We start from the raw sequence: 130,707 nt of genomic DNA, 5'->3' as shown, positions 1-130,707 counted from the left end.
CCCTGCCTCATTGTGTGTAAAACACCTAAAGCATCGACATGAAAGGAGAACAGTCTAACCATTTCACACATTTTGGCGATGGAATAAACCTTCTAATCATCTGGCACGTCATGTTATCGCCACATTAGAACCGTTTCACACTTGATACGCTCGCTGAAATAAAAGTGACAAAATCGCCGCCGGGAAACAATAGGTCTTCAGCCACATTTAAAGAGAATCAGCGGACATGAAACAGGATCGGCATGAAAAATAAAGGATCGGGCGAAAAAATAAAGGATCGGGCGAAAAAAATAAAGGATCGGGGCCGATCCTGTTAAACGGCCTGGGGAGAACACTGTATGTATCTCAAGAAGCACATCATAATTAGATAAGGGGGTGGGGGATAGTGTGGAGAGAGTGAGAGACATTGTTATGTTTAAAAGTAGGCATTTTACGTTTACCTTAATATAAATTGACAGCATTAAAAATGAGTTTGGCATGCAATATTCCCATATTTTCTGATTGAGTGCTTCTAAAGATACAAAATATATCGCTCAAGAAGCATGTCATAGAGGGAGGGGAGAGATGTTCTTATGTAGAAAATGTAGGCATTCTACGTTTACTTAATAGAAACTGACAGCATTAAAAATGAGTTTAACATGCAATTTTCCTATATTTACTGATATTTACTGATTGTGCTTCTAAAGGTACAAAACAAGTATCTCAAGAAGCACGTTCATCTTTGAAATGACATCCGCGTACGAGGATGCCCTTACACGCATGCGCACACTTAAGCTTTCCCCCTGCTTCTAATCGTGCTTTTTGTACTTTTTTTGTAAACTTCCATTCCTGGTACTTGACAGATCGTCTTCTGTACGCTGAAGTTCCTTCACCTGTCCCTGCAAGATTGTTTTCCTTGACTCGTACTCAGATTTCATCTTCTCTGAGAATTGTGTGCCTATATCTCGAACTTGCTGAATAATTCCTTCGATGTGGACGTTTAACTTTCCTCTCTCTTCGTTGTATCTTTTCTCAAGAGATGTTATTGTCCTTTCTATGTTCTGTTTGCTCGTATGAACCTCTCGGTCTTTTCCTGCCAAATTCGCACGCAGTTGTTTTAACTCGTTGACGTAGATTTTAGCAGAATCTTTAAGGTATTGGTGTTTATGTTCTGGTGCTTTGTGATCGATAACTGTACACTCCAAACATATCACCTCATCACACGTCACACAGAAATACGCCAATGGGTGACTAGAATGCTTCTTACAATACATGGGTGCAATCACCGAAGTGGGGTCGGTGGACTTTGCCTCTTTGTACTCGTTGAGTGGCATCAGTCGATGTGACCGGGTTGCTGGTACTCGCCTGTGCGGACGAGCACAAGTTGAACACAAATTCATATCACACTCAATGCATCTCGCCTCGTCACCTTCATTTTCCTCGCAGCCGCCACACTTTGTTGATTCCTCGTTCTTACCGTGGTCTCGCAATCTGAACTGTTCAACCAAATCATTGATGAAGAAATTATTCTGCAGCGCGGCAACACCACCATTGGAACAGGGCACGTTCGTCGACATATCGGGCAATACAGCTTTCCAGCTTTCTTCAGCAGTTGACTCAGACATGGCTCACAGAATGTATGCAGACAAGGAAGGCATTTCGCGCTCCTGTACCTGTCCGAGCAGATGCCACATATGAGGAAATTTTCGTCGATTTTCGCCAGAAACGATCTCTCGTCGTTTCCTTCCGCCATTTTTTGTGTCTGTATGCATGGGGTATCTGAACACTCACGTGATACGTAAGCTTTTATTTTGCATGCAATTCATTCACAGTGTATGAACTTTTAATCTGTTCAGAGACATCATTGTTAAAATACAGACTCGCTGCTTCTGCTGTGGAGAGTAAATTCAAACAGAGAAAGGCTGGTTTAATGATGTTCCTGGGACACATATTGGACTCTTCGAAACAATGAATTCGCAAACAATTTTGCTTGTAACCCCTTCAAGGTATATATATTATGAAGGGATAGATATCCGCTAGACTTGCCTCAAGTCTGCAGTTATGTGAAGTTCAAAACACAATAAATTCAATAGAAAGAATATACTTCAGTAGGCTATCGCGTGACGGAGAGGTTACCGCACTTGCCATGTAAGTGACTGCAAGGCTCGCCCGTGGAAGAGCTAAGCAATCAGTAATGGGTCAGTCTAAACAGTGCAAATGCTTTGATTGTATTTTGTTATCACTGCTGTTGACATACGTTTCATGTGACAGTAAATTTTACTAATCTCTAAAATATATCTGTAATTAATACCATAGGAACTAATTTAGGATTATTGGCTCTTCATATTTCTTAAATTTCTCAAAAGTGTTAGTGGCCCTATAGTCGAATTTTACTAATCTCTAAAAATATCTCTGTAATTAACACCATAGGAACTAATTTAGGATTATTGGCTCTTCATATTTTTTAAATTTCTCAAAAGTGTTAGGTGCTCTATAGTCGAATGTTGAAATATTACAGAATTATTATAAAACAAGTTTACAGCTTGAAAGAAAAGCAGATAAACTTACATTGCACATAAACCGACGTTACTTCACCGTCCAATTATCCCAAATTAGTTCCAATCGGTTTTTTATACTCCTGGTCGATACGTGCATAATTTCTTGCCTACAATTTATGTTAGAGGTTCTAGATATTATTACATATGTACCACAGATTACCAATTTGTGTTGGAAGCGAAATAAAGTTGGTATTTTCACAGACAGAGATAATATAGTCCCTTTATATTTTTTACATTTTCTAAAAAACTGTGACACTTTTCTAAGTATTTAGCTTTTGATTGAGCTTATTATCGCTGCTTTTAAATTTTTACTAATTGCTTACTTTCAGCAAAGTATTTCACGTGTTTTATCAACTTCAATGCATTTCAGAACAGGTCACGTGCCATTAAATAATGTTTACATAGAAAACCATGGTTAAGAAATTATTTCACGCTAAATTATGCAAATTAGTTATTATCCCGGGCCGTACTACTTTCTATTGGTAAATATTGTTGCCGGCTCCTGAACAACAATAAATACTGAAGGGGGTTGTATATCTGTGAAAGAAAATAATTATTACGATTGGCAGAACTGTATTTATTTCGATAATTTGGAATCAGAATTTTATTATCGAAGTGAAACTAATATCTCGGCACGGATGTAGCAAAATACTGTGACTACGATGGAAGTGGTGTACCGGCGAAGCCGTTGACATCTTCAAGATTTGCTGCGGTCTCGACCGAAAACGTCAAAGCTCTAGCTCTCGTCAGGTTGCACAAAATAAACGGAAACACCGTTATGAAAACGCGTCAAGAAGTTGCTGTTTTCAACCACTGTCTTTGGACAATAACAGCGCAAACTTGTAGACTTGAGAGTTTCCAAACCAGTCGAGCTTGGCCCACGACCGTGACGTAAAGCTTGCCAGTTTACGTCAGCGTACACCCACCGTACAGAAACAACGACGAAGAATATGATCTACATTCGCGAACGGTATCCAGTTAGGGACTGGACATAAATTACAGGGGGGTGGGCCGGTGTTTTTCGAAACACCGCTGCGTCAAAAATAATGACCCTTCAAAAGTTCATGCACAAAAATTAGTGACCCTCCCCCTTATCCGTACATGAAAATAAGTGACCCTCCCCTGTTACTCAATACCCCCCAAACAAACCCGCAATGCGTTCAAGACCTCCTTCTGACTTGCTATACCTTTGAAGTCCCCTCCCAAAAGGAAGGCAAAATGCGGCCGATATAACGCTTTGTCCAAAAAATATCAAATCATATGTGTGTGATAATTCATGTAAATGTACTTTGCTTGAAGTGGCAGATAAAAAGTCCATGCATTTACAAAAAATGTAATTTTTAGATTTCATAGATAATATCGATTCACTATGCATGGCAGCCTATGATGAAACTATGAATATTTTTTTCCCAATACAAAACTAGGTAAATCTGTGCATTTATGTACACCTAATTATTAGTATTAATGTTCATGACTAGACTACAGTGGTTTCAAGTCTATGGTTGTGCAAGAAATTTGTTTTGGAATTTCCCTGAAATGTCCATTTACTATGCATGGCAGGCCTATGATGAAACTATGAATATTTTTTTAAATACAAAACTAAGTAAATCTGTGCACTTATGTACACCTAATTATTAGTATTAATGTTCATGACTAGACTACAGTGGGTTCAAGTCTATGGTTGTGCAAGAAATTGTTTTTGGAATTTCACTGAAATGTCCATTCACTATGCAAATTGCAGCCTATGATGAAACTATGAATATTTTTTTTTAAATACAAAACTAGATAAATCAGTGCATTTATGTACACCTAATTATTAGTATAATGTTCATGACTAGACTACAGTGGTTTCAAGTCTATGGTTGTGCAAGAAATTTGATTTTGGAATTTCACTGAAATGTCCATTCATTACGCATGGCAGCCTATGATGAAACTATGAATATTTTTTTCCAATACAAAACTAGTAAATCTGTGCATTTATGTACACCTAATTATTAGTATTAATGTTCATGATTAGACTAGAGTGGTTTCAAGTCCATGGTTGTGCAAGAAATTTGATTTTGGAATTTCACCGAAATGTTGATTCACTATACATTGTAGGCCATGAGGAAACTACAAATAACTCATAGGTTATCTGATCCTAAATTGTTATTTAAAAGTTGTTCGACCTGAAGCTTCCAGTTGTTATTGATGACATTTTGCACTATTCTGAATAGTTTGTATTCTGTCAATGTCCTCAAAAATGAAAAATGTACATACAGCTTCATGAACATTTGACACCGACCTATACCCAATGTATTGTCAATCGGAGAATGATATCAAATAAGTGATCTCCCAAATTGTTATTTAAGCGTCATTATAGGGGACAGGTTATATGTACAATAGAGGAGTTGGATAAAGTAGAAATCATGACAACTGAAATCAATGTGGCTGCTTGGATCAATACATTACTTATTATACCCTTAAACTTGCGCCCAAAGGGCGCGCCGAAAATGGAAATGACAGAAAATGAAAGTGCCAGGAGCTATGTTTTCTTTTTTCAGTATTCCATATTCTTTAATACGTGCACATGCAATTTCAGCTTTGATGCATAAAAAAAGGTGACCCTCCCCCATAGGCTTGCACAAAATTTTATGACCCTTCAAAAATGCTTGCGCGAAAAATGGCGACCCACCCCCCCCCCCTGTAATTTATGTCCAGTCCCTTACAATAAATCACTCCCATACGAAGATCAACAACGGCAAATGAGTAATATTGAGTGGGGTTGATGACAAATTCAACCCGTGACCTCGGTCCGTGAGAGAGGGACCGTGATAGAGCACGGTGGACCGTGTTTGACCGTTTTGTGGAGGGACCGTGGATAGAGGGACCGTGAGGTGCCGTGACCGAGCACATCGACAAGCGATAGTGCAATACCCATGTCGGCCATGGCAAAGACAAATGTGATAGATCGGCTCCTGCGACAACGCGGCGATCAGTACTTCGCAATCCTTGCAATGGTGTAGCCAGCAAGTTCAAAACCAGTTACCCGTGCTATTATCAAATCACCGGAGGAGTCTCCAACTTCACATTCAACATCGCGGCCTCAGAAAACTACTCTTAACAGCGTCTTTCTTCGCCAGATGTCCGTGCACCACCGTGTTTCATTCACCGTAGATCTGACAGCCGTACTCGGACTCTGATTAGTCTAATTTTGCATAAATTTTGAAGTTTCAGGCATTCGAGTTATTATTACAATTGATCTTGTTACTCTAAATACCAATTTTGTTCACATGTATTTAAAATATTTAAGACTTCTGCCCGAAAACATATTTGTTATTCGTATGTTTTTGTTGTCTTAGTCGATATGGAAATACAATGATATAGTGAACTCGGTACGCTGCATCGAATATTTGCATATGAAGGGTAGAAAGTTTCCCTTAGCCAATCAATGAGCTCACAGCTGATGAAAAGTTCAATGACAGCATATCAATGCGCACTATAATCTATATGCAAACAGGCCGTGTCGTGATTACCTGTTTTTTTCGACGGCGATCGACAAAATTGGGGAACATATGTAATAATAACAGAACCCCATGGCCTTGGAGGGCACTCTGTGGAGTTCTGAAGGTATTTCCCGAGGGATACGGTGTATTCTGCCGCCAGTACTTTACCTCGCTTCGCTCGGAAAAGTACTGGCGGCAGAATACACCGTATCCCTCGGGAAATACCTTCAGAACTTCACAGAGTGCCCTCCAAGGCCATGGGGTTCTGTCATAATCTTTAATAACGCGATAATTTTCGACCTGATATTATTGATCCTGTTCCAAATATTTAAGTTCTGCAACCTAAACAAAAAACTTGGACAGAGAAAAGAAATCCCAGGCACTTCGATTCGTGTTGTCTATTGTAAGTGTCAATTGATCGGAAATACTGCTGCGTTTGTAAATAGAAAGTTAGAGGTCAGTCAAATAGAAGGTTATATGATTTATGCAAAACGATTACAAAACCAAATAAAAATATTCACAAAGATCAAAGCTTTCCGAAATTATATTCTTTACTTTGGTTACGATTACATCCTCAGTTCTTTGTAGAGAATTCGTTGTTTGAAAGGGTCCAATACTTGTCCTAGCATCTTCAGACGGGGAACATCACAAATGCTGCCATGATACACTTTACTTTTCGTGACGTCGTCCTTCAATCGTCTAGAAACGTGGAATGGTTTCTGTCTGACATTTACAGTTTATTTCCTTACGCCTTGTTTCTAAAATGATTTCGAGCATACTTTTGTTCACTGCTATAATATGTTATGTTGATCATTCCAAAACAAAAGGCGACAAGTCACAAAAAACATTTTATTGTGCTTACGAAATTCAAAGATCTAAACATCGGAAGGAATGCAAAATCGTTCATTTTACTTTTATTTTGTTTTATTTGATACATACATCAACGGGCAAACCCACTAACAGATCTGCGAAACAAAAACGTCACAGCATCATGAGGCAAATGTTCAAGACAACCATAAAAAGTAACACCTTACATTATTAAAATTTGGGAAAAAAACACACAAATCAAAACACAGTACTATTAAAATGACTTCATAAAATAGTTTAAAACTACACAGCGTAGAAACTTTGAAAGATATATCGTTAAAAACAGACGTGCATCTTGGCACCGTTGAGAATTTCTACCGTTAATAGAACACAAGTCTGGTTTAAAAGGCGTTTCTTGCGTAAATTGCTACTGAGGCATAAAAACAGATTAGATTTAAAATATTGGGAGAATCATAATGGGAGTGGATTATTTGTATAAAGATAAAAAATAAATATTTGTAAGGAAGGTATGTCATTCAAATGGTCATGTGACACTGGTACACCAGTCAAATGTCGTAGAATAACTTGTTTGTACCTCTGATATAAATATGGCGCCTGATCGTACATATAAAAGTCATCAAATACGCATGGACGTATTTCAAGGAATAATTCAACTGTTGGTATGTCGTGAATCGTGACAAGTAAACTAAGGAATAGACTTTTGGTTTAATAATAATAATAATATTTAATTCTTAAAAAATGCACTCCACAAACGTCTCAGTGCGCTGTACAAAACTGTTTAAAAAGATACTAAAAGACAGGTAAAAACCCACTAACAGATATTCAAAACAAAATCAAAAAAATGATACTATTAAAATGAGTGCATAAAATAGTTTAAAGCTACACAGCGTAGAAAAATATCGTATCTATGTTACATTTTGAAAGAGATATCGTTAAAAAGAGACATGCGTCTTGGCATTGGAAGGAATGCGCAATCGTTCATTTTACTTTTATTTAACTTTTTTATTTAATTTGATACACAGATCCATCTACAGGAGTTTTTGTATCGCCGAAAAGTGAAACCAAGACACTGATTTCCTTGTTCCCAAATTCGCTGACCTGATCGGCAGAGGGAAAGACATGGGTCGCATAGCCAGGACAGCAAAGGTATTAATCAAGTCAGTAGTGTCCTGGGGAAACCTCTCATTCAGGTTTTGCAGAATGAATGTTCTCTATAAATCCACTTCGGATATTCCTGAAATGTGCAATGCCATTAGGCGTTGCGCTGATAGCATAGCCACAGACCGAAAACTTTCCTCCGGACGTCTGCATTCCTTCGAAATCTGAAAGAAATTTGCCATCTTGTGTAGCCAAGTCTCGAACTTGACTAACGGTTGTTTTGTACAAAAGCTTGTACAATCGCGATATCGATATCAGCGCACTGAAATACCATACTCAGGAGTGTTAGAATCGGGATAACGTCCATGAGTAGGTGTGTCGTAGCAACAGATTTGAACTGTGTCATCGTTTTCACCAGACCCTTTGCGACGGGCGTTTTCTCAGCGACTGAGTGAAAATATGTGACCAGCGAACCGTACGTTCTACAGATGGTCTCAAGCGCGGCGTAAAAAGAAAACCAGCGTAGGTCGTATACTTCCTTGTATTTGTGACTTGGTCATCAAGAATTGCTTGGATTTCCTTCACCGCCTATGTGCGAACTGCTGATCATTTAAAGTAGTAGTAAATATCCGTTCAAGTTTGTCGGTATTTTTTGAGATACGGGATGCCGTCCGCCGCCTGACTGGTACACAACGCCAAGCGATGTGCCATGCAGTGAATACTAATGAGGTATGGGTTCACTTCACGCTGGATACGACTGATACACCATTCTTACGTCCTCTCATGACGCTCTCACATGATCACTACCGAAATCAATCAGCTGACTAGGTTTGACGCGGTGTTTCTCGAGTTTATTTAATTTTAACTTGGTAGCTATGGTCTCTGCTGTGCCATCGTTTACTTTCACGTTTCCTATGTACCGCGTTTTCGGCGTTACCGCGTTTACACGGGCGTATATGACAACTTTTTTGGATACGGAAATGTCCGTGCTGTCATCGGATAGCACACTAACAAATTCACTTTCTTATAGTTGCTTTTGTATATCATTAGCAATCACTTGTCCCATGGCATCCTGCATATCTTCGTCAGTTTGTCGGGAGGTGTAACTTGCATTCTGTCCGATCCCAAACTTATCCCCTGTTTGAACGCCTTGCAATTTCAGGAATTTCATATATTTTCGTGTGGCAATGTCCTCCTTTGCCAACCAATAAACCGACTGCATTGCCGATATAATACCTTGATCATTTTCTGACAGAGCTAGATTGACGGCGGTGTCGAAACTTCTACGCAAGGCGACTTCTTCAATTGCTTGCAAGTTCAATACCGTGCATATGGCGGTCTACTGTTGATGTACGGAAATTTTCACACCCATACTGTTCAGTAAACGTATTTTGCTTGCCAGTTTCACGACAAATCTTGCAATAACTCGATTGGACCTAATATTTGGGATAATTGGATGGCGAAGTAAGGTCGCTTTAACCTGCAATTAAAAACTATCTACTGTTGATTGACCAATCAGAGTGCTCAATTCAGGGTGTTTTATTTACTCGTAAAGCCTTGGTCACCAAATTCCAGAAACGAATGACAGCGCCGTAGTAAAGTACTGTCCAATCAAAAGTGAACATGTCATATTCTGTAGACATCTGGTAAGCTTAAGTTTTAATATTCAAATTTGGTAGCACAGCGGAAACCAGCTGCAACACAAAATCTGTTGTAACACACCTCATCCGCAGTCTGTGTTCTAATTCGCAATTGACAGTCACGTGGGATGCGTTCTTTTTGTGCTGGTTGCCTGCCAGGCATCAGTTCCGAAAATGATGCTCGCTGACGTCAAAAAAACATTGGAGCATGCGCGAACTGGAATGTAAACAAAGATGCCGTCTGCGGACGAGCGAAACGATAGTCGAGAAATTTCTCGATTTATCCTACTTTCTGAAGAAGAACTGAATGCTCTGGTTTCAAACAAGGACTCGAAACGAACGAAGACGATAATCAAAGGTGCATTGAACGTTTTGCAGAAGTATTGCGACCCTGTCGGCAAAAACTTTTTCTTGCTGAACCACTCCAACATATTACATCATATAGCTTACATGCGACAACTTTTGTGTATGGTACGTTCTTATGTATGACTACGGATGAGGTGTGTTACAAAACACATATTGACTGGCCATGAGGGCAACAGCATACGTCTGTGAGTCACCCCCAAAAACAGACTGTTTCCCTCGGCCTACGGCCTCGGGAAACAGTCTGTCTTTGGGGGTGACTCACAGGCCCGAGGTGCCCTAGGGCATTTATATAATGTGCCCTAGGGCATTTATAGGATGTTCCATTACTTGGAAGGCTATTTCACAAATAAAAGTTTTAATTCATATCCTAAACATGTTACGTTGACAAAGGGGACGGTTGACGTAAACACATTGAAAACGAAAATATATCAGTTAGGGGCGATTGTTTTTAAGTCGGAAAAACCCTCGTACTCGGGCTTTAACCTGCAAATGTAAGCTCATCTGCTTTTCTTTTTAAGTTACACACTTTTTTTACGAGTAATTTGTGATATAGCAACATTCAGCTATATAGCACCAAACACTTTTGAGAAATTTGAAAAATATGAAGATCTAATTATCCCAATTTGTTCCAATCGTGTTCAATGCATAAGCTTATGTTTCTTTTATACTGTCGTATTGCAACCAGTTAGAATACTTTTCATTTTTCCTCCAACTCTCTTGAAACTTTCTTTCCGTGGTTTTCTGTTTCTTCGACTCTGGTGGATGGCACTGTGTGTCACAATCAGATCGCATCGACTGCGAGTCGTCACTCTGGGCAACAGACGGTGTTTGATCGGCATTGCGATCGCGATCGGTTGACAAACTCCGAGTTGGATTCGTGAAAATGATGTAATTCGCTTTTGACGTCCTGCCATATTGAACTTGCCAGCCGAAATGCCGTTCAACTTTCGATGCATGGCAATAGAATGGAATTTTCCGCTAACGAACAAAATAATGCATCAGTCGTCAATCAAATTTGTATCATTTTGTAACTTATTTGTTTCACAAAACAAGCGTCAAGCGGCCGGACTGCGATTGAATTTTGCGCAAGTAATTGTAGCAGTATGACGTATCTGCCGCCACTCAGAGCTCTGTCGGACTACAAATCAAAGCAAATTGTAATATTAAGTGTATCGTTAATTAGCTCCGAAAGTACGTAAATAAAAGCCCCAAAAGAAACATGCAAAGCAAAGGTCGCCGTCAGTATATCTATTACTTGCAGACGACACCTAACACAGTGGTTCGGCAGGCTGAGTGCGCCCGAGGTGACCCGCAGGACGCGAGAATGCGGGACAACGGGTTCCGTTTGGGGACATTGTCGCAAGGGCGCGTCCTGGCGGCAACACAAATCATTGTCTCCATCAGCAGGATATCTTAAAAAGTAAAAACAACAGCCCTTTAATCACTTCTCACTTTACAGTTATTATAAAATGAATAAAGTACAAACCACATATATATAGTCCTCACTGCTATTAATGTGCAACGCAGAACACATGCTTTCATTTGAACGATGAAAAATTAAAATGATGATTGGCACTAAATACGCCGCTTATAATTAAAACTCATTTTATCATGGAGTATGACCGTACGTTTGCGAATATTTTAAATGTTTGCAATGTGTCACATTTGTCATGACAGAAAAAAATTGGAAATAGAAGAGAGTCAAATCATTCATCTTTATGGAACTCACTAATAGAAAACAAACATTATCAGATCTTAATGAATTACAGGTTTTATCAATGAGGTGCCCGACACTATTGTCGGATGTTCTGATATTTCTCATATGCATGTTAAAATCATATCTCAAATGAAAAGCACATACATGTAGTAAGGAACAGAATGCCAAAGTTTTATTTAGTCCCCTATTTCTAAAATAAAAAATCAAACCGCGCAATTTCATAAAGACTAGTGGTTAAACTTCTTCCCAGTCAAGAACAAGCAAACCACTACAGAAACAGAACATTTCCTAGACATATATTGAGTTAAAATACTTTTTTGTTCATTTAAAATTAATTTCAAGAACAACATTTCTTGTTGAATGTCGTGAACGACATTTACGCTTAAAATAACTGTAACATGTGAGTAAACGAAGGCTTTGATGGCTGTGCTAACAATTACATTAAATCAATTTGCTGTGTATAGGAAGCGCTCGAAATCACAAACCATAGTGGTTTACTGGTATCGACGCCTTTACTGTGAACAGTTGTCTCGCCATCATCTATAGAATATAACACTCGCCCATCTTCGGTCACCCAGCATCGAAAAGTACAGTTATCCCTCTTTAATGATATTAGCCCATGATTACTATAAGACAACAGGAAGAACTTAAATTCCTTAGATATGATGGAAACTCGGATTTGTCTGGACTTTCTAAAGTAAATCCAAAATAAAACTGATCAAATTGGGTAAAAAAGTCATTTTGTGATCGTCGTACCCGTCGTGACTTTACTTTCACTGATATTTTCTCATTGCACTTCACTGTTCTGTGACTTAAAATAATAGCTCTATCGGAAGAAATAAAAGCAAACTTATTTTCATTATCAAACGACACTGACCCTTCGCAACGATGATGAAATCGAAGGGGTTCCAGAGACATATGCTTCAGGTTTCTTGCTGATCTCATTTGAGTACCGCACAACAAAAGAGATAATTTACAATCCTTTTCAAGTTGCAAGTTTCCAGAGTGGAGAAGTAAAGCGCCCTCCTCCCCTGACTTCACTTGCATTTGTACTTCACTGTCACCGCATCCGGTAATAGTACATCTAACTTCGTCCGTGGAAGTGAACAGTGGCGTCTGATCACAGGCTTTCAGTACAATTGCCAAATCGAGTGTACTTCCCATTGATTTTGAGACTTTTTTCACATCCATATACATTTCCTTAAAAAGAACATCTCCAACTACAGCAGCTTCAATCTTAACAAGTTCATCGGCCTTACTAAATTCCATGTAGTCACTCTCCTTTGGTTTCACTTTCGTTTCTGTCTTCATAAGTTGCTGTGCCTGGGACGTTATTCCCTTCTTTGCGATCATTAACTGTGCAGCGCCACCAAAGTCTGAGATGTTCTTGATGTATTCACATGTACTTGACAGATCGTCTTCGGTACGCTGAAGTTCCTTCACCTGTCCCTGCAATATTGTCTTTCTTGACTCGTACTTAGATCTTAACTTCCCTGCGAATTGTGTCCCTATATCTCGAACTTGCTGAATAATTCCTTCGATGTGAAAATTTAACTTTCTTGTTTCTTGATTGTATCTTTCCTCAAGTGATGCTCTTGTCCTTTCTATTTTCTCCTTACTCTCATTCAACTCTCGTTCTTTCCCTTCCAAATTCGCGCGCATTTGTTCTAACTCCTTGACGTAGATTTTTGCCGACTCTTTTAGGTATTGGTGTTTGTGTTCTGGTGCTCTGTGATCGATAACTGTACACTCCAGACATATCACCTCGTCACACGTCACACAGAAGTACGCCAAAGGGTGGTTTGAATGCTTGCTACATTGCATAGGTGCAATCACTGAAGCGGGGTCAGCGACCTTTGCCTCTTTGTACTCTTTGAGTGGCATGAGTTGATGTTTCCGGGTTGCTGGTACTCGTCTATGGGGACGTGCACAAGTTGAACACAAATTCATATCACAATCAATGCATCTCACCTCGTCACCTTCATTTTCTTCACACCATCCACACTTTGTCGACTCTCCATTTTCACTGTCTTCTCGCAATCTGAACTGCTCGACCAGATCATTGATAAAGAAATTGTTTTGTAGCATGCCAACACCACCAGATGGAACAGCGCATGTACGTCGACATATTGGGCAGTCCAACTTTCCAGTTTTCTTCAACAGTTGACTCAGACATTGCTCACAGAAGGTGTGTAGACAAGGAAGACATTTAGCTTTGTTATACCTCTCCGAACAGATGCTGCATATGAGAAAATTCTCATCGATTTTCTCGAGAAATGATCTCTCGTCCTTTCCTTCCGCCATTTTGGTTTCTGTGTGTTGTGGTTAGCCAAACACGTGATTCATATTCAATGGTTCAAAGTTCATGTCAGTGTACACTGCATGAAATTTGAACCATTTTATAAGGGCCGTGGATAACGCGTACAGTAAACGGAATTCTGTGTTTAGGGCCAGGGCCCGGGCCAGGGGAGGGGGCTTAGCTGATTTCGATTACCGGGCGCAAAAGTCTCACTACATGTGACATTCGACAAAAGGGTGGAAACGCGAAAGGGGCGTGAGGAGGCTGCGAAATCCTCGACCTGTGCAGAATCCTGAGAATCTAGATACCGATGTAATTTCAAGATACCAGATAGCCGCAAGTGTGATTTTACGGCGAATACAAAATAGTATGTACGAAAGCAACAAAGACAAAGAAGGCCAATTTTGTTGGCCTACAATACCAGATATTTTTGTTGACAAGTAAATTCAATCAATAACAGAATTCATTTGTCAAATTATACAATTGCATAACGGCGCATGTTTGTACGGACAATGTGTTTGCGTACTCCTGAGCGAGCTGAAGAAGAAAATACTTGCTCATTATGAAAAAGATAATGAAAATGATTAAATTTGTAGTCGCAGTCATTCTGAAAAGATTAATTTTTGCAAAATGATAAAAAAATTGCGCAATAAATGACAATTGAGATTGATAGCCTATTCTTTATCATCCTTTGATTAAAAATTGCCTCGACTTTCATTTTCTGAATGCAAATTGTTGGTAAGTGGGCTTCCAGGGTTGGAATGGATCTACTGATAAATATCATACTAGAGACAGTCTCATTGTCAAGAGCAATTACACAACAACAAAAATTGTAACTGTCTTTCAGGTAGACACATTAAATATCAATACTTAATTAGAAGGTTTTTCTATCAAATATGTGTGTTGTACTGGAATAAAAATGGCGAGCTTTCAAAGTTCAAAAGTACTGCTAATGATACATAATTGCTAGACACTAAGATTAGGCCTAACTCTTTGTAATCCATGTACTTCATCTGCATATGTTAGCAAAGAAATATGTTTACTGCTGTTCATTGAAGTGTATGGATGCTTCGAAGTCAGTTTATGGATACAGTATGTGCGCATGAGTCCGTGCACACCAGGGGTTCGATAATAACAATACTAATTTTCAGATATGTAACAAAATTTTAAAAATTACATTTCACTATCACCTGAGCCAATGAATCTCAAGCTTATGATTGAAAAATTCCATTCGGCCTTTCAGTAGTGGGTCCAAATGAAGTAAATGTAAAGACGATGGGCTGTGTGATGAATGATCCATTAATTGTTGGTTCAACCACAGGGTACAGGGGAAAGTCCCCTGGGGTGGCGAGGAGGTTTTTTTTGTGCAACGGTTTACCTTATTTGATTTTATTTATTTTGACTGTGATATTTCAAATAAAGAGTTCAACTCTACATCGTCTGACTGCTTTATTATTACCGACAAGTCCTTATAGTCCGTGGGCTAGAGGGGGTCTACGTGCACCCCCCCCCCACAGGATAACAAACCTGTATTTTTCAGAACCCTTGGGATCCCTAGAATACGAAATGGAATTTTAACAGAAAAAATATAGGGACGCAATAGCTGTTATGGTCATGTTTTGAAGGGTACCGCAAAATCACGATTTTCCAAGCCAAATGCATTTTCGTCAAATCTGTCTTCTTGTAAGTCATGTGCTGAGCTCATTTTTTAACATAACCTCACTTGTTTGGTATCATTAGAAAGGGAATTTATTCCTCTTTAAGATGACATATTGCATTATGCAATATCTCCTACAGTTTTTGTCAAATATAACAAAAACTTACCCCTTACCCCAAAATTTAACATTACAAATTACAGAAAATCTCAAATTCTACCAATTTTTTAGCTAGGCATAATAAAAAATGCAATGCTTTGTCTGAAATCTGTTTTATTTGATACAGGGACATGTCAGAAATATGAAATAGACTTTTAACAGAAAAAATATTGGGAATCTACAGCTGTAACAGTCATATTTTGAAGGGTACCGCAAAATCATAGTGTTGCAGATTTGCATGCATTTTTGTTAAAACTGTCTTCCTATAAGTTATCTGCTGAGCTTGTTTTTGAATATAACCTGGCTTGTTATGTATCATTAGAAAGATAATTTACTAATCTTTAATATGACATATTGTAACATGCAATATCTTCTATACTTTTCATGATATATAACCAAAACTTACCCCATACCCCAAAGTTTACATTAAAAATTTCAGTCATAGCTAAAACCAAATTCTACCATTTTTTTAGCTTGACACAAAAAATCTGGCCGTTTTTGCTATTAAATCTATTTTATTTGTTACAGGGACATGTCAGAATTATGAAATAGACTTTTAACAGAAAAAATATTGGGAATCTACATCTGTAACAGTCATATTTTAAAGGGTACTGCAAAATCATAGTGTAGCAAAATGCATGCATTTTTGTTAAATTTGTCTTCTTATAAGTTATCTGCTGAGCTTGTTTTTGAATATAACCTGGCTTGTTATGTATCATTAGAAAGATAATTTACTAATCTTTAGAATGACATATTGTAACATGCAATATCTTCTATACTTTTCATGATATATAACCAAAACTTACCCCATACCCCAAAGTTTACATTGAAAATTTCAGTCATAGCTAAAATCAAATTCTACCATTTTCTTTACCTAGACATATAAATTCCGGCATGTATTTGTATGAAATCTATTTCATTCGGTAACGGGTCATGTCAAAAATATAAAATAGACTTTTAACAGAAAAAAGATTGGAATTCTGTAGTTGTAACAGTCAGATTTTGAAGGGTACAGCAAAATCTCAGTATTCCAGACCTGCGTGCATTTTTGTTGAATCTATCGTCTTTTAAGTCATCTGCTGAGCTTGTTTTTGAATATAACCTGGCTTGTTAGGTATCATTAGTAAGATTATTTACTAGTCTTTAAAAAGGCATATTGTAACATGCAATATCTTGTACAGATTTTTATCAAATATGACCAAAACTTACCCCATACCCCAAAATTTACATCGAAAACTACTGTCATAGCTAATGTCAAATTCAAGCAATTTTTTTTTACGCAGACATAAAAAATTAGGCAATTTTCTGTATGAAATCTGTTTTATTTTGTACTTCGCCATATCAGAAATATGAAATGAACTTTAAACAGAAAAATATTGGGATTCTATTGCTGTAACAGCTATATTTTGAAGGGTACAGCAAAATATCAGTATTCCTGATTTGCATGCGTTTTTGTTAAATCTGTCATCTTATAAGTCGTCTAATGAGCTTGTTATTGATTATAACCGGGTTTGTTTAGTATCATTGAAAAGGTAATTAAATAGTCTTTACAATGACATATTGTAACAGGCAATATCTTGTATACTTTTCATGGAAATTGACCAAAACGTACCCCATACCCCAAGGTTTATATTGAAAGTACTGTCATAGATAACATGATCAAATTCTGTGAATTTTTAGCTAGACATGATAAAAATAGCTCTGTTTCGGTATTAAATCTGTCGTATATGGTACTGGGTCACGTCAGAAATGTGAAATAGACTTTTAACAGAAAAAATATTTGGACTGTATAGTTGTAACAGCCATATTTTGAAGGGAAATGCAAAATCGCAGTACCGCAAACTGGCACCTTTTTTGTTAAATTCTTCTTCTTGTAAGTCATCTGCTGAACTTATTTTGTGACACAACCTGGCTTGTGAGGTATCATTAGTAGGAAAATTTATTCTTCTTTAAGATGACATATTGTAATATACAATGTCATTCATAGTTTTCCTGGAATATGGTCAAACTTTACCCCATACCCAAAAAGTTCAAATCGCAAATTACAGCTTATCTTAAATTCTACACATTTTTGCTGCACATAATACAAAAGGCAATTCTTGTTTAAAATCTGATTTATTTGTTACAAAAGTATGTCACAAGTATAAAATTAACTTTTAACGGGAAGATGATACAATTTAGTAGCCATTTGGATCGTTTTTGGAGGGGGAACCCATATATTGCAAATGTATGAGTTTCGGCAAATTTGCCCTGATACCTGGGTACCCTTCCAAATATGATCCAAAAGGCTACAAAATCATATTATGTTCCTGTTAAAAGTTAATTTCATATTTTTAACATACTTTTTAACAAAAACACATATTTCATAGCTTGCATACAAGCATTGCCTTTGGTATTCAAAGTTAATAAATTGTAAAAAATGGTAGAGTTTCAGATTTGCAATAATTTGCTGTGTAAACTTTGGGGTATGGGGTAAGCTTTGGTCCTATTTCATAAAACCTAAACAAGACATTGCATATTACAATATGTCATTTTAAAGACTAGTAAATTACCTTTCTATTGATACCTAACAAGCCAGGTTATGTCAAAAATCAAGCTCAGCAGATGACTTTTAAGAAGACAGATTTAACAAAAAAGCAAGCGAGTTGGCAATACTGTGATTTTGCAAGACCCTTCAAAATATGACTGTTACAGCTGTAGAGTCCCAATATATTTTCTGTTAAAAGTCTATTTCATATTTCTGACATTCCCCCATACCAAATAAAAATATTTCATATAAAGCATTGCCTTATTTGTTATGTCTAGCTAGAAAATTGGTAGAATTTGACGATAGCTACGAAAGTAATTTTCGATATAAACTTTGTGGTATGGGGTAAGTTTTCGTCATATGTCATGAAAACTATATAAGATATGGCATATAACAATATGTCATTTTAAAAAGTAGTAAATTAGCTTTTCAATGGTATCAAATAAACATGGTTATGTGATAAAATAAGCGCAGCAGATGACCTACAATGGGACAAAGTTAACAAAACACATATGAGTTTGCACTGCTGTGATTTTGCAGTACTCCACAGAATATGCCTGTTACAGCCATAGAATCCCAATATTCTTTCTGTTTAAAGTCTATTTCATATTTCTTACATGTTCCTGTACCAAATAAAATAGATTTAATAGCAAAAACGGCCAGATTTTATATGTCTAGGTAAAAAAATGGTAGAATTTGGTTTTAGCTATGACTGAAATTTTCAATGTAAACTTTGGGGTATGGGGTAAGTTTTGGTTATATATCATGAAAAGTATAGAAGATATTGCATGTTACAATATGTCATTCTAAAGATTAGTAAATTATCTTTCTAATGATACCTAACAAACCAGGTTATATTCAAAAACAAGCTCAGCAGATAACTTATAAGAAGACAAATTTAACAAAAATGCATGCAAATCTGCTACACTATGATTTTGCAGTATCCTTCAAAATATGACTGTTACAGATGTAGATTCCCAATATTTTTTCTGTTAAAAGTCTATTTCATATTTCTGATATGTCCCTGTACCAAATAAAACAGATTTAATAGCAAAAACGGCCATATTTTTTGTGTCAAGCTAAAACCAGATATGAACTGAATATGCTCACGTGTTTTACCCCATGTTCATCAATAGAAGTACACTTCACAGAACAATGAGATATATGTTATCACTATATGTAGCAGGTTTTTTAAACTTCGCACAGTAATCTCACAGTTTAATCACTAATTACAAAACTTTATTTAATATGCAAATGAGCTGTTAATTAACTTAACACTGCTCAATGCTTTATGGGACAATTAGATATCCATCAGATCAACATTTGTAGCACGTTTTATTTAATTTAATGCTGTAATTTTAGAGTAATGTCACTTATTACAAAGTTCATTAAATATGCAAATAAACCCTACATTAACTTGACACTGTTCAATGATTCATAGCACAATTAAATATTTATCAAATCAATATCTGTAGCACGTTTCACAAAATTTTAGTGCCGAAATTTCAGAGTTATATACCTAATTACAAAGTTTATTAAATATGCAAATGAACCCTTAATTAACTTTATACTACTAAATGCTTTACAACACAGTTAGATATCTGTCGTATCAGTATGTGCAGCAGTTTCATCACATTTGATGCAGTTATTTCGGAGTTATATGACTAATTATAAGACTTCATGGAATATGCAAATGAGCTAATTATTAACTTGACACTGCTCAATGCTTCTCAGTACAATTGGATATTTATCAGATCAACATCTGTAGCAAGTTTCATCAAATTAATGCTTTAATTTTGGAGTAATATCACTAATTACAAAGTTCATTAAATATGCAAATGAACCCTTAATTAACTTAACACAACTAAATGCTCTACACCACAATTAGATATCTGTCGGATCAGTATCTGCAGCAGATTTCATCACATTTGGTGCAGTTATTTTGGAGTTATATCACTAATTACAAAACTTCATAAAATATGCAAATGACCTATTTGTTAACTTGACACTGCCAAATGCTTCTCAGTAAAATTAGATATTTATCAAAACAATATCTGTACCCAATTTCACTGACTTGGGTGCCGTAATTTCAGAGTTATATACCTAATTACAAAGTTCATTAAATATGTAAATGAACCCTTAATTAATTTAACACTACTAAATGCTTTACACTACAGTTAGATATCAGTCGGATCAGTATCTGCAGCAGATTTCATCACATTTGGTGAAGTTATATCGGAGTTATATGACTAATTACAAACCTTCATAAAATATGCAAATGAGCTATTTATTAACTTGACACTGCCTAATGCTTCAAAGTATAATTAGATATATATCAGATCAATATTTGTTGCAAGTATCATCAAGTTTGGTGCAGGAATTTCAGAGTTATCTAACTAATAACAAAAGTTCATTAAATATGCAAATGAGAAGATAATTGACATGACACTCACAGTATCATCATAATGTTCTTAGATTGTCATCTGTGAAAAGTTTCATGAAATTTTGTGCAGTATTTCTTTATATATGTCTACACTGTCATTACCGTCTCCATAGGGAAACCATTGTATGGAAAAAACGATATTGCATAACTTCATTAATATGCAAGCCACACTAACCAAAATCTAATCAGTTCTTGCAAGTAGCACATGGTACCTGTGTACCAAATCTGACTTGAATCCGTTCAGGCGTTTTTGAGTTATCGTGTAAACAGACAGACAGACACACACACACACACACACACACACACACACACACACACACACGGACAGACAGACAGACATCGCTATGACAATAGCCCACGTGTTTACACACGTGAGCTAAAAATGGTAGAATTTGGTTTTAGCTATGACTGAAATTTTCAATGTAAACTTTGGGGTATGGGGTAAGTTTTGGTTATATATCATGTAAACTATAGAAGATATTGCATGTTACAATATGTCATATTAAAGATTAGTAAATTATCTTTCTAATGATACATAACAAGCCAGGTTATATTCAAAAACAAGCTCAGCAGATAACTTATAAGAAGACAAATTTAACAAAAATGCATGCAAATCTGCTACACTATGATTTTGCAGTATCCTTCAAAATATGACTGTTACAGATGTAGATTCCCAATATTTTTTCTGTTAAAAGTCTATTCATAATTCTGACATGTCCCTGTAACAAATAAAATAGATTTAATAGCAAAAACGGCCAGATTTTTTGTGTCAAGCTAAAAAAATGGTAGAATTTGGTTTTAGCTATGACTGAAATTTTCAATGTAAACTTTGGGGTATGGGGTAAGTTTTGGTTATATATCATGTAAACTATAGAAGATATTGCATGTTACAATATGTCATATTAAAGATTAGTAAATTATCTTTCTAATGATACCTAACAAGCCAGGTTATATTCAAAAACAAGATCAGCAGATTACTTATAAGAAGACAAATTTAACAAAAATGCATGCAAATCTGCTACACTATGATTTTGCGGTACCCTTCAAAATATGACTGTTACAGATGTAGATTCCCAATATTTTTTCTGTTAAAAGTCTATTTCATAATTCTTACATGTCCCTGTAACAAATAAAATAGATTTAATAGCAAAAACGGCCAGATTTTTTGTGTCAAGCTAAAAAATGGTAGAATTTGGTTTTAGCTATGACTGAAATTTTCAATGTAAACTTTGGGGTATGGGGTAAGTTTTGGTTATATATCATGTAAACTATAGAAGATATTGCATGTTACAATATGTCATATTAAAGATTAGTAAATTATCTTTCTAATGATACCTAACAAGCCAGGTTATATTCAAAAACAAGCTCAGCAGATAACTAATAGGAAGACAGTTTTAACAAAAATGCATGCAAATCTGCAACACTATTATTTTGCGGTACCCTTCAAAATATGACTGTTACAGATGTAGATTCCCAATATTTTTTCTGTTAAAAGTCTATTTCATAATTCTTACATGTCCCTGTAACAAATAAAATAGATTTAATAGCAAAAACGGCCAGATTTTTTGTGTCAAGCTAAAAAAATGGTAGAATTTGGTTTTAGCTATGACTGAAATTTTTAATGTAAACTTTGGGGTATGGGGTAAGTTTTGGTTATATATCATAAAAAGTATAGAAGATATTGCATGTTACAATATGTCATATTAAAGATTAGTAAATTATCTTTCTAATGATACCTAACAAGCCAGGTTATATTCAAAAACAAGCTCAGCAGATAACTTATAGGAAGACAGTTTTAACAAAAATGCATGCAAATCTGCAACACTATGATTTTGCGGTACCCTTCAAAATATGACTGTTACAGCTGTAGATTCCCAATATTTTTTCTGTTAAAAGTCTATTTCATATTTCTGACATGTCCCTGTATCAAATAAAACAGATTTCACACAAAGCACTGCATTTTTTATCATGCCTAGCTAAAAAATTGGTAGAATTTGAGATTTTCTGTAATTTGTAATGTTAAATTTTGGGGTAAGGGGTAAGTTTTTGTTATATTTGACAAAAACTGTAGGAGATATTGCATAATGCAATATGTCATCTTAAAGAGGAATAAATTCCCTTTCTAATGATACCAAACAAGTGAGGTTATGTTAAAAAATGAGCTCAGCACATGACTTACAAGAAGACAGATTTGACGAAAATGCATTTGGCTTGGAAAATCGTGATTTTGCGGTACCCTTCAAAACATGACCATAACAGCTATTGCGTCCCTATATTTTTTCTGTTAAAATTCCATTTCGTATTCTAGGGATCCCAAGGGTTCTGAAAAATATAGGTTTGTTATCCTGTGGGGGGGGGTGCACGTACACCCCCTCTAGCCACGGACTATATCTCCTCTCCAACTTATATGTATACACCACTGTAATTGCTCCGAAAACATTGCCAACTTGCTAATCCGCTGTCCGTATCAGCGAATTAAGTGATTGAGTCAACACCACAGCCGTCCCACAACACAACACATTCCAATATCCATTACAATTTTGTTCACCGGAGCCGACGTGTAAGAAATTACTGAACACTACAGTCACTTAAAATAATACCTTGCGATGAATAATTCCTTAAAAGTTTGTAAAAACAACAACAGTGCAATAGTTATGAATGAAAAGTCTACATGACTATACTTCTAATTTGCTTTGCAGAGCAAAACTATGACAACGAAAACTACGTTCACTACACTGTGACGTACATTATCTTGTAATGCCGATTATAATACTGACAGTTTTTCGTCACATTAATTGAAGTCCATGGGACTCGAATACAATTCGCTCGGTAGAGCAACACCGTAAAACAGTAAAACTACATTCACAAGGGTAGTGATATACTACCATGCAGTAAACGATATTCGCTAAAAATGACCTAAATTTCATTGATCAAAGCCTACGAGATGATATTTAAATGTATATTTGCTCGCCAAAGCAAAAATTGAAACGACGTAACTACATGCACTAAATTAGTAGCATACTTCAGAATCATAAACTTTGCTACTCTTTTCTTAATATTTTTGAATTCCTAATCGTGTAAAATAGAGTCTATAAGACTATACTTAAAATTTGCTAGCCACAGCTAGCAACGCTGTGACATGGCAAACGGCATCCAATGTAAGTGTCCTGTATCAACTTAAGGTGGGCTGTCGCGTGAAACAAAGTTAATCAATTCACCTAGACTAGCTGTAATCTTTGGTGTCTTTATAATATTTGCCTAGTGTCTGTAAAAGTGATGGTATTATTCAAAATGCCACTAAACATACATACTTTAGAAGTATATGTCGAAACGCTTACTGGCCAAATTTTCAAAACCTTACGGTAACTTTTATGTAGGTGCTATGTCTATTTACACCTGTCAGAAGTTGAGTCTGTTTCATGCTCGGATCCATTTGTCAACGACAAATATATCTAAAATTAGCTATTATTCTCTCTAAGAATACAAGGCTTTACTTAAAATGCCTACAAGAGACCAACTTGACCCAGAACAAAGAAACTGTAATACATGTATACTATACATAGTGTGATGAATTGAAAATATTTCAGGGTGAATATATAAATGGTACGAATTACTTTTTTCGGATTATTTTGCAATGATTCATGGGTATGTTATTGGCCATGACTTGGTCTGATTCTGAGTAGGTACGGGCTAGCACATTGAAAGCATAACCGTGACCGAGAATCGATCATGTAAATTTACATCTACAAACCGGTAAATCCTCGTGCATGTAAATGAATATACGTATGTACGTACGTATGTATGTTTATATGGATGGATGAATGGATGAATAGATAGGGGGATGGGTGCGGTACAGCATAGGAATATATCTCGCCCACCATTTCTACCGCTGGCTGTGCTGCTCACGAAAATAGGGCCACTTTTTTGCGTGAGCAGCGCAGCCAGCGGTAGCAATGGGGCAGTGGGCCAGACAAAAGAACTGGTACAAAAATTGAGTAAAACTAATTATATAATTAACCGCACTTCACTAGAAACTGCTAAGACACTGATATCTCAAATCTGAAACCATTCCAACAACATTTCGCTCGTTTCGAGGAAAGGCGTCAGTTTTGTGAGCAATGCGTTGGCTATGTTAGTCTCCGCATGAAGAATGTCATACTGAAATATCTGTCGTTCTCCAGATATCTGTGTCGACGGGTAAGTGTCATTTGTAAGAAGTACAAACAGGGAAACGTCTATTTTTTTTAAAAGGATGGCGCCAGTACAAACTTGTAGTGTAGCTGTTTTTTGCAATTTTGCATAACGCCCTTCCTTTGGTAGATTCTCAAAGAGCGTGCCATTTTGGAATACCATGGCGTTTTGGTCTCGTTGTTACCCTTCATCCTGCCCCATCGTTCGGCAAACCTTTCCTTGCCATCGCAGAACCTAAATATCCCCTCTGACCTTTGCACCCAAACCAGTTCATCAGAAAAGGCCTTCCCGGGCTCTTCAAGGCACTCCATTATATACTTCTTCAAGCTTAGACGGCGATTTACAGCTGAAAAAACAGAAACCAATAAAACATATTTTATTCACCTGGAAACTTTTCAAACTTCCATATAAAGGTGAAAAAACGAGCAGCCATGGCAAAACTATTTTATTATAATTCTGAATGTTTAATTGTTCACTTTTGTTAAATATGGTCTTCATACAGAATTTACCATTAGTAATTCTAACGATACAATATTTATACATCTCTTGCAAACGTGTTAGTCTTTTAAAAAGTGAATAGATTGGATAATTAAAAAATACAGACCACAAAACAGGGCAGTTTAAGTCATAACGTTTCGTTACATGCTTTTGTTGCAGCAAACACCATATCGGGTCATGTTTATTAAGGAAAGGCATCACAAGCTCCGACTCTTTTCATTAAAGTGTGAATCGACTGACATGGTTTTTTCAAGTTTAGAATAAAAAGTGTTTGCAATACATATATATATATATATATATATATATATATATATATATATATATATATATATATATATATATATATTTTCCGGTACTCGTTTAGTGTCACCTTAGAGCTATATCAAAAGAGGGTTTTTTATTAGCTAGTTAATTATTATTAATTTTCGTACTTAAGTTAGTAAGTAAGTTGGTGAGTTAGTCAGTCACTTAGCTAGTCAGTTAGCTTATTAGCTAGTTAGTTAGATAGTCAGTCACTAAGTCAGCTAGATAGCTAATTAGTTTGTTTTTTACTTAGTTATTTTCTAGTTCTATGGTTATTCAATCGTAACACATCGTTTGACTGACATTTTCCAAAGAACTGGCGAGCTTAAAGCAATTACCGTATTAAAGGAAGGGTTACCGTTTCAATTATATATGTTGTTCATAATCTAAAAAAGAACTCAACAGCAAAATAAAGTAAAGAGCTCGGATCCCAGGTTCATTTCCATCCTTAAAACTCAGTCAATATAAGACTTTTTGTCTTGGTCTATCCCCCTCATAATTTTGTCTCATCTATTTTATCAATTCAGAAAGGTTTGGAAAGTACGCACGATGAGAGAATGGGGTTGTGCCTTTGTGAAAAAGGCTATTCGTGTCTTATCGTCTCTCCTTTACTGTGTAGGAAAGCTCATCCTGTATTTATGATTCCATACGTAAGAGAAATGGATAAGATAAAAGTGAAGTAAAATAAATATATCACCTTTCCTTCGTGGTTTTCTCCCTGACTTTGGCAAATTTGTGCGTCCTGGTCTTCTTGCATCAGGTTTCAGTTGGTCATATCTTGTTGAACTGTAAACAGATGCTAAGATGTAGAAGAGATTTAATGGATAAAAATCAAGCGAATTGGCAGTACTTTCATCTAAAATACAATAAAAAGCAAGATCGTGATATCACCATTGTGATAATACATCTATCCATCCATCCATCCATCCATCCATCCATCCATCCATCCATCCATCCATCCATACATACACACACACACACACACACACACACACATACATACATACATACATACATACATACATACATACATACATACATACATACATACATACATACATACATACATACATACATACACACATACACACATGCATACATGCATACATGCATACATACATACATACATACATACATACATACATACATACATACATACATACATACATACATACATACATACATACATACATACAAATGCAGCACTTTCCGCCAAAGCGAAACTATTATATCTAGCATACTTACCTTTTATCCAGCACTGCAAACAATTATACACGACGTCAGCATCTAGTTTGTTGCCTGGAAACGTATGTGCAAACTCCCATTCTTTCATGGCGGCCAGTATGGATCCTGTGATTTGTTTGTTTTTAATCGTTTCCGCAAATATGTATTTTGTGTCATTTACGAGACCCATCTGTTCCATGGTCTTGACAATCCAGTTGTACGTGTCGTCAGTTGACCATTGATATGGGTCTGTCAAAAGAAAGAAATGATAAAGCGGACATTAACACTCGATTTCTTTACCGTCTCCTGAAGTGGGTTTGCAAATGTGTCGAAACCAGACTGTTCCGTTGACAACGACGAGTTAGCACAGTTTACTCCAAGATGATGCTACAGTAATATGTCTCAGGGAGACGCAAAAAATTAATAAGACAAGTAAATATGCCGTGGTGTCCAGAACAAGTACATGCATGTTAAAATATTTTATAACGTCTGCTATTTACGGTACTTAGTAATGGTGGACTATATAATATCCTTGGGGTCTGGAAGATTTTCAAAAAAAAAGATTCCTAGCAAATGTCAATGAAAACAATCAGTCAGAGAAAGCTTGACAAAAAAGGTGGAAGAGTGGGAAAAAATAATGTACAATGGATCAGGTAAAAAAATATAATGCTACCTTATTAATCTTCCAGATCCCCCAGGATATCAAGTGGTCTACCCCTAAATTATTACATTACTGATCGAAGGTATTCCTGAGGCAGAGTTTAATAAAATTAAAGGTTTGACGAAACAACTCACAACTTCGCGTTTAAAGAATTACCATACCCATTTTGAGAATTCATAAGTCAACTTGCGGTAACAGAGTTTTTAAGAGACATGAAGATGTATTTTACTTTCCAGTCAGGTTGTTTTTTATTGAAGCCAGTAATTAAGTGGTGATGTCGATGACATCGACTCATGACGATGATGATGATGATGATAATGATGATGATAATGATGATGATGATGATGATGATGATGACGACGATGATGATGATGATGATGATGATGATGATGATGATTATGATGACGGTAACGACAATGATGGTCCTCATCAAATGATTAAGATGACGACGACGTCGGTGGCGACGGCTCTGATGATAGCAACGGTGATAGTATTGATAGTGATACAAATAAGAATCATGTATGTGTATCCTGTGACAGAACTCAGAGAAAGATAGTTGATCATCGGGAACATGATTTAATGTGTACATCTGTTTACGTTTTGTGACCAATGGATATACAAACACGGCATAATTTGTCACATTCTTGTAGTAGTTTTGATAATGAGGGAAGATGATCTGTGGTCAGTATATTTACATTCGGTACTGAAAGTATTAATACAATATTCTAATCTCAATATGTCCATGGTGTCACTGACGGGTCTGAGAATCGTTATAACGGTGTTGGTGGTGTACGCTTTAATTTCTTGTGAAACGAACCTCTAGGAATATTCCAAGTCTTCATATTGTCGTCAGCCATTGCAAGAAGCCCCATCTCAATGTATTCTTTGAGGTCCTATGAAGGATAGCAAACAAGAAAATCAGAGACAACCAACGTTTCGCGATAAATAGTGTACACAAACTGTCGCTTGGCAGAGAGGAATGGGAACTCTCTCAAATCTGAAGGCGGACACTGATTTACATCTAAAATGATAATGCGGGGTGGGGGGGGGGGGCAAGTGGGCGGGCAACGAGTGGAATTCGACAATTTTGACCTCCTTTTCAGGTTACAGGAATGAGGTTGCAGTTTGTGAGATGTTCAGTCCAAATAATTACTTGTAAACGTATTATTTTGTACGCTATGGTGGAGGTAAGAGTCACATAGCAAGTAGAAATGAGAAAAATCATGTAGCAAAAGAGGATGATGGGTAAAATTTACCAAGGAAGAGTAGAGAGGGGATCACCGCACTGAGCGGGCCGGAACGGATATTGTGCAAACTATAATGTAACCGGGACAGTCAATATGTTACACGTTCCACTCCGAATGTTAATTTTATTTACAACGCCTAAACGCCATGTTCAATGATTGTCAATGATTAAACACGACGCACTGACGATTTCTTGCGAATGGTTGGTTTGGCTAATGTAGGATAAATGCCAAAAAGCACATACTGCTTCTTGCTATTTTATGCTCGTGCTCAATTACACATACTCTACGTTTCTCGCGCTTGCGGCTGTCCACGGTAACTCCGAAAACGAAGTGACCGTTGGCTGTCTTCCCCGTTCTTTCGAGGCATTGTATTCTCGTATTACAAACTAACGAGCAAAATAACTAACAGTTGGTATCTTGCTAAATTAAAGTAGCTTATCAGATCCTGTGTTGTGAGAAATATACTGCAATGACTAAGGTTCACGTTGATGGCGGAATGTTTAATCAGTGGAGACTCACCTGATAACCCTCAGAGGGCGCTGTTTCATTGCATCTCCACACCTGGTTGTCCCAGCTCTTCGACTGCGCTGTCATGCTACAAACAAATGTGTCGATTGTAATGTGGTTACATGGTGAAAGAATTGGGGAAATGGTTGGTTCTAGGACATGTTAATGTCGTGACGAATTGCCAATAATAAATTGAGCATTTCGTTCGACGAAAATGGACAAAATTACCGAACGGTACCAAAAGTAGGGACAGAAAAATAATTTTTTTTCAACGTAATTTAAATGCTTCTGCCCGAGTCTCTCCCTCTCTGTTCCTCGCATTCATGCTTTCTCTTGTCTCCTTCCTCTAATGTTTGCCGATGTCTGTGGGTGATTCTGTCATTTTGACGGTCGTCTGTTACATGCCTGTCAGTCCCCTGTGCCTGAGTGTCTGTCTGTCTGTCTCTCTCTCTCTCTCTCTCTCTCTCTCTCTCCTCTCTCTCTCTCTCTCTCTCTCTCTTCTCTCTCTCTCTCTCTCTCTCTCTCTCTCTCTCTCTCTCTCTCTCTCTCTCTCTCTCTCTCTTCTCGCTCTCTCTCTCTCTCTCCCCCACTATAAGCAACCTAGGCAACCTGTGAATATTTTGTTCATCCAGCTGTTTTGGATTGACACCGAAATTCGCTGGCGTTGAGTTTGTCATTTCGACGGCACAACTTAAAAAATGGAAAATCCGGTGCACCACTTCGTCATGGGAAAATTGCATGTGTAGGTTAAGATTATAGTGACGTCATGATAACATCTCTTCCGCATGGGCAGAAAGGGAGAAACAAAAACAAAATTCAAAGTAGCCTGGTACATGTTGAGGACTAGTGGACGGCGTGTTCAGGAAAACGGCGGGACTCGTAGGGTAAAAAATGTCATTCGATATTAAGAATAGAATAACTCGACCAAACACGTAGAGTGCGATAACACTTGTAAAACATCAGCAATAGTGAAAGACGTTTTCACAAGCAGGCAAAATGCGATACACGGAAGTACTAAGCATATGGCAAGAGCCAGATGATTTGAAATCTTCACAGCCTACTCCACTTAGCGGTTCTTAGCGAAACATTCGTCGAAAACGTGATTGTAACAAAACGCTTGATTTAAAACGGGGATCGCTCATTTTACGCCAGATTCATAAAACATTTTAAAAGGCTGTAGTAAATGATATCTTAAGGCATAATTAAATGCCCCCCAAAACCCAGAGGTGCTGGAAGAAGTTATCGACAATTTTAAAAGAAATATGCCGAGAATATACGAAAACATTAGTCCTACATTAACATTTTACGAGTCTAAGATCATCTTTTAGGGTAGAATATTAGGACTCCGAGTCTCAAATTACTAAAATACTTTTTGATCTACCGGACCCCTTGCGGGACTCATTTTGACCCTATCGGAGTAAATATACTTTTCACTGTCTTATTTTGCGATAACTGAAAATTCACTGGTTTCTCGATAGAGTTAACCCAGGAATGGCTGCAATTTTTAAATTTTAAATATCGGCCAATTTATGGTACGTAATAATTTGAACCCCCGGTAGCAAAATTTGCACCGATTTCTATTTTCATCCTTGATTTTGAAAGAGAACGATCGGAAGTTTCCTATAGGAAAAGATTTTAACAAAATTTGGGTATTCCTTGTTCTTGGGAATTTTGAAATTTTAAATATCGGTAAATTTAAGGTAATAACCTGAATCCACAGCACTGAGTCCTATTTTTATTCGTGATTTTAAAAGAGCATGAATGACTGAAAGTTTCCTGGAGCAGTACTAGTTCTTGACTATGTTCAGCCTTAATGGAATAAGATCAATAAAGTTATTATTGGTATTATTAGTGGTACACGCCACCATATCTTTGTGAAACGGTTTTACATGGCCGCCCGCATGTGAATCAGTCACGAAAGTAATTTTTACATCCTGAGTTGCTGACAAATCTGAGTGGGAAAAACAATTTTAAATCTGTTAATTCCGAAACGTAAGAAAACATTCATCCTTTTACGTGTCGTGTAGTGCAAGAAAGCATGATTGATACAGTACTGTGGTACCATGATCATTTTGTCGCTTACCTGTAGAATTCAACAACTACCTAGTCACGAGATCAGCAATGTTCAGGATCGCCAATATAAGAAAATGGAGCAGGATACGTTCTCTACTTGGTTTTGAGGGTGAAAAAACAAATCAGAGTGCATGTCCTTAATTTTTAACAGGTAAAAAAATTAGCATTATGGGGAAAAGCTTATACGTAGGGCGTCGGCTGTAACACGTCGTTAGGGTATTTCCCCCAGTCTATACAAAGCTCGGGCAGGCGCAGTGCGGCATCAATGACAGGCAAGAGCGTGTAGGTTGGGGAAAATCCTAAATATATCACCCCGTGAAGTGAGCTATAGAACCGACTGTCCCCCATGAACAATTTATCCTTAAGTATATTTTATCACTTTCAAGATACATAGGTTCGCCTGAGCTTGACACATTGAACGTGGCGTTCTGTCTTTCATTCCAAGGGTCCAACTTCCGTTATCAGGAATATTTCGAGATGGCTTACCTAATGTTAAAAGGTCGGGAAAAGAATACTAGTTTTTATTTCATATTAAGGCAAAATAATAAAAATAACCTGCCTCCGAAAATTAAGATAGGTAGGTCGAGCGAGATTCAAAAACAAAATTCCATGAAATAATGTAAACTTTAGAGACTTTACTCAAAATGTTTTAAAAATGCGAAAAATATGACTCGGGTCGCCTGGTTTTTCCAGGGTAGGTCCTGGTTAGCGGAAACACAATACATTTTTCTATGTGGCCTCGGTGGATTTTGACTGGAAATATCGTTAAAACTTTGAAAATGATGGTGAACATGCAACGACCCGAAGGGTAACCCCCTTTCTTTGTATGCATTTCGAATAGGACTTCGTAGCCGTACAAAAATGTGTTTCCGCGTTCCACGGCAACATCATCAGCTATTGAGATCTGGACGAAACCAACGTGGCATCAGTGAATCGTCTGCGAGTGCCCTTGTTCCGCTTTAATGTCTTTGCATTCATTCAAAGTTGCCGATCCATGACCCTGTTGACCCTCCGCCGTCACTGACAATCGGGCGGCATCTCGTAATTGTGTTTGTCAACATGACCAACGTGAGAACTAGGATAATAACGGTAACCTAATTAGGCAAAATGAAAAAATGAAGTGGTTCCGATGACATGATTTTTTTCAAAAATAGGGAAGGCAGGTAGATTCACTGGTACTTGAAACGTTTGATTTTCGGACCGGAGTTGTGGTGTTAACCCTTTGAGCGCTGCAATTTTTCCCACCAAAATTATAGTGTGCGACATTTTACCAACTTTGTGTGAATTTTTCTGTAATTTTTTTGACAATTTTGGACCAAATGAAAATCACATTTTATTGGCTTCAGATTTTTATCAAAATTTAGCAAAAAATTAGCAAAAAATTGACTGGCGTATATTTTGATATAGGTGACAAAAATTGACTTTGGCGCTCAAAGGGTTAAAGTAGAATGCACCTCAAGGACAGATATTCTGACTCTCAGTGTTACAGTACATGTTTTGTCTAAATCTTGTAAGGGCTTGTTTTGAAGCTCATGGAGAAGGAAAAAACATGTTTTTACCTTCTCCTGAGTCGTTTTGTGAAAACTGAAAAGCTTACTCTTGCCAATAGCATTAACACAGGGGTGTTGGCCATTTTGAATATTGGGTATTCACAGTGTTTCTCTGGTACCGAATTCTGTAGGGTAACCCCTAATTTGTATTCTTGATTTCGAAATGGGTGATTTAATGTTTTCTTGCGGAAAATTTGAGCAAAATTTTTAAGTCTTTCAGCAACGTTGAATTTGTGTTTTATTCTCTGCAAACTGTATAACCCTCTGAATGTGTGGCCATAAACATGCCAACTGTATAGGTACAGGATCATTAAAAATTCACTATTTCACTGATTCGTCTTTCATGAATCATTAGATCACGTGTTGAAATAAAATAACAACACCTTTTCGCCCTATTGAAGTTTGGACTGAAAAATCTTCAAAATTTTTTTGGTATTAATCAATGCTGTGTCCTGTCAGCCCTTTGGTAGAAAGCTACTGCAAAATACATCAGATCGCCCATAAACTTCAAATTTGTTTACGGTTTCTTGGCAGTTTCCTTCACGACGTCTGCAAGCCTTTGCAGTTCTTAAACTTCTTGCAATCGCTCACAACTCAGGTTAACATCTAGGGTATGTTTCGTAAAAGTGACAAAACTATACTTGTCAACCATAAATGTAATAAATCTATTTTCTCGTTGCAATTGAGGAATTAGCCCTTAAATATTGATCTATGTAATAAGGAAAGCAACTCCACACATTATTCATTTCTTAATTGTTTGCGTTTAGTGTGTTTTGAAAGTGTATTTTACGTTTCCCTGTTTTGTGTACAGAACTGACTGGCCATGGCTAGACACAGCTGTAATCTGAGTGTCAGTGCAGTCTCTACTCCAGAGTGGGGAAGACTGTATTACACTACGATCCTTTAACGCCGTTTTTTCGAAAATTGCCGTACTTTCTTAATCAATCTCCTCAAATTCATCTTCAGTGGATAAATTGTGTGGAATAATCGATAGATTGTCTGTATTCCTATGTTGTCCCACTTCAAGTTTGTTCGTTCACTAGGGATGCCAGGATGTCTAATTTTGTTCTACTGTGTTCAAGGTAGTGTTCGTATTGTTTTTTACTAGATTGAAATATATGTTCTCGTCAACATGTTTTGTGTCGTAAGTTTCTGTTATAAGGTTTTATATTTCTCTGTTATTTGTTCTGAGTCATCTGTCATAAACCTTGTGTGGTATCACTGGTTGACGAGTTATATTGACGCTTCCTTATTATGTAATTATCAGTGTCTAGAACTGCTGGTCCACTTCCATTATCTAACGGTTTGATCAGTACCTCGCCGTTTTCTGATAGCGTTCTCAAAATATTCTATTCTGTGTTTCGGAAAGGAAAGACCTAGTTTCAGGAAAGTATGCAATAACATTACACTAGTCTTATTAAAGTTATTATTTACTCAGGGCATTGATAAACAAATGATCACATATGCAAGTTCCAGTTTATTACATTTATGGTTGAGTTTTATTACATTTATGGTTAATTTGTTTATTACATTTGTGGTTGCGGGTTGTTACATTAATGGTTGACTATTTTATTACATTTGTGGTTAATTTTATTACAATTGTGGTTGATATTACATTTGTGGAGATTATTACATTTGTGGAGGTTACAGACGCTAATGTAGAGTCTGCTCGCTTTAACGCCTGGAACATTCATTACATGATTGGGCTATACAATAGGTAGGCCCCTATAGAACGCGCCTCGGAGACAGATACTCGGACTCAAATTTCTACAATTCTTTTCTGATCTACCACTTATGGGAGCTAATTGTAAAGCCCTTGGGGAAAGAAAAACTTTCATCGTCTATGTTTTTCGAAAATCTAAGATTTTATTTTTACCCCAAAGAGTTAACACAGAGATGGCGGCCATTTTGAATTTCAAATATCACAAAATGTTGAGTAATATGTTTCGCTAGTTGCAAGTTTTGTACGGTGACCCCCTGATTTTTACTGTTGATTTGGTAAAAGAGTGGTTGAACGTTTCATTCAGGAAAGTTTGAGCAGAAGTTTAATTCTTTCACTTTCGAAGCGCATACTTCCTAAAACGTCAGTGTCATTTCTCTAAAATGTGTTCGAAAACCGGCTTTTGATAAAAGCAGCAAGCAAAGATTTTTTCCCATCCACGATTGCATCTAATCGCTGAATGAAATTAGGAATACGTCATAGACATTTGTGGCGCGCATCAATAAATAACGTTACCAATCTCACTGAAGTTCTCACCGATTTGTAGTTTTCGTCTGATTTTCATGTGTTTTTATCGATATCAGTTATTTATTTTACTTCCGCGTTTACGACAGCCTTAAAAAGTTCAGGGTAGGCGGGTAAAAATTAGGGTAGGTCGGGTAACCGGAACCACATTGCCTCACTTTCACCTTATAAGGTGACGTCAATGCACCTTTGAAAGTTGTCCATTGGTAAATTTTCAGGCTTTATGAATTCTCCTTCAGTTACCTAAATACACTTGTTTGTTCAACAATATACGCATTTTAGGTAAAAACTGTCACTTATTATCCATACTTCTGACATATCATCCTACACTCTACATGCATTGGTTATCGAGACAGGTCTATTGAGATGGACGTGCACAGTTTCATTATACAATACTGTTTTGTAAAATTTTTATGAATGTGTGTATTCTCCAGCATGTAACAGTTTTATGCTTCACGTAATAAGCTTTTCACTCTGTCTGAGTAATGTGGACTTTTATTCGACTTTCGGCGATGTCGCCATGCCATTTCTGGTCCAACTGGAGAAAACTCGACGAACATTTTCGAGTCGACCACAGTACAGCAGAGAATGTAGACCAACCACTCCTACAACGTCAATGCATTGACTTTAATGAACTTTGCAAAGATCTGTTCTCGTCAACTCTCATCAATCTCTTACAATTCTTACAGCATTATTCCGATTCAGGAATTGCGTCCATCAATCACGTGTTTCCGTCTTTTTATGAGCAGTTCTGCTTGGGTCACCAAAAGTCATGTTTATTTGGGGGAGGGGGTAAAGCGTCGCGTCATGAGCACAATACTCGGTCTGGTAAGAAATCCTGCATGCAAGGGAGATATTTATTTGCGATCCACTCTGTGAAACTCTTGTTGAGATCCATTCTATTCATGTAGACAAACGCATATACATGATAATGCGGTCAACAGACAGCAATCGCTGTAATGGTTCTTTATAAGCCATCGACGTACAGATAGAAAACCTTGCTACGAAACCACCTGTAGATCTTAGGAATCAAACTGTTTGTAATTGTGTTTTCCCTTTCCTCAGAATTGTGAGAGAAAATAGACGAAACACACGTGCGACATTGAAATGTTAAATTATTAGAACGCGTACGATTAAGTGTGATGTTTGCTAACTATTACGTCATTAGGAAAGAGTCAATTCATGCTGACTCATTTATTTTTCATTTATCTGATGACATGTCAGACTTTCGTGAGATTTTGTTCCGTCCAAAAAGCTGAGTAAGAATTTGTCAAAGCACGGCAGGCTAGTACTTATCATATCAAAAGAATCTGTGCTTTTAAGAAGTATGTTGTCTTTATATATCAAGTTTTAAATTGGAACTTATAGTACGAAAATAATGCAAAAATGTACATAGTTGCCAATGGGGCATACAGCAATATTGGACCACATAACAAAACATGGTGTTTTATGATTCACTTATCAATGCAAATTTTAAGTGACACTAGTCTCCGAAGTGTTAGCGAAATAATGATGTTGGCCATGAAAACTTTTAAGGAATTTGGACCCTGCATGGTTGCTTCATAGAATTTTATCTTTTAAGAACGAGAAGTACTATAAAAGGTCACTACAGGCTTTTTTATCAGCGTTAGTTCATGTGTCACCAAAACTCCCCTGCATCGCATGCACCCCACTCAGATATGGTCAGACCTGAGAGATTGCCCAATGGTAAAAAAATTGCTTTTGATAGTCTAATGTAATTCTTTCAAACTGTTTCTAAAATACTTCCGTTTTGCATACTTCATTCATCGACTTTTTCTTCTGAGGTATCAAACAAATAGACTCAGAGTATGTGCGAACAGTCTGACTGAGAGATTTCTGTGCGATGTCAATTCCCGCGCGCGGGAACTACACAGGAGCTAATAGGATACCAAACCTCGTAATCTAGAACGGAATCTATGGTCATTTTTGAACGCGATGAGTGGGGTGCATTCGATAACGGGCAGTTTCTCCCTGCAGAAACTGACCCACTACTGCGCAGAATCAAAGGTAACGCGTTCGATCGCTAGGTAAATCAGGCCTGGGCTGCCAAATTTCAAAAATAAATTTGTATGAAATAGAAGATACACAAGAGAAACTTTTGAAAATGATTTTGTTTTATATTATTTTTAATTCAGCGACTTGAACAAAGTCTACAGACCTCGCTGTAAGACTTTGTTTACCGGTCGAAACCGGTTCAACTGACGTCATATTCTCTCATAGCATTGAGTGAACGATCCAGCTTCTTACATGCCAAAACAACGGCATTCACAGACATGAAAGGGTAGTCCCCGATGCAGTAGTAATGGTAGCATGACTTGGGAACGCGTCGCTGTCAACACGCCACGTTTCACTGAAGATGACATGTAGAAACTGCAAAACAGCTGAAACAGTGTGAACCTATCACACTCAGTCTAGCTTGTCTCCCTGGAGTACAAATGGATCAAATGAAACTGGTTGAGAAAGCGGAAGACATATTGTAACGGAAACCGATTCTCCTCGAACGGAAACACCCTTTTTCAAACTTAGCATTCACATGTACCAATAAAATAACAACCACCTTGCCTGAGTGGATTTTATTTTCTATTCATCTTAGTTCCGCATAACAACCGACTGAGTCCGTAATAAGGTCACGCTCATTCAGCCATACAGTATCGTTGCCCTCTTTTGCTGAAGTAATATTTGCATAACTTAAGGAAGTAAAAATCATGTTTACCGTCGATCTCGCCCTTGTTTTTTTTTGTAAATCAGATTTTAAGTTGCCATTCGGATGGCCAAATTGTCTTGAAATGATCACGAGGTGCATCCGAGCTGGATCGAGTTTTATACCTGATAAATACTTCAGAGCAATTGAGTTGTCAGTCGACAATTAAATCGAACTTGAATTGAAGGCATTATTTCCTCCAGTTGTCTACTCCAGTTGGTGCATTCAATACACGCGCACCACACCGCAACTTTTGTGAAGTGTATACATGTATACAGATCTTTCCTCTCCATACATACAGATCTATCTCGCATAGACCAAAGCGATGTTGACCTTACAAGTAACCGAACTTGGACATAACCGTCATGCGTGGTTTTCCGACCACAACTCACAGCCTATGTGTGAGTGCTCTGAGAGGCATTATCGTGGCCATTCACGGCAATGGTGCGATTCATTTGTTGGTGGGAATTTCGGCAATTTTCCCGGCCCACTAATATTTCAATGACTACCTACCCGCTATCATGTGTGTGTGTGTGTTGACGAGCGTCTTGTCTCTGGCGGAATCAAATCGGTAAATTTCAGGATCAAAGTTTTGAACGTATATGTGTACATAACTTGAAAGACTATCTTCTGTTATTATGAATAATAAGTAGGTGTCACTGTTACACCTGGGGCGAGAGATACAAAGGCGGCCGAGATCGTCATAAAAATGTTGACGCTGATGGCGCTACTGTACACATGATAGTGATCTTGATAACATTTTCGTGTTACATGTAAGGATGGTCGAGAACTGAATGGAGCCATGGTCTTGCTTGTATCTCCATTAAAGGGACAAAGTCGCTCCTTTTTAAATACCCCCCTTTTGTGATAATCAAGAAAACTTGGAATACTTGAATATAAACTGACGACGGTACATAACTGCAAAAGTGTCAAAAATGACCCCATTGATGAATGCATACAGATGATCTTGTCTCTGACCTCTGGACGAAATGGATTTTTCATTTTCCGACCTGCTTTCCTATGACAAATAAATATTACCAAATGTTAATAAAAGCAGCCATCCTTATCTATATGTAAGGCACCGCCAATACAGATTTCGTTACAAAAACTTGTATGATATTTCCAAACTTATGTAACGGTGTGTATGTTCAACCACGCATGGTTGTGCATGGAATTTGATTTTGTAGTACAGAGCGTAAAATGTTTCATTGAATGTTTAATCTCGTATGGCGTCGAGCAGAGTTGAGATTGTGCACAGTTGGCCAATACTACAGCATATTTTAAGAAGTCAAACAACATACACCACTTTTCATATCAAATGAAATTCATGAAAAGTGTAAACAAAGAGTGACGTTATCCCTTTAAAGTACCTAACTTCAAGACAGCAAAGGACGGTCATTAGTTCCTTTTGACGCGCAGGGGCGACCGAACGTGCACCGAATACAGAGAAATATATGCTAAGGAAGAATGAGGTGCGGGTGTTTAAGACTCTCAAATTTCTGCGATACATCGCTGGTCTGCTGGCTGTTGATGCATTTATGGGTACATGTAAAGGAAGTTTTCGCGCATTGTTTTCGTCAAAACATCAAAACATCAGTAAACTTTTACACTTTGTGTACCTCTAATCGAACGTTTTCAAGATAACGCCCAATTCTCAATGTTGATTATGAAAAGCTAATGGAGCTTATAAGCTGAGGACAGTTTCTTTTCGAGTTACCTGTAACTTCGAGGCGCGTGTAAGCGTTCTTACTGCGGACTAACTCATAAGTACAGCCATCATTGATATCCCTGTTTGCGTGTCCAAAAATGCTAAAAAGAAAACAGAAGTATTATGCAGCCAGTGATAAAAGACAATAACTGTTGCATCAATAGTGGCAAATTAAACCAGCATTATTGTTAGGAATAAAAAGGAAAAAAATCGCATCATCGCATCAGTTTTGCTGAATATCAAGGACCAGAAACAAATCTGAACTTCTTTGTCTAACAATGCCATTGGCAAATTTTCAGCATACATTTTGTTACAGAGTTCATTGACTTTGACGTCAATTCTGCATAAAGGTTAATTATCAGGTTCAGACAGGTTCAGACTTTGTTAATTATATGCGATGGTTATATTTTATGTGAGAAATCTAGCAAGTACATACTGTTCTCGTGTTCATGATGTTGGCCATTGATACATGTAGGTACCTTTGCACCAAATACGTTATTATAAGGGAGAGACGTTGCATTTCATGATCATTTGTATATAAAAAAAGATTGTACGGATTGAATTGTATATAGATGGTGTCTTTACGTACACCAGCTCAGACGAAGGGACAGCATCTTGAGAGAAGGAACTATCTGGCAATGTGTAACATCCATGTATAAGAAATTAACAATGTTATCTTTGAAAACTTGAAGTCTCTACGCTGTTTCTGTATCCCGACATCCTCTCGCATGGCGATTCCCCGAGGAAGATAATTGTCAATGATAATAATTTTAAGTGGGTCACTCAGATAGGTCGGCTAACAAGTCAGATAGGAGAGAAGCGATTAAGATGGCGTTGACATGACACAGGGTATTGTGCTTAAAAATAAACTCTTTTGTGAAGATTTATTCAATTTTCAATGACTTGTTAACCATAGATTAAAACACTGCTTAGGTTCATCTTTTAGCATAACCAAGAGTCGTATATTGGGTGAGAATGCAGTGTAACTAAAAAAATCACCCGACTTCCCGGCTTCTCCTTTCTCCCGTTTTTAACATTTCTCAAGTTTAACTCCATGCTGGCGGGTCAAAGTTATGTCCTAAAAATACTAGATAACAAAATGAAAATTTTGTTTGGCAATAAAATTCTTTCAGACCTGACTTTCTGGTAGCTTAGTGCCAGAGCTACCTCTATATATAGAGGTTAAGGCCAGGGAGGGATAAAGAAAGATTTACGATGGTTCAAGTTACATTGCTAGAGGTCGGCTAGGTGATCTTTATTTTATATAAAATTTTAAATCTTTGAACTGGAAAGGGGTTTTTTAATAGGTACCAAAAACCCCCAAAACTTATATTTGAGATAAACACAAGCAAGAAATTACCAACAAGGGTGTTCTAACACATTTATCTGTAAATAATAAACGCTCACTCTACCACCAATGGTGCCAAGACATTTCCAAGTTACATTTTACTTCTCTCCGACGGATTCGTATTTCTCGGCACACCTGACCTTGAACAGCACCTTATCCTTTTAGCTATTGGTCGGTTTTCATTTGACAATAAAACATGTTCTCTCTTAGATCATAGTAGATTTTCACACTGCCGACCACGGACCTAATTATCTTTAGTCCTGCCGATTTCTCTTTTCTGACGGACATTTCGACCTAATTGCTAGTCAATCTTGGGACTATTTTAATATTTACACAAGATTTTAGCGTTGTTTTCGGGCAAGGGCAATTGTAAACGTAATTTTGGTGACATGAACCAGCTGGTTAAAGGGCCACTAGATGAAGCTATGGCTATTATTTTACCAGTTTAGTTTTTTTATTGTCGACAGCAGTTTCTTGTTCTCCGCCCAATTCACGGTGATACACCTACTATGTAGCTAGTCTATATAATGCACTGTCATTGTTTATGTTTACATTCTTGACTAGAATTCCCTCGTCCGGACTAGAATTCCCTCGTCAACAATTTACAATATACATGTAGTCTGCACATGCAAACAACTGAGTTCGCAATATGAATGCTGGTGTCTCGATATGCTTCGCGGAGCAGAATAAGAAACTGTGGCTAAGATGGTGAAAAAACAACAATAGTTACTGTGGCTGGCCATTTATATGTATTCATGGTATCGATAATGCAAAATTAATGTAGTTAGGGCCTCGACAGTTTAAAACTTTAACTTTTGCTCGTTTTCCTCAGGAACTTTCAACCATTTCATTAACACATCAAGAATAAAAATCAGGGGTCAGCGTGCACAGTTTGGTACTAGAGAAACAATAACCCAAGCCCCAAGATTTACCAGTGGTTGGAATTCAAAATGGCCGCCATCCCTTGTATTAACTCCGAGTGGAAAATGAAATTATTAATTTCCAAAACACTAATGGTCTTTTTTTTCTGTTTTACAAGAACTTTAAATGAGTCCCCACAACCGGCACACCACTGACAGAGAAAAACAATCAATTTGCAAAAATGCGAGAGTTCGAATATCTGTCACCTAGGCGTATTCTACCTGACAACATGCATGTAAAGCATATACTCCAGACAATAAAAATGATGTATTTCTTCAGAGTTGTTTGTCCACCATCACATGGCTGGCAAAGGCTCAATTTTAGGGGGCGTGTCGCACACTCTAACTGGGCTGAGAAAAACATACGCAAATGTTTTGAGGAAAAGAAAGTTCGGTCACCTTGTAAATGAAAGGTACTTTAAAACGACTCTTCAGTTCTTCAGTTCTATAAGACACGGACATTTAATATATTAAGATCTAAATGTATCGTGGTTACAATAATCTCATTTTCATACAAAAGTGTCAACGTGAACGATCGCGATCCAGTCACAAAATGGTCGTTCTTCATGTACTTCATGACAGACAGACAAACAGACAGATAAACAGTACGTCTTTTAGCGTCACCATTATTTAAACACACACCGCATTAGCTCAACTAAACAAGTCACTAGTCTCTTCTTCAAAACCTCGTCAGTTGCAACATACTGCATGTTTAGGTAAATTTTGCGGTTCCTTGTCCACTCGGAATATTTTTACAACAACGAAAACTGCAGCATGCAGCAAGACTTCATCCAAACAGAAGGTAACGAACATTGCTATAAATGTGCTACAGTTGTTGCACTATCTTCAGTCTTCAAGTACATTTATAGTGTCTCTCTCTCAAATTTGCATATTCTACTGCCATTTTCCTCTCAAGCCTGCCCTTTTGAATTCCTTTCTTCGATTATCGCTCTGGCAAATCTTCTCCGGAAGTCCTCAAATAATTTTTCACCGCATGATGGCGCCCTGCGAACGAAGCCATCTTTGTTCAAGTACATGAGTCCTCGGCCGTTCATGTGAAATTTCTCGACGTCCACCGGTGCAAGTTGATAATGTTCTGTTACCAGTAGCAACCAAGCTATCACGTGGTCCCGAGTCCACTCTCGTGGATCTGAAAGGAGAAAAAAGATTAGTAAATGGAAGAGACTATCTCAAGCGATATATTGAGATACGCTGGACTTTGTCCAAGAACACAGGGTTTATGATAGTTTCGTTGTTGGTAATTTTTTTTTCAAATTTGGTTCATTTTCTTCTGTGTCGCCTTTTATTTTGTGTCAAAATGGATCTTCAATGTGTGAAGATTTGAGCTATGATTGACACAATGTAATTGAGTCGGTGCAGTTCAATGGACAAACCACAGCTAGGTTTTTTGTGCCCCCTTGTGTAAAAACGAGATTGCATTCATCCCGACAACATTTTCAAATAAAATGAATATAAATATACCATAATGTAGCAATGAATTGATTTGCATATTTGAATCGTTTGCATTTGAATCATGTTTAGAGATAAACGCATGTACTTAAATCTGTCGAACGTCAAAATTGTAGGACGAATAAATGGACTTTTCTGAAGCCAACGTTCATTTGAAGTACACTGCATTGTTCTGATATAGCAGGAAAATCTCACACTAGCGGTCGGCTAAATAAACCCTGCCCCTTTGTTCGACAAGTTCCGCCACAGTCCCTTGGTGAAGGGACCATGACTGAGGTTCCTCTCAGCATGTGGGTGTTGATGGTTGTTTTCGAAAAGTCTGAGGAAGTGGGCAATGCCAAAAAGTCAATCACCGCTTAAATAGTTAGTAATTGGACAAATTGTTGACGCAGTTTCGAAGAAAAGCCTTATTCGAATGACCTTAACAAACATACTCACCTCTTGGTAAAATAGACCTATTCTGTACCGGAGTGTTCGGTAACGTTGGATAAGGAAACATGGCGGCGATGTTACCAGCGGCAACTAGGTGGCGCTCTTCGGAACAATGCATATGTGGGGTGGGCCTGGCCGATGGCGCCTGAGCAGTGGTGGAAATATTCGGCTCTTCGTGATCCCAAATGACTGAAAAATCGAAAAAAGCAAATAAAACACTTTGTAATAGTACAATAGTTTTAAAAGAAGAAGTCTTGCATGTATTTTCATGTGTAAAAACACTACATCTATCTCTGCTTGGAAAAATAATACGGCTGTTTATTTTTTTTATTTCATTTTATTGGGGGGGGGGGGTTAATTGTTTTGATCACGTGGCCCAGCCACCGAAATGACGGCAACAAAACAGAGACTGCGCATTTGATCTCATACCACTGAGGTTACGTTTTCTGCCTTGAGGAGCACATCGTCATTTGTTTATTTTTCTGAAGCCAACGTGCGACGAGTCTCTATCGACGACGGAACGCAAAGATGACGGGCAAAACTTTAAGTGAGTTCTCTTTTCGGTCGAAAAGGCAATGCCTACGTCACGAAACGATACATGAATGTTGTTTTTATACTAATAGCACGTGCTGCAGCCGTGACTGTTACGAATAAAAATTTACGTTGAGTGGGTGGTGCAATGATGCGCATCATAAACTCAACAACATAACTGCTAGTCTCGGTTACTCGGTTCGGGCTGTCATCCGACTGTCCCTACGATGGAAGTTCCTTCCCCCGGCTCCACGACCAGTCTTTTGTTATCGAAACTACATAATTGCGTCGTTCATGCAGAAATCTACATTGTTTCGGTTGAGCTTACTTCGCGCGCCAAAACAATATTAAAATTAGAGGAAGTTTGCCGGAAATTGAACTGTCAAGAAGCACAGTCTGAACCATAAGTGCAACGTGTCCAGGCAATGACAGCTCAGAGTTCATTCGTATGAATTGTCAAAAAAAAAACCAAAACGGAATAAATACAATGTGCATAATCACTGCGGATTATCTCATTCATCAAAGTGGCGAAACAGATGTTCTATGCTCGCCTAATTGTTTCCTTTCCCACTTTAGCACACAAGAGACGCAGTGCATTCTTTGCGACGCCCTCAGACTCGCCTACCAAAATCGATCCCAGTCTTTTTACCTGAACTGGGTGAAGGGGAGTCACCAACCCGCACTTCTAAATCATGAAACAGTTGCAAATCGAGTTTGTGTACCCTGAACCAGACATATACCTGCAAATCACTTTTCCTCCCTCAGGAATACCTGCCAGAGAGGGGTCACTTTAGGTCACTGTATATGCTGGTCGGGGTCAGGCAATGTTTGCAGACAGTTAAAGTTAAATATTATCACCCGGTCACTCAAGTAGAAAACGTCTGATTGGTACACAACAAACAGGGTGTAACAACATTGTGTGTATTTTCGATGCTAACTTCCGTCTTTCGCCATTCGATAGGGTTATTTGTTTATAGGATAATTTGCTACATAAATCACACATAACATAATTTGAAAATAGTAACAGGGTATTGTGCATTTGCGGAACGGGATGGTGACTAAATTTGCTGAACAGGAACTGTACATGTCTTCTTCTAATATCCATCGTCGTAAACCACGCGCCTCTTTACGGCAACAGCTCAGCGCTACCCGTCTTTTGCGTAGGTCAGCGGAGCGGAAATCATTGCTCTGGCTAGCGAGAATGCTAATATCTTGCCTTTTAGGAATCTTTAATACCTTAGCATGTAAAGCCAGTGTTGCCAGAAGTATGAACTCAGGTCCAGACGTAAACCCAGAGCACATTTCCAAGTGCAAATCTAATGCACTCTCTTCTTTTGCATAGGTGTTTGCGATCGTTTGCGACGGGTAAGCCGTATCTGACACGATAACACTTGATATTGACGTATGAATCTTGGTGATAAAACTTTAAAAGTTGCATTTAAGCCTACTCTTGCACAATACTCTGAACACGTGACTAAAATCATTCACAGAACTAGTGTTCTCCCATGGTCGAGTCTCGTTGCGAAGCCCTTCTCAAATGCAGTAGCTTCATGGTTTACAAATTATCCAACGCTCTGCCTAATTTAGTAGTAATTATAAACTTTCGTGTCGACCCGTCGAGTATCTAGAATATTCTGGCGTGGTTCGTTTATGTGTACTTACGCGCCAATTTTATCGATTTCAAGAAAGGGTGTTCCCGTAATCTCGAAATTTCATCGAAAAATATTACCTGGAACGAGCCCACACAGTTGTGTATGACTGATCATGGAAATTCCGCCGCGAATAGTTACAAATGGCAAACGGAAAAATTAAACGCTAAGAGGAGTATCATTCAAATGTCACTCGATCAAAAAACACCAAATTTAAATCTAATAGTGTGTAGTAATGGTAATTTAAATTTGACAGTTCCACGCCACGAGCTACATATACAAACCCACGTCAGGAATTAAAGCCATGGAGGTAAAAAGGGGTCCTTTTTAAACCTACATGGTCAACCTTACCCCGTTGAATCAAGTTGACGAAAAAGAATAAACAGGTCAAATTTTTGTCAGACGAACAGCGATGGCGCGAAACAAGACAACAATTCAGTCAGTAGAATAGCGATGGCGCGAAACAAATTCAGAGTGTGGTCTCGTATGAGACGAATGTACAAAGTCTTACCCATTGTTTACAGTTGACAGCTCGCAACGCAGTACAAAGTCCGCAGTGTGTGCAGTCGTGACTTCCTCAACCCGATTCGCTCGGAATATTGGACATTTTAGCTATTTACCCCTTCCTTATAAGCTGTTTTGTCTGGGTAACCACCCTATGACCATTGACATTAGGAGGGGGATCACCGTCTAATAGTGTTTATGGAACAACGTAAAAATTTTGCGATTTCATTTCCCATAAAAGTGGGGATTTTGTCTCCCGAGCGAAACGCTGGATATACCGTTGCGATTGTACACGTCTTTGCTGAACAATCGCGGTATCCAGGGCAGGGTCTCTTGTGCCATTATATTTGAAGACGCGCTGTCTATAGTAGCGGTTCGACTAATTATTTTATGGGTTCAGTGTCCTGAAGAGATATAAACATGTTTATAGGACGAAGCACACATAGCGCTGATAATAAGATCACATATAGTTTGATTAATTTTAGCACGAGTACCGGGGACAATCCCTAAAATGTGATTTAAAATATCAACGTGACGAATATCTCTCACTTCCATACTGCACGTGATGTTGTCACAGTTAAACCCAGTCACTCATGGGGAAGTCTCGGATACATCACAGTTCTGTGATGGCGGGTTTGTCCCCTCATGGAGGGGGGAGTGTGATTTCCGAGGAATAAAATATACCACGATGTGCTTTCCATTGGAACTTGGTCGATGAGTTGGAAATCCTCAAAAATGAGATTATGGTCTGAAGTGCACTGTCCACTCCCGCGTTGCGCACAAGAACGGTGATTTGCCAAGAACTGGCTCACATTATGTTGGAACACGGTTGTCCATGGTTTTCCATGGTTGGAAGTTCGCAAAGCAATCGCAGCTATGATGGACCCGCTTATATCGCCTTGTTCCTGTATATCCGTTGTCCAACCTTCGACAAAGACACTCTGTGTCTCCCTATCTGCTGGCATGGCTGGCCTCTCTCGCGTCTGTCCGATAACCCTTAGTTTAATATTTGCCTCACTTTTGTATAGTGGCAGGTCGCTATCTTCGCCCTTTAAAACTGTCTCTGTACCACCGACTGGCTAGTATGTACCTCTTGCCGCCGCTGTCTGACTGCATAGGTCATTCTGAGCGGCGAGTTTTGCGTCCATTATCGCCCGTCTCCGATGTACTCGTAACTCGTGACATGTGCCTTTTCGTCCGGTTGTTTGTCTGGCTACCTGTCTTACGTTATGTCGATCCACCTGACTTTTGATTGCTCTCCCTTGCTCGGTCCGCCACTATCAGCAATACCGTGCAAAGCACAGTACATGGTTCAGGGACTATCGCGAGAACCTTTGCTGCTAGTCATGAAGTGCAGGTAATTGCCCGATTCTCGTATGACTCACACGGATATTCAACGATTATTTCAGGAATGTGAAGTCTGTACTTGCTCCCTTTGGTTATGGAAATCGCACAGACTATACCAATATCGCAAAAAATTAAATCGCCTCTCTCCAACCCGTCCCGCTACGCGTTTTTATCCTTCTAAATTTTGCTAGTCAGCATACAGCTCTCTGAAGTTCGCCTGCTCGTGTCGTAGATCTTTCCCTTGTTGGAACCTACGCCGCCGGTACTTTCTACAGTTTCCCGTGAGCGTCTCGGACAGACAAGCATGCGCAGTCGTACACAAAATAGACATGCAACAGACGTTAATTACCTTAGCCTTCGAGGGAGAGTTGCAGCATACAGAGTACTGTCGTCCAAGTATTTGGGTTGGGGAGATAAGCCTGACACTCGTGCACTCGTTCATATGTCGAGATGAGACGCGGACTTGTTCAGCCGACACAAATTGTTTACGTATGCGGCAAATCACGTGACAGAACCACGGAAGCCCATTGGTTAGGAATATTCAATTTCGTGGAATGGGCGGTCCCATTCGCCAACGCAGATTCATAGAAGTTGGGTACTTAGAATTTCGAAGTGCATTCAATGCAAATATTGTTGAGCAAAGTGGAATAACCCGTTGTGGAGGAGAATTCAGGTACTTGGTTTTTTTTTTCGCGAGGGCAACGAAAATTAGTTTTGTTTCTCATGCTAAGCCTTTTAGAAAATATTATTTCGTCGGCGACGCGACTTTTTCAAGAGTTTCGTATTTCTTGGCTCACAAGATCTAACTTCCACTTGTAAACGGCATCTCAGATCTGTTTGAATGAAGCAGTAATTTGGGCGCGCAGCGAGTAGACGACGATAAATTCAGTGGTCAAAACTGCACAGTGCGTATGATGATGCGTGTTCCTCTGGCCACTGCCATTTCTGACGGTTCATAGCGCACTGTCAATTATTTCATCTACTCGCATGAAGATGACTAATGCTCTTTTTTCTTCATTTGACCCCGGGGTCTTGAGTAAATTTAGTGTCTCTTTGACAACGGTAGTGTTTCAAACTTTCCTAAATATGGTGTGAAACTCATTTCTTTCTTTTGATATCAAAGCCGTCATTTCTACTTGTCTCGCGTAGGCATGAGGGTAAAGTAGTGGCAAGCCATGAATGTTTCCCGGTTTTAACGTGATTTCATCATTTATGAAAATCGTGTACACCTTACTGAGATAATCGCCATAAGGACATGTTTGTTTTCCGCAAGAAATGAGGTTCTTCAATTTATCAAGTCATACCGCACGAATTATATCAAACCCCAGTGACAAGCAAAGGAACATTTTATTCATCGTCACTCAAACGGTGAATATTATTTGCTTCGTACCGGTAAGCTCCACACAGAACTATATTCTGGCATTTTCGAAGTACTTTCCTTTTCAACGTGTGTAGAGGTCAACTTGACCTTGGCACGTAACTAGGCCATGGGTATCCATGTTTCCAACTTACCGGACGACTATATATGGGAATTACCATGCGATTCGAAGAAGTGAATTGTGAGATACAAAGATCAACATTTTGTCAGAGGATAAATGGCCCAATCATGTTTTGACTTGAAATAGACGGAGTGAATTCGCCGTGTACGATGGGCATAACCGTTGCCTTCGTGGAAACTATTATAAGCCCTGCCAAAGTAGCTTTTGAAATCAGCGTTCCTAACTTGCGACGCTAGGGAGCGTTCAGTTATAGAGTTATGGCCGGGGGTGGGCAAACTCTTCCAGTGCATCAGACAAAATAAGTGAACCCCTACCCATTGCCCCCCTATTGGTAACCCCCTTTTAAAGATGACAAAAATTTCACCATCCCCATTGCTTGAGTAAGAATATTTCGAATTTTGAATGATAACACGGGACATTATCGGTGCATAGATACGAGACAACATCATGTGTAAAAGAGATTCTTCCAAGATCCTGCTCTTTCGCCAGAACTTATCCACACTGTATAATGTGTCTCGTACGGTTCAAAAGATTCTTCATAACTTGTGCTTCTGCCAATAGATTACATTATATCATTCTCTTTCTCCGCAAAAATCTCTGAGTCTGATACGTCACTGTCACCGTGACTATCTGTATTTTGAACAGTTTTGAATTAATTTATGATCGTTCTCTGAGTTTCCACGTTTTCGGTTCTCTCCTGGGTCATCACAGGTAACTGCTTCGATTTTGTCTCCTTTGTCCCCTTTGGTTATTGTGATGAATTAAGCATTTGTTTAGATTGGCTCCAAGTCATGTGGCTATTCTTGGCAGAAGTTAGTGGCTGGTGTGGGCCATCGTGTTCACCCCCGCGATATGTGCGACAACCTACTTCTAAAGTGACAGTCTGCTGTTTTGTTTTGATATTTATATGCCCACAGACTTGGAGCAAGTCTAGTGTTTGTTCAGTTCTCTGTACATATCTTGTACTTCTCAACTGGCATCGAACCAAAACATACATAGCCATTTCCATGATCCATTCTTGAACCATATATTCTGGTATTTCTCTTGATATACGTCTACCAGGTTGATTGAAAACTCTGTATCATTCAACCACATTCCAACCGGCCTCACTTCCATGGGACATCGTGCATTTTCACATGGATGCATTTTTTTCAGAAGGAAATGCAGCATTCTGAATTTCGTCATATCACCAAAAAATGCCAAGATATAAGGTCATGAAGGGGTCAACTAGCCAATTTACAGGCACAGGTACCCACAGGCTCTATAGGTAAGGAGAAGCAAATTGAGGTACGGTAAAAGTGCTAGAATATACAGATATTTTATATTTATTTTAAGAGTTATAATACAAAAAGGTATATTTATGTATTTCTTCCTTATTGCTAATTGACATAAAAAACAAAGTCATTCAAACTTTTCATTTATATTACAGCCTTTGTGTTTATTTATCAAGATAAGTTTTGTACATATCTTTCCTGAAAATTGGTCAGATATCAACAGTAGTGCTATGTACCAGCACAAGGCGAACCTTTCAATGTAAGCCAGGTTTCAGTTTTACACATAGCTTGCACCTAATCATTGCCTTACCTCAGCCAAAGGCTGATAGGAATTGTTCATTGCCCTCAGCGAGCTAAATTTACAAGAAGACAAACCTGTATAGAGTTGCCAAGGCAAGATGTTCATGTGACAGATAATTATACCTTTATTCAGATTTACAGTGAAATCGCTTCAGGCAATAAAGTCATGCAGAGAAACATTTTTATTGCCAAGAATATTTTTGAACACTTAAACTGCTTTTTGAAGGGATGGATACTTATGGAAATCCAGCGACCCCTCCTCTGTGTTGTTTGAAAAAAAAAAACATGACACCCCTCCCCATTTGCTGTTTTCAAATTTAAGGTGACCCCTCGATTTTGAAGGCCCACCCCCCCCCGACCGTAATAACTGAACGCCCCCTTACCTCGGCTCCGTGGTTCAGTCATGTAATTTGTAAGCGCCATGTGGTATTCACTCTGCTTTTGTTGCCGATAAATTGCAGTGTTCGATCACGGCGTGACCTCCTTTCTGGGTCACTGAATGACCGAAACCGAAAAGGAGGGAAACTGTAAAGTACATCTAAGAAATGATGGCCGTACCACCGGGCCCCAGCTCCGTCGCATTCTAGCTTATGATGTGTAGGCTGCACCAAAAGCGAATTTATTGAGTGTATAGTTACCTAGGTCGAGAAATATAAACATTTACAAAGCCATTCCCTAGCTATTAACGGTCGCAAATCGACCACATTTACACCTACGACTCGTATATCTCTACTTTATTAGGTACAGAGAGGGATAACACCGTTGAATTAATCCAAGTGATGGTTCAATGTCCTCACGACCAGGATGAAATAGCAATCAATTTCTTGGATGCTCAAATCACCAAGAACTTTCTAAATGAATTCAAGAGAATTTATTCACTCCTGAACCGTGATGACCCGGCGTGCCGCCTGTGATCTATGATCAACAAGATTCACTATTTTGTAACTTCATACAGAGAAAGCCGGATCTCAGACGGAACCGTCATGCTCGGGGGCTATAGATTATGTATCTATTGGCCGGGAGAAGTCGTTTTGACAAGATTTATACCTTGGAATGCACCTAACGCATGCAATGCAGAACGCGAGAGAGCATTTGACTGGGACTCAATCATCAGAAATATCTGGATCCAATGTACGTTTAGTGTCCGACATTTGGCCTGTATTATGAATTATATACCAAAGTCGCTTTCTTGACAACGGTAGTCCAAAATATCCACAAACAGATTTCAGTAATGTTTTACACAGGAAAGATATTCGGACTCTCAAATTATTACAATGTCTTTCTGATCTATCACTTGTGAGGGGTCATTTTGAAGAACTTTGAGTAAGGAAACTTTCGACCGTAAATCGAAAATTTAATTTTCCCTTAGAATTAACGGGGCGTCGACAGTTTGTATCTCTGGTATCAAAATTTGCAAGGTTTCCCCTGATTTTTGTCCTCTATTTTGAAAGAGAATCATGGCTGAAAGTTTACTTGGGGGAAAGTTTGGGGATAAGTTTGAGTCTTTCACTTACGGGACGCTAACTACATTAAACCGTAGATGAAATATCGCCATTGCAAGCTATTGACCGTGCGACTAAAATACGAATTTGCCGCCCACGCAGTTCGTGACGTCAGATGTCCAATGTAGTACCAGTAGTTTGGCAGCAACTCGGTTACCAACTGTCATTTTATTCCAGTGTTCCCTATGAACTGTTAATTAACGACGAGAAAAGTTCTGACTCATTAAAAAAATTCTTTGAAAAGGTAGAATGGTTAATATACACGCCACTTCTCTATGTGTGTGGGTTGCTGTACGGAAAAAAAACATGACGTTTATCTTTGAAGTTGCCGACGAAATATTTTGAACTCCAACGTCGACATCCATCAATTTCATGAACCTAAAATTTATGTAAAGTTGACTGGAACCTCAGCAAAATATTTGACGCAACTTTCATTTTATCTGTTTAGTTGTTCTTAGGTAGCTTTCCTCATGTCATGACTCAGGTTAGTTTCATCATAGCGACCCGATACGGCGGGTATGTTTTTCTTTCGACGACATTAGACTGCTTCTCGGGCAACGATATTCCGACTCTCAAACTTTTAACAAATTATTTTGGTCTACCACTTGTAGCGGGGGGTCACTTTAAAGCTTATTGAGTAAAGTTGTGACTGGCTTATTTTTGTGAAAATCGGAAATTTAATTAATGTAGAATTAACGCAGGGATGGCGGCCATTTTGAATTTCAAAAGTCGGTAAATATTAGGTAACTTGTTTCTCTAATCCCAAATTTTGCATTACCATCCCTGAGTTTTATTCGTAGTTTCGAAAGGGATTGGTTTAAAGTTTCCTAACGGCAAGATTGAGCAACAATTTCAGTTTTTCGACGTCAAGCCCAGTATGTGCCTTAAGCTTACATCGCACGTAATCTTTACTAAGTTCCCGTTTTCAGCTGCAGTTCTTCGCAGTAAAAATTCACGCGTGTTCTCGGCAAAGGCGCGGCGTCTTGGAAGCTGTTATCCAATTTGTTGGCTGAATATTACCGTTATCATTGAATTATACGCAATTAAGTTGCTGTGAATAGTGACAAACGACCAATCAGTTTTAACCTTCCGAGCCAGGTGCACATCAGTAGAACTGAAGGCGGGCGCCGACCACCGGGCAGGTGTGCAGACGACATGGATTTAATATCAAAGAGTACAAGTTTGGACCTAGGGCATATCTGTCACTAAGATTGGTTACAAATTATCAACTTCCACTTGGATGAATCTGTAGGTAAACCTCCCCAATTTTATCCAGCTTTAGGGACTGGTCAGTTTCTTCAGCCTGGGGGGGGGGGCCGGTGGATTCATGGGGGGGGTCACCCTGTTTTTGACTTTGGTGATAGGGGGGGTCACCATGTTTTTGAAATGCCCAATAGGGGGGGTCAGTGTGTTTTTGAATTTTGACACAGGCTCATCATTGCCTAAAATGCTAGTGTCAGCCACAAAATTCATCATTCAGTTGTATTTTTCGGCGCGCCCTTCGGGCGCGTAACTTTAATAATCAGTCATATTTTTTAGCACGCCCAACTTTAACATATCAAGCATACATACATCAGAGATATCTGTATGTTCAATATTTTTCAGCCTGCTCTTCAAGCTCATTACTTTAATATATCATACATCTTTCAGCATGCCCTTCAGGTGCATGACTTTAATATACAAGGCATATATATCAGAGATATCAGGATGTTTCATATTTTTTGGCGCGCCCTTCGGGCGCCATACTTTCAGAGATATCTTGATGTTTGCTAAGTGAAAGTGTACCATTATGAAATCTGCATTTCATATGAAAAGGATGACAAATTCCTGATACTTTTCTGTTCTCTCTGTGAGAATTCAGTATGAGAAAGCAACATGCACAAATATTTCACAATATATATTTGATACAGTGACTTATTTTAGAGATAGAAAAATGACAAGATATCTTTCCTTCTCATTGATGCAATTATTTTCCTTTGTTTCATAGGTTTTCTGTAGAAAGATGCTTTTTTATGAACAAAATAACAGTTAAAAAAGGCAGTTTTTGTCATTATTAGCTGTGCTTTTATGGTTTCAATGTTACACAAGAAAAGGTCCTCTCAGACACTGTACACATCAGATTTGGCTAAAAAAGCTCTCTATGGCTCCTCAGTAGATTTAATTGGATGGTTGGCAAGTCTTAACACCCATCAAAGTTTTTGATTCACTGCTTTTTCCTCTTTGATATTAATGATTGACATCCATTTCTGTACAACAGTTCAGGACATCTGGTTAAGCAGAGAAAGTGTGAAATACATTCACAGCTCATTCAAAATACAGCTCATTCAAAATGTACTGTATTTAAACTTTAAGATTGACACTTTGAAATTCCTATCTTACAACTGACATGTCAACAATTTCACTAAAACATAGAATGACTATTTAAAATATAAATATATGTAAAATGTAAAATATATATATATATATATATATATATATATATATATATATATATATATATATATATATATATATATATATATAATTTATGTCCATCTTTTGTTTTACCTTTGTCGCGCCCGGGGGGGTCACCCTGTTTTAGAAATTTGGAATAGGGGGGGTCACCCTGTTTTCAAAATTTGGAATAGGGGGGGTCAGCCACTTTTTGACGTCTGCAAAAAATAATCCACCGGCCCCCCCCCCAGGCCGAAGAAACTGACCAGTCCCTTAGTTTATTCATAATCTAGACATGGAATGCAAACAAGCAAAGCCCAGTCCGGGTTTTTGGGCGTCCGGTTATTTTAATAAAGAACGCGTAGGAGTCATTTACGCAAGTATTCCATTTATATCAGTCACGAATTTTCTAACCAAATAGATATTGTATGTCGTCAATATAGTTTCAAAAATATTGCATATTGTCAACGAGTAATCTGAAGTATTTCATCTGACGGAGGTTGCTGCATTTTGCTGGGAATATTACGTTTCAAATCACAAACTGTCGGTTCCAGACACCAAAGTACTCGGTTTTTCTCAACCATAAATTATTCAAGGTAATAAAGATAGGCGTAAATTATTGAATGTTATCGTGACTCGATATCGTCTGCGCCACTGTACCAGTGACACAGTTTCGTAAAAGTCCCGGATGTGTTGAGCTGTACCACTGGCGTCTGTGGCAACGGTTGCTATGTCCTCAATGAAGTAATGTCCGCTGGGGAGAAAGACCTTTCAAGTGTTGTACTTACGTCACAGGGTGAATAACGTCAAATGATGACGCTAATTGGTTATTGTCTCAGCTGGTATGCTTGTTCATGGTGACGTGTTTTCGGCGGTGGAGGAGGACATTTACTACTACAACTCTGATATACTGGTCAAGGGCCAACCGAGAGAGAGAGAGAGAGAGAGAGAGAGAGAGAGAGAGGAGAGAGAGAGAGAGAGAGAGAGAGGGGGGGGGAGATGGCTTGGCACATGGGAGTAGTTGTTTTTAACCCTTATACTAGGTACAAAACTAGTAATATTTCGGCAGGATAACAGACAAACATAGAAAGTCTATACTATTTGTCTGTGGCAGGATGTACAATCGGCCTATAAGCCTTAAAGTAATATGCGTATGTGACTGCATTACAAATACATGTAATAGAAGACTTCAAATTCTTTCTAAATAATTTCACCTTTCCAATGTTGAAATTGTTTGAATCAGATCCACGAATCGATTTGTTTTGTTCATATAGACTTAATCTAGTTGAGCTCTGCGTGAACTTTTCGTCACGTGACGAAATATATCCATTGGCAGCCGGCGCGGGGTTAGTCTCGCTACAGCCACAGTCGCCAGTTTTCTAACATTCCGCTCTGCGCTTACGCGCCCCTAGACGAGCGTATATACACGCGTCTATTGGGCGCGTACGCTCAGAGCAGAATTTTAGAAAATAGGCGACTGTTCTACAACCTCATCATGTATAGAGTAATATTTGATATTTATTTAGGGTAGTTTGCACCTCGAAAGTGAAAGACTTAAACTTTTGTTCAAACTTTCCATTGAAACTTTCAGCCGTTCTCTTAGTAAATCGAGAACAAAAATCGGGGGTCACCGTGCAAATTTGTGTACTGGACTCGGAGAAACAAATAACCCAAGCTTTACTGGTATTTGAAATTCAAAATGGCCGCCATACCTGTTGTTACCTCTAAGGAGAAAAAATAAAATTTTCGAAAACTAAACCGATGAAAAGTTTTCTTACGGCAAGAGCTTTAAAATGAACCCCCGCAAGTGGTAGATCAGAAAAACATTCCAAAAGTTTGAGAGTCCGAATATCTGTCCCCGAGGTGCGTTGTATCTCACGCTTGCAACTTCTCAGAGAATATAGTGACATTAATCAAAACCGCCATGGTCTCTGACACTAAAAATATGGAAACACTCGAATTTCGGGATTTTTCAAGGGTGAAAGTTTATTGCAGCTCAGCCTGAAAGAAAGACCTTCAAATCAGACCAAGATGAAATTTAACGTTCTCATTTGTGATTTGACCTATGACATTGCACCTATGACAGGGTGACACAGTAATGCGAACTGGCACTTCTAAACCTCTAGAATCATGATAAATCCTGAAACAAAATGTACACCCAGTGTCTGCATACTTTGACATCTAAGCTGGTCGTGTTCAGAGAAAACAAACAAATATATTTGGCGAATGATTGATACGAAGTAGGATTATCTGGAAGGTCCGTCGTCTATTGATCACGTTATCCACCAACCAATTCTTTGGACGGATATACAGCTTTCACCTCCGATATTTTTGTCAGACTTGGCAGAATATGTTACGGCACTAGTATTAACACCTGAATTTTAGTCCGGACTAATATCCAGTTGTCAACAATTATCACAGTTCATTTCTGGAGTACACTAAGTTGTATGCATTGAACCCACGATGTGTTTATCTACAACAAACAACATCTCGTTAAAGTGACGCTCTCCCATCAGATTACACTTGACAATTATGGACAATTATACAGGCAGACAAGTACACTCTGAATTATTTTGACATTATTCGTAGAGTAGAAAAATAATTTACATTTCAAAACCAGAAAAAACTGTGATAGAAAATACATTAAAAGAACCAGCTATTGACGCTATATAATACGCTGTTTCCGCACCCATGGCAACGTTTGTATCATTCCGCGGGTATCCGTAATGAATCCACAGCACATCGAAAGGGGGTGAATTTTACAAACAAAATGACAAGGAAGTAATACGGCGAGGGATTTCCCCTCCTTGGCTCCCATCATCCAATACCAATTCAAGCCGGATTTGATAGAGCAAGTGTGGAATTATACTGCACAATCCGCTGTCACGATCTGATATCGACCGGATAACGACTCCACCCTCACACTATTGAAACGAGACCCAAACTGCCCCCCGCCAGCCTGAATTGCCCCGCTTTGTTTGCAATAGGATTTGCGGACCTGTTGTAAAGGCCGTATAGGGTTGACACGGTCAGAAAATGCGCAGGTTCGGACGAGGAGTTTCACCTGATAGAGCAGAATTGTATGTATATCGACACACAACATGATGAATCTTATTGACATTGCGTTATCGGTCGGAGGATAGGCTTACTAAAGCGCTGATAAGACTGATATAGATTACTATTATCGTCTATTATCGATTTTCGAGTCGACTACCACACAGTCCATGAGGAAAAGCAAGTTCTATGACGTATAAAGTCAGTTTCTGTTCGGTAATTTTGCTGTCTTATATGTCCACGACAACACATATTGATAATAAATGTGAAATAAAATGCAATAAAGGAACTATGAACGTTAGACATTTAATGATCATAGAATAGAAATTCAACTATGCAATGTAATTCCCCCCCCCCCCCATCTACGGAGGGACCGTGTTTCTAAGTGAATCCACGTGATTTCTCGATGTTTTTGTCTACTAGCGACGTGGTTTAATCTTACCATTTTACGGAGATTGATGCTACATTCAAAAAGGACTGAACCCGCCACTCCCATGGCTTGATCGCCTGTGTTTCACAAATACCCAACATTCAGTGCATTCCTTTATTTGTTGTAGCAACAGAATTGTATAATGTACCAGTGTTAACGTCGTTGATAACGCTGTTTCAATTTTTGAATGGACGTCACAATATAATACTATGTGTTTGATCAATAATGTTTGGAAGGATCGGCGTTTGGTATGAAAGTATTTGATTTCTATAAATTTGTCAGGACGTCAAGTTTGTTTCTATAGCGTTTGTTTTATTTCGTATCCCACGGGGTACGTGCACAATATATCAAAGAAACTGAAGCAGTTTGTCGAAGGAAGTTGAAATTTATTTCAAAACGATGACAGAATTCGAAGTCGTTCCCCATTCGCATAATGATCTAAAGAACCATGGAAACGCTGTAGCTGTTCATATGTTATCGTTCTTTAATTCGCATACTTGTTTGTTTTGTTTGTCTTTGTGTGTGTGTCAGTGTGAATCGATAAGGGCATTCATTGTAAAGGAGAGGTTGTTTACGTCACCCTGGCTCACAGACATGTCAGTAAACTGAATGTGTGAATACCCATTGCGACGATGTGGCACTCTTCATGGCTGATTAAATCTCCTTTAGGGTTACTTTTATACTGTTTATAAAATTAGGATAATTTGTCTACTCCTAAAAGAAATACTAAGTATTTAACTTGACAACTTCCTCTATTTTGGTGATGTCCACCCCTTTTGTCTTTGATATCTGAATTTCAGTCCGGACTGGAAATTATTTGTCAACAACGTTAACAACGCTGCAAATGTCACATAACACATTGCTTATTAGTCCATAGACCCTGGCTCCAGGGTCTATGATTAGTCGTATTTCAACCATGGGTTAGGGAAAACAATATCAAAATAATGGCAGTGTCATCAAACACTTTTTTTTACTAAAACACTGAACAGGAACGAATATCATATTACTACCACTTATCATTCAAAATGACAAAAATTCAAAATCTGACAGGGAGAAATATCCCTGGAAAAATACATCAACCGACCGTGTCTGACTGTTCCCGCAGAAAGCATGGACGACCTCGCTTAAATGTATGAGTAAGCTTTATGACATTTTTTTGCTTGTTCGCACTTAGCCTAGACCCTATACGTAGCTTTTCCGTGCCTCCGACCCACTCTGGGTTTGCGCAGAGTCTCGCAGTTGGACGAGCCCACAAGTCCATATTACTAGTATTATAAATGCGCCTCGGGGACAGAAAGTAGTACTCTCATATTTTTACAACACTTCTTTGATCTACCACTTGCTGGGTTCATTTTGAAGCTCGCACATTAACTAAACCTTTTATCGGCTTCTTTTATAGCTGAAATCGAAAATTTAATTTTACACCTGGATGGCGGCCATTTTTGAATTTCAAGTGTCGGCAAAGAATGGATAATTTGTCTCTCTAGTTTAAAATTTTACACTGTGATCGCTGATTTTTATTCTTGAGTTTTGAAAGGGAATTATTTGTTAAAGTTTCCTTATGGAAAGTTTGTGCAAAAATCAAAGTCGTTCAATTTCAAGGCGCGAACTACGGTAACCTTGAATAAACTATAAAATAGCGTATTGTATGTCGAGGTTACGCGGTAATTATTCTGGGTTTCGCATCTCTCTACGGAGTTTGCCGACGTTTGTCCTTCTCCAGTTGACTGTTGAAATTGAAAAGCCATTCCAACGGATTAAATTTTCGCGAGCCGGAGCATGATTTCCGCTCCCCGAACCAAGGCAAGGTTACGCCAAACAGTTGCCGTAAAGAGGTGTTAACGTTGGTTTACGACGGTGACGGACTCGGGCCAGTTCTAAGTCGCAGGCAGACAAACAGACTTGCGTAGCGACGGCACTGTTAGTTTGTAATGCGCTGCGAACTCCGTGTCAATAGCTAAAGACTGGATTGGTCAAATTTACTGCGGTCTGAAGGATGGGGAAAACCCCTGGCGTTGGCAAAATATTTGATGAAAACTGTTGTAAAATAAATCTCTGACTACTGATCAAATACTATGATGCACTTTGACCATAAATAGTTTGAACTTTCAAAATGGTGCCATTAACACGAAGAAACATGACTACTTTATTCATTGAGTCATGTCACTCCAAAATAAGCCCGATTTCATCTGATATATAAATGATGAACATATAACATGCATAACTAATCTTCTAGACGTGCAAGTACGAGCTATGTCTGTCGCTGTCTTTGCGTCGCCCGTGTTATCTATCTATCTATCTATCTATCTATCTATCTATCTATCTATCTATCTATCTATCTATCTATCTATCTATCTATCTATCTATCTATCTATCTATCTATCTATCTATCTATCTATCTCACAATCAAATAGACGTATCAGTGTACATAAATATAAATAACCAAATATGCATGCCTGTTGCTTGGTACTGATTAGTTTATTACTACACTGGTAGAGTGATAATGTCAACGTTACCTTGCTAACACAGTAATGGGGTCAGTCAAAACTGTGTACATACATTTAGAGATAGGGTCCGATAGCTTGTAATGACATACTGCTCAGCGACGACAGAATGTCATGATCGCGTCCGCCAAACGTGACGAGCCTATCACTGCCGACTTACTTCGACCAGATCCGAGAGAACAATGGGTACCACGACAACAATAGCAACAAGTTCAAAGTCTAGATTTTTTTTAGATACTTATAAATATCGACGAACTTACAGGTGTGTCGACAACTACAACTAATGGAGTCAAACGAATTATTCGAGAATGTAGACGTTTGACTATTAAATCATAGATTACTGTCTATATGATTTAATTGTTTCGTCGTTCAAAAATTGCATTAAAATATACCGTTTGATAATGACGGAAGAGGCGGGAGATAGTCTGTCAAAATAGACTCATTTGCCCTCATTCTGAACAGACTATAAAAATGGGCGCACAACCCGATAGAGCTGAAAAGTATTGTTTTCATACGGTCGTGGGTATTCCTTGATTTTAAGTGATCATAGACAAACTTCCAGATCAAGTTTTTTTGTGAGCATTCACGTCAAAAGAATCATATCTATGTAATCAACAACAACAAATCAAATCAGTCCAAAAATACAAACTTTCTGCACGTGCTTTTTTCAAGAGTAGATTGGAACCTGAAATCATAGTATAAGATTGTGTCACTGGCTTGTAATTAAATATATTCCGGCGCTTGCGCATCTGCCGCGATCTTATGTTCGAGTCGCTCCCATTTGCATTGTTGGAGTGGTAACCATAGAAATAAAACGCTCGCGTCACCAGCTCTAAAGACCATGTAGACGCTGACCTAGCTGGAACGATTTTGGCGGGAAATGGGGCAGGTTTCTTTTTATACTCTCGGACGATATGTCAGGTGGGCCACGAGGAACCGCGGGTGAGCATGAACGCCCCGAATGTTTAAACAGCCCGTGCCTAGGGCCCACCAGTCGGCCCGGGGCCATTTCTACCCCGCTGGCGAAGCAAGGGTACAAGTCATGTATGACCAACGTAAGGTGCACTGTGAGAGATGGACGACTTGGAGCTCTTCAGAGACCGGTCACTGAGGACGAGGAGATGGGATACTTTTCCGCGTTCCAAAATTAGCCATTATAGCTTCCGCTCAGCCTGCATGCTTATATTTCCCCCATGATTTCCCTTTCCCCCAGCCATGTAAACATTGGGGTTTTTTGGTCTGGTTTTTTGGACAAAGTTGGTATGATCACCATGCGGCAGCTGCAAAGGAACTTTAAAGTATGCATCAAGCTTGGTATGGGCAATCTGCGTTACTGATGTCTTCGTGCACGCTTTAAGATTTTGTTGTAAATTCCAAAAGTGTCCAATTTTGAGTTCCTATGATACATAGCAGCATAAACTACTGGACTCGATCGATGCGAGCATGACCGAATGCGAGTCCAACGGTGTGCCGGTACGTGCCTGGCATAAAAATAGACATTTTTGGTTTCCTGCTATTGCTATTGGCCTGTTTGTTTCCTCAAATTTGGAAACGATAGAGCGCTTTTCTCTCCCTCGGCGTTACGGTGATTACAATATCAAAGGAGACATTCAGGAAATAGCACGCCTATACTTTCTCTGCGCCCTATTCACACAGTTTAATCCATGTCTGAATTCAAATCCCGGAAAGTCTTGTCGTCTGCTTACGGATTTCGTTTACTAAATCCGATATCTGACGAGCAGTTTGGAAAGGCGCTAAAAGCGATATCTGTCAAAAAAGGTGTCTCCCTTCACCACAGTCACCTGTGGCACCGTCCCTTCACACACGGTGGCTGTGGTCTATTCCGCTCTGCGTCTATGCGCCCCGTAGACGTGTATACATATGCCTCTTCTTCTCAGGCATATGTACACACGTCTATGGGGCGCACAGACGCAGAGCGGAATAGACCACAGGTGACTGTGCCTTCACTTTCGTTTGATTCCTGCGCCAAGTAGGAAGATCCCTTCCTAAACCCCTTGCCTGAGCAAATTGCGTTTGGAGAAGCCAAAAATGTGCAATTGATTGGAGGTGTGGGAAAGCTTCGTTTTCAAGTTGTCTATCTGATCTGACTGACCGGCGCGTGCACTTGAAAATCTCCCCGAAGGCGAACGAACGGACGATGTCCTTCCGCCGACCCTCCTTCGAGTCTCCTTTCATGTCAACCTGTTGTTGACTGGTTGCTGTAGTACTCACGGAAATGCGGAAGTTACTCGTCAAAAAATACAGAACGCCGATACGTTATCTCCCTCGGATCAAGGACCCGCGGAAGAGGCGGGAAAATCGTAGACGAACAGCACTGCTGAATGAAAATTCTACACTTACAAAGAGGTTTGGGGATTTTGCCTACCGTTGATGCGCATAAAAACACGATTACAGCGGTCCGCCGCTTTTACCTCCTACGTCACTTCATCGGGGGATCAGAACTTTAAAGTCGTAATGTTTTAAGGGTTCTGTGATAAACGCGAAAATCGACGACTTTTCATTTTAATACAGTCAATATCTTCCCTTCTATAAAATGTGCCTCCATAGTTACAGTCTAACAGTTCGATATGACGTTAGTGACGTAGCAAGACATTTATAACAGAACCATATCTAAGCTGTGATTCAATGGTATCCATTATACATGCGTAGAAGATCAGTACAGCTGTAAAAAAAGCTGTATGTCTGCGAACAATTAGGTTTTTGTCGGACTCACCTTCTGGCGATCGTAGCAAATAATACCTCTTGAATCGTGACCGTTTGGTTTAAGACTCCGTGTACGCACGCTGTGTTTGCGGAACTTGGTCGAGCCAGCAGTGCTTGAAAATGAACAGGCAGCGTAGTGTTTTCATGCATGCAGCCCAATGCTATAGGTTTCACGTTGACGCTCTCGTGGTATCACGCATAATCTCGCGATATTGGACAATGCCCTTCAAAATTACAGTACCATCGTTGTCTGCGTCAATGTAAGCTGAATGTAAGCACTTAAAAAGGCAAACATTATCATGATAAGACTATTTGTCGGCTTGCCACGTGGAACCCTACGGTGCTAAAAGCATATAATTGTTTCCTGTTGCCGACGCGAAACCTTCAAGGGTTGTGAAACATGCTTCACGTGAGCTCAGAGTTTCTGCAGTGTCACTATTTCCTCAACTCTCCCGACTAAAGAACATCATTACTATATGCATGATAATGATGTACTTTTAGGATAAAAAATACAAAGTCTTTCAAGGCTCTGACAAGAACAAACCCAAACTCCGAAGTAATTATTTTATCTACTCTCTTGGCCGTTTATGAATACTGTTGTTACAATTACCAAATAAAAAAAATGTGTGTTTCCTACCCTATTCAAAATCCTCCGACCCTAAACTCTTTTTTTCTCATTTTCAAATCAGACATGATCTTGTCAATGTTTTGTATGGCTCACGCTGGAAAGAAAAAGGTTCCCAACCGACCTACCCTATTTCCTTAGGGCTAGTTGACGGAAATACATAGATATATTTTGTCTTACGTATTAACATTACGATATTCGCTGTCGAAATACAATCCAAAGGATAAGTTAGCCCCTTGAGCGCCAAAGTCAATTTTTGCCGCCTTTATAAAACATACCCAAGCAATTTTTTACAGATCTTGGCAAAATTTTGATAAAAAATGTGGTCGATGAAATTTATGTCCATTTGGTCCAAAATAATCAAAAACAAAAAAAATGCAGAGAAATTCATAAAATTTGGTAAAATGTTGCCCTAAAATTTGGTGGGAAATATTACAGCACTCTAAAGGTTAAGCAAGCAGTTGAGAAACCTCATCAAAACATACGTTTGCAATTGAATGATTGCGACTAGTTGAGGTAACATCAACGAATGGGCACTGTGAGCATGTGTTTACAATACAAATACATATGGCTATGTATCTGTGTTGCATGCACCTCGTGGAGTTCGGCACCACTTTCCGATATCACTGATGAATGAGCAATATGTGAATTAGCGTCTTTCCAATCGACGCCGGATTACATTCGGAAGCTTTTTGTTTTCTCAAGAGGTCACGAGGGTCAGGTTTTGTTGATGATCATACACAAAGTCACGTCACATACTATACTCTCACAGATGTATCTAATCACGGTTTATCAGACAGACGCGTAAGCACACTAGGTTGGAAGAGCCAAACAACAACTCCTCTTCTGGGCATATAATTCTCAAAGTTTGTAAATAAGCAATGTTTGAGTATGCAAATCAACCGATCATGAGCCATCATCAATGGAGATTATTCACGGCCTAAAATTGTGCATAATGAACTTCTGCATCTATTAAAATAGTAACGTTTTTAATGATTAACAAAAAAAAACATAGAAGTGATTTGGCGGGAAAACACCGAAATATACCAGTCAAATCAGATCTTTCATATAAAGCAACATGCTGGGCTAATTCAAGGTCGCGGCGTCACATCATATAGCATATGTGTCACCTTGACCCTGTCATGGTGAATGCGACACATGTGATTGATTTATGAGATTTTTAAACAGATTGATAATAATAAATGCTAATTTGAAAATATGCACCATTCCCTGGCAACAGTGCATTATCACAATATATTGGGATATTGTTTCTTGATCCACATACCTCGGGTTCTATACGTTGTCGGCGATCGGATATGGGGCTCCAATCCCTAGCTTAATTTGAAGGAGGGGTCGGCGTAACCGCGCTCGAAGGTCGTGTGGTACTCACATACGACCAATGTAAACACGGTATTCAAAGTATATGGATGATTGACGTAAGTATTCACATGTTTGTTACAATGTCCATGGTAAAATTTAAACATTGCACCTATGTTGACGTGTTAGTGCATTTAAGTCGCAGAGGCGCTGGCCGACTCCCTCCTCCTGAACTCCAGATATCCCCCACCGTGTGGCAGGGCGCCACGCGCAGTATTCTAGCCAATTCTTGAAGTTGTCAAAGTCTGCAGCAGACATCAAATGCGCCTCTATGTGGTCTACCACTGACTGGACGCTCATTTCAAAGCTCATGTGTGGAAATAGAAAATTCAATTTCAACCCCCCCCCCTAAAATTAACACACGGATGGCGAATATCAAGAGCCTTTAATTATTGGGAAATGTTTTCTCTGATACAAAATTTAGCACTGTGATCCCAGATTTTTTCATTTGATTTTCGAAAGGGGTACGGGTAAAGTTAAAAGTTTATGTCTCTAGATTTTGAGGCGCGTACTACTTTTATTCTTGTTGCAATTAATTTACTCACGTTAGTATTTTGATGAAATGCCGTTTCATAAAATCATTCTTTTAACGAGCAAAAGAACAAGAAACCCTCTCTCTCTCTCTCTCTCTTTTCTCTCTCTCTCTCTCTCTCTCTCTCTCTCTCTCTCTCTCTCTCTCTCAGTTATCTACAAGTTATCTACTACACGAGATTTCATGAACATCATGGCGTCAAAAACAAACAACACGGTAACTTCCTGCCAACACCAAGGCTTTATTGAAATGTTCTGAAGCTACACAGCAAGAGTTACTCTGATATTGCTCCCTCTCAATTCGACATCATCATGAGCACAGGAAAATTTATCAAACATCGTCATCATTTCTGTGAATTTCGTGTGTAACGTGTGTAACATGTAACATGTTTCATGTTTTAACTCACATAGAGCTTTGATGTTGTTTGAACCAACGGAGCGCTTTAATGTTGTTTGAAAATAGCAGGAAAACGTAAATCATTTCCTTTTTTGTTGACAAACATTAAGTGTCTGTTTATGCCAGCTTACGGCAGGCACGCAATTTTATGAACAACGCCATCATGGCAAATAAATGTAAATACATGTAACAGAACCAATAAAAGAATGTGACACTGTAAACTAAATGTTATAAAATGTGACGTCACTCAAATAACCGGATGCAAAGTGCGAATGAACTTGACAAGCAATTTTTGCTTCGATATCGTCAATCTCAGTTTCACCATAGTTTTTCTCGGGGGTCTATGGTTTCACACTAGTCGGCAAAAGTTTCAGCCTCTCTGCTACCTTGCACGCAGCCATCACAAACGCCCTCACCGGCTGCTTACACAGAATCTTCCTTTTCTACCGACGTGTACCTAATGAACATTTCGTTGTGAGAACAGTTTACAGAACTGGCATAGTAGATCACTTACAATTGATTGGTGATAAAGACGTTTGTGCAATCTTATTCATTCAACTGAGAACCATGTATATACCAACGATTTCCTTTACAATGTAGAGGTTGGCAAGTATCATTAAATGAAGCCTAATTTCAAATATATTTTTGTCCATGTTTTTCTTTGTGTAGACTATATTTTCTTAATGTACTCGCTACAAGGCATGTTACACACGGTGCATATTTTGAGGTGCATCGTTGTTGATCATTGAAATTACGTCCGAACAGAATTCGATTTTCAACGATGAACGATGCACCGTGCGGCTACGCAAGCCGTATGGATAATTATGGTATTATTTTAACCTTTTGAAGGAAGTAGTTGTCGTTAGAATAGAATAAAGAATATTAACATCTTTGAAAGAATTCTTCAGCCTAGCAGTTACTGCCGTGATTTTATCTAAAGCGTACACAATTAGCTACTGTAACGTTGTACAAACACTGCTCTATATGCTCTATATCTCTGGAGTTGCATCTGCTTGAACTATCACGGTCTCTTCTCAACTCATGAGAAGAACATGAAACCTTTCATATTGACATTGACAATGAGACCATGTGACAAAAACTGCTGACAAACGACATAGTACAATTGTATATACAGATTTTTTTTTCCATTTCTCCAGGAAACACGGCCGAATACAGTCAAGTTATCAAAGGCATGTGAAACTGCAATATGTGGCGCGCGGATACTTTTTAGTTCCTGGTTTTAAATCTTGTCACGGCCACACGTAAAGATCTTTTATAGGCCTGAATTCCGACTTAATGAGGATGTGAAATTTGTCAAATAACATAATACAGGCCTTAGATTATTCTCCACTAAGTTAAGCGGAAAGAATAGAAATCGTAGTCCTATAGCTAAGTATGCAACAAGCGGATTACAGAAAATTCCATTCTGTAGATGGCAGACGACAAAGGTACAATGTTTCCCGCCATGTTTCACTTCGCAAGATTCAGTTCTCAACCTCGTCTTTTCTTTGCTTTCTAGTCTTCGCCTGCCTGATTTCTGAATGGCTCTAGAGTGTTGAGGAACTTGTACACAGCGTCGACATACTCTGCTCGGTGTTTTCTCATGTGCTCGACGTGTGGCGAGCTGTCCCAGCATTTCGACTGCACCTGGTAGTCCAAGTCACGTTTCCAAATCTCGGACAACTGCTCGTTGGCCTTGGCGGAGCCGATGGGGTCGTCAAGCGAGTACAGCATGAGAATGGGGGTGTTGACGGGATTTTGGCGGAGGGTCTCCCTCGTCTTCTTGATGTGCGACACCGTGTACTTCTGCGTCATCCAGAAGTAAGTCACGGCGACCGACTTGAGCAGAAACCACAGCACCGGGTTCTGCGTGATGGCGTCGCAGATGGAGTGAAAGCTGTCCTTGGCGGAGGTGCAGCTGTCGAAAATCTGCCCGACGATCCTGTCTTTTACACCAGCGTACCGGTCCGGTTTGCTATCGATTCGACGCAGCAGCTCGCCATATAGGTGTCCACCAACCGAGAACGAGTGAACGATAAGCTTCTGGTCTCCCTTCTCGATGTAGTCCAGCAACTCCTGGGCGACACTTTGCCCTGTAGACGGCCAAACCAAATTTATGGGGTCCATCTTGACCACGAGGACGTCGCACCCTTTCGAATTGTACACCTCCACGTACTTGTTGATGTATCGCTGCTTGGCCGACATCCAGCCGAACATCAGCACCATCGGGCGATCCTTGTCCTTGCGGGGGACGGAAATGTCATCCCAGAAAAGAATATCGTCGTGAATCAAGTCGTCGGTGGTTCGCAACTCCAAGTTGTCGGAGATATGAGTGACGGTCAGTTCCGGCATCAGGGCGTCGTCGAGGTTGCCGACCACATCAAACCAGTCGGCCGCCGAGGACAAGGACAACCTGGTTGTCTGGAAAACAAGTAAGAGATGAAGAACAGTTAGACAACCGAGTGTGCAGACTCACGAAGCGCCCCCACCGACAGCTAAATAGCATTCTATCGAGTAGTGTTGGTGTATCTGTTTGAGCGACATCTATAGTGAAAGCCGCAGTATTTGTGCCCTCTCCACACAACTACACTGTACACAGGGGAAATTTAAAAACGCAGATAACATCAATTCAGTACATAAATGCCAAAGTGGAAAACGTCATCATCATCATCATCATCATCAACAACAACAACAACAACAACAACCTGTTTCCAAGATGAAGCGTGCTCTGGCTTCAAAATAATATGATAGGGTGGATCTGAAACTTCGGGGATGTGGAATGTAGATAAAGTTATTACCGAAAACAGTTCATATTCATAGAGAAACTTACTGTATACTTTATACATCTGGTAAGAACGAGGCCGTGGGTTTGATTAATATATGAGACTTTTGTTACTTCCCTATAAAACATAGTAAAAGTTACTGTTCTGTGAAAAAATTTGCAAACCCAAGAAATGAGCATTGAGCAAGCTATAGTAAGTACATTAGCAGGCAGAATCTCTCTCTCTCTCTCTCTCTCTCTCTCTCTCTCTCTCTCTCTCTGTCTGTCTGTTACGCGAAGGCGACAAGGGAACCCCGGCCTTCTCCATGCCCTGAATGGAGGATATGTAGGGCGCCACCTAACGATCACTACAGTTAAATAATAACACATGAGAGCGAGGGCAATATCACGATTTATTGCCTGCCCAAGGGATGGTGGTCATGATCGAAATACTGATGATGCCCTCGCCTACGGCTCGGGCATCATCAGTATTTCGATCATGACCACCAGCCCGAGGGCAGGCAAAAAATCGTGATATTGCCCAAGCTCTCATGTGTTATTATTTTTATTACACCGAACAAGCAAACATGCAAAGAAACAAAAACACAGAGACTTCTCAGGGCTCGACATAAGCGCTAGCCCACTAGCCCGAGGCTAGTAAATTTTCCAGAGGACAAGTAAAAATGTCTTCGGAGGTAGTCCTGCGGACTAGTGCAATTTTCAAGTTCCGTAGTTGTCCAGGAAAGTTTATCGCTACAAAACTAATGGGACGCCAGGCCACTCATTCGATAAGAATGAACCAAGCCTCGATCATTTTATATAAAAATACACTAAATTTTACCCAAACAAATTGGACAGTGAAACAGTGAAGCAAACTTTATTGATCACCAACTTAAAATGAAACAGTTTACCTGCTACGGAGAACCAAATTGTACTGTACATGCCAGTAACATGGCCCTGGGAAACATGGCTCAACGCTGAGCATCAAACGGAATTGTCTGCACGTCGTGTGTTTTGGTTTGCTTGAAGCTCATCACTTCGCCTAAAAACATGAGCAACCCCACAATTTCGTTCAAACTCTGTATCCTTGCCTTTCAAAGAAGATTTTTCTCAAGATTTCTTCAGGGGCATTCCCAAACAACACCTCCGATAGTTCGTAGCCAGTTGACCCTGCTTTAGAATACTCCACATGCTGACCTCCATATATAGTCAAGACCCCCTAGCTTGTTTGAAGCTGATCTTAAAAAGAGCCACCTAGCTTGCCAAAACAGTGCTAGGGCAAGTTGCTACTGCTTGTACAGGTGAGGGAATTCCTCACAGATAATAACTTGGTCCTAGCAACTTATTGTTTTGCCATTTTAGTGGAAAAGGGTAAATTATTGGGGCAATAATAGTGAAGTGAACCTTAAAACAGTAGTGAAAAAAAACAATATGAAATGGGGTGTATCAGACTGTTGTATCCAATCACTTCTGGGAGTCATCGGTTATTTTTGTGCTGATCACATTTTGTTACCAGTAACTGGCAAAAACTTATAAAAGACACAAGCACATGAAATGGTAAAATGCAACATTTTTACTATTAAAAACTAAATTTTTAACAAACCATTATTACAAATGAGAGGTCCTCCCCACAAGCTGGTCAATTTTAAAATGTGATATATGTCAAAAATATGAAGGCACTCCACAGGAACATTTGTGAATGGCTGTACGAATTTCAGTTCTGGAGAAACAAATCTGTCCCACCATGAACAAACATGTTCTTTGCAAATTAATGGTGCACTACCTGAGCTATGAAGAATTTTCCAACAAATTCATTCCTACGTCTGATTTTATTCTTGATGGCAATAGGCTATTTTCATGACCTCTCCTCCTACACAGGACATTTCATTCAGGTTATTTTTGTGGTTTATATATGATTCAATTTAAACATTTTGCAGTAAGCAAATGTGCTAGTCTTGCATGAAAGTTAGTTATTGGGTTTAAAAACCTTTGCGACAAAAAATATGAGAAGTATGGTCATATACACCTCTTCACAACATGAGAGCAACATTTGGCTTTGCTTTAGCAGGACTAGTAGATTTCATTTAGGACTACTAAAAGTGAACTGCTACTAGTCCTTCGGGCTAGTGGATGATTTGACCTTGCGTCGAGCCCTGCTTCTTCGAGTACAGTTCGCCTTCTGAGTCCGGACCTCAGCGTAAAATGTTGTCAGTGCCGAGTCTAGGGTTGCCGCTAAAGTTTGCCGATCTCCTGGGTGGCGTATCCAAATTTGTTGCTTGCATAGTCGCTGAACACAGAAATTGCATCCCTTGTTGCCATTTTCGTTCGTTTGCTGTTTACTTACATCAAAATATCGTCTTACTGTGCCGGTGACAGCTCTGCATGACTTTTCGCAGCCATAAGTTGCCAACTAAGTACAACAAGCGAACGACAATTTGTTTTGCGCAGAAAGGATGCGCAGTAAAGAAAATGATGTCATCCATGTAATATCAAATGCAGAGGGCATCATCAAGTTCGCAGAGGGCATCATCACGTTCTTTTACATGTCACGTGAGTCGTGTTTAACCAATGGCAGTGCACGCTGAATGAGTGAGGTGTAATAATGGCGTATAACTCCTGAACCCGACAAATAAATGGCGTGAATTATCCCTACACTCCAATTCCATCTCTCATAATCATAATAACATTTCATGTGATAAAAAGGTTGTTGCTTGAGCAAAACCTAAGAAGAGTTAAACTCTCACATACGTTTGGTTTTGTAAACGTGGATGAAAAGTGTCGTCTGAACCCGACAGCGGATTAAATCATAGAGTCTCCTACTGAATGGAGAAAAAGAAGAAATTTGTTCAAATAAAAATTCAAGTCACGCTCAACGTCGACATACGCACGACCCAGTTGATCGCACATGAATCACCATGGAACCTATCTATTTGCATATTTTGATTTTGAATTCACGGTTACTTCAGCGGTAACAAAAATTTCCACAATCATCACCATCTGCAGGCGCATACTTCAGGTACTTATAGTAGGTTGCATTCGAAATGCCTTTCCTACGATTTACATAATAATCGAGGACTTCATTTAGATGCAGACGATATCACACTCCGTCACATGAACACAAAGCATGATTTCTAGTGAAGTGTACGTGATCCCAACCGCCATCTACGGCGTTAGGCAGCATATCGTGGGTGTTTTTTTCAGATCTTACTGATACTTTCTAGCGTGTAAAAAAACACGATAAATGGCCATCTGCTTTCAAAGGCAAAGGACACGACACCGGGTCGTAGTTTTGGAAACGTAGTTTCATGATAGGCAAAAAATGCTGCGGTGTAGCCTCGTTTTGGAATTGGTGGTAGTTCGCACACAGTGTGCCCTGACACTAACACACCGCAAAACATTCAGCCTTTTACATTCAATTTTACAGCAATGGTATACTTTACTGAGAGCAACGATAACATATTTAAATTTGTTCAAACGATTTAACCGATTAATATTACTGCTAACAATAGGCGGATACGATAAGTAGCAGTCGACCGTACTTCTCGAAAGCGTGATCGGATACACAAATATCAATTTCTATCAATTCAAATCAAACGTTATCGTAATACAGACATTTGAAATATCTGTATCAAAGTCGATACCACTCATGACTATCACACAATGTACCTGCAGGCCTTTTTTTGTCGTCGTCAATGGCTACCACTAAGAATTTTCGACAACAAAATTAATATAATTTCATTTCATTTACGAGATTGACGAATATTGTACCAACTCAGAGCAATTTTATAACTCAACATATTAAACCCTATGCTATGGGGTCCGGTTACGCCACAAAGCTATAGGGAAACCCCTAAGAGAACCCGTCCTGCAAATACATTGCGTCATCGTACAATTATGCCACGGTATTATATGGTCCGGACAAAAATAGTCTCAACAACAACTGAACATTGGACATGCGCACAATACAGGATGTGTGGACAAGTTGAATACTGGCATTGGCGACATCATGACATTAGTTGACGTAGAACATGTAGAAACTGAATAATACGGAAAACTCCACAGGCACTCCAATTCGACTCAATGCAAGCCGAAACCGTCACTAAGGCAGTAAGAATTTTTCCTTACTGGTTGCATCTTCAGTTAGTGACTGTTGGCTTGCATTGAGTCGAATGCCTGTGGAAAACTATGGCGCCGCGTTGCCGTGGAGTCATGGACGGACAAGTCATTACGTCAAAATTATACTTCTCCATATTACGTGGCCTAACATTTAAGGTCAACTACAATATCATGTCCTCCCCTCTCCCCTCCTTCAGAGTTGACGACGTACAAGTACACTGTACTAAAGTTAGCAGTGCAATGCCCAGACACGGCCAGCGTGTTTCAAACATGAAATCTCCGACCGAACCGCGCATTGGCTGCACATATGCATGTCGACGTCTGTTCGCCTGATAATAAGACTCACAAAAGGTGGGACATCCACTTTGTTTAAAAGGCTATTTGCCGACGATTTGTCGGATTCCGGCAATAAATTCAATAGCATCAACCAAAATAAAGAATTAAGAAAGAATTTTCTTTACGATCTACGAAAAATAAGTATGAAATAAATAAATAAATAAATAAATAAATAAATAAATAAAGTTCTAGCGGATAGTATATTACTGGTGAGTGGATGGACTCTAATGTCTTCAAAGTTCACTCTTAGCTACTTTCCATAATTCAATGTTTGTTTTTCAATTAACCCAAGCTTAGCTTGTTTTTCAGGCAATAGTATTGTGACTGTATTCATAACTTATTAACAAGTTGTGTATTTTTATTAATTTTTGTTGACAGGTCATTTGTAGTGACGTCGCGGTCCTAGTTCCGGCGCTAAGACCCGAAGCCATCAATAATCACCAAGTCCCTGGGCATACGTGCCATGATCTTTCATTGTTGTATGAGCGAACACACAGTTCAGTGTACCCTGTGTCCCTGTGTAACACGACCCACCAGCAGCACTAGCACTGTCACTGGGTCAGCAAATGTCGCGTGTGTTTGCACAGAGACGTACAAAACATGGCCTTGTTGTTGTTGTTGTGATGGGAAAGTGGTACAGCCGTGGTGAAGCCATCATCTTGCATTCCGAAACTGACGCATGCGAAAAGAAAGGCTGGTAATAGCTTATAAATATACTGAATAGGCTGCAAATATTCAAGCAACTCGAGGCTGTCGCGACGACGCGTTGTTTTATGGCCCGAAAGGAGAAAGTGGGTCGCCGTGCACGCAAACGAAATATGATACAATATTAATGCAAATACTCCGTGACACAGTTTACTGCAATTTGAACCCTTCTAAACAGATACATGTACAGTGTGTTAGCAATTCAACATATTACGACGAACAAAATGATGACAGCTAGATCTTATGCACGCATGATGACGCAATCGCTGCATCTGATGCGACACACCTACCCGTTGTCCCGTCAGCTGAGCGACGGCACGGCAGCAGAGATCGTAGATGACGAAACAGACGACGGTCACCGTCAAGGCCGTGTACGGCGACTGTAGGAAGAGGAAGAATCCCGGCAGCACCTCGCCTAGCCCGTGATCCGCCATCGCTGAGCTCTTCAGATGGTGTCGTCGGCTGTCTGTGCACGTACTCCGAGCTTTGCAGAAGTCTGCGGATGGGGCTACGCGCTGTGAAAGGTTTTCTCACAGCTGATCACCGTGGGGGACCTACTGCGCACGCTCACAGCGTTTCCCCATTCATGTATTATGTTAAAATTGTCAGAATTTTTAGTTCCGTCCATTCTCTTGAAAGGGGTCATACCTATTTACATTGAATTCGGTAACCTCCAGACACTGGATGTAACAAAAGACCATGGCGATAGCTGAAAGGTCTGATTGTCACAATAAGCTTTTGAAAACTGGAAACAAGATACCTCATAATAGGTTTGCTTGTTCAGACATTAATATAGAACTCCTTGTCTACAGGACGTGAGAAGCGACAGTACCTTCCAATAATGGTTCGGCCTGTATAATACATCAACATTTTCTGAACCAATGGCAACGATACTTAATACGGCATTGTATGCTAATTTTTCATGATAACTGTGCATGATTATGAAAATTGAGGTGTTATATTTGAGCAAAACAAAGGGATTACCGAATTGCTGTTGTGTGTAAACAAGGCCAGGAGAAAGATTCCCATGGAATTTGCACATCTGTCATATTACCGTGAGATTTTTGATAGAAACAACAAGGACATTACTCATTTAGGAGACAACGTCAGTAGAAACAATGACGAACTTTTATTTGGGGGACATTCTCTCTCTCTCTCTCTCTCTCTCTCTCTGCTCGAACATCACCCATCTGCACGTTTCAAAATCAAAATACGCACCAAGTGATACGTTGCAGGCGGCAATTACTGGAAAACAAATATCGAATTTTTGATTTGTATGTGAAGTGTCCTGACCATGTATTTTATCCTCTCATTCCCAGAATGACACTAGAAACCTGGTATGCGGCAAATATCGTTAACATTGAATTATTGAGGGTTTTTCCAGTGTAAGGCAAACAGGTCCTCAAGTGCCGGAAGACTGCGAAACTGTGTCGAAGACAGGCCCTTTTAAAATACACACTATCATGACAGATTGCGCAAAACACCTCTGCTGATCAAGTACACAGCGTATCAAATATGCATGGCAATACATTCAAAGATAACAGCCATTCACTCACTCAAAATATTTTCTGGAAAAGTGTTTATTTCTCTCAAATATATATATACACAATTCAAAAAAGTGCACAAATTAGTTTCCAAATGTATTCTTGTTAATATAGTTCTTTTCAATATTCACCCGTCACACTAAAAGTCGTAACATGCAAGCAAAATGGATCAAAACATTTATTAAGGGGAGTTGCAGGCGTTCATGGAGGGACTTAGCAGAATTTTTGGCTCCGCCGGTTCCGTATTGCACCAGTGACTAAAACTTGTTGATTTCAGGCATTTGGAACCTTTTAACCTCGAATTCACAAGCCATTTTATATTTACCTCTAAAATTTTAAAGAAATGTAATATATTATGATCACTCATAGCAAGGACAACAGAGTTTAAATCAACACGTTTTTCTGAGAGAATAATTGTTTACTTGTATTTTTTTCATTTACGACTTGTTTGTATGAAGATTTGCTGGCACATGCAAGCTTCAGTCAACAATTCACAGCCACTTAAATATGCATAGACATGGATCTAATGGCTATGTGTGTGTGTGTTGTTTCACTTAGCATTTTTTAAAATTAACTACTAAGTATATGCAGGAGCCAATGATTTTAACGTCTTTTCATAGAAATATTTTATTCCTTTTTGAAAACTGTTGTCTTTTTTTTCAAATATTACAACAGAGGCCTACATAAACAGTAAACAGTGCACTCTTCTAAAGATTCACTACCTTTTTTATAAAAAGTTACACAGTCCGCTGCATTGTGAGTTACTATACATGGATTAGTCTATTTACAGATGAGGGGTGGGAGGTATTCTAGACAGTCACTGGTTCTCCACTTGCATAGGTTTGGTATTCTGTTTTGTACATGTGAGGGGCAGCGAATATTTCCTTGGGTCCTGGTTTTGGAAGAGTCCATGGAGTGTCCACCGGGCACAAGTAGTTTTCCTTCATTCGTGGGTCTGAGGGTTCAATGAACCTTGCTTGGTGTTCTGTCTTGATACCGCTGCAGTAGAAAAAGATTACGATAATTAAAGTTTATTTCAGATGCCATCTCAGGGTGTGGTGTGCAGAACACCACTTTGGTGAGTAAAAATCACAAACTTTTCTTTTTTTGATGGTTGAAAAGTCAGCCAGCAATGATGAAAATGTACTTTGAAATGTGTGCTCAATTAATAAAACACTGAACCAATGGTCTAAAAGACTGGCATATGTTTTTCATTTGCAGATACCAAACTTCTGCTTTTTACTCAATCAGAATTTTGTGGAGCAGATAATGTTTTGTTTCACGTGACCTTTGTATCCACTATGATAAATATACATACACAGAGATCAGTCTGAACAAATTGTCTTAGTGTTGACACTCAGGGCTACTCATAAAAAAATTCCAAATATTAATAGTACAAAGTCTATCTTTTCATCTAGCGGCTTCAGTTCCTGAAAAAGACCGACGGGGCAAATCATAAGTTCAAAGTTCAGAGGTCAGGCTTACCTGTGTGGCACTCTCTTGAACTTCTCAGGCCACCTAACTGGCTCCTTAATCTTCGTCTTGAACCAGATGTCATCTCTCATTGGTGGCCTCTCCCTTGGTACTGACCCTGGTGGAAGGGGACTGTGAAACAAGAAAGTAAAGAACACAGGTAAAAATGTGTAAACTATTGCAGAATATATAGTGTATCATATGTTGGCAGCTGAACAGCACATGTGCTTAATGTTAACCTGTTCACCCCTACTTCTCTGTAAACAGTTCCATACTCACCATCGATAACGATGGGTTTGGGACAAACCATGGTGGTGAAAGGGTTAACCATCACATCGTCCATGATTAAAATTATTAGAGGTCATGATTAAATTTTGAATTTATTAAACGTTGTAATGGCAAATTTGTTCCCCCAGAGTCTTTCACCCCTATGTTGGTATACAAAGGTCAAACCATCCTTTTGAAAACAATAGGAATATACCAAAATCTGGTATAGAAAGGGTAGATGTACTGAAGCCTAGCTTTGCTTTCAACATTGCAGTTTACTGAAAATCCTAATCGAAGATGAAACCTGAGGTTGTAATAATTTTGCCATCGAAAATTTTATTTATGATTTATAAAATTTGTGAAACTCTGCAGCAATACAGCAAAAAGCTTCATGCATGCTTCATCTCAAATTTCAATGATCAGTGAGTGTGCTACACAGATGATAATGAGGAAAATACTTCATAAAGAAATCACACTTTACATGCTGTCAAGTGTGCATTAGCGTTCACCAGACCATATTCATCACTTCAACTGTATGTGGTCAGAATCTTAATGAAGCATTTTGGCTGTAATCATTTCCAGTTTGGCTAATCATCTCAGCTTCCATATCTAGGCTTCATAATTCTTAAACTCTCAAACTAAGTCAGTGATGCGGATGTAGAAACACATATCACCATATCATTTACATGATAAAATGGCATTTCTTAATTGGGTGTAGGATATAAGGATCTATTCAAAAAAGACTTGTTTCATTTATACTGTAAATAGAATCATATCTTTTGGTTTCAAATATTCTCCGAGTGCTCAGTATACAAATTCTGATCCAATGTATAGGATGGACACTGATTTACATATCTTACAGAAACACACTGATCTACAGGAAATATTAAATAATTAGATTCAATGTAGCTGGAGCTCTTGCCTGGATTACTTTGAACACGTACAAAATTAAATGACAGTAAAAAAGAACAATTGCACATTTTCCAAGGCAGAGGAAATAAAGCTGTGTGTATTCTGAGAATGTCTCCACGAGATGTACATGATCTTGTAGGTTATTGTTTTGCAGCTTTATAAGTAAAGTGCCTTCATGATATTTTTGAACTTGATTAGCATACCTGTCAGAGACAATACTATTCCTCTTTGGAACAACTTCCCTTTTACTGTCACACATTTGGTACAATCCTATTATTTTCAACAGTACAGCTGGCCCTTTCACTTGGATTTGAGGGGTGGTTGGACCTATATATGCATCGAGATCAATGGATGCATCAACATTTCAACACAGCCATTCCAGATGCAAATACACTTACTTATATTTTGTGCCATGTCCCCATGCCTGGGGATATTCCTCACATCTCCAGTACGTAGCCGCATCCTTCTTGGGATAACTTTCCAACTCCCTCTTAGGGAATGGTCTGTGGTCCTTGTGTGTGGTGCTAATGTATGGGTCTAGCTCTGTCAGGATGGCTGGGTCTCGTGCGAAGAACGGCCGGCCCCTCACGTCTTTGTTCTCTGTAGATGGTACGACAGTCTGCAAGAATAAAACAAACAATTTTACAAATATAAGAAAAATCATCACGGTACATGTGACAACTTCTTCGGTAGATTGTTGAGAAGTATATGTAGAATCACATGTAATACATATGTTGCAGTTGGGAATATGTCTGTATGAATTATGCATGAATGTTTATAAATTTATATTGGCATTCGTAATCTTGACAGGAATGAAAAATATTCAGTCAATTTACCTTCATTGGTCCGTTGCTGTGATGGTTATCTAAGACAGGTGGCAGTGGGTTTGAAGGAAGTTTGGCGTTGAAATCAATCTTGTACGGCAAACCCTTGTAGTTTGCCTGAAATTCGGTTTCCATGGTGCCCGTCGTCAAGGGTCGTCTCCAACCTCTTCCTTGAAGCTGCAAAGAAAAATATTATCATCAATGCATTACTGAGACACCATAAACTTAAACATACGGTTGTGGATATGTGAAGTAAAGTGTAATTGATTGTTTGATCCTATTTGGGTATAAATCAAGGCATTATGTCCAATGTCACCATTGGCCGGAGGGTCAGAGTTCAAAGGGTCACAGAAACAAATTTGTCATCGCTTAGCAACATTGTTGTCCATTTCTTATCATAATTGGAGCATTGTTACACATCCTGAAACAGAGGTCGACAAAAAAACTCTTCAAACCTTCTGAACAAACACAATGGGAAAGAAAGAAGTGCAGGCACAACTTTAATTCTGATCCGAGTCTGTGCCAGAAATGCAGGTTTATTAATGACCTGATCGCTTTTTGACCTCATTGTATGTCTCAATACTGAGTACATGGCATAAGGGTCAACATTTATCATGTCACATATTGATATTACATGATTTCCTGCCAATTTTATAAAGCATTTTTTTTCACATGAAAATAAAAACAGACAAAAGCAACCTAGTTAACTACAATCAATAGATAAGCTATTTTATGTATACTTTATATATACTTCAATTTACTGACAAGAATAGTTGAGCAGGAGTTGGATATTGTATATGCACCATGTCATGGAGATGACACAAACTGGAAAACGTATTTGTAATCAGTATACTTTATATATACTTCAATTTACTGACAAGAATAGTTGAGCAGAAGTTGGATATTGTATATGCACCATGTCATGGAGATGACACAAACTGGAAAACGTTTTTGTAATCAGTTGACATTATGAGCTGAGGGGAATGATTTGCTGAACACATCCTTTTGGCACTGATTTGAAAATGTGCATTCAGGTAGACAAAAGACCTCAACTACTTGTGAAGTATAAAGCACACAATACAGGTGACAGACACTACTTTCATTGTCTGGCAACTCAACCCGCGCCATTGTTGAATCTTCGCTTGTCATCAGAAGTGTATTGTACCTCTAATGGAAGATTTACACAGTTTGTGATTTTTAAAGTCAAATGGTTGGGACAGGAATCTGTGTTGCCTACACACATCCAAAAACAACTCCTGTCGTTTCTATCTCTCTATTGAAACAAATTTTCTGATTGTTAGGGTTATTTTAAGAATCAACCATACAAATTGATTGAGAGAAGAAAGCTAATCACAAATAAAGAATCTTTAATAAACAAAGATATTTAGTATGTTATGTTTGTTACATCTCATCTATTTCATTATGGTTTTAAATTTTATGAGTTATCATCTTGCTATTTCTCAGCTTAAGTTACTACTTTCAATTAAGTTCATTTTTACAAGATCTGGACATCCCCAAGTTTCCTCTACCTGGATCAAACTTCATTATTTAAAATACTAGGGTTAAACAAAAGCTTCCTGTAAAAGGGTTTGAAATAAAAACAGAATTTCAATTCTAACATTTCAAACAGATCACAGTGTAAAAGTTACCTGTCAATGAAATACCCATTAATTAAAATAAGCCTTGCAGTATACCAATTAAGATAAATGATAATCTCATAATAATTTATCACTTAATTTATGTCTACATCTCTCAATATTTTAATTATATGGGATTAACAAATTAACCAAAAAGTGTGTCTTTTTATTCAGTAAATAATCAATGTCTGCATAATTGTCAGAAATCTTTATAGGAATAGGACCATGTCTTGTAAACTATCTGTCAATTACATGTATAGTTTCCTTGAATTCTATTGGCTGTTAACTCATGACATCATTGCTGATTAGAGTTTGATGCAGAGGCAGTTGGTGGATAGAGTTCATTCTTATCGATTGATTTGTACTCAAATACTAGTCAGCTCTGCAACTAAGGCCAACTAAAAAAATCTATGTGTTTCTGGTAGCCCAACCTACCCTACAAAAACCTGCTGACTGTATCCTAGACATTTTTTCCATCTTCGAAAAATGCTACTTGTGTATACACTGTAAAGTCTACTGTATTTTATGGGTCTCACAACAAAAAGCAAAAAATAGTTTCCCGAGACCACAGTGGAGGGACTGTGCCCAGACCTACCTACCCTAAATTTTGGAGACATCTTACCAGAAACACAAAATTTATTTTATATGGCCTACCAATCCAGTTGGTACCTAGAATGGACATACGTCATTCTATATGGCTGATCTAACCTAAATATAATATCTGAAAATATGTTGATGATATATGAGGTCAACTGAAACAAGGTCAAACGTTTATACAGAACATGGCAAAATAGAACATTAAAGAAGAAAACAGCAGCTGTATCCCAGAAGGATTAGCAAAATGCTCAAAGTTCACATCCCTTGACAAATGATCTCGTTTAACATTTCAACGAACAGAAAAAACATCCAACAGGACTAAAGGTCTCTGTTAGAGCTTGTTTGTACTCAGATGTTTGAAATTTTTGAATTTACATTACATTTGAAGTTTTGCCTACATATGTACACTCCTACCTTGTGACCAAAATGTTAATCAGTTTTATGATTTTTCCAAAATTTAAAACTGTCACTGTAGGGCCAGTTGACTGTTAAACACCCCGACTACTTCAACTCAAAAGGCATTAAAAATGCTTTATGAATCTAGGAATGTTCAATTAAGTTATAAAATTTCAAAATTTGAACTTTTTCAAACCTAGTCCACAGATAATAATTCTTATTTATTTTAGTGTTGATTGATGAACACCTGTTGCCATGGATAAATGGTATTTATTATATCTTTCAATAATTACTATTTTCCACTTTTTACAAAATGCCATCTGTTAATCCTGATGACCCATTTATGGAAATATACCCACTTGTTTTACATTGGAACGAACATCTGACCTACATTATCGGTAGTGTATTTTTGAAACGGGTTTCATCAAATATTTTATGTTTTCATACTCAAACTTGTTTAAACCGGCCCCTTTCAGCTCTAAAACTTCAAACAAACCAGTTTGTTTTCCGGGTCATGGCTGGACCTCTGCATTGAATGATAGGGGTGAAAGGTTTCAGTGAAGAGTGTTTACAACTACTCTACCTTACTGGATCATAGGAAGACAGAATTATTGATGTACAGAAATGCTTGTTCCTTTTTATCAGTCACAAATCAGATCAGTACCAACCACAAGGAACATTTTATTGTCATTTTCTATTTGACCATTTGACCTGGTAAATTATTTTTTTCCTGATTATTGGACCTGTTTTGATGTCTAATTTCTTAGTTGCCATATTTCAATTCCTTTGTCAATACATCATGTGAAAAAAACAAATATTTTAATCATTTTTAAGTTTAGAATGTTAAATTATACCTGAAAAATGAAGACTTCGTTGAATATACAGAAAGACCTGTAGTACAAGAAGATGGATTATTCTCCATTCAATTTAGAGATATTGCAATAATTACTTTGATTACAAACCTTTTCATGGTGATCTTTAGTGTAGTGAACTTTCCAGTTTCCGGGTGCCTTTTTGTGGAGGTCGTTGCCATAGATACCACCGCCTATCTTGTAGTCATGGACATTGCCAGTTGTGGTGTCATACGGTTTGATGATTTCATCTTGTTTTGCTAACGGTGGAGGTAGCGGATTGTGAATTGTTTTCTGTTGAGTTTGAAAAGGAGGAAACGAAAAAAATCGATTAAAATAATTGCAAAAATCATTGAATGATTGAGAGAAACAGATCACATAATTATGATAATGGAATGGCTCCTTGCCCTTTTATTTCATAATGGTATTCATCTTAAATGTGCTAGAGTCACGGTGCTGTAACCCTTTCACCACAATGGTTTGGCCCAAACCTATTGTTATTGATGGTGAGTATGGACTAGATTAAAGGAACAGGGGTGAGCAGGTTGACTGAAATGATTTCTTATGAAATATAAATGTTTATGTAAATGAGCATGTTTGCCTATATGAATATTCATTGTATGATTGCCTTCATAATGTGAATATACATCATTTCCTGTTTTTGTGAAACAGACATGTTTATTGGAAAACAATTTTTTTTTCCATATTTTTTGTCATGGAATTAGGAAATGTACTCATCGAATCACATACGCCCTCATAGCAAAATCAACATGCCGATGCCAACACTGGAAATTTCATGACATTCCTGTATTGCCTCAAACAGTTGGTGGAGTCACAGGGTATTAGGGCATACCGCATTTGGGGCCTGTTTGAAAATGACTTTTCAGTGATTTGGGGTTTTCCCCGCCAGGGAAATGATAACACGGCACGATGATTCATTTTAATTCATTCAAATTGCAATATCTAGGCCTATATGGTAGAATGGTTATGTTACATTTTACACTTCATCATCAATCTAGCAGCCCAACATTTGTAACAGATCTAATAGCAAAGCAGAATATCAATAATTCAACAATATTATAATAAGGCATTCTCCTTATTGCTTTGATGCCCTGTCCATACCAACACTGAAATTTCCATTATGAAATTCCATTGGAAGTTAGCACCATAGGCCTATAATTGAGACCAAAGCTACCACATTTTACTGACAGAAGCCTTTGATATGTGTACATGTACATGTATATAAGATGAAATAAATGAAATTTGCTGTGTGCACTGAACCCTTTTACTACTATGGTTTGGCCCAAAGCCTATCGTTATCAACAGTGAGTATGGACCTGTTTACATGGAATTGAGGGTGAACAGGGTGTATCACTGCCTCTATCACAAGCAATAATTTCACAATCTTCTACAGATAGGGTTCGATTTACCGCAAAGTTCCACTAAACAATACATATAAAGAAGTATAGGTGACATTACAGAATAGATTCCTCTGAATATGTTCTGTATATTAAATGTGCCAGTAATGCTGGATTCTGTAGAAGTTACAATGTATCTGATTGAAGTGTGAAAGATGAAGACTGGAGATTTCTGTGAAGTTTTTAGATCAAAACAAAACTTTCAGTCTCCTCTGCAATTAGCCCCCTATCGCTACTCAGTGACACTGTAATGCCACAGACACTCATGAATAATTGATTAGCCCTCCTCTGTAAGCTTCTGACAATGTGTTATACCGGTAATTTGCTCTCGGGTCATCATTAAAGGGGCAGGTCATTTATCAGCTTCATTGAAAAGCGGATTGACTAACTTGTTCAAAAATTTCAAGGGAAAGCAGAGGGCTAACAACACGTAAATATACTCAATGTCAACAAGAAATAATCCGATAACTAGGGATTGAGAAGTGCCCCTTTAAGTACAGACTATTATCCCAGAGATAGGATACTCAAAACTATGTGGCTAATTACAGAGTCATAATGAGCTATTTCTAAGTTGGATCTTATCCAAGACATTATGTTGGATGGGGACATTTAGACGGCAATGACCGTCAAAATGAATTTGAACACCTGTCCAAGGTGAAATAATATTTCTGCACTGAAAACACCCGAAGAAAGTAACGATAAGCTTATTGCGATCTCCGACAGTTTTACAAATGAGGTGTTATTCCTCCAGAAACTTGTGAATCTTTAAAATGTCAGACGTGTAAACTGTGGATTGGTTTGATCATGGTTGTAAGTTTGATCGTTCGTTTTGATATAGGCCTAAGCTTATGTCAACATAGAGTGGTGATCATGCACGGGAATGCTGTATGGCTATATTAGCGTACTATACTATGTGTATCAGCATTGAAACCATCTCGAAAAGTGCAACATATGAATTAAGACTAACGGAATATATTTTAGGTACAGTGTATCAGGCCCATTCATTGTTGTAGCAACCATAATAGGCTGCTTTAAACAGCTGATTTGTATCAGTTTCCCCGTTGAGTGTGTTAGGGTGGGCCTCTTGGAATTTGGCGCGATCGCGACCATGCTGTCAATATGATCTGCTAAATCAGAAGGGATCTGTTTGATAAGGAACTCAACAAGCAGTGTGCCGATGGAATAGTTTGGAATGGAAGCCGGAATTGGCTTTCAATCATTACCGTCGGGTCATACACAAGGAATAAAAGGCGTCGCGTACGTGCAAGTGTCAAGTGTTCCACACAACCACACTCACAAGACGTCGCGTCGTCCACACATTTCGCCCTGCCAGTCAACATTGACACCTTACCTTGAAATCAGAGGCCGGAAAATAGTACGCCGGTCTCCAGTCGTGTCCCCTTCCTGTGCTGGTTTGGTGCAAATCGAACCGTTTTGGATTGGGAGGTGCTGATAGCGACATGTTTCTTGCTATCACGCTTCAATGTTGCTATGTTCGAGATAATAGACGCAGCACTGAATATTCATTGTTTTGACGTTCCATCGCCCGTAGCAACTCAGCGCAAACAGACAGCGCCACCAATGACCATGGAACTCATGCTGTTGTTTTCCACCGATCTTCTTTTGTTTACAGTAACTAGACTTCCAGATCAACTCATTTCCTGCAGTAAGAATGACACAAAACTGTGTGTTTATAATAGCTTGATTTTGAGATGGATGGCTTTTAGGAATTCAGAAATTCTGGCTCAATTTCCACACTCTAACCTCTTATACAATGCAACCTTCAGTCAATATACATGTTGCACTCTTGGGGGCGCTTTAACATACCGCTCCGATATTCCTCCGAGCATGTTGTATGGCCACTGACAAGAAACATAAAGTATTTCGTTACATATGGTAATTATTCAAAGATGGGTACCACATAAATAATTTCTAGTTAAACAAAAAACATGGTCTCAATATTCTTCCTTGTTTTTTTTTTTGTATTCGTCAACAAACAGAAAGTAGGTCTATAAGCTTATACAGTGTGGCGTCAGTAGCCTAGAATCCTACTCCGTCCGCTTGCCTCCGTACCTCCGGAGTAGGATTCTAGGCTAGGCGTCAGTATTTTAGTCCTTCCTGCCTCAGTGTACTTTCTCTTTCTATTCGTCGAAATGCCTCGTGTTGCAATTGGTCGAAGCAGCCCATATAACCTGTGGCACGATGGTTTGGTTTGATGACAAATAGAATCACTGAACGTTGTACACAGTGCGTTGTGCTTCCCAAACTAATACTTTGTGTTTCGCCATAGTAAATGTATGTAATCCCCGGCCCGTAATGGATGAAAGCGAATTTTGCCAGCCGAGTCTATTGTGGAGTGCAAAGTTTGTTTAAGTCCATTATCGACTGGGATGGGGCACATAATTGCTTTAACTTTAAAGTTTTGCGAAGCCAGTGAATTGTAGATGTAGAAAATATCTGGAGCCATAATACTGGATAATCGGATACATCATTTGATGGTATGACGTCACGAAGTTCACTGGTATTGACAATGGATACTATAATTGTCTATAAATAACAATGTTATAACAATAACGTTATATATACATTATATAAATATATATATATATATATATATATATATATATATATATATATATATATATATATATATATATATATGTAGTCAACTGTGCCGTACGCTTTCGCTGCGCCCGATATAAGTTAGGCCCCAACAACAATTTTACAGTTGGAATGTATTTTAATAAATCAAAAGTCCTGATAAAAGTAATGTAAGTTACAGAATAACATCCAGATGTAATCATGATAACTTCGTGAAACCGTGAACTTCAACTTGGCTGTTGGTCCATAGCTGTGGTGTTTTCAGACGGGATTCCTGTCTTTTAGGGCTGATTTTGACTTTTACGACTTCAACTTCAAGTTTGCGCAGACGGGACTCAGGCTCTTTGTTTGTTTGTTTGTTTGTTTGCTGGGTATGCGTTTGTTTATTTGTCTGTTTGCTTGTTTATTTGTTACGTATAATTATTTCATATACAATAAAGAACTAATAAAGAGTTGTATTTGCGTTCATATTTGTCAATAAAGAACGGTGTTTGTATAGTCAATAAATGATACTTTAAAAAGTTTCTAATACAATCCCACATATGAAATAAAGCATATCCCGCCATTGCCTTGAGGAGTATTAGCACACATGTGTGTCCACCACTGTCTCTGAATACTCACGCTAGAAAGAGTAAAGAGGTTTATTGGTTCTTTATTGTATATGGAACTAATCATACGTAACAAATAAACAAACAGATAAAAACAAACGCATAAACAAACAAACAAATGCATAAACAAACTAACAAGGAGCCTCAGGCTGAAGCACCTTGTTTGTGTATGCAGCTGCGTATGGTTTGCGAGCGTCTGCGTCACGTCGGCCACGCTCCGTCATCATCCTTCTAATTTCTATCAACATTTTTATGATATCAAAATATTTGTCAATTGTAAAGTTAACTTAGATATGGCGGTCTTGTGCATATACTAGCAGATGCACACAGGTATACACACACAAAGGTATAAGCACAGTCACCTGTAGTCTATTCCGCTCTGCGTCTATATATGCGCCCAATAGACGTGTGTACATATGCCTGAGAAGAAATATGTACACACGTCTAAGGGCGCACATATAGACGCAGGGCGGAATAGTCCACAGGTGACTGTGGTATTAGCACAGGCGCTTACGAAGGTACAGTTTGAGAACTTAGTCACGTGGAATAAATTTGACCAATCAGCGCGTTTGATCTTCAATGTGTCATCGGTCTTGTGACCAGCGAGCTGACGATGAGTCTAAAAATATCGTATCCCCGCTCAAAGTCCATACTGTTGTCATCCTACTAGCTGACAGATCATAAGCACTATCTAGTTGCAGCAGACCTCATCAGAAGATTCAGCGAAAATGAGTCTTTTCTTCGCATGCAAGGAGAAGGCTGCACTCAGGGTAAGTGATCGTGAGCTCTCGGAGGTGTCAATGAAACGAAAGTCGCCGTCAATGTTTCGCTCGGGTAGCTGTGTCGTGTTTACTTTCGATTTTCGGACTTGTATTTCCGCATGGTGTTCCGTCGTAATCCCGGGTCGTGTTATAGACCCCGACGATATTACTCGGAAAATTATTTACGGCTACACCGACGTTTGAGTGCCTGCTATTTGACACGTTTCGTTTTCTCTGTTGTGAACACTGTAAATCGCTCGACAAAATGGTCGCCACAGATCTTCAACGGAGACCACCGCAAAAATAGTACACAACACACGTAAAGCAGTTTCGATGGAATCCCGGATCTCAACACGGATCTTAGGGACGGCCAATTAATTGTAAGGGGGATTTGCTCGCTCAGTATCAACCACACACGCCGACAACCAACATCACGGTAATGTTCAAAGCATTGTGTCCTGATAATGCTAAACATTATGCGAAAATCCAACATTTGTGCGTAAATTTGCCTTGAACCATCATCAGACAAATTATTGCTCATTTGCTGACATAATTTTGTGTGCAAATTTCCATTCGAGCTAATGAATGAAATGAAATTTTTCCAAAATGGCAAGCGAAAGTGTTGCCCAGGTGACATTTGAGGTGAGTGTATTTTTGCTAAGGGGCGACATCCAAAGTACAATATCTGATAACAACTTAATTCTATAAGTTTTGCACAACACCCCCCCCCCTGAAACTTAATTGTTGAATGTTAATCAGAGGTTCCCGTTATTTCCTAACTGTGATACTTTCTTAATCATACTTCAACATACTCAGGATGGGTGACATTGCAAAAGACACCATTATTCAAATGAAAAACACCTTTATTTCATTCGAAAAACTTCTTGGTCTGTCACTGTAAATATAACACCAATATCCAAGGTATCAAAGAATCTCAATTCACTTTGCCACAAAAAGAGCAAAAATGTGTAATTAGTGTGCAATTTTATAGAATTCCTAACCAAACCAAAGTAGGATATTGTTATATAGTTTCTGTCAAATAGAAAACTTTTGGGTTAAACTCCCCTCCCAAACTTAAATAATTAACATTTTTATCCAACATCGATCTTTGACATTGTCCCTTACACCGGTTCTTTTTGCATTGTGCAAAAAATTATTTTTTTTGTATGTGTTTTTTTTTCAGCAAGAAGCATGGCACGAAAGAAAAGAAGCCAGATTGCATGCTAGGGCTGTCAATGCAGCCATGACTGGAAACCCTAGAAGAGCAGCTCGTCTGGAGGTAGGCACAGAACTTTAGTAGACAAAGAATAGCTGTAGAAACTGCCAGCAGATTTTGCCCTGTTTAAACTGAAGTAAAAAACACAATATGATGGCAAGCAGTAATATTTATCGTATAGGGATTTTCTCAATGGCAAGACAGCTGGAGAAGACCTTAGTAGTAAAGAGAGGGTGTCGAAACTGCACCTGTGAGACTTTCTCGTTTATCAACAGTGTATTCCATGCACGATATCTAGATGCATCACGGCAACAAAGCTGCAACATTTAAAAGTGTACATTGTGACAAACATGTTATAACTTCCATCAATCGCCAACATGCATATTGGTCGTATTGTTCCATACGACCTATGAGTGCTGTTCCCATGACCCCCTCCCTTTAATTAGGCTGTTGGATAATTATCTATGGATTGGCTCTAAGTGGCGCTATGGCAAAGATCCCTGACATGAGCGTGATCTATATCCACAGCACTGCTGTGTATTCACAGCCAACATTTTGTACATTTGTATGGTTAGATCTTGTCAGAGATCAGATGAAATTTGGTATGTTTCAAGATATACAACGTCAAATACAAAACAGCAAATAAAGAAATGTTTTAATGTAGGCAGCTTATGAACCTCTTGATATGGGTCTTGAGATGATATGGAAGAGACAAGCAGAACGGAGTGAGCGAGAGGATCCTCTCTCAAAAGAGGTGAAGACACAGAGGCTGATTATTTCGGCAACTTGTGTCTTTCCATTGTAGACTTTCTTTTAACAACAAGACTGGCATGGCAATGTTTAATCAATTATGACGAATGATATTCTCTGAATTAAGACACCCACAGCCCCATTGTGTTATGTACCATGCGTCATCAAAATGTACGGTATATGCGGGACTATTCTTATGCAAATTGGTTTGAAGTTTCATTGAAGAAAGGCACTAGTGAACCGTGTCTGCATAATGAGTGAACAATTTTTCACGATGCAGCATTCATAGCGACATTTCTGAGGTTCATATTTCAAAAATGTTTCTAAAGTAAGATGTGTTCTTTTATGCACTCACATATCTGGCAATACAAATGAAGTTACGATCAGCGCTACCAAAACCTAGCAGCACGTTTATCAAAAGAACAGTATACACATATTGATGCAATCAGGCAGTGTCTACAGCTTAGGGAAAAAGACAGAGGGACAGTCAATTTACATAACAATGTATAATTTGCACATTCCAAAATGTTGCAAAAATATTTTTTTTGTATAGCTATTAACATATGAATAGGTTGCCCCCCCCCCAAAAAAAATAGAGGGATGGTCAACCCCTCAAATTCCCCTTGTGTAAAAGCCTTAGGTGCATATCATCTTGTATCTATTATTGTGGCTGGAGACATTGTATGAAATTTCAAATCAAAATGTGCAGGCCACATCATGGAACTTGAATACTGCCATGATTAAGATTTAGCATCTTACCAACTCTGTGTACAAAACCATTGATGGCAAAAAATTGTTTTATCATTCTGAGTATCATTAAACAGACACTTTACTAATTCACAAGCAGTGTTCTCCCCAGGAATTTTTTAGAAGAGGGCGAAGACGTGGTGCGAAGCACCACAAGCGACCGCGCAAGCGGTCGCGGGGGGAGGTCAGGAGGGGGATGTCCCCCCTCCTGCCGTTGGAGCTTTTGAAAAACAGAGATTAAAATGGTGTTATTTGGTGGCACTTGGGGAGTATTTTTTCAGATTTTTTTCGAAAAGAAAATTCAAAGGAAAGGAGATCTGAGACAGTGTTTCATAACTTTTATTACAGTTCACTGATTTCAATTATGAAGATTACATTTTTTGAAAACGAAAACATAGCGAGAGACATACATTTATTCATCGATGTCAAAATTATCACCATAACACTCACGTGTTCTCATCCTGATACACGTCCGACCGAGCCTAAAATTAGGTTGTTTTGCTTTGGGAAGGAATACACAAACGAAATTCTAACCTCCTATAAAAACTTCAGTGTACTCTGCTGTCCTTGGTTACCCTCCAGCTCCTTGCCATGTTTACTCAGCTAAGTCGGTTACCTAATGCACGGTCCCTATGGAGGGACCGTGGCTAACGTAACGTTACGGACTGAGCCATGCAAATATGGCTGCCTTCGATGAGTTGCACATGGGCTTATGATCTCGGATGACATCACAAACTCGCGAGATTTGCAAGATCGATGAGAATTACGTTTGCAGTCTGCAGGATCGACGCTCACGCTCGCATTTTGCTTGTAAATCACTGTCAACTTTTTTTCCCGTACATTTTATTGTTTTATTTTTCAAAAAAAAATAAATCTTTTTCATTTCTGGCAAGGGGCGATCGGAATTTACAAGAGGGCGCCACGCCCCTGTTACCTTATTCAGGGAGAACACTGATAAGTGATGACCTGTGGCCTTTAATTGGGATTTTCATCCTACTGTTTGATTCAAGACTTGTTCACTGAATCTTAAAGATTGAAAGACCCTGATTTTCCATGAAAAAATATCATTATTTATATATTTTCAGTAGTTCATCTCTCGCTAAATATAGCTAAACTGAAATTCAGTAAATATTTGATTAATGCTGTTACAGTGGTAATAGACAATTGTGAAAATACACATTTTCATGATGAGGAAGCACTGTCCTGAGTCAATTGCTTACATGTTGTTATAAAATAATGAAATAAATTTATTTTTATTGTTTATGAATCGTAGGCACGTGCACAAAGACAACATCAGCGTGCAGAGTTTGCACACATGAAAGCAGACGCAGCTCATCATGGATCGTTTGGTTTTGGTCTGGGCTGTAAGCCTATGTGTGGACCCAGAGTTACAGTCGTTCATGTAAGTTCTTCCCTCCTTACCAATATTGACTGCTATTCCAATTATTCAATAGGGAGATAAAATTATAGGAGGACTCTGCAGTGTTTAAGCTGTTTACAGTAAATTACCTGTAAACCAGTCCACAATGACCATTGTATGGGTTATGCACCAGACCTTAGCAGTGGTAAGATACTTGCTCTTGGTTTATATAAGATTTTGTTCATTAAATTTACTTGATTTTACATGTTTATTGTATATTTATGTGTGAGTATGTCCTCACATCTCTGTTCTTGCTTACACACGCAATAGTACTTTGATTTCAGGTAGAACGCACCTCGGATTCACAAATTCGGACGCTCAAACTTTTACAATTCTTTTCTGATCTACCACTTGTGGGGGTTCATTTTAAAGCCCTTTGAGTAAGAAAAACAATCACCCTCTTAGTTTTCTTGAAAATCAAAAATTTTATTTTTCTCTATACAGTAAACACAGGGGTGATGGCCAATCACCTCTGTGATCAATCAATGGTAAATCTTGGTCACTTTGTTTCTCTAGTACCAAAATTTGTAAAAATACCCCCGATTTGTACTCTTGATTTTGAAAGTGAACAGTTGAAAGAGTCCTTGAGGAAAATTTGAGCAAAGGTTTCGTCTTTCACTTTCGAGGCGCATACTACCTTAAGCAGTTGACCCATAAAAATTTCATGTGAACACCGGCAGCTCTACAATCACAATCCTATCATGCATCAGCACCTTTTTGTTTTCAATAATGATTGCTTTCACTAATATTCATGTGTTTTTGTGTGTCATGAAAACAGACCAAAAAAACTGGGTATGGTATAATTGTTTCATTTATGTAGAAAATTTTAGATATTGTCAAGTCATACTGTCAGTGTGTCAGGTGAGATTCTGTGGTTTGAATCAAATTGCTCTTCGTACAGATCAAATTATTTTACTGCAATATAGGGGATGAAACACCTGTTACTCAGATTTCCTGACCAAGTCTAAAAATATTCACCAATGCTGCTGCAACATGTGCACTGTTTTATTCATAACACTACCAGTATTAACACCGCAATGTCAGAGTTCCGGGGTTTAGCACAACTGTTGAGATAGAATTTGCCTCATTGACGGTTTTCAAACCCTCAAATTTTTACAATTCTGTAATGATCTACCACTCAAAGGGACTTTATTTAAAAGCTCATGGTGTAAGAAGATTTTCACCATCTCAGAGTTTTAGCTCACATTTGGTTTTACCAATGTGAGTTTATCGTATAGGCTGAAGTCGATGGCGTCTGTATGTGTGTATGTATGTATGTATGTATGTATGTATGTATGTACGTACAGTATGTCCGTCAACATCAAAACACGCAAACCGCTGCACGTTTCAGCTTGGTATTTGGTGTGTGGATGCATCCTGGGCTATAGATGGGATTTTGTTCAAATGAAGTCTGCATTGCCAAAATTATGCAAATAAGCTTACAAAATGTGAAAATGGTTAAGAATTAATAACTCAAGAACCGCTTTTTTGATTGCTTTGAAAATTTGTGTGCAAGTACCTTAGGTGAACCTTATACAGTTTTATGAATATTGTGAAGATATCCTTAATTTTGTATTTTTGCTGAATTTTTTGTGATTTTTCTCATTTTCAGTAAAAATTCTTCTTCTCTGAAACCGCCAGCCCAATTGCTCTCAAATTTGGGTGTTCTTTTTGCAAGGGTGTTACTCTTCTAATTTGTTAAAATTATGACAAAATTGGGAAAATTACTATTTTTGTGCAATTTTGTCATTTTTGGTCAAAAAATCTCAGACAGTATTTCCTTTTTAAAACCCCTGGACAGACAGCTTTCATATTTTGTACACAGACGTACAGAGATGACGATAGTTAGATATGTGGAAATTGTCCTGAAATATAAAAAATTGTATTTTTAAGACAATATTGTCATTTTTGGTCAAGAAAAACTTTATCTCAATATTACTTGTTTGATAGCTTTGTAATTTGGTATAAAGTCCCGAAAGATGTTATTAGATAAATTTCCTGCTCAAACGTGTAAGATGTTATTAGATAAATTTTCTGCTCAAAGTGTTGGGAAACCCCAAATTTGTATATTTTAGGTACTTTTTCTCAGTTTGTGACCTTAAATGACCTACACCAACCCAGGATATGTTGTGAGACAATTTTGAAGGCTGTGAACATAATTTTGTCATATTTGGTATCAATTTGAAGGAAAATTTGATCCAGAAAACAAAGCTGAGGTGATTTTTTTCATTTTGGACCAATTTTTGCAACTTTTCTATGTAAGACATACAAGAACTGATGAGAAATTTGGATCCAGGATAATTCCAGATGTTGTAATCACCACCCACAGTGGAAGGCATTTCACTATCTGTAACTAACTTAAGTGCTGTTTACATTAGAATGATAACACTCATGGCATGAATTAAAAATCTCCAAGGTTGTAAATGTACTTCCTGTCATTTGGTCTTATGTAATACCAAGGGGTGGAACATTTGATATTCAGGAGGGGGTAGGGTTTAGAAGATCGATGATGTAGCATTACTTTTTTACCAGATCCCTTGTGCATTTTTTGCCCACTCCCACCTTTTCTTTTTATCAAGCCTTCTCTGTTTTTTGTTGTTGACATTTGCTTATGAATTTAGGATCTGCTTCTCCCATTGCTATAGAAGTTGCATGTTCCTAAAGATGACCTCCAGTACCTAAGTTGGAGACCTTATTTGCTTTTGTCATTCTTGTTTTTCCTGGTTTAAATATTTCTCGAATGGACCAATTCAAACCGAATGTGAGCACATAGTGTCCTTGACGGTATTTTTTAAAAATTGGAAATTTGATTCCCTCCCCGCACCACCCCCCCCCCACCCCCCCACCCCCAGCATTATCTCAGGAAATTATTGGCCTCACGGTAGAATGCGCCTCAGGGACAGATATTCAGTCTCAGATTTTTACAATACTTTTATGATCTACCACTTGTGTGAGGCTCATTTTGAAGCTCTTAAAGAAAAAAGTTTTCACCATCTTATTTTCTTGATTGAAAAACAACAATTTCTCCATAGTGTAAACACAGGGATGGCAGCCATTTTGAATTTCAAATATCAGTGATCTTATGTAGTTTGTTTCTTTTTCACCGAAATTTGTAGGGTAACCAAGATTGTTATGCTTGATCTTGAAAGAGAATGGTTGAAAGTTTGCTTGAGGAAAGTTTGAGCAAAGGTTTAAGTCTTTCACTTTCAAGGTGCATACGGGTAATACCCTAATCACGCTATCTGTCCGAAAGAAGGAGATATTAAAAAGCATAATAACTTTTAAGTGACTATCAACCAAATATCAAAGACTCTAGCGAAATATTGTAAATTTTGAAGTCCACCCTTCTTTCCATTGCACAAAGGCTTTGTATCCAGGAGGAACCTTGTGTGGAAAAATTGAACAAAAGTTTCCATTGTACATGAATCCTATTTTTCAAACAATGCAGATAGTAAAACTCAGTAGCAATGAGGAAGCACTCGTGAAGGAAAAGTTCAGTAGTGCGTGAATTACGTAGCTTAGAGATACCATTGCCTTCTGTTGCAAGGAGGAACCATATGTGTAAAAAATGCAAAACAATGGTTTTTGTTTTTGCATGATGGATATCTTCTTTCAGATTTAATGTCGATACTGGTCTCTATCTCGGTCATTTTGAGGAACCATACATTCATGAAGGCAAAATGTGAAAAAAATTCACCAATGTGCGAATGACATGCTGTTCTGTATTTGGTGATGCCAAAACTACATGTTGACCAAAGTTTGCTAGTCACCTGTATCTGCCATTGTTTCTGCTAAGAATTGGGAAATAATGAAAATGGGTATGAAACCCTAGGTTGCCGTTTTGTTAACCCCTTAACATTGCAAAGATATTCCTCAGGGAATCCTCGTAATGTGACTTCGCCATGTTTATCGGTACTGCCCTGATTTTTGTCAAAAGTTCATCATTTTTGTTCAATTTTTTTGCCCTTCTCACTGTATGTGTTTGAATTTTTACAAAATACTGTATGAAATTTGATTCCTTCTTCATCAGTTATCTTTTATCATCATTTAACTTCTCTCTCTTTTCTTTGTGTTTTCAGTGTTATGATTCGCCACAACAAGCCGCCTATCCAACAGGAACAATTCCCCCACCACCCACCGGATACCAGACTGGAACCGCAGCACCACCGATGCCATCCAAACAAGCACCCTACCCAACCCAGCCCCCGGCAGCCTACCCTCAACAACCCGCTGGCTACCCACACCCACCCCCTGCATACCCAGCTGAGCCTCCTAAGTACCCAGGTAAGTCCCAAAGTATTTTTATTACATGCCCTATATAGTTTAATGGTAACTTGTTGATGACGTTGCGGGCCACAAAGTGATCATTTGACTGAAATAGAACCAAAACTGTTTTGAACTTGACAACTTTGGGATTTCAAAATGTTCAAATTATATGTTTTACCAAGGAAATACTGCTTTTACAAAATAATGCATAAAAAATTGGATAAACTGCATAACAGTGATTTAACATGTATATCAGTGAGCCATTCAATGATGAAAACAGTTCTGTTTTTCAACAGATTTTCATCTGACATGGAAATAAAGCATATGATTGTCATTTGCAAATAAACCCAATCATTTGGAGAGAATATTATGAAAGAGAGGCATGTAATAACAACATCATAGCCCAAACAAGGGACTATGTGCCCTCAAGGTACGATATCGGTCACTAACCCAGGGGCACACAGTTCCATGTTTGTGCTATATATATAGAAGTACACTTGAAGAACAGTGGGCCCAATCTCCGTTACAAAATCATGTAGGTTTCTTAGGGGCCTCCCTGGCTTTATAAACTAAATTGACCCCCTAGGATATGTTGATTTTCAAAATGATCTGCATTGGCCAAGTATTCCTTGTGTTTTATTCCTTCTGGAAAATAATGCCTATCCAGTACACACAGTTTTCAATTTTGGATGGATGTACAACAAATGGTTCTTAACTTAGTAATCAAAAGGACACAATGTTGTTCTACAAAGTCAGTATGTCCAATGTGATGGCACAAATAAATGAGTATGGAAATACATTTATTATAGAAATAATGGACGACGCGCTGACCATTAACGTTTATTTATGGGCAAGGGCGAGAGGAAAGCCAAAATTAACGGGCAAGGCTTGCCGAGCCCGTTAATTTGGCTTTCCTCTCGCCCTTGTCCATAAATAAACGTTAATGGTCAGTGTGAAGTCAGTTATTTCAATAATATTATCAACGAACCCGAAAAATTCAAAATTTACAAAATTTCCCGTGCAAACAACAACAGGGCCCCAGAACCTGTCAGTGAGTAGTGCCCGCACTGCAAAAATTTTGCAAAGTCGGAGATTTTTTTGAAAAAAAAGCTTCTAAACTTGGCCCTCAGTGCTCCATTTTATTTTGTGGTTGATTATGATCTTTGTACAAATCACAATTTTCGTTTTAGCAGTAAAGTTACTGTGTTTACGATATTATTCATATTCACGGGCATGAAAACAAACCATTACTGTGTATTTTTGGGCAGTCACATGGTTCATCTCGACCAATTAAAACGCAATGGACAGGGCATGGTAATATAATACAATGCGTGTTTGTGCACTTGGTCTTGTTTGTACTTTGTAGCATGGTCCATTCAAATTCTGGGTTTAACTTATTGACCAGCTACCCTGCCATACATCATGTTGAATGACAGCTATACAGTCCCACCAAAATCTGTGTCCATGGATTCATACCTTCCCCTGGCTGTGTCTACTACTGACAATCTGCCACTGATTTCACACAATTTGAACACCATACTTATCTGATTGAACACATGAACAAATAAGAAAATATTTAAAAAAATAAAAAAATAATGAGAAAGAAATGTTACAATTGATATTGTAAAGAAACACATCACGTCCCCTCATCAAATAAAGGGAACAGTACATTTGCAATTATTAAAATAAATTGAAAAATGTGTAACTGTGCAAAAAATTTAATTCAGTCAGCTCAGTAGCCAATACTTATTTGTTATATGCCAATGTGATATTTGAAATTGGTTGTTTTGTTTTCCGTCTGGCACGCAACAGAAGGATGAATTGTGTTGATAATCTGAAGGCTGTAAAACCAGTTCAATAATCCTATGAAAGTTGCATGGCTTCAATTTACATTGCAACTGAAAGACAACTTTAGTCGTTTTGACAGTCCCTGGCCATAAGGGCTCACACTCACTCAGTGAAAGTAGGCAGGTTTTGTTTGAAGAGTTCCAAATTTCAATTTGTTTTCCTCTTCTCATTATTTCCTCTCATCAGGATATCCGGCTGAAGCTCCACCACCGTACACTGGTAAGTATTCAGTGTAGCAGGTCATATGCAAATGTATTTGGGTCATATGCAAATATGAAGGTACATGAAAGGGAACTGGTCAAGCATGGCTGAAGCCATCCAGGCGTTCCTCAGACTTAAAGTAATGGGCTCTGGCTAATAAAAGGGAATTTTGAGACACGTGTTACTTAACTGATAAATTTTCTTGATAAGAGTGGTGTCAACAATACCAGTGTTGACATTCGGTAATATGTTCCAGCCAAAGGGATTTTGGCTATATATATATTTAGGCTATATTTGCCAAGCATATGTTTAAAATTGGTGAAATATGGAGAACAAAGAAGAGGTTTGTTTTCATCAACGAATGTTAATGAAGTGTGTCTGAATGAATGCAATGTGTATGTATGTACCTATGTATTTATCTATGTATGTACCTATTTGTGTACCTCTGTATCTATGTATGTACCATGTCTCTACCGGTATGTTTGTATCTATGTATGTACCATACTATGTATGTCTCTACCAGTATGTTTGTATCTATGTAAGCAAGGTGTACATTTTCCAACTGCACACTGGAAAAAAGGAGATACTATTAGAATGTGAGAGTTTTCAAAAGGCAAGTCAGTCACGAAGATATCATCTCTGTGTTGTCTTTCTGATTCTTTACAGCTGGATACCCTGCTGAAAACACCTACCCTTACCCACAGAAATAATGGACTGAGCCCAGGGTCAGAGGTCGTACTTCAGGCATCCCAGTACCAAGCTGTCTGATAGAAGATATATTCATTTAGGGTGTTTATATATATATTCAGAGTTATGTAGTATCACCATTTGAAACATTGACTTGATGTGTTTTCTCAATAACTAAATCTGATGAAATATTCATATCATTGACCAAGCATCAGACTGGCTGCTCAAGGTGTTTAAATAATAAAAGAAAATGAAAAAGTCTTTCTTAAAAATTTGAACTTATTTACACACTTTGGTCAAAATCTGTGGTCAGCAGATGTGAATTCTGTGAACCAGTAACCTAACATATGAGTCTTTGTTTCCATGGTGAATTCAAATTGTATGTTTCTTTATTTCAAAGTAAAGTCTCTGATACTCGTCAACTGCATTTTATTACAGGGCTTGTATTTTTATTTTTTTTTAAATCAGACTACATTCAACCCTTTATTTTGCCTGAAAACTTGTTGAAATCAAACAGGCTGTAAAATAAGATTTTGTGGAAATACCACTGGTTTTGTACCTTTTCACTGGAAAGAGAACGGTTAAAGTTCGTCTGTTATTGACGCACAACTCCATTGCCTAGTTTCATGAACATCTTGTCTGCAGTATGATTTCAGGTAAACAGAGATATACTTAACATTTGATAAAAAATATCACAGAAAGTATTATTCATTTACACCTCTTTACCTGCCGAGGCTTCAGATAATTTTTTCAACTATTTAAATTTCTTTTTTAGAATAGCATGGCAAACTACCAAGGTGACGTATAATATGTACTGAGCCTGCCTGTTTATCTTTTCTTATTTTCAAAATGCCGTAGGCTTGCCCATTTCATCCAACTTTTCTTCCTTTGACTAGCGTAAGATCAATTATCTACAGCTTCTTTTGGTCTCTGTGCCTGTGATCTCCTTCATTCATTTGTTCACTGGAAAGACAAGAGGTGATGTAGTTTCTTCATAAGAATTAAGGCTGAATTGTGAAGTTTTGTATGGTATTTGGTCACCTCAGTAGAGTCTAAGTGTACATGCATCATGTACCTATTGAAATTTCTCAGACTCCAAAATTCCAATAATTATCTTGATGTTTACAAAACGCAATTTTTTAAAACGCCATACATGAACAATCATTAGACTTATTGAGCAATGCTTTTTCATATGTATCTTGAGCTGTAAATCTTGTATCTTGTATCTTGTATCTGAGCTGTACATTTACAAATCGTAATATATAGAAAACACATTTTTAAAAGGCCGTGCGTAAACATTCATAAGACTTATTGAGCAATGGGCTTTCACATATCTTGTATTTGAGCTGTCAATTTCCAAATCTCAAATGTGTTTTATATGGTGGGAAAAGTGTACACTTTTTGCCTCAAGGAGTGGAAAGGGGACAAGGCCTGAAAATACTGGTTTGATCAGATTAATTCCAGACTCTGTCCCAGCCTGATCTTTGATATGCCACATGACGCCAAATCTGCCGCCGCCTCAGATATTGGCTATGTGTAAGCCCAGCACAGTAAGCTGATAATGCAAGCCACACCATTGATGGTACATCGGTGTGGGGTAGAGAGTGTAGAAACTGTGTAGTGAACCAAGGGCTATGAGAGAGTCTGGTTTAAGTCAGATCTATTTTATCGGACAATTTTGAGTAAAATCACAAGAAACTTTACAGCCAGTCCACTAGGATCTTGTGGCAGTCTTACTCTTTGTAAAATTTGGCAGCATGTTTAAAACTGTGACTGACCTACAACATTGACCAGCATTATCTGTAGGTAGGGCCAACTACAGCATCATTCAAAGCGCTGTAACAGCAAAACAAGTATGTTGGACTCACAACCTGAACACAAACATTTTGGGAAACTTCAATTTCTTCTTTGACATTAGAATGGGCAAAAAATCTGTGTGCACAGCTATCCTGTGATTGGAATGATTTACTGAAACGTGCGCCCTCAACGGGCAACTTAGAAAAACCTTCAGTATAATAATGTTTCAAATTCTGTCACTTTCTTGCAATATTCATTATCTATATTGAACACAAATTTACATTGTGTGTGAGTGTATGTATGTATATATATGTGTGTGTGTGTATGATCGCTACAGAGAACACATGTAGCGTGAAACTCTTAGTAACGCCTAAGTCCTGTTTTCTACTTGTTATCAATTTTTGCCGTATATACCATATATATAATGTTCTTTTTGAGGGTCTGGGGGTTACATGTATGTGTGTGTGTGTATGTGTATATATATATATATATATATATATATATATATATATGTATATATGTATATGTATATGTATATATGTATATGCTCTGTTTTTTAGGTCTGGGTTACATGTATATCCAAGAGTCTATATATATTCAAGAAGAGTACTGGTTGTAACAATAAAGTTTGATTAGTGACCATGTGTGTTGTGTCCTTAACATAATATGTCTGCAAATGCAAGCTAACAGTTCCTTCAATACCAATGTGCAGGGATGGTTTGTCAAGGAAGACATAGTGAAGAGAGAGCCAGCTTGGTTTTACTTTATTCCGTTCCCAGTCAGAAATTGCTTTGACTGATTTCAGAGTTTCTTGATTTAAAGTAGCCATAAAAGTCATGTCAAGAGAATACCAGTCAGTTGGGCCCGACAATCTACCTAGATACAAAAAATGGGTAAAAGAAGGTTGTCCCAAAGTTTGTATATTTGCATCTCTCATCTGTCTGAGAAAGAATTTGTTTTAAAAGTGCGCCCTCAATGGTAAATCTGTAATATACCTGATGGAAAGTTACAAAATCCATTGTATTCTCGTTTTCGGTTCTTCCCCATACTCAATATATGTATCATTTACTAAAATTCTGCCTAGTTTGCACAATAATAACATATTCTCGACATCTCAGAATTTTACAATGGCTATAGATCCCGGGCGGTGGCAGTCCCCGGTTGGTGGGTACCCATGCTTGTTACCCAAGTTTGAAAAGTACCCCTTTCCTAGAATATTTTCTGAGAAAACACCCCCTATTTGTGGCAAATCTGGGAGAATTAGCTGTAAGAAACATACCCTTATTTTCGAAATCTAGGAGGTTAGTATGTTGACTTCCAGGGTTGACCTGGAGGTTGACTTTGTATACATGTACATACATCACAAATGTTTGTCCTCACCTGATTTTAGTCACATTCATACACATTAATCATCTTCCTTATCCGTTTGGATCTGGAGTTCTCTGCTGGACTACCCCTATCTCGGAGGTGACTCTGAAAAAGTACCCCTTTTTCTCGATCTCCGAGATGACTGAAGAAAAACACCCCCTTTTCCGTGAATTTGGTAACGCGCATGGGTACCCATCAACCCGGGGACTGCCACCACCGGGCTATAGATACAATATTTCTGAGCTGATATCGATACGCAAATATATTGACTGTATAGCGGATTTCTTATTCTTGCGTATGGTATACATATGTACATAAATACAAGTCAAGTTTCCATACACGCTGCGAGAAAGAGAGAGAGAGAGAGTAGTTTCATAGATTTTATAGTCTGGTTCTCAGCTACAGATGCAACATCGTCCGCTCGCACGAGTCCGTTACTTCCGACTAACTATCACTAACTCTTCCCACTAACTCGGTTTTCGGGAAGCATCAGCTGCCCGAACAAGAGACCTTGGCAGCGAAGATGCAGATGCACAGATTTGTGATAGGCGCTCTCCTTCATAAGCACCTGTGCTTATATATCAGATGATGGCGATTTGTTAGGATGACTATTTAGTGTCCGCTGGGTTAATGTACTAAAGGAGGGTGGGAGCTAACTGGTCTAGAACCGATGGATGGGAAAGGGACAACCTCACGTAACATTCGGGAAATGCTTAACCCTTTTTGTCTGATTTAAGCCCTTTTATGTAAATTCAGGACGATGTTTTTGCATACAATCACTTCTAAGTGCAACCGCAAGGAGAAACCCGTATAGCTGAAATCACCAATTACTTTCGGTGATTACTTTTCCCTATTCCGATCATTCATCAGTGACCATGAAGAACTACGAAAGCTTTTAACAGGTAAGTACTCGGAGATTTAGACCTGTACGATGACCTCTTTGTGACTATGTTAGAGAATAGGAACAATACTTATTAAAAAGTGGAGCTTTGTTTATAATCAGGTATTGCGCGCCTCCAAATTGAAAGACTTGAACTTCTGCCATAATTCCCCAGGGAAACTTCAAACTGCTCTTTAACTTTTGAAAATCGATAACTCAAATCAGGGGCCACCTTGCAAAATTTAGCATTAGAGAAACAAATTACCCAATAGTTTACGACACTTGAAATTCGAAATGGCCGACATCCCTGTGTTTACTCTATGAAGAAGAATTCAATTTTTAATAAAATCAGCTGATGTACCGTACACGGCATTTACTCAAACAGCTTCAAAGTGAGACAATATCGTTAAACTTTGAGATGCATTCTAGGTTAAACAGGAGGATCATCACATAGACACAAAGTGTGCAGTTATATTGTCATCATTTTACCGCTTTCTCATCAAAACTAGATCTTGATTACTTAATAATTTTATTCAGTGACAAGCACTAAGAAACGCACAGCCCTTTAAACGATAGGTTTTCCTAAACGATAGTTTTTCCAGAACCATCTCGGTTACTAGCAATTCCAACATTTCCTGATTCGAGCATATTCGACCTATTATAAATCATAAATATCCCTAACTTGTTTTGCCTTCTCTCAATAAATCTGCCTCAGATATATATATATATATATATATATATATATATATATATATATATATATATATATATATATATATATATATATATATATATATATATATATATATATATATATGCTTGCATGTTGCACCATGAAGATAAACAAAACACTGCTTATATAAATTTGAGAGCAATGTGTATCATGTCCCGATTTGTGACTGGTTTCCGGTACAGTCTGTAGCTTCACACACAACTCACGGTGGACGGTGGCTTTCGGTTCACAGTCGCAGAGGCTTAAGGTAGTAGGCGCCTCTAAAGTGAACGACTTCAACTTTTGCTCAAACTTTCCTGAAGGCATATTTCAAGCATATGTCTTTCAAAATCAAGAATAAAAATCGGGGGTCACAGTGCAAATTTTGGTACTGGAGAAACAAATGACGCGATTTACCAATATTTGTAATTCAAAATGGCCGCAATCCCTGTGTTAACTCTATGGAGAAAAAATATACTTTTCTGATTTTTGAAAAACTAAGCTGGTGAAAAGTTTTCTTACACCAAGAGCTTTAAAATGAACACACACAAGTGGTAGATTAGAAGAGAATTGAAAAAGTTTGAGAGTCCGAATTTCTGTCCCCGAGACGCATTCTACCTTAAACTAACGGCTGGACTCTGGACCTCACCGTGAGTGTGGCATTCTCCACCAACTGCAAGGAGTCAAGACATTTTAAGATCACTCTATTAAAATTACGTATATAAACGACTTAAAACCTTTGCAGTTAAAAGGCCAACTGTATCGGAATGTACAATGAATGCTCGATTTAATGCTTTTGATACTTGACCTCGTCAGACATTACGACAATAGTTGATTAAACGTCGCGAGCTACCTTTGTTATCGACACCGCCTGTCGGTCTTCACTTAACAATAATTGGGATATCATCTCAGTAGAATTTCTCACGAGACGAAAAAAGGTATGCGGCGTACTTTAATGATTGTCGTCCTTCGACGTGTCAAGTCGAAATGGCGGCAAAAATTCTTCTTTATTGTCTCAATTCAATCTCAGCCAACGTCATTTAACATAATCTTGGTCGCACGAGGTTGACAGGCTTTATTTATAGGCTGGACGCCAAGCGTCTCAGTTTGATCAAAAGGACTTGTGCAACCACCTGCAAGGCCTACAAGTGATTGGCTTACATGCGGATGAAGTCTTGAGTGTTTGCAGTCGACGACGTTCGTTAGGGCGCGCTTTATGTAGAGAGACTAATGAAGATACTTTACCTGCAAAGACAGTTTGTCGTGGGTCTCGTAGAGCTGCTACGAACAAGCTGCTGTAAAGGTATTTCACACCCTAAAATATATTTTTTAAACTTTCTCAAAATGTTTTCTTTTAGTAATTTTAGCTATTCCCAGATATTACGAAAGAAAGTAAAGACATCAAGCGTCACCGTAAGTATGTTAAGGCATGGGCGTCAAACGTTATCATGAATATGCATTAGGGCTCATGAATATTAATAAAACAACACTGCCACTCATGAGATAACAACAGAAAATCTCTAAAATCATATCACAAACAAAGTTCCTAACTGGAACATCATCGAGCCAACGAAGTGACAAAGGACACACTAGTGTTCACAACAAAAGATAGCCCATAAGCACTGTGTGGAACTTCGAACACACAGAATAGGCCGATCACTGCGTACAAACGAAATCCATACATCAGCCATCCCGAGGCCAAAGTCCACGGCATGAGGAACGAGGTGACAAGGGTTAGTGAACAGAGTCGGACATAAAACGATCCGAACATGAGTATTCTTGCTTCCCTGTAAGAAGAATACAGTAATCAACAACATCTATACAATATGAAATTAAGGAAGAGATGTGCTTATGTCATGGAGGTACATTTGGTACCTCCATGTTTATATAAGCCACTAAGGAACGAACTGGTAGGAAACGTGGGGGTCAAAAGGTCATGGTGGTCTAAGACATACTTCCACGTCTCACCATGGCTATAACAACCAGTTTGTTAATTTTCTCACTAACAACCTTACCCGATACAGACAGAAAACACATAAAAGCACAAACAAGACAAGAGGGATGATGTGTGCGGCCACTTTCAGCTTAAAATTACAAATTGTTTCAGTAACAGGCGACGGGGTCATGACCTTTTGGATTGCTTGCGAGATGGCCCGATTGCGCACAAAGCGACCAGATTTCTTTCGAAAATTTCAACTTGTAGATCGCAATTTTTTCCTGAACTTTTGCTATCCCCAAACTAAGGCTTAAAATATCTTTACAACAATACCTTAAACATGTATGATTTGGTAGCGTTTCTTTAAAAAATCACCGAAACTCAACCAAGAATTGACTTTTCCTACAAATCGTACGTATTTGGTGCAAATTTGAGGCAATTAACTCAGGAATTTCTCTTTGTAAAGGATGTTGATCGATTGTACTGAACCCATTCTATTATTATATGCCGATAAAACATAGTTTAAATGTGGTTTACAAGTTGGAATATGCCGATACATAATATACGCGATTTTGGCGCGAAAATGTCAATATAAAAATCACGTGACATATTTTATGCAAATTTAAATGGCATAAACTGAAAGAGCTATCAAAACTACGTATGTGTACCAAATTTCATCAAAATATGACCAGTAGTTTTTGAGAAATGAAATTCAGCTCGAAATTCGGTCTGGACCCCTGCTGGACCCCTGCCTTAACTCACTTGCGACCGTGTAAGTGTTTGAACAAGAGAAAAATACTGCTTCAAGCTTAAATCTTTGAAATGTAAAATAGCCGAAATTCTCTAACATGTTTTAGGCCATCACGTGTATTTTTAAAAAGTTTCACGATAACACTACACAATCTGTGGATTATCAAAGTAAATGATTTGAGGTGCGTTCCAGACTTCTGGTGGAAGTTTTTAAAGGAGAAGAGATTTTGAAAAAAAATCATACAAGGCTACATAGCAGTATCTCTTTCATCATACATTCCGTCAGCTCTGATATTTATTGGATACACATCTGAAGGCAAAGGTTAGTCAAATAAATCAACAATGGCATCAAGAAGTCCACCCTTCAGCTTCAAAATTAGTCATAATTCTTATTCCGAAGTAGGTTCTCGTTCACGTGATGTCATGCCAGGTTCTAAGTATCTTGTTTAGATTTTCTTGAAGTTCGCGGAGGAACCCTCCTCTGTTAAACCTTTCAAGCGATTCCTTTCAGTTGAGTCGTTGGTGGCGTCAATACCTTTTATTCGAAGAAGGCTTTTGTCGTAGAATTCGTAAAGCTGTTTGACTATTCCCAAAACCAAATATTTCTATCAGAACGCTAGCTCCTTAGCGACTTTCGATTTTACTTTTCACTAATTTTTTAATTTTTTCCCGAACATTTAAGCCAACTCGAATCCTTTATACAGAAGCCTTACTTTCGTTCGCATAAAAACATAATGTCGTCAAAACTGTTGAAAGAGTGATAGATCATGAAAACAGAACTACTACATGACTTTTGTGGCTAAAAGCAGACTAGAAAGGTTGACTCTCGTCGCATCGCAAAGTGTCGACAATCAGAATGTTAGGTAATTTGTTTCTTTAGAGCCAAAATTTGCACGGTGATCCCTGATTTTTATTCTTGATTTGGTAAGAAAATGACCAAAAGTTTCACTAAGGAAAGTTTGAGCAAAAGTTTAAGTCTTTCACTTTCGAGGCGCATACTACCTTAATCGTTAATCCATTGAAAATGGACATTTACTCGGTGCAGGAAAACTGAATCTGTAACTTCTGTTAACATTGCGCATTCTCTATAGCAACCGTTGCCAAGCACTTTGATATTTTAATACCCCTCAAATACTTGAACACTAGGTTCGAGTAAGAAGAAAAAGAGGGGACAAGTCTTGAAACACTTTCTCGGCCTCCTCGAAATTTCCCTGACATCCATCTCCGTAACATGGACCATACTAATCGTCTATTTAGAAACGTGTGCGCTGCGTGACGCGTCCGTCTCCTTTCCCTTCTAAGCTTACAGGGTAAACTTTTTCCATCGCAATACAATAGTCAAAGCCGCACTGCCTGCAACATTGTGAAGTATTTGCGGTAATATTGTTCAGTGTGTAAAATATAATTCTTATCCTTTCCTCAAAATATGCCGGGTTGTGTTGTCGACTTTCAACTTTCAAACGGGCGTTCCTTGGTACGTGATGTTAGTAATGTCGTTGTTGGCGACTCAACCAGGAATGGATTTTACATGACGTCAATAATTATAGGTTACTTATCAATAAACTACACCGAGCGACATGATTTTTTGACTGTTAAAGGTATACTGTCACCTGTTCCAATTTTGCCACAGTTACAATGGAACGAGAAAATCTAACCAATCACAGATTTAAGCGGGTGGCCGCTTTTTAAACACAGCGCCCTCACTTGGGCATTTTGAATACCAAGGAACGCCCGTTTGACCATATATGGGCATATTTAGATTACAGGTGACTGTATACCTTCAATGACATCTGTCCATAGGCGCAGTACAGCACTGACATGATACGGTAACACAAATCACTGACTGGCGTGGATTTTTCTTCAGGTATTCTGTAATGGAGATTTTCAGAGACCGCGAGGTGGCCATCAAATTCGGCACCGCCGTTAAAGCACGTATGCTGGACGAAGCCACGATAAAAAAGTACAACGAAGTTGCGGTGCCAAGCGAGGAAAATTCAAGTCAGCTGCTTCCAGAGATCTCTAAGATACACAGGGGTATCTACATGAAGACGTATCGAGAAGTTGGGGGAAATTTATTGAAGCTGTTTCTTGAGGGACCGGATAAGTTGATATTCCGTATTCTTCAATGGCACCGAGATGATAAGGAGGTAAATTTTTTTTTTCTGGACAATTTAAGATAGTATTAAACTTGGCATTTTATGACTCATACATGACATTACATCCTTCTATTTATGCTAGTATGTAATATCGACCAAGTTCAACGAAAAGCATACATCTTTCCCATAGTCTGGAAATTGGTCAGTGTATTTCACTGAATATTGTTAGCTGCTACAAAGCTGTAAATTAAACGCTGAATTCGGCCGAGGGATATATCATGTTAACCCTTTGAGCGCCACAGTCAATTTTTGTCACCTTTAGAAAACATACCCCGGTCAATTTTTTTTCAGATTTTTGTCAAAATTTTGATAACTAACTGAAATGTGATGTCCATTCGGTCAAAAATTATTTAAAAAAACTGCAGGAAAATTCATAAAAATTGGTATTTATATCTATCTATCTATCTATCTATCTATCTATATATATATATAATATATATATTCATCAAGATTGGTATATATATATATATATATATATATATATATATATATATATATATATATATAATGGGAACGACAACTACAATAGCTGAGCTCCACCTATATATATAAATATATATATATATATATATATATATATATATATATATATATATATATATATATATATATATATATGGGAACGACAACTTCAATAGCTGAGCTCCACCTATATATATATATATATATATATATATATATATATATATATATATATATATAATATATATATATATATGGGAACGACAACTTCAATAGCTGAGCTCCACCAATATAATATATATATATATATATATATATATATATATATATATATATATATATATATATATATATAAATTGTATATAAATTTAAATATTTGATAATCAGGGAATGTTACCACGTCTGGGTCAAGCTATCAATATGTACGCTAAAGAGGTTGTAATGGCCTAAATGTTTCTTTCATCGGATGACCGTCTTTCTTATATTTCTAGGTGATGCAGGCTTATAACTTTATACTGGTAGGAGGAGTCAATCCGTCAGTTTCGTCTGTACCACCGTTGGTTGGTGATCCAATCAAAGACGTGGACCTGGTGAACATGGAAACGGGAACGACAACTACGATAGCTGAGCTCCACCTGAATAAAGAGCGCCCTCTCGCGGTTATAGCGTCATCGCTTTCTTGACCCCCTTTCAGGGTATGCTGTACACTAATATTATTATGATGTGATTATGTCAACAATTTCATTATCACATGATAAATCTCGGTAGAAATACTTGAAGAATATGGAGATAGACAATAAGCTCTTAGGAAATGGTAAAAACGGATAAAATATGCAGAGTAAAAAGCGCTATAATTTTTGTTAAAACATTGCAAAAAGAATATCAGGCCGAACAATGTGTGGAATTCTAGAAAAAAAAGTACGCATTCATATAACGAGAAAGGATCAAGGACATTGGTTCCTCAAATTTGTGACGAAAAAATAATTTCGTGCAGGAATTTTGACCCCACACCTAAAATCGAATGGTACAACCCTAAAGGAAAGACACCACGAGCTATCAAGTTGGCAATAAATTTCTCAGTGCTTTTGTGTTCAATCTGTATTTTCTTAATCGATGATAGAACCTGGAGAATTACCCAACAAACATACCAGTCCCACATTGTATTTATGTGTAATATCTGAAACATGAATTTACTGCATTATGCACATGAGGGGAACGCTCCATTAACTTGGACGTACCCGAGTAACCCGAGTTGGTTATCAGAGGATTAATCTCTATGTCAACATATGCGAACAGATTATCTTTTAGTGTAAACAAAACATTAGCACTGCCGGAACTACTTTTAGCATGGCCAATGCCAGTCGGCGCCTGACTTGATGATGGCCCCCCTGTCCGGCACTCAGGATTTCCGACCAGCGTTAAAATTGCCGTCCAGCACTTGCTGTTACCCTGAGGTCATCATTTAGTTCATAAAATTGCATGAAGAGTTTACAAAAACGATGGTACTATAGAATCCCTTTCAAATAAAATGCCGTTTAAACAATACTAGCAGTTAATTAACGTACGCTGATTTTGCATACGAAAAGCTATTTTTGTATGAATGTTTATACCCTATAAAAGAAAGTACGGTAGCGAAAATCAGCACAACAAAACAGGACTTCAGCACAACAAAACAGGAATTTTACTAAAACGTACTCTTCAATTTCAGTTCAGACTCACATTGCGGAAAGGTGCATGCAATGCAATGAAAGTCACGAGCAAACTTTGGTGTCAACGGATCCAGTCTTTGAATTATCAATGAACACTCACTTATTTTTCTGGTCAAAAGCCAAAGGCTACTTGTCCATCGCAACAAGCCTCTCTGTTTGAATCCGCGTGTTCATTTTTAGCCGGATGCCGGCCAAATTGACCGGCTACTTCCGTATTTTGGCCGGTTACTTTTCAGCAATGTTTCGCTCTCTAGCCCCGAAATTCTGGTTTTGATAATAATATTTTGATATTTGTTGTCTTGCAAGCCGGAGATAACATTTCAGAAGTGCCTATGTGGCTATATGTAATCTAGCAATTTACGCGGTGAACTTGTTGCTATCTTGTACCAGCCTGTAGTACCGCGGCGATCTGCGAACGTGTACTGTATTGGGAATCGCTCTCGAGGTCATCCTTGCTTTCCCGACTACAGCCCGAATTATTCCGACGTTCACATCGGGTGCAGCTTACCATTGGACTGACGTTACGCCCACCAATAGCCGGCATTTCCGAATAAAGCCGACGTTTGTTTCTCTCAAACGCGAAAGAGAAGAAAGTCTCAAACGCGGAAGAGAAAGTCGACGCTTCAGAGCTTTTGTTTTCTGCGTAAGAGTTGGGCCTTGTCTGATGGGTAGGTTTTTGATAAAATGTAAAGCAACCAAAAGTTACTGAGTCTCATTTTTCATAGTTTTGAAACGCCACGTCAATCCATCCATAGTCGATCATAGATCTACATCGCGTTTTGTGGAGGGGCCGTGGTTTAAGCGGAAGGGAAAGTCTACGCGGGAGTCTACGCTTGAAAACGTTGATTTTCTGCGTAAGAGTAGGACTTTGTCTGTTGGTTGCCGGAGGTTTTAGATCAAATCTAAATAAACAAACAATTTTTTGGTCTCATTTCTCGTACTTTTGAAACGCTACGTCGATCACAGTGTCAAATTTCAGGTCGACCACAGTCCCTCTATCCACCGGTCTGGAAACGCCTATTGTAAAAGGTGTCAATCACCTGGACCGCACAGCCAAACCGCGATACGAGGGGCAGTCACGTGATAATGCGTAGCTTGGGTTTGTCCTGCATGCCACAGTCCCCGATTGTGTGTACGCTTTTCTCGATTTTCGCTGTTTTTGGCTCTATCAAGTGTTCTCTGCGTCTATCTACGACACGAAGACAGAAATCATCATATCTGAAACCGGTGTTTTTTTTCGTGATCCTTCTCCCATCGTAAATGATGATAGTGTGCGATAATTTCTGGGTTGATCGCTGCGAGTGTGTTGACGTAGCACAAGCAACGGCTGGAATCAAACCGGAAAATTTGTCGTCGCTTTCTCTTGCAATGCTAGTATTCAGTGCCTCCAAATATGATAAAATATGTTTTCTGTGTAATATTCTGTGAAATCATGTCTGTTAACTGAGCAGAATAGGAAAGACAACTGCAGAAATGCATGGATAGAGGGACTGTGGGTCGACCGATATTGCATTATGTGTAAGCTTTACTGTGTCACAATCGACTAATCGACTGCAGGTGTGTTGTACACATACGGTGTCGTACAGGTTGACGTTGGGTGTCGTCAATTTGGAATTTTATCAAACATGAACACTGGAATTTAGCTCTCTTTTTCAATTATATTCAACATCACCAAAAATCAATGGTAAGCTCGCGAATTCGTTTTATTGTGAAATTAATACCGTGAATTAAATCACTGAAAATTGTGCCGTCCGCCGACCGGCCTCGTTAACTGCCTCTACTATTTCTCCTTTCTTATAATATGTACGAGTGGCCATACTGTTTACAGACGGATCCGGCTAGCAATTCATTGACTTAAATTCGCTCTATAGGAGATGTAATGTCACAGGATACGCGCAGCTCTTGGAGTCCTTACTCACTCGTTACGTTGTTTGCAAGTGCAAGAAAAATCTCGCCACGTGGAAAGAACGTTCCATGCTGTTCTGATCACATTTGCATATATGATCAATGCGCGTTACTGAAGTGAAGCGTCCGAAAATAGGAAACTTGAATGAAAATGAACGAAGAACGATATTTTGTTTCACCATATTTCTAAAACTTAGTTTAGAGCCTAAATTAAAGAATAAGCTAGATTACTTGCATTGAAAAAAGGGCAGTTCACTTTTTCCTGTCAACATAGTTCCATGTGCAAGCATATGTGTGTGCCCGTGGTATTGAGTGAGTCGTTACAGCCCTGACGTTCCTATCATAGCACCAGCTCGATAAGATAATCGCAACAATGGAAAATTAACACCTTGGGGATTAAAAGTCTTCTGTTTGTCACCCGAGTTGGCAGGCAGCAACTCGGGTTTCAGGTACCATCAAAGTTAATGGAGCCTTCCCCTAATGAAATATTCCCGACAGGCTATCGTCCATAGTGGCGCCCTACTCAAGCTGTTCCAAGACTACAAAGACAGGGTTGATTTCCTAGTGGTCTATCTACTGGAAGCTCACCCTTCGGATGGCTGGAGTCTTGGAGCTCACTACAGCTTTCTGAGCAAGCACAAGACGTTAGAAGACAGACTGGAAGCAGCCAGGTAAGCTAGACGTTCACTAAACATGCTGAGAATCGGGGGGCCGTGGGGGTTCTTGAGAACCAATGGTTGCAACTGTAGTATGCAAGGATACCTAAATGAAGCATATCTCTAAAACACCATGCCATCACACAGCTTTTATATGGAGAGGCTTCTTTTCTGTCCCTCCACTTGTCGCTCTTCACCTCCTTTCTTCCCCTACTTTACCCTCACTTTACCCTCACTTTCCCCCATTCTCTAGATCCCTTTCAAGATGTTTGACTCTCTCTCTCTCTCTCTCTCTCTCTCTCTCTCTCTCTCTCTCTCTCTCTCTCTCTCTCTCTCTCTCTCTCTCTCTCTCTATGACGCATACAAATACGTTGATAGTTCGTTGACATTATTATTCTTCTTTCGTTAGAACAATGATGGAACTTGACAACCACAAGACATTCACCACTGACATAAAAGACGACAGCCGTGTCCGCATGGTGATTGACAACATGAACGACGACTTCAGTTTGCTCTACGAAAGCGTTCCCGACCGGGCGTTCATCTTCAAGGACGGCAAAATAGCGTTTGTTGGGAGGACGATCAGCCAGCAAGTGCAGCCCTCTGAAGTCAATACACTGATGACGGACGAACTTAGACGCTGGCTCGGGCGCCACTTTAAAACCTCCCGTTCTTGCTCAATAGTATAGTCATCGACGCAATGCAAGGCTCAGTCGTGGCTGGCGTGCGATTCATGCACACACTTGTGAGAAACATCTACATCAAAAACTGCATGTACCGTCCCGATTACCCAGACTGCTCCTAGGGACTCTCATCCAGCCCCTACAGTTTAGGGAGATCCTATCCAAAAATCTTTCGTGCAAGCTCTAGGGACGCGATACTTACATGAGCGATGCATCCTCAGAGCAGCTGATCTGTGGTATATTATGTTTTTGAGACAAGGTTACTCAGAAGTGGATTTCGAGGTCCTACCTTAGTAATGATTATGAACGATGACTTTTATAGCTCGGATCGTTTATGGACAAGTATGATACAACTGACCCAGGATATAAAAGTTATAGTTGACACTCATTACTAAGGTAGACTTTAAAAGCCATTTCAACATTCCCTTGAACATGTTGAAGCTATATTTCCCGTTACTTTGTCTCGAAAAATACTAATTGTTTCATAGATTGTGCGCCCCCATGATGCATCGCTATTGTGCTCACTTGGCCATGGCGCGCAGATTTTATTTCTGCAGATAGGGGTGGCCTGGATGAGAGCCCCGCAGAGCAGTCTGGGTAACGAAGACAATGATGTCATGTGTATAACTCAAGAGCACAGGTGAGAGCAGCGCAGGTGCAGAATTCAATAATGAAGGCGATTGGTTAAAGTCAAGTAGACACCCAATCGCCCGAGAGAGACAGTGGATTCCCCTACGTTGTTCTCCACTGACGATGTCTCACTTTTGCAAGTAATTTCTGGGCCAGATTTCGTCGAATATCGTGACCAATAATTACGTCACAGTTGAAAATCAAACCAGTACATATCAGTCGCATTATCAAGGTTATACTCGAAGGACCCATTACTAACTTCTACGGTATTTTAAAAATTATGGCTTTTTGGTATGCATTCGTAATTTGATTGTTTTCTGTGTTTATTCTGTGTGTCATTGATATGTACTTCAAGTGTGCCTACCTTCATGACTGTGTATTTACAAGCATATCTCAATTATTTTGGGTGGAATAGTAAAAAATAAACACTTGCGACTCAGCATCTAGTGTTGTCAATAAAGGAACATTAGCATTGAGTTGAGTTCCGTGGACTTTCCGTTGTAATTTTTGATGAAAAGATTACGGACATTGGTGCCTCATATTTGTAACGAAAATTATGGGTTTCCGTCGTAAAACATAAGAATTAATCATGTACAGTGCAAGAAAAGCAAAACCCTCGGTATATTTCGCGACTTCAACTCTCTATTTCCAAAGTTGAATTCTTAATCGTTTTATATGTAATAGTGTAAGTTTGAATTGAGCGAAATACCTTACTTAAATTAATATTTTCAATCATGCCTTCACTAAAAGATTCTTCCTGGAATTCACTGGAGGAAATATAGCAACAAACCCGTATATTCCAAACGACCACGTGGCATGGGTTTCTTCGTGTTGTCGCCTGGAGGACTTCAGGAGTTCATAATGTCGTTCAAACTACGGTTTTCATGAAACATAAAATGCTCTTCAGTTTCATACAACCTTTGATGTCATAGTACGGATTGTCATAACACATGATTTTTTAAAAGGTGAAAAAATATTCGTTCAATCTTAAAAAACCATTTTCAAATCCAAAATGACAATAGCATACAGTATTGGAGTAACTTTTCAGAGGAAAAATTGTCTTTTTGTGCTCATTGGTGGCTAAAATGCTGCTTCAAGTTTTGTGATTCGGATCGCTTTGGGTGTGCCTTTGATTGTTCACGTGAAAATGTTTGCAATGGGAGTATCTGCCTTGATTGTATTCAGACCTACTGCGCAGACTCCACTCTGGTGCCTTCGCAATGAGCTAGACACTGGTGATTTGCACTTACCAAAGTCAGAGAAATACGCATGTGGACGGCTGTTTCAAACGGATCCTGGGACTGACTTGTGAACCACGTAGGTGAAGCAGCAAACACAGAGAACGAAAATTTATAATGAGATGCGTCTGCTCCCAAGAAAATGTTGTTGTCTGATAAATATGTATGCGAACATGATATAGCTGCCATTGATGCGAGTAAACAACCAACAAAAACACAAAAGATATCGTAAACACCATAGATGCCCTTTATTCTTAAATATGTCTTTATTCTAGGCGACTGATGCCGTATGTTGTGGGTTCGAACCCGATTGAAAACTAGCCGTATTATTTACGTTGAGGGCGCTATTGGTTAACGTTTACTATTAGCTAGAGTGCAAAGTACAGAGAAAACGTTACGTGTTTCCATCACGATATCTAATGGGAATCAGAACAGTAAACTGTAGCGGCAAAAGTCGTTTACTAACTCAAACAGCCGTCTCCATGGTGTCATGGCTTAAACCAGCTGTCGTCATGAGGACTTTTACAATTTCAAAATGGTCTATGTTCTGTTGTTATACCCTTCATCAAAAGTCTCGCAAGTCGTAAGGTATTACTAATTAGTGGCACGATTTCACAAAGTATATGAGTAAAATTCTTATTCGTCAATAGAGGGTGTGTGCTAATCAATCGTTCATGTAACGTTTCCCCATTTACTTAGCTCTGTTTCTGTTTTATGGTCGCGAATTTCCAAGAATGGCTTCTAAAATTGTCCACGAGCTCCGTTATACTCAACGTTCGCGGTATACTTCAAGCATTTTACTTCTGTCCTCGTGAATAAACGTTCTTGCTTTTCTCCTGAAAGCAAGTTGAAAAGCTTGGTGTTGAACTTGTAAAGAAAGCCTGTTTGTGTTAAAGTCCGATGTTATTCATATGGATATAAGTCCAGACGAAAATTCATTAACAAAGATATAGTAGAATTTCAATTGCATTTGCACTACCACTATTTTGTATTTCATCATATTCTTGCGGAAGAAGGAATTATATTCCCTTCTTTGGATACAAATACTGAAATTATAATCAACATTTACGGTTTTCATCCCATTAATCCATTCATTGATATGTCACTATATTTACCAAAATGGAGTCGTAGCAAATTTTAAATTTAGAAACCAATTTATTCGGTCATTGCTCTAGCTCGATTAGTTGAAATGTTCAGAGGCATATTGAGTCGTGAATTCTTTTTCAAACAATCCCTCCAGTGGAGCAAGAAATTTCAGCTGAATCTTGCAAGATCAAGATATTTTCAGACAGAAATGAACTTGGAACCGGAAAGTTGAAAGTTGAATGTGATCGAAATATGTAATACTTAATTTAAAGAACAGAACACCAGGAATGACCGTAATAGCCATTCAACCACTTTCTGAGTTCATCGGTCAGTAGAGTCTTGGTCTGCCACGGCCGGACTTGGGCATCGCCGTCTCGACCAATCAGGACTACCTTGCCCTCGTTGATGACGTAAACGCGGTCAGGGAACGAGTCATATTGCAGTGAGAACTGGTCCTCCACGTTATCAAGTACCAAACGAACTTTTGTCTGGTCTCTGGGATCCGTTGTGAAGGTGTTGAAAGTGTCTAATTTCATTAGAGTTCTGTAAAGGTAAAAGATCACAGAACAATGAGTGTTCGTCATGGCTTTGAACAAGCTTTACTATAAATAGTAGTATTAATATCAAAGCCAAAATAAAGGACTATGTGGCCGAGGGTAGGTGGCCATTTTTCCGACGCCAGACGAGCAATTCAAAATGTCTCCTGCTTCGAGGGTAAATAGTTCCTTGCTTGGGCTATAACGTTTTTATTTCTTGCTTTTCTTACATAATTTTCATTCCAATACTTGGGTTTACAAGAAAATGACAACCACATGCTTTATTTCCATTATACATACAAATCCGTAAAAAGTAGAACGGTTTTCATCGTTGAGTGGCGCATAAATATATTTAAACCACTATTACGTGGTCAATATTGAATAACTCAATAAAACACTAGATTCCCTACGTCAATCATGTAATTTGATTAAATTCCGAAGTTGTCCAGTTGAAAATAGTTCCGGGTAGGTTGAGTCAAATGATAGCTATGCGGCCCACGGTACGTTATCAACAAAATGCCATTACATTGAACCCTATGGAACGCGTGACATTCGATACAGAAGGCACCTAATAAATAGAGAAAAAAATCTATATACAGCAAAAAATGTTGCAAGGCTTTCCGACATGTTACTGAGAACAAAGCTACCATCGATTTTACAACTACAATATATTATTATGATACGGGTTTCCCCCACGGCTCTTAATATAGTCACCTTTTTAAATTGGATTCATTTGAATTTGATGGACAAAACTGGTATTGTTGGGCAGATTTAGTCCAGATATTGAAAATTATTATTGGCACCTTACGCCAAAATGGCCGTCTTACATACGCATTATCAGAAGTAACTGTATTTGGTCTTGACAACACCAACATAGAGGGCACTATAAACAACGACATATTCTCACAATTAATCTGGCCAACACTCAAGTACAAGGAACTATGGGTCTATATGCCTGCACAAATAGTGCGGTATGGAGAATTTCGACTGCAATATGTCATCAACCTACCTGGCTGCCTCTCGCCTCTCTTCCAAAGTCTTGTGTTGGTCTACAATACTGAAGTGTGACCCCATGCTCCATCCATCCTTTGGATGCGATTCAAGTTGATAGACCATCAAGAAATCTGCCTTCTCCTTGAAGTCTTCGAATAGCTTAGATAGAGAGCCACTGTTGACGATGGCCTTCGACGAGACGATAAAATGGAAGGGTGAGAAAGAAATGGAAAAGAAACGGCATGGAACCGACAGCAGTTGAGGAATTTCACGGTTTGCTCGTAAACGTATCAGTGGTCCTACCGTTTGCCTTTACTCTCATTATAAGAACGAGTCTCTTAATTATGCTTGTTGTCTCTGTCTGTCTGTCTGTCTGTCTGTCTGTTTGTTTGTTTGTTTGTCTGAACATACATACATACATACATATTGCTCATTAACTTGCTTAAACAAATACAAGTCTACTGTTGTAACAAAGCAGACGGTGGTAGCGTGTCAACACAGTAAGTAGTATTGTCCAGTTATTGTTAGATAGATAGATAGATAGATAGATAGATAGATAGATAGATAGATAGATAGATAGATAGATAGATAGATAGATAGATAGATAGATAGATAGATAGATAGATTTAGCAGTTGGGATAAACCTTTAAAACTTACTCTCAGCGGGGGTCAGGATAAAGATGACGCAATTATCGCAAGAGGGCGGTCTTTATTCAGGTGAAGTTCTGCGAGGGACACCAACTGTCCTGTTTCAATAGCGACGAGGTTGATAACTTTCATCGGGTCGCCCACACATACAGGATTTCTAAATTTCTTTGCTACGTACCCTTTTGGTACAATGAAATTCTCATAGTACTGCATCACCTGCAGAGAGTGATAAAAGTCGACAAAATTAAGAGAAAGACTTATTGCCTGTGCGGCAGAAGATATGCGTAAACCCCGTCACCGTTTAAAAACCATGGCATAATATTAAATTTGGCATCAGACATGAGATTGTGCTAGCCCTCCACAGGATGAATGGCTCGTCATCTTCGAGTCGTGAAAAGATCGTTTATTTAAATTACATATAAACGGAAAAATGGTCTATTATATCTGTCAGTTTCGTACTTTCAGAGAATCACCTACACTAGACTGTTCGCTCTGAAAGAGAGGTCAACGAACGCCTTTGACCTGCGCGTGAACAAAAGATATACAGCCACTTTCATCCAACAGTGGGAACACGATGTGAACGAAGGGCCCAGCGTCCAATACATTGACGCACCACTTATATAAAATAGCTTTAGATAGTAAACGTTCTAAAACACAAGCTTGATCTGTGTCAGTGTGTGCATTAAGCTAAACATACGCCAAACTACCATTTCAAATAAAACATCCTGAAGTGCGCTGTAAGAAAGCACACAGAGTGTAACAACAACAGGGTGGACGAACAAAAGATAGCCGACACCAAGAGCAAAGAGACTAGGGACAGAGAGATTCGTTGCACGAACTTAAAGACATCCTCCACACCACTCATATTCACTTTAATGTTGGAGGTAGCCTGCCTCCATGTTTTCACGCTACGAATCTTTCAGCTTAGAAGCAATGCGTGTAAAATACGCAATTCCACATGTAAGATATTCGATAAAACATAATGTTTTGTAGGCGTCACGTTGGCGGGGAAACATTCTCTGTTACTACAGACGAGAAAACAGGGAGAGAGGCAAACAGACATGCGCACAAACAGCAAGCTGGTTGTCAGACAGGTAAATATGTAGTCATGAATTTAAACTCAAACGTCTTCTAAGGAATGAAATACCTCTTTATCCTCTCCATGCCATTCCGTGATGAGATCTGGTAACGGATCCGACGACGTCAGCAGAAGTTTCCACACGCTCACGCCATGTTCCTTTAAGACCTCCCCGAACACACCCAGGGCTAACTTAGAAGCCTTGGAGACCAAGTCTGCAGCCTCCTTCTCTGACGGCTCCAAGGTCTGGTCATAAACTTTCAAAAGAGACTCATCGCCCAGTTTTTCCCGCATGCTCTTCCCGAAACTAATGGCGACATCGCGGTCGCGTAGCACGTCCATTTTGTGTTGATTCTACGCTAGTGTTCAATTACAATGCTGATACAAGCAACCTTGGCGCTTGCTAGGCTGCATTCACAAATGCTGATGAGGGGAGGGGGTTGGAGGAATTCAGGGGAGGAGTTGGAAATTCTGGGGGTAGTAGAGGGGGCACTTAAAGGTTTAAAGGGGAATCTCAAATTAATTTGGTTCCCTATTACATTTTCAGATTGCATAGTTTGTTAGGTCATTCACCAGAGCATTCATAACATTTTTATGTCATCCAACAGTTCTAATGTTAGTAATAATTAAACAAAACATAATGACTTTCATTTCGAGAAAATCTCAAACAACATGAACGCCCTCAAATTCAATTAGATGTTTACATTCTCATCGCACAATAACACAAAATTAAAACGTTGAACAGTAAAGATTCTTAATTTTAAATGAAAAAATGGGTGAGGAAACCTAATATTTATTTTTTATTAAATTTGCCATTACACCCAAAATTAGGGATTAAAAGTTTTATCTGATGGAATATTTCATTTCAGTAGTGTCAATTTTGTAAATCTTTAATAAGTCGCATCTAGGTTATGTCTTTTGCTTCTCAAAAAATAATTTTGGGTTGTAACCGTGCTCAGTTTTTCGCTATATGGCAAAATATTGCTAGAAATTCACAATTTGCATTCTCTCATGATTGTTATTTGGAGCGCTCTTCAGCGGGTACCGTTAAGGGCCTGGCCAGATTTAAATTAACTCAAGTCGGCTTTGACTGATAAATCCAAAACGTCTCCCGATGCATTTAAAAATGAGTTAATTAAAGACTTGCCCACGAATATGGCTCAACAAACTGCTGATTACATTTCAATAACCTCAACAGAATATTTATGCGTGCGTCAAAAAAAGATAGTGCCGAACATCTGCTTTCAGAACTGCGCAATACATGTTTAGTTTTTTCTGTGCGAACATCCCTAAAATGTTTGGCTATATGATAATTGGAGGGGCACTTGAAAAATGTTGATCATATAGACGGGGATTTTGGAATGTTTTTGACGGTAGTCAGGGGAATCTGAAAAAAATTCGATTCTAATCGGGATTCCTCCACACCCCCCCCCCTTACCAGTATTTTTGTATGCAGCCTTCCTCACGATTATTTGCAAGGCCCTTGACCTGAGTTCAAAGTAGCATTATATTGAAAAAGGTCAGCAAGCACCAAGCTGTTGTACTGGCTTAATATGCACAATGCATATACATTTTAGAACGTAGGATTTGCGACAGTTCCCCTAGTGGGGGATTGTGGATTGCCAAAGATTTTCTCTTTGAGATAATACGTTCCTTGAAACTGAAAGATTTAAAACATTTGCTCAAATTTTCCACACGGAAACTTTCAACTGTTCTCATTCACAAGTTAGAACCACCTTTAGCCAGCTCGGCCTGTGACTATATGCATTTCTTATCAACAAATTTCCAGAGCAGGGATTTTGTTTTAAAATCACTCTTTGTTAGACAAGACTTCTTTATGTCGATGATATCATAAAATTCTTCATTTTGTGTAATGCAATCAGCTACTCTGTTTATGGGATTCAAGTCACCCCAATCCTAGTTATATTATAGGTATTTTGTCGATCAATGAATTTTGTGACGTCATCCTCCCACATTACTGATAATGTATCCGATTATCTAATCTTGTGGTCCAGATGTTTTCTACATCTACTAATTCCCTGGTATTGTCAAAGCTATAAAGTAAAAGCAATAATGTACCCCCCCCTCCCGGCCCATAATGGACTCAAGCAAACTTTGCATTCATAATGTACTCGGTTTCGCCTTGTACGTTAAGTCGTGCAAAGTTTGCTTTCGTCCATTATAGGGCAGGAGGGGTAAATTATTGCGAAAATAATGTACCTGAAATGCTTATTTGCCCTCACGGATGGATAATTTGTTCTTTCTTTGTAAAATTGTCCCTAAATTTTCAAAACCTTCGAGACATTTGAAGTAGAAGTATTGACCTTGAACTCGTCCTTATCATAAAATCATAACATTGACCCTAAAGGAAGATGATCTATGCTATGATTGTAATTAATGTTTTCTCAACTTTCACATTCAGAGTGTTTTTTCTGATCATTCTCTTGTGCAATTTTATTTGCTTCGCGTATTTACCGTTATACAGACATTATGACACCTGATGTTGATGTTTTGCATATTTGCAATCCAGAACTTTATTCGTGAATAACTTTACAATGACGAAGACGTGAGCTAAGCAGTGAACCGTGTTCATGGCAGAGCAAATGGATCTGAGAACAGTAAACTGTTGAGGTAAAAGCCGTTACAAGCTCAGACAGCCGATTCCATGATATCATGGCTTAAATCAACTGTCGTCATGAGGGCTTTGACAAATCAACGGCATCCGTGCTCCGGTCAAAGTTCAAATTTACACCATACAACATCATGGAAGTCTTAAGCTATAATGAACCACCATTTTTCTGAGTACTGACACGACTGGAGATGTTCTTGTTACTTTTGATTAATTTATGGGAAGTTTAATAGTTTTACGACCGTGGGTTTCCATCGCCAGTCTGGAATCGTATACTGTTCGCTAAATCTCCACTAGCTGTGTCCTTTGCGGTGCATATTCTAGAATTTTACTTCCGTTTACAAAATACACTTCCTTGTTATACTTTCAAGCTGGCATTTTGAAATGCCTCAACTTGTCAACACTCCCTGATTGTGTTTAATATTCACTGTTATTGTGAACAAGTAAGACTAAAATCCATTAATCAACAACGAAATATTGCACACAGCGCGTTGTTTTGACAAACTGGTTTTTCTATCTTTCGATATACTCTAGGGGCGAAGAAGGCGAACATGCTTTCTTGGACAAAATCCTGCAAATATTAGCAAAAGACATAGCTTCTGTCCTTTCGATAAATCATTGTATGATTACCGATTTGACTTCACAACAAATGATAAAATCACTGATTTATTTGGCTCTTTGTAAAGGGCTAGCACTCGATTGGTTCAATAATTACAGTGTTGGTTTCTTTTGTTTAATCTGGTACTTCAATAAGAATCTTCAGCTTTGCAACATCGAAACTTAAAAAAATGGAACTGAAAGGTTGGAATGTGATGTAAATATGACAATGCTATCACTTATTCACAGAATAGAGCACCATGAATTTCCATAATAGTTGTTCAACCACTTTCTGAGTTCATCGGTCATCAGTGTCGTGGTCTGCCAGGGTCGGATCTGGGCGTCGACTGATCGACCAATCAGGACTACTTTGCCCTCGTTGATGACGTAAACACGGTCAGGGTAAGAGTCGTACTCTAACGAGAACTGGTTCTCCATGTTGTCAACCACCATGCGGACTTTGGTCTGGTCCGTGAGATCGGTCGTGAACGTGTTGAAGCTATCCAACTCTATGAGGGTTCTGTCAAGGTCAAAGATCAAAACAGCAGTTAGTCTTCCCTCTTTGATTGTGAACAAGCTTTGCTGTTGATCCATCTAGTACAAAACGACATAGAGACTGCAAATGAACGTTGCACGGTGTCTTGTAGAATGGAAGATGCAAGCGACCAGCGGTTTTCCTAAAGTCAAGGTGTAACTTTCACCACCACGCTGAATGTAACTGTTTACGTTTTCTTCACTCGAACATGTTTAATTTTGATAAAGATGTTGAGTTGTTAAGGAAAAAATAGTTACGACTTTTGGAAAGGATTAGTCTGCGATTTTTACTGAATGAATTTGTCTCACAAATATTTCGTCCAAGTCAAATAGCATGCATACAGTGATATCGCATTTGTCTTGGTATATTTACAATGAAACACCATCAAAAACGGCACAGACAACGGCATAATATATTCGCACAGCTGACAGAGTAGTATGGAGAATTTCGACTACAATTCATCAACCTAGACTCTCCACAGTCGCTGTGCCTTGTTTTGGTGCGCGCCGCGATGGGCCTAGTATTCGAAGGCTGTGCAGCTGTGAGCACGCGCTGCCAGACACAGCGACTGTCGGTTCTTGCAAGTATATGAATATCATAAGGGTAGTGACGTCAAAAGAAAACCTATCTAACTGGGCGGAGAGAATATATAATAGTAGCTGGTAGACCTATATACGCGGTATGTTTTATATTTTCATTTTTCATTTTATTTGGCTATGCTACTTGTCATTTTTGTTTTGATTAACGGATGTGTGAGTTCTATAAAGTACCCGGATCAGGCAGAAATCCGACGGTCGCTTGCAAGAACGTCCAGACCCTGGGATTCGCGTCGCGTCTCTGAAGGGCGCGCGCGTGTTCCAACAGGGAATAACGCGAATCGCAGGGTCTCTGCCAGACTATCATCAACCTACCTGGCTGCCTCTCGCCTCTCTTCCAAAGTCTTGTGTTGGTCTACAATACTGAAGTGCGACCCCATGCTCCATCCATCCTTTGCATGCGATTCGAGTTGATAGACCATCAAGAAATCGGCCTTCTCCTTGAAGTCTTCGAATAGCTTAGATAGAGAGCCACTGTCTACAATGGCCTTTAAAGAGACAGTAAATAGATTGAGGGAGAAAAATTAGAGAGCGCAAGGCTTGAATGGACGGCAGTCAAGGCACGCAAAACTTGTCCACAAATGTATCGTTGGTTTCATCCTATACGTTTGTGTCTGTCCGTCTGTCTGTCTGTCTGTCTGTCTGTCGGTCTGTCTGTCTGCCTGCCTGCCAAATTACCTTCTGTCTGTCTGTCTGTCGGTCAAAGGTACCTTCTATCTGTCTGTCTGTCTGTCAAACCTGTCTGTCTGTCTGTCTCTCTGTCTGTCAAAGTAACCTTGTCTGTCTGTCTGCATGTCTGCCAAAGTTACCTTCTGTCTGTTTGTCAACCTAATTTACCTTGTCTGTCTGTCTGTCTGTCTGTCTGTCTGTCTGTCTGTCTGTCTGTCTGTCTGTCTGTCTGTCTGCCTGCCAAAGTTACCTTCTGTCTGTCTGTCTGTCTGTCTGTCTGTCTGTCTGCCAAAGTTACCTTGTGTCTGTCTGTCTGTCTGTCTGTCTGTCTGTCTGTCTGTCTGTCTGTCTGTCTGTCGGTCCGACGGTAGGTAGGTGGGGCACATTTCTTATAAAATTGCGTACTAATAAAAACTACTTTTCCTTGACAACAAATAATGTTGGATATGTTTTTAAACTTACTCTGAACGGGGGTCAGGATAACGATGAACCAATTATCGCAAGAGGACGGTCTTTGTTCAGGTGAAGTTCTGCAAGGGACACCGACTCTCCTGTTTCAATAGCGACGAGGTTGATGTCCTTCATCGGGTCTCCAACATGCATGAGATTTCTAAATTTTTTCGGTATATACCCCTTTGGTATAAAATACTCGTAGTATTGCATCACCTGCAAAGAGTGACAAAACATTGTTTGTTAACTTTGAAAGGGTATGTAAACCCATGTGTTACCAATACATGCAGTTAATGAAAATTGGATTGAGAAACTGACCTTTTTCTCCGAGTTGTAATTCTGAATAACGTATCTCTGCCTGAGCGCAACTGAACCTGTTTGACATTGAAACGCGGGACACGTGTCTTGTTACAGTAGGCCGAGAGATACTAACCCCGCAGGAACACTAATGAAAGATGAGAAGCGCCCAGGGCAAGCTGGGCAGCTGCATTGGACTCTCAGACTTCTCTCTGTCGGCCTCCACTCGCTGTGGAACTATCAATATTTCGGTCTTTAGTAGCGGGGGGGGGGCTGCTAGACAGAAAAATTAGAATTTGCTCACAGACTGTAACGCAAGATGATCACACGGATACACAATCAGAGAACAATGATATTGTGCAGTCACGGCTGACGAGGAACTGTGATATCTATCCGTAAGAAGTTGATAATCAGACGTACACATTGTTCCCATGGTAATTTAGTGCGACACTCAATAAGTAGTGACGGGGAATGGTTGAGACTTGACTCACCAACCGGTAAACGTATATTCTATCTTCACCGTTGGTGGCGCAAAACTAGTCGCAGGCAAACACGATATCTAATGTGAGAGAATTACTGAGAAATAACTTTTCCCGGTTTTTCTGCTGGAACATTTCACCATGTAAAAGCCTTAGTAGGCTATCCCTCGGCCTGCGTGTGGCAGCGAAGATCAAACCATCCGTATAAAAATGTGTCTCCATGGGACTGTTCTCTCCGCACAACTACATAAATCAGAATACAACACTACAGCTGGGTCGATCCTGGGTTGATAAAATATACGAACAGCAGATAATGGAATTAAAATGTTTCCAAAACGAGAGATAATTCATACGGAACCGACGGAAGCAAAACTGACGTACAGGTTCTATTTGGACCAACTGATGAGACGGCGAGCGTTGACGTGATTTCCACACAGAGAGGCATATAGTGGATATCACGTGAACTAAAACTTGACTCTGAAATCATCGAACGGGAAACAATGGAACGTGCGTAAGTGTAAAAAGTCGCTTCATCCGTCGCCGGATGCAGTATGATGTTCAACTCAGTGATGTTCAAATCTCACAAAATTTGCAGAGATCGCGTAAAATATTTATCGTCATCGGCGTTTTCCTTCAATTCATTTGTTTGGGCTAGCAACATTGGAAGAGGCAGAAAAAATCGTTTTGAGCCAGCGTCAGTTACTCATTCATACATGGTCTGTAACACGGATTTCGTTTGAGTTAACAACTAACTTAAATCCTACGAAATTAACTGCGAAACTCTCCGGAATCGACAACTCTCAACATTAGCAACGTTACAGATAATCTTCCTTTTCACGTAGTCTACTGTACAGGTAAACACGACTGGATTTTGTTATAATGATTTTCAATTTTATCGGTACTCCTACATATAAGCATGTTTGACAATATGGACGAGTAAACAAGACCGGAAGACACACAGACACGTCAAACAGAGCAGATTACCACGCACAATAAGACATTTATGTAAGCTCAAAAGCGGTGACTTTTGGCTATTTTTTCAGAACTTTTCTTTTGTGGTTTCTATACTTTCTGCATTGAATCCCTAAGCTGTAATTTAATGCCAAGTATTTAGCATATCAACATAACCTATAATCTCCATTGTTATTGTTGAAAATTGTATTCAAGTCCAGACTAGAATTCATTTGTAAACAATAAACAATGACCACTACACACATACAAGCTGTGTTGACAAAAAGAACACTCGAAATTCCAGCATGACAAACGGATTAGGGTCAGACACGGTAGTTGATACACAGAAGCAGAATACTGAAAAATTTGCCACAAGCTACAACTTGTGTCCCTTGAAGCATCGTCCAGGGAATTCTAATAAAGATAATTATGTTTTGTTCACTACCTCTTCGTCATCGCCATGCCATTCCTTGATCAGATCTGGAAGTGTACCTTGTGATGACGTCAGCATAAGTTTCCACACGCTTATATCATGTTCCTTCATAACTTCTCTGACCACGCCCATGATTAATTTTGAACATTTAGAGACCAGCTCAGGAGCATTCTTCTCCGTCGGCTCACAGGTCTGGTCGTATATTTTCAACAGCGACTCATCGCCCAGTTTTTCTCGCATGCTCTTCCCGAAGCTGATGGCGACGTCGCGGTCACGTAGCACGTCCATGTTTGCCTCGCTTCCATGCTGAGAAAAGTTGACCCTTTGAGTTCGCGGACTTTACGATCATTTAGTATGAAACGTTGACCTGGGTTCAAAGTGCCATCGAACTGGAAATTGGCCAACAAGCTGCAATAATGCAGCCCCTGCTCGGACATTATGAGGACATCGGTCAAAGGATCGGCGTAGCTTACCGCTTTCCCCAGACAATCAGTATAGCGACCATAAATAGAGTACTGAAAGCACAACCTGCCCGGAGATATTTCAACAACAGACAAAGGAATTTCAACAAGTACTTATATCACAATATGAATTGTAAATTTAATGGTTGATCGCTGAGCATCCCATGGGTCATGCGTCAAAGGGGTACGGTGCTTTTGCTTGATCTTTCTTGAATGAATTTTGTGTTCTTTGGCAACAGTAAACAACTCCATCGGGACGGATATGTGGGTATCACTCCTTAAAAGTATGAATTGTCAAAACCCGACGGAAAAGAACATCGTGTTTATTGGCGTGTTTTGTAAAATATGACGCTTTGAGTATCGCGTCGATAGGGTTCGAAATCGTATAGGTCTTTAATTTCAGCCTAACTGCAATGCGGCATGCCAGATTTTTGCGTGGCCGAGCATTCTCGAGAAGTTAACAGCGTCGGTAATGGGCGTGTACATATGCTCACTGTCTGTTAATATTCCAGCGGTTGCTATGGGGATTTCATCGGACACCAATGTCAATCCAAAGTTCAACGCGGATGACGTCAAGCAATAGGTATTTGTAGGTTGCATTTGATAAGAATGCAAGTCACGTGATCAATCCGAATATTTATGGTGCCCGTCAAACTGCGCACCAGAGAAGCATTATCGATTTGATTTCGCCCGATAGCAATCGTCATTTGGCAAACTTTACCCATAATGCATGTCGCTGCATGTCGATGAAAACTGAGTAAGGTTGACTCCTGACGATCGTCTTCAACAGTTGAACGCTTTTCTTTTAATCAAAAAGGCAAGACAAAAACTAGTAAGGTTTGAAGAAAGTTTTATAATGCACATTTTAGAAATACAAAATATTTCTTAGGTATTTCTGCCAAAGCAACAAGGGGAGCCATCGATATTTTTACAAATCCTAAACAATTTTTGCAAAGTAAATACTTATTCGTTATAGAGAAACAACAATAAATATTGACGTTACTGCGCATGTCGATCAAAATTGTGCAGAGTGGACGACACGCCCGTATACCGATGGCTCGTTTACTAGTCGACAGTGATAATGCTCGACAGGTAGAGTGATATAAACGAATTCTAAGAAGTTATCTTTTCTGTGTCGAATAAGAAAATTAAAAAATCGAAACATAAGACTTGAAAAGTATATGTGTAAAGGTGACGCTACTTAAACGTTTGGAAGGCATGGTCTTATGTTTTTCACTTGAATGTGACAATCGGTTATGGGCTGTATACCATTATCCGATCAAATTTGACGCATGAGTCTGACAACACTATACATTTATCTGAGTGAGTTTATTTGATAATTATTAGATAGACTGTCTGACAAATAGAAACGTCACGCTTCAAACGATACAACTCGTACACTATCGTAAGCTGTCTCAATTGCAACCAAGCAAGTCACAGCTTGTCGTACATCAACAATACTATGGAATAAAGTTGGCATCCTCAACTTGAAGATTCGGAAATTCATGAGCAAATGTTGCACAAATGTTATCGTTTGAAGGATATGTATATTAGTGAGACTACAAGTTGCCATTGCTTACTGCAGGCAATCAACGAAATCGTTAGAAGCGTACAATCTGTAGCTATCGTTCATACCATAAATTTCTTCCCTAATTTAGTATCGCGGTGGATAATTTGGCATTTTCCTATCGTAGTCGAAGGCGCTATTGACTAAACGCAGTGAGTTACTTATCATATACGTACATGTATCATCAACAGCGAATGGAATCCAGAACGATAAACTGATAGTGGTAAAAGTCATATAAACTCAGACAGCCGTTTCCATGGTGACATGGTTTAAATCGGCTGTCGTCAAGGGGACTTTGAGAAATCCACAATCGTCCATGTTCTCGTGAAAATGCAAAGTAATC

The 130,707-nt window shown here is 38.7% G+C and overlaps 11 protein-coding genes across 13 annotated transcripts; 3 read left to right on the top strand and 8 right to left on the bottom strand.

Moving 5' to 3' along the window:
* Positions 1–788: 788 nt before the first annotated feature.
* Positions 789–1,604, bottom strand: LOC139144296 (E3 ubiquitin-protein ligase TRIM33-like). Its single transcript, XM_070714987.1, has one exon. The coding sequence runs from the start codon at positions 1,602–1,604 to the stop codon at positions 789–791; it is 816 nt and encodes a 271-aa protein (XP_070571088.1).
* Positions 1,605–11,905: 10,301 nt separating this feature from the next.
* On the bottom strand, positions 11,906–13,975 carry LOC139144290 (E3 ubiquitin-protein ligase TRIM56-like). The gene is made up of 2 exons (XM_070714974.1): positions 12,549–13,975; positions 11,906–11,939 (listed from the first exon to the last, which is right to left on the bottom strand). Exons 1-2 carry the CDS (start codon positions 13,973–13,975, stop codon positions 11,906–11,908), a joined length of 1,461 nt encoding a protein of 486 aa, XP_070571075.1.
* A 9,808-nt stretch (positions 13,976–23,783) lies between these two features.
* On the bottom strand, positions 23,784–29,472 carry LOC139144286 (SAM pointed domain-containing Ets transcription factor-like). The gene is made up of 5 exons (XM_070714961.1): positions 29,398–29,472; positions 28,449–28,524; positions 26,992–27,219; positions 26,444–26,545; positions 23,784–25,291 (listed from the first exon to the last, which is right to left on the bottom strand). The coding sequence occupies exons 1-5, from the start codon at positions 29,470–29,472 to the stop codon at positions 24,999–25,001; spliced, it is 774 nt and encodes a 257-aa protein (XP_070571062.1). The 3' UTR covers positions 23,784–24,998.
* Positions 29,473–42,386: 12,914 nt separating this feature from the next.
* On the bottom strand, positions 42,387–63,804 carry LOC139135956 (protein C-ets-1-like). Of its 3 annotated transcripts, none has more exons than XR_011553067.1 (3): positions 63,615–63,804; positions 43,860–44,042; positions 42,387–43,101 (listed from the first exon to the last, which is right to left on the bottom strand). XR_011553067.1 is itself a non-coding variant. In XM_070703747.1 (3 exons), the coding sequence occupies exons 1-3, from the start codon at positions 46,546–46,548 to the stop codon at positions 42,863–42,865; spliced, it is 426 nt and encodes a 141-aa protein (XP_070559848.1). In that variant the 5' UTR covers positions 46,549–46,634; the 3' UTR covers positions 42,387–42,862. The 3 variants fall into 3 exon arrangements, 1 of the variants encoding a protein (XP_070559848.1); XR_011553066.1 differs by lacking the exon at positions 63,615–63,804 and adding an exon at positions 48,234–48,377; XM_070703747.1 differs by lacking the exon at positions 63,615–63,804 and adding an exon at positions 46,545–46,634.
* Positions 63,805–66,359: 2,555 nt separating this feature from the next.
* On the bottom strand, positions 66,360–75,056 carry LOC139135938 (transmembrane protein 53-like). Its single transcript, XM_070703723.1, has 2 exons — positions 74,743–75,056; positions 66,360–68,955 (listed from the first exon to the last, which is right to left on the bottom strand). Exons 1-2 carry the CDS (start codon positions 74,884–74,886, stop codon positions 68,050–68,052), a joined length of 1,050 nt encoding a protein of 349 aa, XP_070559824.1. The 5' UTR covers positions 74,887–75,056; the 3' UTR covers positions 66,360–68,049.
* Positions 75,057–76,014: 958 nt separating this feature from the next.
* Positions 76,015–85,891, bottom strand: LOC139135947 (stabilizer of axonemal microtubules 3-like). Its single transcript, XM_070703735.1, has 6 exons — positions 85,723–85,891; positions 83,065–83,247; positions 79,485–79,649; positions 79,047–79,267; positions 77,482–77,601; positions 76,015–76,995 (listed from the first exon to the last, which is right to left on the bottom strand). The coding sequence occupies exons 1-6, from the start codon at positions 85,831–85,833 to the stop codon at positions 76,806–76,808; spliced, it is 990 nt and encodes a 329-aa protein (XP_070559836.1). The 5' UTR covers positions 85,834–85,891; the 3' UTR covers positions 76,015–76,805.
* A 2,275-nt stretch (positions 85,892–88,166) lies between these two features.
* On the top strand, positions 88,167–101,917 carry LOC139135928 (ATP-dependent zinc metalloprotease FtsH-like). Its single transcript, XM_070703712.1, has 6 exons — positions 88,167–88,350; positions 89,525–89,620; positions 92,328–92,456; positions 96,554–96,758; positions 98,775–98,807; positions 99,456–101,917. The coding sequence occupies exons 1-6, from the start codon at positions 88,309–88,311 to the stop codon at positions 99,497–99,499; spliced, it is 549 nt and encodes a 182-aa protein (XP_070559813.1). The 5' UTR covers positions 88,167–88,308; the 3' UTR covers positions 99,500–101,917.
* Positions 101,918–105,357: 3,440 nt separating this feature from the next.
* Positions 105,358–114,657, top strand: LOC139135919 (uncharacterized). The gene is made up of 5 exons (XM_070703700.1): positions 105,358–105,536; positions 108,784–109,066; positions 110,030–110,233; positions 113,651–113,823; positions 114,218–114,657. The coding sequence occupies exons 2-3, from the start codon at positions 108,794–108,796 to the stop codon at positions 110,219–110,221; spliced, it is 465 nt and encodes a 154-aa protein (XP_070559801.1). The 5' UTR covers positions 105,358–105,536; positions 108,784–108,793; the 3' UTR covers positions 110,222–110,233; positions 113,651–113,823; positions 114,218–114,657.
* On the top strand, positions 113,633–114,497 carry LOC139144277 (type I iodothyronine deiodinase-like). Its single transcript, XM_070714948.1, has 2 exons — positions 113,633–113,823; positions 114,218–114,497. Exons 1-2 carry the CDS (start codon positions 113,633–113,635, stop codon positions 114,495–114,497), a joined length of 471 nt encoding a protein of 156 aa, XP_070571049.1.
* Positions 114,658–116,799: 2,142 nt separating the features above from the next.
* LOC139135910 (uncharacterized) lies at positions 116,800–121,103 on the bottom strand. The gene is made up of 4 exons (XM_070703689.1): positions 120,770–121,103; positions 119,632–119,838; positions 118,991–119,163; positions 116,800–117,988 (listed from the first exon to the last, which is right to left on the bottom strand). The coding sequence occupies exons 1-2, from the start codon at positions 121,040–121,042 to the stop codon at positions 119,644–119,646; spliced, it is 468 nt and encodes a 155-aa protein (XP_070559790.1). The 5' UTR covers positions 121,043–121,103; the 3' UTR covers positions 116,800–117,988; positions 118,991–119,163; positions 119,632–119,643.
* Positions 121,104–123,203: 2,100 nt separating this feature from the next.
* Positions 123,204–128,756, bottom strand: LOC139135900 (uncharacterized). Its single transcript, XM_070703679.1, has 4 exons — positions 128,349–128,756; positions 126,189–126,392; positions 125,373–125,545; positions 123,204–124,446 (listed from the first exon to the last, which is right to left on the bottom strand). Exons 1-2 carry the CDS (start codon positions 128,622–128,624, stop codon positions 126,201–126,203), a joined length of 468 nt encoding a protein of 155 aa, XP_070559780.1. The 5' UTR covers positions 128,625–128,756; the 3' UTR covers positions 123,204–124,446; positions 125,373–125,545; positions 126,189–126,200.
* Between the last annotated feature and the right edge of the window lie 1,951 nt (positions 128,757–130,707).

Source organism: Ptychodera flava, chromosome 1 (genome assembly GCF_041260155.1).
Source record: "Ptychodera flava strain L36383 chromosome 1, AS_Pfla_20210202, whole genome shotgun sequence".
In the NCBI taxonomy this organism is placed as follows: Eukaryota; Metazoa; Hemichordata; class Enteropneusta; family Ptychoderidae; genus Ptychodera; species Ptychodera flava.
This window is presented reverse-complemented; position numbering and strand designations above follow the sequence as displayed.

What these genes read in the sequence shown, in the direction of transcription:
- LOC139135910 (XM_070703689.1), bottom strand. Translation starts at nt 121,042, where the DNA reads ATGGACGTGCTACGCGACCGCGATGTCGCCATTAGTTTCGGGAAGAGC. An exon ending in GGCATGGAGAGGATAAAGAG is followed by an intron (nt 119,839 to 120,769) that starts GTATTTCATTCC and finishes CACTCTCTGCAG; the next exon opens with GTGATGCAGTACTATGAGAA.
- LOC139135947 (XM_070703735.1), bottom strand. Translation starts at nt 85,833, where the DNA reads ATGTCGCTATCAGCACCTCCCAATCCAAAACGGTTCGATTTGCACCAA. An exon ending in CTAAAGATCACCATGAAAAG is followed by an intron (nt 79,650 to 83,064) that starts GTTTGTAATCAA and finishes TTTTCTTTGCAG; the next exon opens with CTTCAAGGAAGAGGTTGGAG. An exon ending in TTCAAGAGAGTGCCACACAG is followed by an intron (nt 76,996 to 77,481) that starts GTAAGCCTGACC and finishes TTTCTACTGCAG; the next exon opens with CGGTATCAAGACAGAACACC.
- LOC139135938 (XM_070703723.1), bottom strand. Translation starts at nt 74,886, where the DNA reads ATGGCGGATCACGGGCTAGGCGAGGTGCTGCCGGGATTCTTCCTCTTC. An exon ending in CTCAGCTGACGGGACAACGG is followed by an intron (nt 68,956 to 74,742) that starts GTAGGTGTGTCG and finishes CTTGTTTTCCAG; the next exon opens with ACAACCAGGTTGTCCTTGTC.
- LOC139135928 (XM_070703712.1), top strand. Translation starts at nt 88,309, where the DNA reads ATGAGTCTTTTCTTCGCATGCAAGGAGAAGGCTGCACTCAGG. An exon ending in AGGAGAAGGCTGCACTCAGG is followed by an intron (nt 88,351 to 89,524) that starts GTAAGTGATCGT and finishes TTTTTTTTTCAG; the next exon opens with CAAGAAGCATGGCACGAAAG. An exon ending in AGCTCCACCACCGTACACTG is followed by an intron (nt 98,808 to 99,455) that starts GTAAGTATTCAG and finishes GATTCTTTACAG; the next exon opens with CTGGATACCCTGCTGAAAAC.
- LOC139144286 (XM_070714961.1), bottom strand. Translation starts at nt 29,472, where the DNA reads ATGACAGCGCAGTCGAAGAGCTGGGACAACCAGGTGTGGAGATGCAAT. An exon ending in TTTGCAGTGCTGGATAAAAG is followed by an intron (nt 26,546 to 26,991) that starts GTAAGTATGCTA and finishes TCTACATCTTAG; the next exon opens with CATCTGTTTACAGTTCAACA. An exon ending in GAGAAAACCACGAAGGAAAG is followed by an intron (nt 25,292 to 26,443) that starts GTGATATATTTA and finishes CTGTTTTTTCAG; the next exon opens with CTGTAAATCGCCGTCTAAGC.
- LOC139135900 (XM_070703679.1), bottom strand. Translation starts at nt 128,624, where the DNA reads ATGGACGTGCTACGTGACCGCGACGTCGCCATCAGCTTCGGGAAGAGC. An exon ending in GGCATGGCGATGACGAAGAG is followed by an intron (nt 126,393 to 128,348) that starts GTAGTGAACAAA and finishes CACTCTTTGCAG; the next exon opens with GTGATGCAATACTACGAGTA.
- LOC139135956 (XM_070703747.1), bottom strand. An exon ending in TAGGTCTATTTTACCAAGAG is followed by an intron (nt 43,102 to 43,859) that starts GTGAGTATGTTT and finishes TTCTCCTTTCAG; the next exon opens with ATCCACGAGAGTGGACTCGG.
- LOC139144277 (XM_070714948.1), top strand. Translation starts at nt 113,633, where the DNA reads ATGAAATATTCCCGACAGGCTATCGTCCATAGTGGCGCCCTACTCAAG. An exon ending in GACAGACTGGAAGCAGCCAG is followed by an intron (nt 113,824 to 114,217) that starts GTAAGCTAGACG and finishes TTCTTTCGTTAG; the next exon opens with AACAATGATGGAACTTGACA.
- LOC139144296 (XM_070714987.1), bottom strand. Translation starts at nt 1,604, where the DNA reads ATGTCTGAGTCAACTGCTGAAGAAAGCTGGAAAGCTGTATTGCCCGAT.
- LOC139144290 (XM_070714974.1), bottom strand. Translation starts at nt 13,975, where the DNA reads ATGGCGGAAGGAAAGGACGAGAGATCATTTCTCGAGAAAATCGATGAG. An exon ending in TTTCATCATCGTTGCGAAGG is followed by an intron (nt 11,940 to 12,548) that starts GTCAGTGTCGTT and finishes CTGTTTCTGTAG; the next exon opens with TGGTTTGCTTGTTCTTGACT.
- LOC139135919 (XM_070703700.1), top strand. Translation starts at nt 108,794, where the DNA reads ATGGAGATTTTCAGAGACCGCGAGGTGGCCATCAAATTCGGCACCGCC. An exon ending in GGCACCGAGATGATAAGGAG is followed by an intron (nt 109,067 to 110,029) that starts GTAAATTTTTTT and finishes TTATATTTCTAG; the next exon opens with GTGATGCAGGCTTATAACTT.